At 45.6% G+C, this 142,990-nt stretch overlaps 1 protein-coding gene and 1 long non-coding RNA gene across 2 annotated transcripts in view; both read right to left on the bottom strand.

The window, feature by feature from the left end:
• The window catches only part of LOC132533321 (uncharacterized), a 156,455-nt gene extending 113,766 nt beyond the window's left edge, over window positions 1–42,689 (bottom strand). Inside the window, exon 1 of the long non-coding RNA XR_009545199.1 lies at window positions 42,566–42,689. This is a non-coding gene — a long non-coding RNA (uncharacterized LOC132533321). The remainder of the gene's footprint in view (window positions 1–42,565) is intronic.
• Window positions 42,690–81,350: 38,661 nt separating this feature from the next.
• ANXA2 (annexin A2) lies at window positions 81,351–140,088 on the bottom strand. Its single transcript, XM_007533849.3, has 13 exons — window positions 139,992–140,088; window positions 127,241–127,299; window positions 121,635–121,734; window positions 102,387–102,481; window positions 97,214–97,327; window positions 93,288–93,378; window positions 92,015–92,094; window positions 89,581–89,640; window positions 87,005–87,098; window positions 85,637–85,732; window positions 84,669–84,727; window positions 83,807–83,929; window positions 81,351–81,717 (listed from the first exon to the last, which is right to left on the bottom strand). The coding sequence occupies exons 2-13, from the start codon at window positions 127,286–127,288 to the stop codon at window positions 81,658–81,660; spliced, it is 1,020 nt and encodes a 339-aa protein (XP_007533911.1). The 5' UTR covers window positions 127,289–127,299; window positions 139,992–140,088; the 3' UTR covers window positions 81,351–81,657.
• Between the last annotated feature and the right edge of the window lie 2,902 nt (window positions 140,089–142,990).

The raw sequence follows: 142,990 nt of genomic DNA, 5'->3' as shown, positions 1-142,990 counted from the left end.
ACCGAGCCAGCAATAACCCTGGAGGAAAAAAAAAAAAAGGTTATTTTACGAAATTCAATTTGGAAATGCTCTCAACAAGTTATCTGGGGGGGGGGGTGGAGGCACCAGTGGTGAACCCCAGTTAAGCACACATAGCACAGAGCACAAGGACCAGCACAAGGAATGGGTTTGAGCCCCTGCCCTGCAGCTGGAACATTTCACAAGCCATGGAGCAGGCCTGCAGGTGTCTCTCTGTCTGTGTCTGTCTGTCTGTCTGTCTGTCTCTCTCTCTCTCTCTCTCTCTCTCTCCATCTCCCCCTCCTCTCTCAATCTCTCTGTCCTGTCCAATAAAATGGAAAAAAAATGACCTCCAGGAGCGGTGGATTCATAGTGGTGACACCGAGCCCTAGGGATAACTTTGCAGGCAAAATAATAATAATAATAATAATAGTAAATCTGTTCCTCTTACAATAGCTCCATGTTCATTTGATTAAGAAAGAGGAGTAAAGTGAGAAATCTTCTGTGTAATGACAGAGAAAACAGGACTATGCTTTAAAATCTAATATCTCAATTAAGAAAAAAAAAAAACTACAGAGAGCCAGCAAAGCAGTTCATCTGGATATTACACTACTTTGCCATGTACACAACCCAAGTTGAAGTCTAACTCCTAGTACATTGGAGGAAGCTTCAGTGCTGTGGTTTCTTACCCTCTCTCTGACTCTCTGTCTCTTAAAACAAAAACAACAACAACAAAAAAGGAAACTAATTGTCTTCCTTGGTATTTAACCAAGGGAGTTAAAAACTTCACAGCCTATTAAACTGTAAACAGACCAAGAACCTTCTCCACTTAAGTAAAGGAAACAGATGTAGAATCTATTGATATGTACTATATGATATTCCAACTGTTCAACAACTGGATAAGGTCAAACTACAGCAGTGAGGAAAATGTAGTGGTGGGTTGGGAAGGGTGGGATGAGCTGGAAGAGTACAGTGTATTTTTTTAACATTTATTCATTCCTTTTTTGATGCCCTTGTTTTATTGTTGTACTTATTGTTGTCATTATTAATGTTGTTGTTGGATAGAACAGAGAGAAATGGAGAGATTAGGGGAAGACAGAGGGGGAGAGAGAGACACCTACAGACCTGCTTTACCACCTGTGAAGCAACTCCCCTGCAAGGTGGGGAGTCGGGGCTCGAACTGGATCCTTATGACAGTACTTGGGCTTTGTGCCATGTGTACTTAACCCACTGTGCTACCGCCCAACTCCCAAAGTACAGAGTATTTTTATGGTAGAAAAATCTGATACCACAGTGATGGCTACATCAGAGTCAGTCTACTTATGGATAGTTATAGCGACATCATTCATAGCAGCCCCAGACAAGAGCAATAAGGTCTTCAACTGGCAAAAGGATAGAGAAAATGAGGTCTAAGGGTGGAGGAGATAGCCCAATGGTTATGAAAAGATTTTTTTCATGCCTCAGGATCCGAAGTCCTAAATTCAATCCCCTAGCACCATCATAAGCCAGCACTGAGCAATAATCTGGTAAAGAAAGGAGGTGAGAGGGAGGGTGAGGGGAATGGAGGGAGAATGAAGGGAAAATAGAAAGAAAGAAAGAAAGAAAGAAAGAAAGAAAGAAAGAAAGAAAGAAAGGAAGGAAGGAAGAAAAGAAGGGAGGAAGGAAGGAAGGAAGGGTCTCTGTCTATTTAAAAAATATGGGGGCAGAACAGTGGAGACCCAACAACAAACCTTCATGTGTACAAACTGAATCTAAGCTTTGCAGCGTGACTTAGTATCCTGATATATGAAGCTGAATAAATTTTAATAGATAAACCTAATTTTCCATAGAAGGAGTCAGAAAAAAAAAAAAGCTGAATAACTTTCTGCTGGGGAAGGTGTGAAATGCTCTAATGGAATGAAAGGATGATAGAATTCATTGAGTTTAAAAATCTAACATAACTAGAGTTGAGGAAAAAAATCTAACATATGGATATTATAAATTATATATGTATATAACTTTTTTTTCCAGGGGAATCTTGAAGGTCAAAGTAGGAGATGACTTTTACTAGGAAATGCAAAAGGGCACCATAGTGAAAGATTCTGTCTCTGCCCTCAAGGTAGAGGTAAGACAGTCTCTGCAGAGGCAGAAGAACAAACCCGAAGCAATTAACAGATATCAGACACCAAACAATTAAGTTATAAATTGCAGGGTTTAAATGTAATTAAGTTCCGTTAAAGACAAACTACAGACAGCTCTAAGATCTGCTAGGATTAAAATTTCACCTGGTGAGTGAAATCCCACAGCTGACTGAACTGTCCAGACCCAAAGCACATTTATTTTGAACTCAATGTTAAGAAGGTCCCCTGAAACCTCCCTGACACCAATATGTTGGTAGATAACATCTGTCGAGTGGCTTTGTAGGAACAAGAGAAATTAACGCCGTAGAAAGGAATTCATTTAAAAACAGGCAGCCTGAGATCATTCCTGGATGCCCTAATTCCATAGTGGATTATTTCTTGGATTTCTCTCATCTCTCCCCCATGTATCTGCACGCTGGGAAGGAGAGAATGTTGATAGATCAATGCAATTTAAGTACTGCTATAATGACAGTCTCACAATTGGATTTTTTTTTTTTCCTTTACATTTTTCCATCTGCGGTCTTGCCTTGTGTTACTCTGGGGTTCCCCCCCCCAAAAAAAAATAATCAAGCATAATCATAAAGACCTGGGTTATACCGTGTGAAAAATACTCCAAACACAGGAATTTGAAAAAGCGCTGTTAACAGGATGAAAGCCCGTTAACACAAGGGTTGCTGGTAGGGTTCACAAAATGGTCTACCAGAAATATCTTCACTTGAAGTTGACTGTCGCAATCAGGTGGTAGTGAAACCATTAGAGTTGTTTGTCCAAGAGTCCCGAATGGCCTCCTTTTCTCCCCAACCTCTTCCATTCCTCCTCCTTCTTCCTTTCATGATCAGTGAGCTGGATCTCCGGAAGGTTGAAGGAGAAATGGATACATGGACTGTAGGAGGCAACTGGTTCCCTTGCAAAATTGACCAGGCCTTTGGGGACTGAATCCACAAGCTCTAGTCCTTTGCCATCATGTTCTGCCAACCGGGAGCCTAGAGGCCCCATCTCCCCAAGGGCTACTCGGTGTGTCCTTCCTGACCTAGCCAAACCTGCAGTCAACATTTTCAGACAGCTTTTCCCTGCTGTTGGACAGTTCAAAACTGAATAAAAACAGACTAAGTATTCTCCTAGTTCCCAAACACTATCAGAATAACGACTTGCCACGAAAATTAATAAAAATGTATCTTTTTGGAAAAAAATTAATTATCTTTACTTATTGAATAGAGGGAGCCAGAAATCAAGAGAGAAATGCATGATAAAGAGGAACAGAAACACCTGCAACACTGCTTCACCACTTGAGAAGCTATCACCCTGTAGGTAGGGGCTGGGGCCTCAAACCTGGGTCCTTGGGCATTATAACATGTGTGCTCAACCAGGTGTGCCACCACTCGGCCCCATAAAAGGGGGCCTCCTCTGCCTTCCTCATAAACTTCAAACTCACACGCACTGTCAGGCAGTGTCAACTAAGCAAGTCCTGATTTTCAGAAAGCAACCTTTGGTAATGGAATGTTTCCCAAGATCCTTGAGGTGCTTAAAGAACTAACTATAATGAATAGACTGCTTTTCCTTCTTTCTCTTGAATAAACTGCTTTTCCTTCTTTCTCTTTTCATAATTTTTTTCTTTAATTTCTTTATTGGGGGATTAATAGTTTACATTTGACAGTAAAATACAGTAGTTTGTACATCCATAATATTTCCCAGTTTTCCATATAACAATTCACCCTTCAGTAAGTCCTCCTGTGTCATCATGTTCCAGGACCCAAACTCCCCACCCACCCACCCCAGAGTCTTTTACTTTGGTGCAATACCTCAATTATAGTCCAAGTTCTGCTTAGTGTTTTCCCTCTGATCTTGTTTTTCAACTTCTATGAGTGAGATCATCCCTTATTCATCCTTCTGTTTCTGGCTGATCTCACTTAACATGATTTCGTCAAGCTCCATCCAGGATCGGGTAAATTCTTGATCTCTTTTTAATTTTAATTATTTTTTATTGCCATGAGAGTTATCTCTGAGGCTCCATGCTGGCACTCCCAGCAACCTTTTTTTTTTTGTTCCATTTCTTTTATTTCATTAGCTAGGACAGAGAAAAACAGAGGGCAAGGGAAGATAGAGAGGGAGACAGTGAGATACCTGAAGCCGTTTTACTGCTCACGAAGCATCCCGCCCTGCAGGTGGGGAGTGGGGGGTTGAAACTAGGCCCCTGCAGCATGATACCTTGGGCATTTAACCAGGTGTGCCACTGCCCAGCCCTCAACTGTTTTATTTCTTTACAGTGATATATTAAAAGCATATATTTAATAGCATGCCTTGAATATATTTACCTTAATCCCTTCTGTAATTTGCTTCTCCCAATTTTCATTTTATGGAAGTATAGACATAGTGAGAGTTCTAGGCTTCTCTTTTTAGCTGTTTCTTCAAAAGTGTGTTATGAGATTCTTACTTCTAAGACTGGCTTTATAATCGTGCCAAATATTCTCCTCACAATGAGTTTTCTTAGTTTCATCCAGCATAATTTAAACACTGGTCACCATAGCACTTGTAAATATATCAATTCAGATAAAACTTTAAATATATTTCTTTCAGAAGCAACAATGTAAGAGAATTAGTGGATGGTGTGAATATTCTAGAACCAGAAATGAATCTTTCTTTTGGCCTTATATTAGAACCCCAAATTTAATTAATAGCCATTTAGAAATTGAAAATAATGGTGGAGGCAGCCAGTAGTGCACCCAGTTAAGTACACATAGTACTAAGAGCACATAGCGCTAATTAGGCTCAAGGATCTGGGTTCGAGCCCCTGTTTACCACTTCACAAGTGGTGAAGGAGGTCTGCAGGTATTTATCTTTCTCTCTCCCTTTCTATCTATCGCCTCCTCCCCTCTCAATTTCTGTCTTATCCAATAAAATGGAAAAAAAAAAAAAAAAGCACTGAGCCCAAACACTAACCCTGCAGGCAAAAAAAATAATAATAATAAAGAAAAAAGACACAAAGAAATGGCGCTTCTTTATCTTGATCAATAATAATGATTGTTGTCCTTCACAAGTTCCCATCCACTATTTAGTGAGGAAGAAGAAAAAAAAAATTAAGTTCAGTGCTAAGTCTGATCTGATTGTTATTCAACTCTTGTGGAAAATGTTTATTCCATCATAATAGCCTTTCTTTCCAGCTAATTGTCTTTCCAGCTAAACTGTCTTTCTTCTAAGAGAAGAAATTAGGTATCTAGAGAGGATGGGGTCCTGTCATCTGTCCTGGTAAACAAGAGTAAAGGAACCCTTGGGTGAAAGTTGGCTTATCCTTCTGGGTCTTTAAGACAATGTCTCTTAGCTGTTGTGTATCCTACTAGCCTCAACAGTAAATTCATTTAAAAAATTTTTATTTATATATTTATTATTGGATAGAGACAGAAAGAAATGGACAGAAAGGGAAGATAGGGAGAGAAACAGAGAGGCACCTACAGCACTGCTTCACTGCTTATGAAGCTTTTCCCCCTGCAGGTGGGCAGCAAGGGCTTGAACCCTGGTGCTTCCACACTATAATGTGTGTGCTTAACCAGGTGCACTACCACCTGGCCCCGTGTCTCAACAGTCAATTCTGCAACTTATAAATCTATAGTCCCTTCTCTTGGCTCTGTGTGATGATCCCAACCCTATTTGTCTGCCCTGAAGCCCAAGAAACAAAAAAAAACAAGCCCTATCCACAGCTCCCTGTCAAATCCAAGTTCACTTAATGATGATCTTGGAGTAGGGAAGTCCACAGGAGACTTTATCCCTGAGTCCCAAAGGACAATCAGAAGAGGGCTCAATGGAAGAGACCCTATGGGTCTGGTGTTGTATTTACAGAATATATGGTGCAAATTTTTTAGCTCTAGATACTCTAGGCACCTCCGCAACCAACCGGATGTCTGGAAACAACTAGACGTCCATATTTGGGCTTTAGTTATTTCCCCCCCTGGATATTCTAGCTCATTCTTACTTGGTCTTTGCACTAATTGCAAGCGCCGATTCCTAGTGTTAGCCTTTGAACACCACACCCCACTCACTGGGAAATCATAGGAATAAGGACTCAGAAATATAAAGGCAGACTGACAGGAAATAGAATCTCGTTGAGTGGTTATTAGCAAAGACTTGCCCACAGAATATTTAAAAAGAAGTTCCACTTTTCTCATTTTTCTCATAATTCCTGTAACAACTCATAGGAAGCTAATTGTACAATCCAATAAGCCTTTGGAGACCAGAAGAGGCAGAATTATTTATAAGCAGTATATTATTCTTTTATAACTGATTTCGCTACTCCCAGCTGGACCTTGGCATTCTTTTTAGTTCAGAGACAGACACAGAAAAGGAGAGGCACCAGAGTACAGATGTTTCCCCTGGCGTTGTGGGACTTTTGTGTGATGTTGGGACTTGAACCCAGACTATGCCCTAGGCTAGAAAGGAACCCTAATAGGCAAGCTATCTTCAAGGTGTTTTATATATAAATATATATAAGCAAGCAAACTATATAGCTTTCAGAGTTTTATTTTACCAAGAACAGCATGTCATTATTGATTTTCCTTCTATTATTTAATGATGTGCCTTTAAAGAGCTTCTTAATCAGCAGACACACACACACATACACACACACACAATCTCCATTCTTTTTAATATTTTGACCACGAAGGAAATGTTGGATCTTGTTGAAGGTTCTCTCTCTCTCTTTAGATATTTTTAAAAATTGTATTTATTATTGGATAGAGACAGCCAGAAATTGAGGGGGGGAAGAGACAGAGAGACACACCTGCAGCTCTGTTTCACCACTCGTAAAGCTTTCCCCCTGCAGGTGGGGACCAAAGACTTGAACCCGGGTCCTTGTGCACTGTAGTGTGTGCGCTTAACCAGGTGCATCACTGCCTAGCCCCCTGTGAAGGCTTTCTCTGCAACTATTGGATGATCAATGCAGTGTTAGCTCCATACCATACCCACCATCAAAGTTCTGTGCCCCACCCTCCAAACGATAACCACCGTGACACACGTGATACAGGGGATCAAACTCATCACTTAGAAGAGTCCAGTAACTTATTCACTCCAACACCTCCTAAGCCACATCAGTGTGTGTGTGTGTGTGTGTGTGTGTGTGTGTGTGTGTGTGTGTGTGTGTGTGTGAGAGAGAGAGAGAGAGAGAGAGAGAGGGAGAGAGAGACTTCGCTTTAGTCATCCATATTCCACATATGAGCAAAACCACCTGGTAATTGCCCTTCACCTCTGAGCTTATTTTTATGAAGCACAGCCACCTCTGGTTCCATCCAAATGGTACCATCTCCTTTTCTGATGACAGAGTAGTGGTCTATTGAGTATATATCCCCGTAAGTTCTCTAACCAGTCATCTGTCTTTGGGCATGTAGGTTTCTTTCTCTACTTTGGTGACTGTAAATAGTGAAGCTATGAGCAGAGGGAGAGGGCTTGGTATCTCCATGTGTGGGCTTGCATATATTCCTCAAATCTTTTAATCTTGTAATGGCACTATTTTATTTTATATTTTTTATTTTATTTTATTTTATTTTGCCTCCAGGGTTACTGTTAAGCCTTGGTGCCTGCACTCAAATCCACTGCTCCTGGAAGCCATTGTTCCCTTTTGTTGCCCTTGTTATCAATGTTGTATTTATTATTGTTATTGCTGTTGGATAGGACAGAGAGAAATCGAGAGAGGAAGGGAGGACAGAGAGGGGGAGAGAAAGAGACACTGGCAGATTTGTTTCACTGCTTGTGAAGCGACCCTGTGTAACCCATTATTAAATAACTAAAAACACAAGGTGGGGGGGGGGGTGGGCAGTAGCACAGTGGGTTAAGTGCACATGACACAAAGCACAAGGACCGGCAGGCACAAGGATATGGGTTTGAGCCTCCGGCTGCCCACCTCCAGGAGGGTTGCTTCACAAGCAGTGAAGCAGGTCTGCAGGTATCTATTCTTTTCTCCCCATCTGTCTCCTCTCCTCTCTCAATTTCTTGCTGTCCTATCCAACAACAACAACAGCAAGGGCAACAAAATGGAAAAAATGGCCTCCAGGAGTAGTGGATTCATAGTGCAGGCACTGAGCCCCAGTAATAATGCTGGAGGCAAAAAAAAACATAAGTGTTAAAAATAAATTGATAGTATATAAAACAGAATAAGTAGCAGAAGTGGAAGAGCTGGAAATAGCTAACACGGTAAGACGTACTGCAAAAGCCTTAGGTTCAAGTCTCAGGACCGCATGGGATCCCAGGCAGAGGGGAAGCTTGTGGCTGGTGGATCTATGTTGTAGAGTGTCTTCCTTCAGTGGGTCTCTCCATCCCTCTTTCCTCTCAAACAAATCATTTGAAAAAATTGGCACTGAGAGGCCACTCAGGGGTGGTATTATGCATGTACAAGGCTCTAGTATTCTACTGAGAAAGGAATCTTGGATTTTAAAGCCTTTTCTTCCTTAGATTTACCTATGATGTAAATCATGACACTGGATTATCTAGTACTCATATGACTGCTTTTTTTGTTTGTTTTAAATAAAACCTCTCGTGATTCATATTTTTAATGTGCTATTGGATTCTGTTTGTGGGTGTTTCATCTGGAATATTTGAGTGTTCATGCATTGAATTAGCATAGAATAGTGTTTAATATAACTTAGTTTTAAACTGCCTTTAGAGAGACTGCAGTTTTTTTTTTTTTTTACCTTTTCAAGTAATAAAAGTGTTTTAAATTAATCTGTTCTGAGCTGGGAAGACAGCATTATGATTATACAAAATACTTTTTTTTTTCTTACAAAAGACTTTCATGCCTGAGTTTCTGAAGTCCCTGAACCACCATAAACCAGAGCTGTGCAGTGTTCTGGTAGAAATAATAAATGAAATAATCTATTTTTTAATATTTACTTATTCCCTTTGTTGCCCTTGTTGTAGTTACTGATGTTGTGCGCTGTTGTTGGGTTGTTGGATAGGACAGAGAGAAATGGAGAGAGGAGGGGAAGACAGAGAGGGGGAGAGAAAGACAGACACATGCAGACCTGGCTCGAACTGGGATCCTTATGCCGGTCCTTGCACTTTGTGCCACGTGCGCTTAACTTGCTGTGCTAAGCCCAACTCCCAAATAATCTGTTTTTTAATAGTGTTGTAGAATTCCCCCGTGAAACCACCTTAGTACTGTTGGGAGTTGGTTCTTGAACAAACTCCTTTATTTTTATAACACATTTACTTAGACTTCCTGTGTCTTTTAGAGTATGTTGACCAAGAATTTGAACAGCTTATCATCCACTTCATTCAAATTTTGAAATTACATTCCATTTAATTAAGCAATCATTTCTTATCATTTCAATATTTTTCTCCATGTTTATAGTTACTGTTTCTATTTGTTTGTTTTGTTGTTGTTTTAACAGCAAGCCACATATTGCTAAGGCTCAGTGCCAGCACTGTGGTCACTTTCAGTGACCATTTTCTTTGATGGAGGGTATGAGAGAGAAGGAAGGAAGAAGGAAAGAAGGGAAGGGGGAGGGAGGGATACAGAGAAGGAAAAACACCTGCATTACTGTTCCACTGCTCACAAAACTTCCACCTTCTCCCTGCAGGTGGAGACCAGGGACTTGAACCTGAACCCTTGAGTATGGTAATATGTTCACTCTACCAAGTGTGCTACTGCCTGACTCCCTGTATTTGTACTTTCTCTCTATTTCACTGAAGAAGTAAACAGTTTATCTTTCCAACACCTTTGGATTTACTAGTTCTGCCAAACCCATTATTTCTTCAAAGGGTTTCCACCTTTGTGACTTCTTTTTGCCACAGTAAATGTTTCACTGTTCCAGGCCAACTTTGTTCAGAGAGAGAGAGAGAGAGAGCCCACAGCATGGAAACTTCCTCCAGTGTGGTGGGGGGTCAGGCTCAAACCTGGTCACGAACGTGATAAAGCAGTGCGTTATCCAGGTGAGCCATCTTGCCAGTCCCCTTTTCTTTTAAGATGGATTCTTAAATATGCATCTCCAGTGTGAGAGAGTGTGTGTGTGCGTGAGAGTGAGAGAGAGAGAGTGTGTGTGTGTGTGTGAGAGAGAGAGAGAGTGTGTGTGAGAGTGTGTGTGTGTGTGTGTGTGCGTGTGTGAGAGAGAGAAAGTGTGTGTGTGTGAGAGAGAGAGAGTGTGTGTGTGTGTGAGAGAGAGAGTGTGTGTGTTTGAAAGAGAATGTGTGTGTGAGAGTATGTGTGTGAGAGTGTGTGTGTGTGTGTGTGTGAGAGAGAGAGAGAGAGTGTGTGAAAGAGTGTGAGTGAGAGTGTGTGTGTGTGTGTGAGAGTGTGTGAAAGAGTGTGTGTGAGAGAGTGAGTGTGCGTGTGAGTGTGTGTATGTGTGTGTGTGAGAGAGAGAGAGTTTGTGTGTGTCTGAGAGAGAGTGTGTGTGTGTGTGTGTGTGTGTGAGAGTGTGTGTGTGTGTGTGTGTCTGAGAGAGAGAGAGAGAGGGAGAGAGCTGATTCTAAGGGTATGCATAAAGGCTCATATGTACAAAACTCCTCTGAAAGGTTCTTGTTATATTTTTTTATTTCCTTTTCGTTGCCCTGTTTTATTGTTGTAGTTATTGTTGTTATTGTTGTTATTGTTGGATAGGACAGAAAGAAATGGAGAGAGGAGGGGAAGACAGAGAGGGGGAGAGAAAGACAGACACCTGCAGACCTGCTTCACCACCTGTGAAGCGACTCCCCTGCAGGTGGGGAGCCGGGGGTTCGAACTGGGATCCTTACTTATGTCGGTCCTTGCACTTTGTGCCACGTGCGCTTAACCTGCTGTGCAAACGCCTGGCTCCCTTGAGTTATATTTTATATATTTAGATATCATCATTTTCTAGACGTCCCAACATTTTCACTTATACTTTGACTTGTTACTTAAGAGAACTTAATTCCAAGAGGATATATTTATATTTTCCTGTCATTCTATCCCCACCTTTGCTTCTAGTCTTAATTATACTGTTAAATAACTTCCATGTTTGCCTCCATTTTTTTCCCTCCCCTCCTGTCACCCTACTTATATTTTGACAAGCAAACATTTGCCTTCTAGCAGTTTCCTCAGGTAGGACTTCCTAAATGTGCCATGAGATCTTGTTTAAGTTACTTCCCAAGATGCTTTGCTTCCCAATCCAGCTCCATCAAGGCCTGGAGTATCAAGACATGAACTGGCGACAATTACTATTGCCTTGTCAGAAAAGTCCTAATGTATTTTTTTTCTATGTTTCTCTATGCAAAAATGTGTCATGGCTTTCCCAACAACACAATGTTCTATCCTGAACAGTCTCCCTAATAGCGTCAAGCCAAATTATACTCTGAAGGATTCCAGTGCATGAACAGTTATAAATACTATCTTCTCTCCTTCCTTCTAGACAGTTTTCTTTCTGAGCATGTTGAACGTTCCTGGCAGGGTGTAGCTCAATGGGAAATACTTCCCGTTTCGGAGGCAGATTAGACTCTGGATCTAAAGCAGATGGGACCTTCTGTGGACACCGTTATACACCTTTGAGTGTTGAGTACCTTGACATCGTGTAAAACTGGGAGAGATGGACAAATCAAGGAGTGCAAATTAACTCGCTCTAGTCACTGAAAATAAACATGCTTGATTTTAAGGTATGGCTGAAAAACATGCACTGATCAGTATGTGGAAACAAGCATCTATCTATATACCCTGTGTGACGTCTAGATTTTGAGATGTACAAATTCTCCACCCCGAGTAACATCCAGGAGGGTGGCAGCCCCTGTTCAGCCTGACACCCTGCATACTGGAATATGTGAGCATTGCGAAACACTCCCAGGTGGAAGATGCATGTGTCACTCTGTCAACTAAGTCCCCCCCTCCCTTGGAGGAGCCCCCACTTCTATTGCTGTGGGTTCTTTACCTCCATCCCATCTGTCTTGAGGGTCTAGGAGGGAACTCAGCCTCCAGCAGCGCCAACTCTCAACAGAGAGTTTATGTGAGCTGTGTTGTCCCTTTGTTTGCTGCTGACAAGCGTTAAGAGCCGCTTTCACTGTGGATAATAATGGTTAATTTATCACATCCAGCCGAGGCTGACCTCTGGGTGTCCCAGCCCCTCCATCACCTTCACACCTGCTCAAGCTAATTGTCAGAGCCAAGTGTAAATGAAAATCAACTGGGCTAATAATGGATGGAGCCCATTACTGGCAACAGCACATTGCTTTGCGAAGGTTTATCAAGAAACATTATAAGCAGGCTCCTGGTCACAGTTCCCTGTCTCCTAGATGAGCAAAAGCAAGCAACCAAGGAGGGACACCAGGAGCCTTAAAAACAGACGCCAACTCTGGGCGCAGAACACTGGGGTTTAGCTGCCAGAATGCTAGAATTGTCCTGTCTACGTTTTACCAAAACTCAATTCATGAGAACCCAAACCAAAGGACTTAAGATATTGCTCCCAATGTTGTCATCTGTTTATATAAGCAAATGAGATCATTACTGGGTATGAAGATCTTAATTAATATGCTAATCTCATTACTCTATCAAGACCATTTTTTTAAAGTGGTTATTTCTGGGGCTTCTCAAGTCACTGCCACAAATCTTAGTGCGGCCTTGTTTTTCACTCTGAATCGCAAGTTCTCCAATGTTTGAATAAATGACTTAAACTCCTCTAAAAAGAGACTGTCAAGAGAAACTCAGAAATCCCAACCTGAATATGTTTATTAAGAAACAAACTCTTCATGACCAGGGAGACTTCTAAACAGTAGGTGGTTAAGATATTCTCAGCTGGGAGCCAGGCAGTGGCGCACCTATTTAAGCGCACATATTACAGTGCACAAGGATCCAGGTTCAAGCCCCTGGTCCCCTGCGGGGGAAAAGCTTCATGAGTGGTGAAGCAGGGCTGCAGATGTCTCTTTCTCTTTCCCTCTCTTATCTCCCCATCTCAATTTCTTTCTGTCTCTATCCAGTAATAAATACAAGTTCTCAGCTGAGGGCCAGGTAGTGGAGTACCTGGTTCAAGAGGTCCAAGCCTCTGGGCCCCAAGTGCAAAAAGCAAGCTTCACAGGAGGTGAAACAATGCTACAAGTGTCTCCCTTTTCCCTTCCTCCCTATTTCTCCTTTCCCTTTCTATTTATCTGTTCCTATCCAATAAAATTAAAATAATGTTTAGGGAGTTGGGTGGTAGTGCAGCAGTTAAGCACAGGTGGCACAAAGCACAAGGACCAGCATTAAGGATCCCGGTTCAAGCCCCCAGCTCCCCACCTGCAGGGAAATCGCTTCACAGGCAGTGAAGCAGGTCTGCAGGTGACTATCTTTCTCTCCCTCTCTGTCTTCCCCTCCTCTCTCCATTTCTCTCTGTCCTATCCAACAATAACGACATCAATAACAAAAACAGTAATAACTATAACAATAAAACAACAAGGGCAACAAAAGGGAATAAATATTTTTTTAAAATTAAAAAAATATTTTAAAAATGTATCATCATATAGTTCTGAAATCTGAAATAGGTTCTTCAAGTTTTCATCTTTGGGGCTGGTAGTTTCTCAGCTCCCAGGTGTTTGAGGACCCAGTTCCAGCCCTCAGCCACCACGTGGCAGCCGGGGCAGGGAGTGTAGGTGGGGGAGGGGACCTCCACTAGCAGTGAAGCCATGCTTAGTGTCTCTTCATTCCATCTTCCCATCTCTCACACTTTATTTCAAATAAGAGAAGAAAGAAGAAACCAACAGGAGTGGTAGAGCTATATAGGCTCTGAGTCCCAGTAACAACTCTGGTAGGAAAAAAAATGTTCTGGGGAGTCTGGCGGTGGCGCTGCAGGTTAACTGCACATGGCACAAAGCACAAGGATCCGGGTTCGAGCCTCCAGTTCCCCACCTGCAGGAGAGTCGCTTCACAGGCAGTGAAGCAGGTCTGCAGGTGTCTATCTTTCTCTCCCCCTCTGTCTTCCCCTCCTCTTTCCATTCCTCTCTGTCCTATCCAATAACAACGACATCAATAACCACAACAATGTTCAACAAAGACAACAAAAGGGAAAATAAATAAAAATAAGTAAATATAAAAAAAAAACTTTAGAAAAATGTTCTGAGCTCTCAGTGGTTATGGTTCAATTTATAAAAGCATGATCACCGAACTGCCTCTTGTAATATTTTCCTAGAAATGCACATTCCTGGTCACTGTGTAAACTGACTTGCTTGTAGCTGGTTTGCTAGGAGCCGCAAAGTCTCACCAGTGTGAAGACAGATTAAGTTTTGATTAAGATCCAGGTCAGCCTTTCAGGTAAAGCATGTTTGGGTTATGTCACAACTCAGGAGATACTCCAGTTTAGTTTGCAGCTTAATAAACTTCTCCATGTCTCCATTGAGGCCCATTTCAGCTATCCCTATTTGCCATAATAGTCCTCTCCACAGTCTTCTCTACTTTTCTTTCCTTTACTGGGGGGATGAATGGTTTACAGTAAATACAATTATTGGTGTGTGTGTGTGTGTGTGTGTGTGTGTGTGTGTGTGTGTGTGTGCGTGTGTGTGTAAAAACTCGGTTTTCTGAAAAATACTCTCACCCATCGAGCCTAGCTCCTCCTCCACCATCCTGCACCAGGAACTGAAAGCCGCCCCCCTCCCTCACCCGAGTCCTTTACTTTGGTGCAAGACACCAAACCCAGTCCAAGTTCTGCTTTGCGTTTCCCCTTCTGTTATTTCTCAACTTCTGTCCATGAGTGAGATCATCCTGTATTTACCCTTCTCTTTCTGACTTATCTCACTTAACATGATTGCTTCTCAAGCTCTATCCAAGATGAGGTGAATAAAGTGAAATCACTTTTAATAGCTGAGTAGTTGGCTCTGGGTGGTGGCACAGCTGGTTGAGTGCTCATGTTACAATGTACAAGGACCCAAGTTCAAGGCCCCAGTCCCCACCTACAGGGGGAAAGCTTCACAAATGAAGCAGGGCTGCAGGTGTCTCTGTCTCTCTCCCTCTCTATCTCCTCCTTCTCGTTCACTTTCTGGCTATCTCTATCCAATAAGAAAAGATAAGAGACATTTAAAACAGAATAGCTAAGTAGTAATATTTGATTGTGTATACAGGCCACAACTTAACTCAGCCACACATCTGTTGTTGGACACCAGGGTTGCTTCCAGGTTTTAGCTATTACAAATTGTATTGCTGTAAACATAGGTGTACACAGATCTTTTTGGATGAGTGTGTTTGGATACTTAGGATCTATCTGCAGGAGAGGAATTGCAGGGTCATAAGGTAGGTAGGTCCACTTCTAGCTAACTTCCTGAGAGTTCTCCAGACTGCTCTCCACAGGGGCTGGACTAATTGGCATACCCACCAGCAGTGCAGGAAGGTCCCTTTGCTGCCTCAACCTGTCCAGCATTTGTTGTTACTGTACTTTCTGGTGTGTGGCATTCTCAGAGGGGCTAAGTGGTGTTTTTTGTTTGTTTTGTTTTGTTTTTATTGCCTCCACTACGAATCCACTATTCCCGGCAGTCATTTTGTTTCCTTTTTCTTTTTCTACTTTATTTGACAGGTCAGAGAAATTAGGAGGGGAAGAGAGAAAGAGACACCTGAAGTACTTGCTTCAAGGCTGATGAAGCTTCTCCCCCTGCAGGTGGGGAGCAGGGGCTTGAACTCGGGTCCTTGATCATGATAATGGATGCGCCACTGCCTGATGCCCTTTCCCAAGTTATTTCCACTTAGTGATTAACTATATAGTGTTTCATCGTGTATGTGTATCTGCTATGCCAGGGCCCAGTTTCAGACATAAAACAAAAAGCAGACAAAAAAATACCTTGGGGGAGTCGAGCAGCAGTTAAGTGTAGGTGACGCAAAGTGCAAGGACCAGTGTAAGGATCCTGGTTTGAGCGGTTCCCCACCTGCAGGGGAGTCTCTTCACAAGCAGTGAAGCAGGTCTGCAGGTGTCTGTCTTTCTCTCCTCCTCTCTGTCTTCCCTTTCTCTTTCAATTTCTCTGTCCCATCCAACAATGATGCCATCAATAACTACAACAACAAAACAACAAGGGCAACAAAAGGAAATAAATAAATATTTTATATATCCTTGGGGGGAAGTCTCTGATACCCAGCAAAGAGACCTCCAGGTGGAAGCCCGGCACAAGAATGCTGCCTTGAATTTATTTTTATCAACTTAGTATGCCAGACTGAACAGAGAACTGCTAGATTGGTCACTTACAACTGGACCCCTTCACCATCAGCAGCATAATGCCCTTCTTGCTACCCCTACAAAGCCTTAGAACCCCAACATGAGAGCAAGATAGCTTCTGAAGACAAGTTTGCCATCTTGTCACGTGTCTAGCCTGAAGTCAGTTCACTTCCCTCTCCACGTCTGTCACTGGAATACTGATTTCTAGGCATTGAGCACCGACCTGGACCAGTGTGACTGTTTGGTCTACAATAGACTCAAACTGCAGTCTGTTTTAATTTTCTTCAATAATGGAGTATTTTTAAAAGGCAGATAATAGTCTCTGAGGTACTGTCTGGTATATCTTGAAGACAGAGCACTGAGTATGTCCAAGAAATAATTCCCCAGTGCCAAGCTGGGGACTTGATGTACTTGAGGGATGCTTTTATAGGTTATTTCTTTTTAATATTGTAGTACATTTGTTATAAGTAGTCAAAATTCTCACTTCACATCATAAAGCAGGAACTTGCCAGGAAGCTCGGGACCCCAGCGAGTGTGGTCAGCGTCACTGTCCTGGAACAGACTTTGGATGAACTGCTCCCAAGTGGTAGGCCAGACCTCCAGACCTACAGTTTGGGAGCAGTTTGGAAACAATAATGAGTGTATGTTATATGTTGAGTGTATGTTATATGTTGAGTCAATCATACACAAAATGCAAATAACCTACTTTTGTCATTCTAGCTTTGTGGGTGGGAAAGAGAGACGACCAGGGACTCATGGCTGAGCTGGGATGCGGTTCAACAATCTAATCTCTTCTAATCACAACACAATTCTCTCCTGCATCTCTCCTGAGGCGGAAGAGTCAGGAACAAGGAAGTATGTAGGATAGGGGGCGGGGAGAAGGGAAAAGCGCGAAACAGTGAGGATTAAACCAATGTCCCGCAGGCAGGGGGGTGCTTAGTTAACAGTGGTTATGTAAATACATCGTAAGTAACACAAGCGAACCTAATGTGATGATCAAAACAGAAGGTCTTATAAGCAGGATTTAGAAGCATACCAACAACCTACCTTTTCTTTTTTTTTATATAAAGTTTTTAACTTTTTTATATTTATTTTCCCTTTTGTTGTCCTTGTTGTTTTATCATTGTTGTAGTTATTATTGTTGTTCTTATTGATTACGCTGTTGGACAGGACAGAGAGAAATGGAGAGAGGAGGGGAAGACAGAGAGGGGGAGAGAAAGACAGACACCTACAGACCTGCTTCACCGCCTGTGAAGCGACTCCCCTGCAGGTAAGGGGCCAGGGGCTCGAACCAGGATCCTTATGCCAGTTCTAGTGCTTGCTAGGTCCTTGCACATTGTTAACGTGCTCTGACTGACCTTCCTCATCCAGGTCTGGTGACAGCTCATGAAGAGAGATACATCTCCGTGACTATTATGCCTAATGACCTTACAGTCTGGGAGACAGCTCAGCAGTAGCTTATAGAACTTGCAAGTAAGATTCCCAGGTTCCAATTCTAGCAGCATTCACTGGTCCTAGGCAAGTGAGGCATAAACTGTCCTCTGGCACAGGGGTAGGTTCCTTGGTCAACTAAGACTCGGAAATGTTGGGTTTAGCAGGAATCATTTTATCAGTGAAGCATTTCTTTTTTTTACCAGAGTACTGTTCAGCTCTGGCTTATGGTGGTGTGGGGGCTTGAACCTGGGACTTTGGAGGCTCAGGCATTACCCTCCACCCTCAGTGAAGCATTTAACTCTAACATCCCACTTCCATGAATACCAACACCATCTTGAGAAACACTAGGATTCAATCAAACTTGAGCTGAGAACACAGGCTAAAGGGTCTTGTCCAAATACAGTACTGCAAAAGGAAAGAGTAGTCAACAATTTTTCTTTTTCTAATTATATTAGTGACTTAACACTGACTTACAAAAGCGTAAGACAATGGAGGTATAACTCAACACCATTCCCTCCACTCGAGTTCTGTAACTCCACTCCCTCCACTGGAAGCTACAGTAACTGCCCCAAGATTGCAGATATGGGTTGACTATTATTCTATTAACTGTCTGTATTTATTTGCCTATTTTTTCCTGATGGTCCTGCCTTCTTTTCCTTTCTAAGTCACACCTATACCTATTACTACTTCTGAATCCCCTTCCTTTTTTTTTCTTTCTTTTCTCTCTCTAGGTCTTGATGGAGTTGGCGTTCAGAGCCCTCTGGTCATCTTCCCCTATCACTTCTCCCCCTCTGCGAGTACGGACCAAAATTCTTTATGGGGTACAGAAGGTGGGAGTTCTGGCTTCCATAACTGTTTCTCTACTGGACAGTTAATTTATGTGGGAGCAGGTGGTGGCACATAAAGCAAGGCTACCCCAAAACATCTCAAGGACTCCTTAAAAAAGAAGCCGAGGCCCAGAAGAAGAAGAAGAAGAAAAAAAAAGGGAGAATCAGCACAGTATCCTCCAAAAGAAAACCTCACCTTGTACTAAGTCAATTGGGAACAGAGCTCTAAGGTGCAGGACTTTAGTCTAGAGAGGGGGCAGGCACCCAGCAGCCCATAAAGAATTTTGGTCCATACTCGCAGAGGGGGAGAAGTGATAGGGGAAGATGACCAGAGGGCTCTGAACGCCAACTCCATCAAGACCTAGAGAGAGAAAAGAAAGAAAAAAAAAGGAAGGGGATTCAAAAGTAGTAATAGGTATAGGTGTGACTTAGAAAGGAAAAGAAGGCAGGACCATCAGGAAAAAATAGGCAAATAAATACAGACAGTTAATAGAATAATAGTCAACCCATATCTGCAATCTTGGGGCAGTTTTCCATTGACATTTCCCCCATCTGGGAATATGGACCAACTTTGTTTTTGGGGAGTGGAAGGAAGGAGTTCTGGCTTCTCCGGGAGTCAGGCTGTAGCACAGAAGGCTCTGAACCCCAATTCCACTGGGAACGGGATGTTTGTTACCGTGAATCTTTGCTACCACCACTGAAAGGGATGAGAATCTGGAAAACATCCAAGGACATCAGGTGCTCTTTCTCTTATCTGAGAGGGAAGAAAAGGAACGACACCTGGAACCAGTAATACGTATGGTGTGAAAAGAAGTGAGGGGCTGAGTGGTGGTGAACCTGGTTGAGCGCACATATTACAATACACCAAGACTCAGGTTCAAGTCCCTGGTCCCCAGCTGCAGAAGGAAAGTTTTGGGTGGTGAAGCAGTGCTGCAGGTCTCTGTCTATCTCCACCTACACTCTTGATCTTTGGCTGTGTCTAACCAATAAATAAGGATAATTTAAAAAGTGGGGGAAAAAATGAAGGCAGAGCTGTAGAACTGAAAATATTAAAATGGGAGAAAAAAACAACAGATAATATAGTCAGCCCATATCCAGTCTACCTTTGGAGAACTACAGCAGTTTCCTCTGGAGGGGGTAAGGGGGCACAGAACTCTGGTGGTAGAGTGGTGTGGAATTATACCCCTGTCATCTTATAATTTTGTAAATCATTAATAAAGAAAGAAAATTTAATTGTGGTGGCATTTGCAGCAGGAATGCTAATGTGGTAGTCATTATCTCATTTAAAAACAACGACTCGGATATATGTCTTCTATGTGGTCCAAGAAATTACTACAAACTCAATGGCTTAAAGCATCACAGCTTTACCATCTCGCAGTTTCTATGCAGGAGAAGTTCAGGCCCAGCTCAGCTGGATCCCCTGCAAGACTGAAATCAAGATGCGAGGGCCCATCTGGGGGTTCTACTACTGGACTCACTCAGGATGTTGGCAGATTTCATATGCTTGCAATTATCTTCCATCATCAAAGTCAGAAAGGAAAGGAAGATTTGAAAACATTTTGGCAGACTTGCTGCTATCATGACAGAGCCTTGTAGAGTGTAATGTAATCACTAGAGTTCCATCCTGTCATTTTGCCATCTTCTACTGCTCAGAAATCAATCCAAGCTCCATTCCAGAAGTCGTGGGAACCACCTGACAATCTGGAAACCTAAAAATGTAGTCTTTTCGGGAGTCAGGTGGCAGCACAGCGGGTTAAGCGCAGGTGGCACAAAGCACAAGGACCAGCAAAAGGATCCCAATTTGAGCCCTGGCTCCCCACCTGCAGGGGAGTCGCTTCACAAGTAGTGAAGCAGGTCTGCAGGTGTCTATCTTTCTCTCCCCTTCTCTTGTCTTCCCCCTCCTCTCTCCATTTCTCTCTGTCCTATCCAACAACAACAATAATAACTAAAACAATAAAACAACAAGGGCAACAAAAAGGAATAAATAAATAAAATAAAATAAAAATGCAGTCTTTGTGCCTTACTTCATTACGACTTTGCACAGCTTCTCTCAGTGAAGTCACTCTATGCCATGTCCTTGCAATACATTCACACTTCGACAGACCTATAGTGATCAGTCAACTTTTTACATGATTTGGGTTATGAATTTATTTTGCCACCAGGGTTATGACTGGAGCTCAAATATCTGCACAAATCCACTGTTCCTAGGAGTGGGAGAGAGAGAGAGAGAGAGAAAGCAACAGAGAAACCTGGGTAGTACTTTATCTTCTGTGAAGCTTCCTCCTTGCAGGTGGGGGCCAGGAACTTGAACCTGAGTCATCACACATGATAATGGGCACACTTCATGGGGTGCATTACCACCTCACCCCACTTTGAGATCTTCTTTTAAAATTATCTCTATTGGTGGGATAAATGGTTTACAGTCAATAGTAAATATAGTTGTTGGTACATGTGTAAAGTTTCTCAGTTTTCTGAGAAACCTCTCACCTGTTGTATGCTTTACATTGGGTTCTAGTTCTCCCCCACCAAGAGAATTGGATCAGTCCTGTTAGTTTCGCGGGCCTGCTTGGCCCCGCCCCAAGGAACCCCGAGAGAGTTCCTGAGTTCCAGAGGAAGAGAGAGTGCTTGCGCCGCTGCAAAGAGACAGCAGAGTTCTGTTTGGTGATTAGTTTGGTTTAGTTTATGAATTGTTGTTCCTGAATAAAGAAATACAGCTTCCCTGCCCAGCCGTATGTCTCTGGTCGTCTCTGTTACCCGCCCGTGAAGCCAGCCCGGCCAGCTGGAGCCTCCAAATTTTAACAACACTCACCCCCAGCCTAGCTCCTCTCCCACCATCCTGCACCAGAACATGAACACAGCCCCCAGCCCCAAGCCTTTATTTTGGTGCAACACACCAAATCTAAATTTTGCTTTGTGTTTTTCCCCTATCTTTTTTTATTTCTCAACTTCTGCCCAGAGTGAGACCATCCCATCGTCATCCTTCTCTTTCTAGCTGATCTCACACTTCACCTGATTCCTTCAAGCTCCATCCAAGAGGAGGTGAAGAAGGGGACTCCATTTTTAATAGCTGAATAGTATTCCATTGTGTATCTAGATCACAACTTTCTCAGCCACTCATCTGTTGTTGGACACCTGGGTTGCTTCCAGGTTTGGGCTAGTACAAATTGTGCTGCTATGAACAGGTATACACAAATCTTTTTGAGTGAGTGTGTTTGGTTCCTTAGGATAAATCCTCAGGAGAGGAATTGCAGGGTCATAGGGTAGGTCCACTTCTAGTTCTCTGAGACTTCTTCAGACTGCTCTCCACAGGGGTTGGATTGACTGACAATCCCACCAGCAGTGCAGGAGTTTCTGTATCTCCACAACCCTGAGATCTTTTTTTAGGGTGGAAAACTTTATGCATTGGTCGGAGCTGTTCAGTCATTGAAAATGTGCTATCATTAGCACCACGATGACTAAGAAATCATTCCAGACAGAAAAGGCCCAAGGACCAATTACCAGACTGTCATGATTTATGTTTGCGCCTGATGTGATCAACGTAAGTCAAGTGGTTGTACAAGTCAATGCAGTTACTGAGTGACAAGAGCAGCAGCACGTGACTCCTGCTGTGCCTACCCTGAGCCAACACAGTTAGTCAACGTGCAAAGTAGAAACATCAATCAAATAAATGATCTGACAGCGTAAATACTTAACAAGTCGATGATGACTGGAATTTCCACTTTTCAATCAGTCATGCCAACCACCCTCTGTGAAAGAAATCACTGGCATTTAGAACTCTTTCCCTTTTCCCAGAAGCCATCGTCCCCCAAACATTTGTTAAAATGCTTCCTGCACTTGAGCTACTTGGCTTCCAGTTGGGAATATATTTAGTTCTCTTTCAATGTTACGTTACCTACACCAGTAAGCAGCTTTCTTGCTGGCCATCAGCCGTCACCATCCACTCCACCTTCCCCCACTACTCCTTTTCCAATTATTTGTTATAGAGAGAAAACAACCAAAACTTGTTTGCTAGAGCCAAACTTCAATGCCTAATTAATCTCTTTAATTCCAAAACATAATTGTTATAAGATTGCCATGTCCTAGGGAGTCGAGCGGTAGCGCAGCAAGTTAAGTGCACATGGCGAAAGTGCAAGGACCTGCGTAAGGATCCCAGTTCGAGCCCCAGCTCCCCACCTGCAGGGGAGTCGCTTCACAAGCGGTGAAGCAGGTCTGCAAGTGTCTTTCTTTCCCCCTCTGTCTTCCCCTCCTCTTTCCATTTTTCTCTGTCCTATCCAACAACGATGACATCCATAGCTACAACAATAAGACAATAAAAGCAACAAAAGGGAATAAATAAACATTTTAAAAAAAGATGGCCATGTCCTAATGGATTGAAAGCCAAGTCCATATGATAAAAAGTTATCAGTTAAGATTGCTTACCAGGAAGGTAACTGTAGGGCTGGGCTTAAGCAGATGTACTTAATCAGGTGTTACTATGCACAAGAATCCGAGTTTAAGTTCCCAGTCCCCACCTGCATCGGGAAAGCTTCACGAATGGTAAAGCAGGTCTGCAGGTGTCTCTCTGTCTCTCTCACTCTCTATCTCCCATTCCTCTCTCAATGTCTCTCTGTTCTATCAAGTAAAATAAAGTTTTTTTTAAAGTTACCAGAAAGATAACTGCTTTGTCACAGACACTGGTGGATTCCACCTCTTTCCAAATGCTTACTGTGATACTCATTATGACAGCTAAGACTAAGAATATGTTCTTGGCAGCACAATTTGTAATCGCTAAAACCTGGAAGCAACCCAGGTGTCCAACAACAGAGGAGTGGCTGAGCAAGTTGTGGTATATATACACAATGGAATACTACTCAGCTATCAAAAATGGTAACTTCAACGTTTTCAGCCGATCTTGGATGGACCTTGAAAAATTCATGTTGAGTGAAATAAGTCAGAAACAGAAGGATGAATATGGGATGATCTCACTCTCACGCAGAAGTTGAAAAACAAGATCAGAAAACACAAGTAGAACCTGAAATGGAATTGGCATATCACACCAAAGTAAAAGACTCTGGGGTGGGTGGGCGGGTGGGTGGGATTACAGGTCCAAAAAGGATTCAGAGGACCTAGTGGGGGTTGTATTGTTATATGGGAAACTGGGGAATGTTATGCATGTACAAACTATTGTACTTACTGTTGAATGTAAAACATTAATTCCCCAATAAAAAAATAGTAGCTCAAAAAAAAAATACTACAAGTTGTAAAAAATTAATTCCCCAATAAAGAAATTTTTTTAAAAAAAGAATACTTTCTGTTCTGTAGATATTTTCTTGAAGGCCAAGTACCATCTAAAACAAACACAGTAGGTTCAACAAAATGCTCCAGGCTACACATACAGGAAATGCCACAAGAGGGAGAGAGAACCTTGGACAATCTGACCCTTCCATTCTCTATAGTCCTTCTGGAAGCAATTTCACATTTTTTCTTATATTTTATGCACTGGCTCTCTGGACATCAGGATGATGAGTCACTTTCTTTAACCTGTTTATCATAAACTTGAGATAACAAACTCATGACAAACACAAGGACTCCTCTACATTCAAGACCCCCACCCAACACAAACACACACACACTTTTTTTCTCAAGGACACCTTAATTTTAATATAATCCTCCTGAAAATCTTTCCTTCTCAAGGATCCTTTTTATCCCCCAAAAAGTAATCAATAACATACAATCAAATTTGCAACCTCTTTGGAAACCAGGACCTTTCAGCATTTGAATTTGAGAAGTGTAGTACATACAATAGGCAGATTCCTGCAGGCCCCAGTTTAAAAAACAAATTTTTTTGATGAGTTGGTTATTTATCAATTTGTTAACGCTCTAGTATTTGAAACAATTGAAGTCAATACATATTTTTAATTGTTTTAGAATTTTGGACTTGAATTGAGTGTGACCACACATCTCTGGGGTTCTCCCCATCCAGAATTTGATTGTCTTTGACAATATTGGGAACAAGAAAGTGGTTGTTCAGCCCTGGCTTCAATATTCCCAGCCATGGGGCACTCACCTCTTCATAACGGACATCATATTTCATCTTGTCACATCACCTTAAGGAATGCCTTCCTTATTTCCAAGTCACTTTTTTCAGTCCTGTAACTTTAATCCACAACCCTACTTAACCTCCTTGGTTCCATTTGGAACAAACAGAACCCCTCATGAGACAGTTCACCAAAAATTTGAAACCGCAGACCATGTCCTCTTAAACATGAGTGAGAACACACCAAAGCTGTCCATGTCCTTGAATCATTCTACATGGAACACAATTCCACTCAGTCATCACCCTGATCTGTGATCGCTAAATGAATGGATTTCAACCATGACTTTGTAGTACAATTATTCTTGTCATTAATATGAAAATAAAAGGCAAATTACTATATAAAGTACAGCCAGACCTAAGGATAACTTATTTTCTACTTTTGTTATGCCACATAGAAACTAAAATAATGCCCAGGTGGATATACTGTTCTTGTGAGTATGATCAACCACATGACCCATAGAAAATTAATAACTGAAAAATATTAAATATGCCTCCAAAGAAAATCTTAATCTTTGGAAAGTGCAGTGGCTGGAATGAATGCACAAAAAAAAAAAGTGAACTAGTCTGAGCGCTGTGAATTTGTTTGTTGCATTCAATTTTTTCTCCTTGTCTCTCTGTAAACTATCCTTCACTCTTAACTAACATCTTTCTTCTTCAATGAAAACTTTACACTGGAAAGATCTATTCTGGATTCACCAAGTGCTTTCTCTGGATGCAGACCAAAGCTGGGACCCACTGCAGGTCTGCAGGTGTCTGTCTTTCTCTCCCTCTCTGTCTTCCCCTCCTCTCTCCATTTTTCTCTGTCCTATCCAACAACAACGACATCAATAATTACAACAAAGGCAACAAAAGGGAATAAATAAATAAATACTTTTTAAAAAAGCTTCTAATTGATAGGATGGGACACGGAACTCTGATGGTGGGAATTGTGCGGAACTGTACCCCTCTTATCCTATGATCTTGTCGATCATTATTAAATCAAAAGAAAAAGGAGGAGGAGGAGAAGAAAAAGAAAAAGAAAGAAGGAAGGAAAAAAGGAAAGAAAATACTCTATCTCAAGCCAAAAAGAAAAAAAAGGGGGGGGATAACATGAACAATCTAGATAGGGGTTTACTGACAGTAAGACCAGAGATTACTGGGGTACGGGGGGGGCCTGAGTAGAGAGCGAGGAAGAATACTCGTGTCATTTCAGACTTTTGTAGAGCCTAGGCATTCTGCTAAAGACCTTGAAAACTATCATCCCCCCGTCCCCCCCCCCAAAAAAAAAGAAAGAAAGAAAAAAAGAAAGGACAACCACATCGCTCTGACACATCCAGACGGAGAAAAGATGGTTAACGTCACCAAGTCAGGGTCTGCAGCAACGGCAAAGCACAAGCACTAATATTAACTATAGTTCTGAGCCTTTGGAGTCGGCAAGATGAACCCAGCTTCCTGCAGACCAAACACTTATGCTAATGAAGAGAAACTTTCTGAAGGAAAAAAAAAAAAAAAAGCCAACTCAGTCTAAGAGACCTGTCACCTCCAGGGGTCATCAGTGAAGCGCCAGCCAGGAGAGAGCTGGAATCAAAGGCTTCCTGCGCCCGCGTCCCCCTGCACACAGATTCCGCGGGAGCCACGGTGGTCACAGCTCCTCTAACAATATTTATAATGAAGGAGCCACGGTAGAGATGTCAACCTTGATTATTCATAAAGCGTCCTCCTGCTCAGCTCCGCCCCGGGACAAACAGTAAAAGTACCTGATTCCCAATTCTCAAACACAAAAGCATGCAGAGCTTGAAAGAGGAGCTGACTAATAAAGTTTGCATATCCCTAAGAAAAAGAGCATGCAAGGGAGAAGAAAAGGAATGGTAAGATTAAACAAAAAACAGTAAGCCTGGATGGGATATGATAAAAATTTTAAAAGGCAAGAACTTAAATGTATTTTCCTTTCTTTCCTTTCCTTTCCTTTTTTTTTTTTTTTAACGTCCTTGTTCATTTACATTTCAGTATAAGCCCTTTGCAGGGAACAGCTGTTTCATCTCCAGACTGGAACTCGGAGATGCTTTGAACGCACGTACTGCGAGGGCATAATGTTGCTAAATTCTGTTCTGGAAAGCAGCCCAGTGACTTTAAACTGTGCGGAGCGGCAGAGGGTGGCCGTCATCACGGGTTCTGTGAGACAAGGAGGTAACACAAGAGGCTTTGGGGACTCACCGAGGTGGTTCGAGAAGGCCCCAGGCCATAGTTTCCCCCCTCACTGATTTTTTTGAGTTTGATAAATCTCAAATGAAAGCCACCTCGTTACTACTCACCCCGTGCCTTCTTTCCCAGCTTTCTCACTTGCAACATGGGAATAATAGTGTTATCTTCCTCCCAGGAAGGCTGTAAAATGAGCGAAATAAAGCCCAGTGCCAGAATAAAGCATTCTCAAGAACACCTAATAACTGACAGGGGTTTGCTGCCATTCTCAATCCTGGCAAGACTGGTCAAATAGACATTAAACTGTCTGGGAGTCAGAGGAAAGAGCTCAGTGTGTGGAAAGTGGGACTTGCGTGTCTGAAGCTCTGATCTCAGTGCCACCACATGTACCAGACTGTTGTTCAGTCTCCGTCTCTCCACTCCTCCCCCCCAACTCTTCACTTATCCTTCACACCTAAATATCTATTCTCATATGAAATAAAAAATCCAAGGGGAAATCTTAAACTGTTTGCTCCTAGATTTGATAATTTTTTATTATTATTTATTTTCCCTTTTGTTGCCCTTGTTTTGTTGTTGTTGTTGTGGTTATTGTTGTCGTTGTCGTCACCGTTGTTGGATAAGACAGAATGAAATGGAGAGAGGAGGGGAAGACAGAGAGGAAGAGAGAAAGACACCTAACAGACCTGCTTCACCGCTTGTGAAGAGACTCCTCTGCAGGTGGGGAGCCAGGACTCGAACCAGGATCCTTACACTGGTCCTTGCACTTCGCACCACCTGCACTTAACCCGCTGTGCTACTGCCTGACCCCCTGGATTTTGTCATTTTAAGAGAGGTTTGGTTTGAGCTCATGGTCATTACCAAAGCTGACCGCTCACTATATGTCCTGACTCCAAGGATATGCTAGGCTAGGATTATTCTTGCTGACATCTGTGGCTGGGTGGGTAATATGACTGAAAAAAGTACCCTGTCTCATTTTTAGATCAGAGCATTTCATTGTCAGTGCAAAATACCTGAAGCTCCCTTTCCATTTCTCCACTGAGTTCAAACACTGTCATGCAGCTGAGATAGGCCAACAAAACCAGCTCTGCTCAACATGTCACTGGAAACAGCAGGTAGACAGATAAGAGAAACACCCAGAGGAAGGCATGAGCAACCAGCTCAGCTGTCACAAACCATCCTCCTGATTCTAACCAAGAATTCTCTCCTGGCAAGGTTACCCCTCAGACCTGCAGGGAGATGAAGCATTTCCCAGACAAGCAAATGCTAACGGAATTCAGCATTGGGAAACTGGCCTTGTTAAATAAGCACGTTAAAGGGATATCTCATGGGGGAGTTGGGCAGCTCTAAGGGGAGTCATGCAGTAGTGCAGCAGGTTAAGCGCATGTGGGGCAAAGTGCAAGAACCGGCATAAAGATACTGGTTCGAGCCCCCAGCTCCCCACCTGCAGGGGAGTTGCTTCACAGGCGGTGAAGCAGGTCTGCAAGTGTCTATCTTTCTCTCCCTCTCTGTCTTCCCCTCCTCTCTCCATTTCTCTCTGTCCTTTCTAAGAACGACAACATCAATAACAATAATAACTACAACAACAATAAAAAACAACAAAGGCAACAAAAGGGAAAATAAATATTTAAAAAAAGGGATATCTCTAAACTGAAAATAGAAATAATTTGCATCAAGAAAAGAGATATACAGTGGGGGCCAGATGGTGGCTCATCTGGTTGGGTGCACGTTACAATGTGCAAGCACCGGGGTTCGAGTCCCCAGTCCCCACCTACAGGGAGAAAGCTTTGCGAAGCTTTTGGTGAAGCAGTGCTGTAGTTGTCTCTCTTCCTCTCTGTCACCCCCTTCCCTCTTGTATTCTGGCTGTCTTTATCTAATAAAGATAATTTAAATTTTTTTTTAAATAAATAGTGTAGGGAACACTTATTACTGACTATGAGCGAAAGGAATTATGGGACATGAGCATCATCAGCATATGGCTTACATCAGGCTGATGTCAAGAGTATACAAGAGACAGACTGTAAACTCACAGGGGATTGTGGGTATGGGGGATTACTTAAGCAAGCCACTGGAGGAAGTTCACCCCTGTGCACCCTTTCTCGATTCTCACCTCTTCACTCCAGGGACCCCAAGCACCATGAATCTGAAAGCTGGTGAATGTTTAAAAAGACTCATGATTTGGCTACATGTCTAGCTAGCTAGCCTTTTACTCCAGGCTATTTTTTTTTTCCATCTTGGTCATTATATACTTAAATAAACCTGCCAAGTTTGATAAACTTCAAATGAAGGCCACAAAAGGTATTTATTTATTTATTTATTTATTTATTTATTTATTTTAATGATAATACAAGCAAGCATCTCACTGGAAAAAGATAACTATGTAGTTCAAGTACAATCCCAAATTGCTCAACCATCTAATAGATAATGAAGCTTATAGACAATGGTAGTTGTCTATAAGGTTATATATCACAGGTTATATACCACAGGCCCAACTAGGTTTGTGACTACAAACCTAGCTGTGTTTGCACAACAGCCGAATCAAATAACAGCACATTTCCACACGTGTGTCCCTGTTAAGTGACTTGTGACTGTAGTTGACCAGTCAAAAGTAGTAAAACTAACTGAAGTCATACGAATTAGTTGAAGTGTACATGTAAGAACGATGTAAAATGAGACACTGGAAATATGAAGTGGAGATAGGAAGACATGAAATGTGAAGTTTTAGAGTATGTTGAAATAAAACTGGCTGTCAATCTAAAATATGACATCAGACACAGAATTACATCTGAACCCAGTCTCAGGCATCAGAACTGAGCCTTGGGGGTTGAAAAATGAACTGTTGGGGAGAGGAATGGGATTTTCAACTAGAAGTAGTGAATGAAATAGGCAAACAAAAGAGTAAGAGAGGGAGTCAGGCGGTGGTGCAGCGGAGCGGTGAGTTAAGCACACGTGGCGCAAGGACCAGTGTAAGGATCCCGGTTTGATGCCCCGGCTCCTCAGGAAGTCGCTTCACAGGCGATGAAGCAGGTCTGCAGGTGTCTATCTTTCTCTCGCCCTCTCTGTCTTCCCCTCCTCTCTCCTCTTCTCTCTGTCCTATCTAACAATGACGACATCAATAATAACTACAACAACAATAATAAAAAAAAAAAGGGCAATAAAAGGGAAAATAAGCATTAAAAAATTTTTTAAAGAGAAAGAAAGAGTAAGAGAAACATAACAAGTTCAGAAAAACAGACATTCGGTGTGCATGTAAATTAACAAGGCAGGTAAGTCAGGCTAAGGGAGACCAGATAGTAGACTCATTCATACACAAGAGTCTAGGTCTTAGCCTGGTGCACGATGGGCTACAAACCTTGAACAAGATAGGGTCGATTGTAAAAAAAAAAAAAGATCACTGAAAGTCAAATGGAGCAAGACAGAGGGAAGATCACTGATGGAAAACAAAGTCAGGGGAGTGGAGACAAGATGGCAGTTTGAACTGGCATATGCTCTGCAAAGAGGCAGCTTTAAAAACGGGGACTTGGGGTGAGAGCAGGATTTCCTGGCCAATGGTGGAGGAAGTATACAAGAGAGGTCAAAGTGGAACCAAGGCAGAACCATATAACCCACCCTTAGGCTGGCAAACAGAGGCTGAAAAGGACAAAGGAGGCACAGAGTTCCACCAAGCTGCAGATGCTACCATGATGCTAACCTGACTTCATTGGACAGATGATCTTACTGATATTCCCTGGAATCCCACCTCCCCAGAGCCCTGCCCCACTAGGGCAAGAGAGAAACAGGCTGGGGGTATGGATCAACCTGCCAATGCCCATGTCCAGCAGAGAAGCAATTAAAGAAGCCACACCTTCCACCTTTTGTTCCCCATGATGATCCTGGGTCAATGCTCCCAGAGGGCTAAAGACTAGGAAAGCTTCCAATGGAGGGGATGGGATACAGAACTCTGGTGTTGAAGATTGTATGGAGTTGTATCCCTCTTCAAGCCCCTGGTCCCTACCTGCAGGGGGGAAGCTCTGCCAGTGGTGAAGCAGGGCTACAGGTCTCTCTCTCCCCGCCATCTATCTCTCCCTCTCCCTACCTACCTATCTCTCTCTCCCCTACCTCTCTCTCTCTCTCTCTCTCTCTCTCCCTACCTATCCCCCCCCCCTCAATTTCTGTCTCTACCCAATAGTTCTAATTTTCATGACGTACCAGTCCTCCATCTGGCAGATTCTAAGACAGATCACTCACTTTTATGCCCCATGCTCATTTCTGTTGTTCATGGGGCTCGTCTTTTACCATCTTTTTGCCATCACAGTAGAGAATCCTGACACCCCAGCTTGTTCCCTTGCTGTATAACCAGCTCCCCTAGGAAACAGCATCCACGATGGCACAGAGTTGGAAATTCCAGCTGAGTTGAACACCTTTCCAATATGGGAACATCAGCGCTAATGTTCTGTGTCTGCCCCCATCCTGGACAGCAGATTTATCCAACAAGACGAAGGCAGGTGCCGCGTATTTCACCCACTTCCACATGACACCGAGACAGCAGAGGCAAGTTGGTAGATATCAGAATGTGAATCCAGAGAGACTGCAATACTCTAAAGTCAACAGGATAAAATCAGTGAGGAAACTAACAAGGGTCAAATACATTTGCTCGAAGGAATGACCGGCAAAGTCAGCTCTCCGTGAAATCCTGCAAGAGGAGTTTGCTACCCAGGATACTTATTTCTTTTAATAGCTTGGTAAACCTAACCCAGACCACGAGGACCACTATTCCCCAGAGCTCAAGTGGCAAAATAAACCTGAAGACACCTTTTCAGTGAGTTTGGTGTTCACCTAGAAGACAGAGGCGAGGCGGGGCGAGGCGGGGCAGGGCAGGGCAGGGGGCACTGATCTCCCCTCAGAAGCCCTGTTCCATTCCACAAGAACTTAACACATTCACACACACACACACACACACACACACACACACACACACACACACACACACACACACACACACACGATTCTCTCTGGATGTGCAGTTACACTTCCCCACCAATTAATCTCTTAAAGTATTTCCAAGGGGCCAGATGATGGCGTGCCCAGTTAAGTGCACATATTATTGTGTGCAAGGACCTAGGTTCAAGCCCCTAGTCCCCACCTACAGGAGTGAAGCAGTGCTGCAGGTGTCGAACTCTCTCCCTCCCTTCCTCCCTCCCCTCCCTAAATTTCTCTCTGTCCTAGCAAATTAAAATAAATTTTTAAATGATGTTTTCTAATGCCTATTAACCTCTGCATTTATTTATTTATTTATTTATTATTCATGAGAAAGATAGGAGGAGAAAGAGAAAGAACCAGACATTACTCTGGTACATGTGCTGCCAGGGATTGAACTAGGGACCTTCTTCTTCTAGCGTTTGCCCTTCTTCCGTAGCCAGTCAACAGCATCAGGTTGAGCCTGATGTAAAGTTTCGAGACCTCCTTTGAATCTGGAGAGGTGGTAGTCGTTGACTATGTGGGTCACAGTCTGTCTGGAGCCGCAGGGGCAGTTCAGGTCGTCTCTGGCTCCCCAGCGATGGAACATAGCGGCGCACCGGCCACGGCCTGTTCGATAGCGATTGAGGAGGGCCCAGTCCTAACGTGCTAGGTCAAAGCCGGGTTGATGCTTGCAGGGGTCTGTGATGAGGTGTTTGTTCTTGACCTCAGCTGACTGCTAACTCTGTTTCCAAGAGTCTGGAACAGAGAAGTTCAGTGTAGGCGTAGGGGACCAGATTGGGTGATGAGACGTCAAGCGTTGGACAGGGTGGGCGAAGATATCCGTGCATATTGGCAGGTCCGGTCGAGCGTAGACGTGGGAAATGAACTTAGATGATGCTGCATCCCGACGAATATCTGGTGGGGTGATGTTGCTAAGAACTGGCAGCCATGGAACCGGGGTGGAACGGATGGTTCCAGAAATTATCCTCATGGAGGAATATAATTTGGAATCGACCAAGTGGACATGGGGGCTACGGAACCATACTGGGGCACAGTATTCTGCAGTGGAATAGCATAATGCCAGAGAGGATGATCGTAGTGTGGAAGCGCTCACGCCCCATGAGGAGCTGGCCAGTCTTGCAATGATGTGATTCCTCGCGCCCACCTTTGCTGCAGTTTTTATGAGATGTTCATGAAATGACAGAGTGCGATCGAGAGTAACGCCAAGATAGACTGGCTGGGCTTCATGCCGGATTCTCGTACCGCCAAGCTGCACATTAAGCTCACGCGAGGCCGAGGCATGGTGTAGATGGAAAACAGATACCGTTTTTGCAGTGCTAGGGATTAGTCGCCATTTTTTACAGTAATCAGATATCAGAGACATGTCTTTCGTGAGTATTTCCTTGAGGATGTCGAACTTTGATGCCTGAGTTGCACAGCAGATGTCATTGGCGTAGATGAACTTCCTTGAAGAAGTTTCTGGGAGGTCATTGATGTAAATATTAAATAGTGTAGGAGCTATTGGGGTGCATTGGATCGACCTTCCCGTGGTGCATCTCGTGAGTACCCATCCATTGGGGAAACTGACGATCCTTCCTAGCCGACTGAATCCACATGGATCCCAGTCACTTTCAAAGCCAGCAACTAGGACCTCATGTCTGAGAGTCCATTGGTTTATCCATTTCGCAACCTCCCAAGCCCTGCATTTTTGTAATGACTTATGGAGACTCAATATAGCCTGATCAGGTTATTCCTGCATTCATTCCATGCAGCACACAGCACTTCTCCCCCTGAACTTTCAGCACCACTGTAACCTATTGCTTCACTCACAGTGTATGTAAACTCCCTTTCTGGCTAGGTCATTACTCTTATTTCCACTGTCCTGTACACTGCTGACCCTTAGTGGGAACAGAATAACTGCTTAGGGAAATGAACAGCAAAACATGGTGGAACACCCAGAAAGTGTATATGGGGGGGAGCTGTGTTGATAACACAAACTAAAGCATTGCAAAGATCTTGAACAAAACAGATTTATTTATTTACCAATTTATTTATTGTAGAGAGAGAAGAGACACACCAAAAGGGAAAGACTCCCTACCACTGCCTCACCAACCATGGAGTGCCCTCAGATATCTAAGGGCAGATTAGGCTACAACGAAGAGGAAGAGAGAGGCTGGGGAGGTAATTCAGAGGGTGTCTATGGAGTATAGATGAAGCCAGTCACAACTTTTTTTTTTTGGCCTCCAGGATTATTGCTGGGACTCAGTGCCTGCGCCATGAATCTACTGCTCCTGGAGGCCATTTTCCCCCCCTTTTGTTGCCCTTGTTGTAGCCTTGTTGTGGTTATTATTGTTGATGTCGTTCGTTGTTGGATAGGACAGAGAAATGGAGAGAGGGGAAGGGAAGACAGAGGAGGAGAGAAAGACAGACACCTGCAGACCTGCTTCACTGCCTGTGAAGCGACTCCCCTGCAGGTGGGAAGCGGGGGCTCTCGAACTGGGATCCTTACGCTGGTCCTTGCGCTTTATGCCATGTGTGCTTAACCCGCTGTGCTACTGCCCGACCCTCAGTCATATCAACTTTTTTTGGAGCAGAGCCTACCCATTTTATGAGATTCCACGGGCAGCTGGCCATTTGGCTCTGCCGTTATACCCAAAAATTTCTGTTTCTTGACGATTCTGCATCATGCAAGAATCAGGGGCCATTTCATTGTTTTGCAGTGGCCCAATTAAGGTGTCTCCATCCACATTTGTTCTGTAAACTGCACCATAAAAAGCTGCCATTTAGGAATTTTGCACACAATCAATTCCACCTCCTGTGTAGGTACAAAATGTCAATTTCAAAATTACTGTCAGGCAGGGTTACTGAACAAGTTGTCAGCAACTTATTTCCAAGTTCATTTGAGAGAGCTCAATGGGGGAGGGATGTTACCCACGGTGGTACTGGAGAGAACTTCTCCAACTTCTTTTAAATTTTTTAATTATCTTTATTTATTGGATAGAGACAGCCAGGAATCGAAAGGATGGGGGAGGGGGGAAAGAGAGAGAGAAAGAGACACCTACAACATTGCTTCACCACTCACAAAGCTTTCCCCCTGGGAGTCAGGTGGTAGTGCAGTGGGTTAAGCGCAGGTGGTGCAAAGCTTCCCCCTGTGCAAGTGAGGACCAAGTGCTCAAACCAGGGTCCTTGTGTATTGTCACATGTGCATCACCACCCGGCCCCAACTTTCTTAATTTTCAAAAGACCATAATTTTAGCTACTTCCCAACTCTACACAACAGCTTAAATAACCAGTTTCCAGAGACTGAACTATAAACAAATTCTTGGTCCATATTAGCAGGTGTTGAGGGCACTAGTGGGGAAGCGGGGAGGAGGGATACCTGGATCTGGGGGCTTTGTATCTTGTATACAACTTAAGGAGATGATATTTTGCCGGTGAGAGGGGGGATGACACATTGTAGAGAGATGTGAAATTGTGTCTGAGGCAACGATCTTACAAAATACAATTTCCCCAATAAAAAGTGCTTTGTTTTTTGCCTTTCTTTGAAAGGCAGGCATACATATGCAGAACTGACCCCACTGTCCCCCACCTCTTCCCACCACCTCAACACCAGTGGCCCAGGAGATAAACTGCCCAGGGCATCACATTCGTTCTTCAACCTCTCTATTGATCACACAATGCTTCTTATTATTGAGGACTACAAATATATCATTATAGGATTCCCAGTTTGTAACTGTACCTGAATTAAGATAAGGTGCTTTGGACTGAAGAGGAAAATACTCACAGATTCATTTTCACATCATGATGACCAAACCACCTGCAGGATTTCCTTTGACATTCTTAATCCTAATTTTCTAGAAGCAGGATATGTAACAGAAGACAGGGAAAGGGAACAGAAAGAATCCTCCCATGCCACAACTTGGAACATCATAAGCAGTCAAATAGCTAATCGGAGGCAATCCACACTTTAACCACTTTTGGAAACAGATGGTTCTAAATGTGACTAATTTTCTTCCACATTTAACAGCAACATCAGAAATTAAACATGTTATAGAAACCATTAGGCCCAGTCTCACCCCTGCTACAATCTGTGTTGTCTATTAGGGAGATCATATCCCATTAACGTATTTACATTAATTGAAGGAGGAAGTTTGAAGAAAGGGAGAGAACACATTATCACTGCTCACTCGCGAGCAAAGACTAGACTCTGCCTTTTCCCGGTACAGATCAAACCTGCCTGGAGGTCATCCTGTCTCTTCCTACCAAGGAAGTTGGCAGATCAGCTGAGGTTTGAAAATCAGTCTTCTCATCTAGAATCCTGCGCTAGTCTCAGAAACTACAGTGATTTTTCCATCTCCAGTAAGTAACATCGCCTCCTTGTGAATGTTTGGGCTTCTTGATTATTAAGATGTCGAAGTAGCGATCCAAACTCCAGTTCCGGTTTTGTCTGAACTTACAGCAAACAATCGGGCATGCAAAATTAAGCCCACAGAGAATTCCTGCGGACAGCAGGCTCGTGGATGGTTTAGAGTCCAAGTCTAAACATGTACTGACTTCACCAATCTTTCTCAGCCAGGGAGCCTGGGTGAGAACTTTCTCCACAGTTCTTGGGAGAAAGAAAGTCATATTGTGTATGATCTAGACGCCACAAGAATGTGAAACATAGGGAGTTGGGCGCTAGCGCAGTGGGTTTAAGTGCATGTGGCGCAAAGCACAAGGACCGGCGTAAGGATCCTGGTTTGAGCCCCCGGCTCCCCACCTGCAGGGGAGTCGCTTCACAGGCGGTGAAGCAGGACTGCAGGTGTCTATCTTTCCCTCCCCTGTCTTCCCCTCCTCTCTCCATTTCTCTCTGTCCTATCCAACAGCGACATCAATTACAACAATCATAACTACAACAATAAAACAACAATGGCAACAAAAGTGAATAAATAAATAAATAAATAATAAAAAAGAATGTGAAACATTTATAAGCACCTTTTCTGAGAACCTTTGCTCCAAATATAAGAGAATTAATACTACCCCCTGTCCTTCCTTCTTGAGCATTAAAGACACTGGGTGGGGGGGGCAGTGACGCACCTGGTTGGTTAACCACACACAGTACGAAGTGCCAGGAAATGAACAAGGATCAGGGTCTGAGTTCCCCACCTACAGGGAGATGCTTGACTTGCGACATAGCAGGTCTGCAGGTGTTTCTCTGTCGTTCCCCCACTCTATCTCCCCTCCCATCAATTTATCTCTGTCCTATCCAATTAAATGGGAAAAAAATGCCGCCAGCAGTGGATTCAGAGTGTAGGCACAGAGCTCCAGCAATAACCCTGGAGGGCAAAAAAAAAAAAAAGACAGGGGCCAGGCAGTGGCGCACCTGGTTAAGAGCACACATTACAACGCACAAGGACGCAGGTTCAAGCCCCTGATCCCCACCTGCAGGGGGATAGCTTCACAAGTGGTGAAGCAGGGCTACAGGTGTCTCTCTTCCAGCCTCCCCTTCCCCTCTTAATTTCTCTCTGTCGTTACTCAATAATAATAAATAAATAAACAAACAAAAGAGGAAAAAAAGACTTTGATTAAGTAGATACAAGTGCTGTCTTCATCTCTCAAAATATACGGGGGGGGGGGGGGGGGAGGGTGGCATGATGACCCCAACCAATCCCAGGAGAGAGAGAGACAGAGCTAAGGCAAGTCCTAAAAATGGTAAGTGGAGAAGAACCACAAAGAGCCTGGTGAGCCATAAATCATAAGATTGTTCAGTCTGAGAAGGTGAAACGTGAAGGGGAGAAGGAGCAAAGGTTTTGAAAATATGAGACGCAGAGGTAGCATAAAAATGAACGTATTAGGGGTCAGGCAGTGGCACGACAGGTAAAGCACACAGAGTACAAAGCTCAAGGACCCACTCAAGGATCCCGCTTCAAGCCCCAGGACCCCCACCTGGAGGGGGGAGGGTGTCAGCTCACAAACGGTGAAGCAGGTCTGCAGGTGTCTATCTTTCTCTCACCCTGTCATCTCCGCCTCATTTCTTTCTGTCTTATCCAACAAACTACAAAAATGAAAAACGATGGCCATCAGGAGCAGTGGATTTGTGGTACAGACACCAAGCCCAGCGATAACCCTGAAGAGAGGCAAAAAAAAAAAAAAAAAAAAAGAGACCGCGTTCAAGTGTCAAAATCTAAGTAGAGACGGTGAGGGGAGGTGAGAAATGAAGCCGTTTTGACATTACAAACAGATACGTTTAGGGTAAAATTTAGCTTTCCCATGCTAAATTAATGCAACGAATGAATTTCTCCAATGTCCTACAGTCCCACGTGCCTCTGCCAGTGCAGGCTGAAGCACTTACTCCCGCCAGCATAATGGGGGTTATCCAGCAGACAGTAGCAGATAAAACCATCTCAGGAATTACTGTGGGTAGCAGGAGATGGCTCTGCTGACAGAGCACATGCCTTCTGATGCATAGGAGCCTCGTAGGTTCGAGCCCTGACTCCACATGGGGGCACCATGGAGAACAGTAGGAGAGCCCCCTGAATGATGAAGCACTGTCGTGGTGTATGTCCTCTCTCTCTCTCTCTCTCTCTCTCTCTCTCTCTCTTCCAAATAAAGGAATGAAAAATTTGACCCAGGGAGGCTGCTCAGTGTGGTGTTACGTATGTGTGAGGGCCTGTTCCCACAAGAAAACGTCACTAGAGCTTATCATAAAAATAAGGCGAGACCATGGGGGTCGGGCGGTGGCGCAGTGGGTTAAGCGCATGTGGCGCAAAGCGCAGGGACCGGCGTAAGGATCCCGGTTCGAGCCCCCGGCTCCCCACCTGCAGGGGAGTCGCTTCACAGGCGGTGAAGCAGGTCTGCAGGTGTCTATCTTCCTCTCCCCTTCTCTGTCTTCCCCTCCTCTCTCCATTTCTCTCTGTCCTATCCAACAACGAATTGTGTCAACAAGGGTAATAATAATAACCACAACTAAGCTACAACAAGGGCAACAAAAGGGGGAAAAAATGGCCTCTAGGAGCGGTGGATTCATGGTGCAGGCACCGAGCCCAGCAATAACCCTGGAGGAGGAAAAAAAATAAATAATAAGGTGAGACCTTTCAAATAACTCGGAACTGGACCAAAAGAAAAAAAAAATCAGTGAGAAGGGGGGCTGGGTGGAGGCCCACATAGTACAAAGCACAAGAACCAGCACAAGAACCTCAGTTCAAGCCCCTGGCTCCCCACCTGCAGGGGGCACACATTACAAGCTGTTGAAGCAGGGCTGCAGGTGTCCATCTGTCTCTCTCCCTCCACTCTCAATTTCTCTCTGTCCTATCCAATAAAACTGGGGGAAAAATGGCCTCCAGGAACAGTAGATTCATAGTGCTGACACCAAGCCCCAGTGATAACCCTGTAACCAGTAAATAAATATTCATTAAAAAAAAAGATGGGAGTCGGGCTGTAGCGCAGCGGGTTAAGCGCAGGTGGCGCAAAGCACAAGGACCGGCATAAGGATCCCGGTTCGAACCCCGGCTCCCCACCTGCAGGGGAGTCGCTTCACAGGCGGTGAAGCAGGTCTGCAGGTGTCTATCTTTCTCTCCTCCTCTCTGTCTTCCCCTCCTCTCTCCATTTCTCTCTGTCCTATCCAACAACAACAACAATAATAACTACAACAATAAAACAACAAGGGCAACAAAAGGGAATAAATAAAATTTAAAAAAAAGACTAGCTGCTTTAAGATTTCATTGGTCTACACTGCAAATGCATTTAGATTCTAGATGTCGGGATACAATCTTAGCCAGTGGACCACAACTCAGGTGAGCAACTGAGAAGACATTCAATCAAGCTCAGATGTCTTTGACAGTCCGCATCTCCCAACAGTCTGCCACCCCTGCACCCCACCCCCCCCCCGTCTGTATATCTTTGCAGCTTTACTTCTATTCCTCCCGCTGCATGGCCCCAGCCAAATCACAGCACTCGCTTGACTGAATACACAGCCCACATCACCCCAACTCTGCACTCATCTCCAACTGCCTTCATTCTGGCATATATCCCACTCACAGTCTCCCCTCTCTATGAAGACTTTCCTGCCTTTTACAGAAAAGATTTCTTCTTCCCTTGGCTCCTCTTTCCTAGTGCTTTGTGTTTCTCTCTTCAGACACCTGATTTGGTCTTACTGTCTTTAACATAAACAGACTACCTGGACTCGAACTCCAACCTACTACCCACCTGAAAGGAAGATACCTAGCAGGCAAGTTATTAATTTTTCTTTTTTTTTTAATGAGGTGCCAAGAATGAACACACAGCCTGTCCGACATCACGCACAGTACCGTTGAGTGGTCTCCCAGGCTCAGTTTTCCCTTCTTCCTTTTGTTCAATCTTTTTCTCTTTCATTCTGTTTTTTTGTTTGTTTGTTTTGTTTTGTTTTTTTTAGGAAGGGGTAAGTAGAGAGGAGAAACACAGCAGCATAATATACCATGCATGATGCTCTTTTTTTTAAATATTTATTTATTTATTTCCTTTTTGTTGCCCTTTTTTTTTGGTTTTTTTTTTTTTTTGTAGTAGTAGTTGATGTTGTCGTTGTTGGATAGAACAGAGAGAAATGGAGAGAGATGGGGAAGACAGAGAGGGGGAGAGAAAGACAGACACCTGCAGACCTGCTTCACTACCTGTGAAGCGACTCCCCTGCAGGTGGGAAGCCGGGGGGGCTCGAACCGGGATCCTCACGCTTTGCACCACATGCGCTTAACCCGCTGCACTACCACCCGACTCCCTCATGGTGCTCTTATATGGTGTCAGGTCTCAAATCTAGCATCGCATACACAGCAAGGCATGTGCTCTACTGGGTGAGTTATCGCCTTGTCTTAAACATCTTTGAGCCTTGGCCCTATCTAAAATTGAACATAATCGAAGGGCCCAAAGTGGTAAGATTTTTGCTAACGATTAAATAGACAAATCTCTGTGGCACTCTAGTAAAATATGAGTGACCCACCAGAGTGCTTGTTACTGTCATCTTCACTGCCATCATTCATTCTGTCTACCAAGTCCCAGAGTCGTTAAGGACTCACATTTTAACTCATCACCTATCCCAAAGCCTTGCACTGTGATGTGTGTATTCTGGCAAACATCCCATAGCTGGCTCTCCTAAGATGGGGAAGATTTTGACTTGTGGTGCTTGCTACCAACCATGGTGTAGGAATCCCCATCGGGGGTAAATATCAAGCACCCAAGACGATGTCACGGAAGGCGAGGCTGAGAACACATGCTCACAATCAGCTCCCGGGGCTTAAAGAACACAGCAGAGTATCAGTGGATGAGCTCAGTACATCACCATGGAACTGGAAACAAGGCGCGGCCTTCTAAAATTTTACCACAGCTATCAAAGGGTCAGGTATGTGGCTATCTATCACCAGTAGTAACTTGCATTGTTCCTCGTCAAGAAAATAATCAGGGGTTTTCTTAAAACCATGGATTTTTATGTATTATCTCTCCACTTAGAAAAGAAGCCTGAGTATCGTGTTTGCAGAAATCTGGTCACTGCAAGATATATGTGAACTCCATGTTCCAACGATGACAACAACAAAAAAAGTGAGTATTTACTGTGACCAATCAAATCCATAATGTGAGCTGACACACCAAGAACATAAATACATGCAATGCACAGAAAAATTCACATGAGGAGAGACTACAAGGCAGGAGAGCACATCTCAAACTCTGTTAATGCAAGTGGTCGTCTTGAAGAGACAAACTTTTAGACTACCTTTTAGATGGGCTTAGGACCCTGGGAGTCTGGTCTGTCCATGGTCCCTCTCTGGTCAAGTCCTATCCCCTTGCTTCTCTCTGACAAATCTTTTCCTACTCAGCTCTAGTGGTATTCAGAAGTGAAGCTATAACCCCCAAACAGTTCTTCAACTTTAGTTCACTTCTGCACTCACTCCATTCTCTCATTTTTCCCTCTCTTAAAATATCAGCCTCAGCTGCCACTGCTTTCTATTTGCATATAAGCCCTTTCTAGTTTTCTCGTCCCCATTTCAAACTGCTTTTTCCTTGGCACTTTTTCCTCTGTCAACCTCTACTCATTCATCCTTTCTCAGTCTGCAAGTGTGAGTGTGTATGTGTCCTTCATTAGAATGGGCTTACAACAAGACACGTCTCTCAGTGAATGTGTTGCACTCATTGGCTTCTTCCCTCTAAGAATCTGTCTGTATCTCTTAAGTAGAAAGGGTCACACTATCTGTATGTCATGGGCTTCATTCACATGGTTCTACCCACAAGCTCTGAATATCTCTACTGAAATACCTGCCCCGTTTCGTCCTGCTGACGATGACTTATGCCTCTTTTCCTTAAAGAAAACATAACTTTCCTTGGGTTGATAAACAGACAACACTATAAAAACCAAATTCACCATCTTTACCGAATGCAGTAAAAATGTTCATAGAACTGGGGTTCTGATCAGAGCTGTTCAGCAAGGATGATGCACCTTATTTCACTGGGTTGTTGTTCTAACACCATGTGACACCCATCAGTGGCTCAATCTACAAATTATTAAACCTCATCAAGAAAGCTTCTAGATGCCTGCTTCCCCTGGCAAAAATAAATCCACTGTCTAATATATTATATTGACACAAATTAATTCTCCTCCCTGTAGGTAATTCCTGCTGGAACACGCTCTCTCATAGCATACATGACACGAGTGCTTTAAAAGGAATGTCTTATTTTCAGCAGTCACTAAGAGCCTTTCTTAAATGGACAGCTGCTGAAATCTGCACCCCAGTAGAGGAAGTACCAGAACACATTCACAATGAGGGCCTGACAAAGGAGACTCTGGTCTTTATGGAGTCATGTCATTTGTTAGACCTCTTTTAAGAAAGCACAAGATAATGCACACAGAATTATGTAAAAATAAATAAGGAAAGTATCTATTTAGAAAGCCTGCATGGAGGCCAGGAGATAGCTCACCAGAGGGAAAGTACATCTTCTTGGTACATAACAGGTTCCACATCTGAGTCCCAGCACCACCTGGGAACACCATGGACAGCGCCAGTGGTCCTCCAATGGCTGGTGGAGCAGTATCATTGTGTCTTTTTCTTTGTTTCTATCTGAAATAAAAATTTTAAAAAATATATGAAAAAGTCAGCCCAGGAGAGGTTGGAATCATATACAAGTGAGGCTCTGATCTCACACACACACACACACACACACACACACACACACAGAGATTTTTTAAAAGACTAAGTGCAGCCCAGGAGGTGGTGCCGTGGCTTAAGCATGGAACAGTCAACTATTAAGTGCCAGGTCTGAGCCCCAGAATTGCATGTGCCAGAATGATGCTCTGGTTTCCTCTCATTCTCTCTGGTGGCTGTTCTCTCTAAGTCTTTAAAATTAATTAATTAATTAATTAATTAATTAATTAACATAAAAAGCATGTATGCAAGTGAAGAAATCAGAAATGTGAATCTCATTAGCTTGGGGCTGGGTGATGGTGTACCTAGCTGAGAGCACATATTACAACGCATAAGGACCCAGGTTCGAGCTATCCTATCCCCACCTGCAGGGGAAAGCTTTGGGAGTTGTGAAGCCATGCTGCAGGTGTCTTTGTCTCTCTCCTTATTATCTCCCCCCTCCTTGACTTCTGACGGTTTCTATCCAACAAATAAATAAAGACAATTAAAACCAATTTTTTTTTCAATCTCTTGAGCCTCACCGTAATTTTACTTCCTCTCACCTTGGAAGTTTTCCTTCAAGGAAAGAGCTGCACTTTCTTGCCTGCTTTCCCTATTTCGATTTATTTTCTTTTCTCGTTTTATTTAATAATGATCGACAAGACCACAGGATAAGAAAGGTACAATTCCACACAATTCCCACCACCAGTGTTCCGTACCCCATCCCCTCCACTGGAAGCTTTCCTATTCTTTATCCTTCTGGGAGCATTGACCCAGGATCATTATGGGGTGCAGAAATGGAAGGCCTGGCTCCTGTAATTGCTTCTCCACCAGACATGGGTGTTGACTATCTCTATTTCTATCTCTACCTCCGTCTCACGGACACACATGCACATAATAGAATGGGGTAAAAAGAGCAAGCCCCTACCACCAGTGTTTTCCACACATGACCCCCTTTAGATGGGGCAACCCACTCAACCGTCACACCAACCTCTGCAAAAGACACTATTTCCAGTTTCATCTTACAGCTAAGGAGACCAAGGCCAGGAAGGGTTGAGCAACTGCCCAAGGTCACAACACCATGGAGAACAGAGCCAGGGTCCAAGGTCAGTACCCTGTGGTTAGACAGCATATGTAGGGCCCCCCCTAAGGCCAAAAAATATTGATCAGTCTTACCCGCACCATTTGTCTACATTAATTTGTCTTTATCCCATCGTGAATGTTCTCAGCAAAAGCAGCACCAAGAATGTTGATCTTAAAATGAACACAAATTTGGACCTTGGACTTGCACTGCAAGTCCTCCAACACCGGGGCTTAAGTCCTCATCCCCAATTGCTCCGAGTCAATCCTCCCAAGCAAAATGAGCTCTTTCATCAGTCATGGGCAAATGGCCTTTGAGTGGATGGAAGTTGTCGCCGTGGGTTGTGGGTTCTCCAAATCACTAAGTTCAGACCATTTCGAATGTCAAATGGGCACTTAACAGGCAACAGCTGAGAATCTGGCTTGATTTTATTTTGGAGTCAAATCCTTTCCCAGCGAAAGTATTATTCGATAATTCCCCACATTACCTAGAAGTGTCATCAAATAGAAAATAAAGATATTTTTCACATCCTTAAGTCATTCAGAAACATTGGGGATGATCCTTCTAATGTGCAAGGCTCGGGGATAAAGTTGCTCACTTTCAATGGGTGTTTTCACTTCCCTAGGACCCGGGGGTCATCAGGTGCAGGGAAATGGGGAGTTTAACAAGCGGCCCCAAAGAGCCAGGAGATAATCTACCCAATAGACTCACCATCAGCTGTGATTTTAGTGCTGAGATTCAAGTCACAAAGAACCATGCAAGTACTTATTACACCAATCACGAGTGTTTGCCCATGACATAATACTTGGCACACAATACACACACACACACACACACACACACACACACACAGCATGGCTACCCTACTGTACTACTGTATGCCAACGAAGAAGACTGGTTTGCCAGTGACATCCTTATTTTCAAAGCAATTCTAAAATAGGTCTTTTTAAAAAAGATAATTAAGATATTTTTGTAAGCAAACAAAGTAACAAAACACAATCACCAGGCTGGGGGTATGGACTGACCTGCCAATGCCCATGTTCCAGCAGAGAAGCAATTACAGATTTCAGAACTCCCATCTTCTGCACCCCACAGAGAATTGTATGCACGCTTGTTGTCTCATAATTTTGTCAGTCAGTATTATATCACTAATAATTCTTCTCATTCAGAATCTGAGTGGTAAGACTATGCGCAGCTAGAATCCTGGCCCCACAAAGGAAGAAACAGAAAAGGCAAAAAGGGAGGAAGATAGAAAGTAACGAGGGAAAGGAAGAGAGGAAGGAAGGAGGAAGAGAGAAAGAAAGGAAAGCAGAGAGTCAGGGAAAGACCTGAGCAGGGCTCCTGGAATGGAGGACGCAATGGGTAGTGTGGTGGGTTAAATCTTGGGGTTCTCTAGCCTGGATAGACGAGAGAACCCCAAGGGAGTAAAAGGGGGGGAGGAAGAATACTGGCTTGTCAGGAAAGTCATGATGTATTTCTCCATGCAAACATGTGTTACGACTTTTCTGACAACCCAATAATCAAAGTCTTTAAAACTCACAAGGACTGGGGAGGGCACCTATATAGATAGGTGTCTTCACAAGATGACAGTTTCAAGGCAGAAAGTGTGACAAATCAGAAGAACTAACAGGTTGGATGCAATGAGCTAAGACAAGAAGAGGATGAAGGCCAGAATCAAGATTTAGAAACACATGTATACTGGGCACATTTTGCTCATCCCCTACCTGCATGCCACACTCTTTTCCATGATCCTGTTTAATCCTAACAATAGTCCCTCCAGGGAGAGTCTTGGGTTTTTGGTTTTTTTTTTTTTTTTTTCCCATATCTGCTCTAACATTTGGTCATTTTAAAAAAAAAGAAATAAAAAGTTTTTTTTTTTCTAGGAAGGTGAGGTCACTAGCAGAAATGATGTCTTCAGCAGCAGAATAAATTCTCACCTCTCTGGGAGGATTTCTTTCTGGCTCCTTCTAAGGGCAAAGGTGACAGGGCAAAGGAACTGCCTATCTCCAGGTAAGATGCTGGCTCCTTTGGACCCTTTCAGGACAGGAGATGCCCCAGATGCTCGAAGAAGCAGGTGAAATACCCACTAAGTCCTTGGTTGCTAACCACTTCAAGACACCATTCCTTTCACTGCTATCATGACAACAAATTCACATGGCAGAACAACCTCAGTTAATTCATTGGAAGACATGGCATGTGATCTGCAAACATCTAGAGAGTCCCCAAACCCAACCAGCAGCAGGGGAAAATGAATGCATGGGAATTCTTTAAAATAGCTGTGGGAGGGTCAGCAGGATAGCTCCCAGGAAGGGCACCTACTTTGTCACTTGGGAACCTAGGTTGAGGCCACCCCTCGCCGCACTAGGAGAAGCTGCGGTGGTGTTGTGTCTCCCTCTCTTACTCTGTGTCTTGAGGTCTGGGAAAGTGGGCATGGAGGGGAGTTAGGCGGTAGCACAGCGGGTTAAGTGCACATGGCGTGAAGCGCAAGGAGTGGGGTAAGGTTCCCGGTTCGAACCCCCGGCTCCCCAATTGCATGGGAGTTGCTTCACAAGCAGTGAAGCTGGTCTGCAGGTGTCTTGTCTCTCTCACCCCCTCTGTCTTCACCTCCTCTCTCAATTTCTCACTGTCCTATCCAATAATAAGGGCAACAAAAAAAATGGGGAAAATGGCCTCCAGGAGCAGTAGATTGGTAGCGCATACCACCGAGCCCCAGCAATAACCTCAGAGGCAAAAAAAAAAAAAAAAAAAAATGTGGGCCTGGAGAAGTGAGTTCCCAGTAACAGCAACAACTTTCAAAGAGGGATTCGGTCGGAGATTTAGGGCAATACATGTTTTCATTTTCAAGCAAAATTTCTAGAAGAATCCCTGGCTTCTGAGTAGCAGCAAAAGGTATGTGGAAATTCACAAGCAAGAACCCTCTCCAAGCAGCTCCTTTCCTCATACGGAACAGGTTACCCACTCACTCCCCACCCCACCCCCACACCCACTTCACCAACAATTTGTTTTACTTTGACAGGTCCTACTAAATAATGGTTTCATCATTAAACATCTGGCTTCTCCCTAGTAGATTAGGCCTCCAATGACGAAAGTGTGTTTATAATTCTAATTTGAAACACAGCACATTAATATGCTGATTCTCATAATGTTTGCCTTAACCTGTTTGGAGAAATTATGACTACAAATATCTTGTACACAACACCTCTAACTACCAGCTTGTACAAACAACATAAGAGGCGCGGCTCCTCCGCCAGACGATTGAAACCACTTCAGAGGCCATCATGATTAGTGCTCTGGCTGGAAGCCACATTTTCCACGGAAACGCAGCATCTGTCTCCGAGATGCCACCATCCCAGGCTCGCAGACCCACCTCCAGCACCGGAGCTAATCAGTACACTGGAGAGAGCCAGATGGTGTGCCCGCCTACCCACCCACCCAAGAGAACTCTGCCTTTTCCTGAGCTAGGCACAGTGGAGGGAGAGAGCTCAAACCGGCTCCAAGGCCTGTGTCCTCGGGCCCTGGGTTCCTGCAAGGCTGGGTGCAAACAGGCACCACTAAAAAAGAATGCAAATGAGAGAGCCATTCATTATTTAAGGCTGGCACCTTGCCATGCCTTCCTCCTCAGGGCCTGGGCATGCCCGGGGGAGCAGGGGGAGCATCTGAAGAGATGCCAGGCAACCTGGAGGCAGGCGGGCAGCATGGAGGAGCAGTTGTTTCTCCTTCTGCCCGTAATCCTGCAGGCTCAGCGATTCTGGCCTGCAGAACAGCTGAGCTGTTCACTTCCCTCTTGACAAAGCCCCCAGAGCTCTGCTTCGGCCTCCCTCCACCATTCTGTCAAGGTGTTTATTTACAACGCGGACCTGGAAAAGGCAGACTTGCTGCTCAGAGCCAAGTGCCTTTGCCTCCAGCCCCAGGTTCAAGGAAGAGAAGAGGGGAAAAAAATGACGCACTCACATGGGGAGAGATCTACTAGCAAGTTCTACACTCCTGTGGCCTGGAGATGCACTGAGAGAATGCTTCCTCCTTGGAGGCGAGTCTTGAGTCATCTAAGGCTGACCCTTCAAGGTTTCACAAAAATAAACCACGTTTCCCTGCCTGATCTAGGTGATTCAGTAGCGAGAGCATGGACCACGCTCCTTCTAAACTTCTTCAAAGCATCAGCCTAGAGTTGTGTCCAGAAACTCATCATCAAAATCTTATACGTAGTTTTTACCTCAACACAGACCTTCTGAGTCAGCAGAATAGCACACAACTTGCACCTCTGAAATGAAGCAAACCTGATTTCAGCACAAAAATCCCCAACCAATAAGTTGGGCAGTAGTACAGCGGGTTAAGCACTCGTGGCACAAAGTGCAAGGAACAGACTAAGGATCCTGGTTCAAGCCCCCAGCTCCCCACCTATAGGGGAGTCATTTCAGAATCGGTGAAGCAGGTCTACAGGTATCTATCTTTCTCTCCCCGACTTCCCCTCCTCTCACTATTGCTCTCTGTCCTATCCAACAACGACATCAATAATAACTACAACAATAAAACAACAAGGGCAACAAAAGGGAATAAATATTTTTTTTAAAATCTTATTTTAAAAAAATCCCCAACTAGACATACCTACGGGCAGTGGGTAAGACATAAAAACTGTGTGTCACTTATCAACCCATCAGATTCCTTTTCAATCCTCTAAGAGTCTCTGCCTTCTCAATGGCCAAATCCCAATTTAGATAAATAAATAAACGAAACAAAGAGTAATGAGCAAGTCTGTGTGCTCTTTCCAGATTATGGAAACCCTTTTTTGCCTGTTGGTGTAAAACATGCTGGCTACTAGTCATTGGGGTGAGTTCTCTGCTTGCAAAGTAAAAAAAAAAAAAAAAAAAAAAAAAATTCCCTGTGTAAATTATTTTACCGAAAACAGGGCAGGGACTTTATGCCTTCTGAATTTAATCTCTCAGAAGAGGGCAAGGATCACACAGGGTCCATACAATCAGGGACTCGGAAGATCTCCTCCCCCACAGTCAACCTCAATCCTCTTTCTTCCATTCCTTCTCTCTCTCTCTCTGTCTCTCTCTCCCCGTTTTTTTCTGCACTAGAGAATGAATCCAGGGTCTTGGGCACGTATATCACCACCACTGAGCAGCCTGCCTGGGTCAAATTTTTCCTCCTTTATTTTAGAGAGAGGGAGAGAGACACCTCGGCCCTGTTTCACTCCCCAAGGAGTTTCCTTTGGTGCTGTCCATGGTGCTCCTTCCTGTGGTGCTAGGGACTGAACCCAGATGGAAAGCATGTGCTCGACCTGACTTGCTACACGGTCCATGTGTGTCTGACCTCTGTATCTGCAGCCATATTTGCTCTAGTTTCTTTGGACCACTGACACCCCACATTGGGCAGAGAGTTACCAGGTCATCCAGGTTTCCATCCCTATGGCCATACAGACAAGATTGGAAAAGAAAGCTTCCTCCCCATCAGTGCTGGTTAGAAAGGGAACGGCCTCTTGGCCCCTGCTCCCATTCCTGGGCCAGTAGTGGAACCCGAGGAAGAGGAAGCCATCCCGGCCAGGTGCCCATCTCTGTGGCCTAGGAAAGAGAGCCAGGTACTGGCTGCCAGGAAAAGAATCACTTTCCAAAGATCACATGAGCTGATACAAGGAGAAGGCAGGAGAGAGACTTGGACGGGCTAAATAGATGATCCCCTAAGTTACCTGAGAGGGGAAAGGTCGCGCACAACCACAGCCTTTGTCATCAGTGATTTAACACTGATTTGCAGAATTGTAAGATTTTTTTTTGGGGGGGGGGGTATAATTTCACACCTACAGAAACGTGCACGTGACTATGCCCTCCCCTGATAGCTACCAGAAAGTCAAGAAGACAATTTCGCTACTATTTTTCTTTTCTTTTCTTTTTCTTTTTTTTTTTTTTGCAAGTTACTTTGCTTTCGTTATCTGTATTCCACATACAAGTGAAACTATCCCATAGTTGTCAGCTCTTCCCATGTCTTTTTTTTTTTTATCACTTCCGATATTTGCAGTAACAAAGTTTACTTCCGGGTCCTTGGAAAAGAAAAATAAGAATCTGAGGTCTGTTGGCCAGCGAGCTATCTCAGTGGTAAGAGTACAGGACTTACATGCCTAAGGTCTTGAATTTCATCCTGGACACTGCATACGCCAGTGGTGTTATTGTTATTATCATTTATTCTCCTCCTCCCTCTCTCTCCATCCTTTTTAATAAATTCATAAATAAATCTCCTTTTAAGGCAGGAAGATATTTCAACAGTAGAACACAGGACTTCTATGCACCATGTCCTTAGCTTGATTCCTGGCACCAAATATGCCGGCACTAAAGTTCTTTCTTCCTTTCTTTCTCTTTCTTCCTCTTTCTCTCTTGTTCTCTCACTATCTCAGAAAGAAGTAAACCTTACAGGAAAAAATAAATAAAGGCCAAAGAGGTGACTCAGCAGCAGAGTCTGATCTGCATGGTGGAGCTGCACTTCAATGTTCAATGTTCTTGTCTTCACAGAAACTCAAAAGCTAGAACCTCTCCTTTGATGACCTAACTTTGTTTTGCTAAGACATTGACACACTCCTGATTTTTCTGTCTGAGAATTCTCTCTTCTTCGTATTATGCTTGGTGGCCTTCAGTACTGGTGCAAATTAACACATAACCTCTCCTCCCAAAAGGAGAAGATGATTTCCCAGGCCTCCCTTGCAGCTAGGGCTCAGAAAGGGGTGGAGCTTTGTTACAAGTTACAACCAATCTAGACTTAGGCTCAGAAGTTAATGACCCAAAGAACTACATTGAACCAGCATCCCCTGAGCTAATTAATTAACACAGTGCCACGTTCTCCCTGATCCATTCTACAGCCTTAGGAAGAAGCTTCTGGCTGCCTAGCCAGCTTCAAGCCTATAGTTTCTGTCAAAACTAAGAGAATCTTTCTTGGGTTTCTATCTGATACCTTTCCATAGATGCCTTTTTTTTGGTTTAAAAGGAGCAAAGTTGGTTTCTGTTACTAACAGGGAATCTAGATGGATAAAGACTTTAGATGCCCAGGGGCCAGGCAGTGGCACACCTTGTTAAGTGCACACATCATAGTGTGCAAGGGCCTAAGTTCAAGCCCCTGGTCCTCACTTGCAGGGCAGAAGCTTCACAAGTGGTGAAGCAGGGCTGCAGGTGTCTCTGTCTCTTTCCCTTCTCTCACCCCCTCCACTCTCAATGTCTCTATCCAATAATAAATAAATAAATATTCAGGGAAAAAAAAGAATTTAGATGCTACTAGTTAGTGTTCTGCTTTGCCATGTGTGGAACCCTGGTTCGAGACCAACCCCTGCCACTCTGAAAGAAGCTTGGGAGCTGTGGTCTCTTTCGTTCATTCTATCTCTATCAGAAAGAAAGAAAGAAAGAAAGAAAGAAAGAAAGAAAGAAAGAAAGAAAGAAAGAAAGGGAGAGAGAAAGAAAGAAAGAAAGAAAGAAAGAAAGAAAGAAAGAAAGAGAGAGAGACCTATGACTGAAATACAAAGTAGTATATATAATTCACTTGAACAGTGCACTGCTTTGGCACATATGCAGTAGTTTTGAGCCTGACCCTCACCACACTGAAGGAAGTTTTGGTGTTGTGATTTCCTTCCCTATCCCATCTCTTCCTCTGTATATCTGGAAAAAACCTCAGCCCTGAGCAATTAAGCCCTGCAAAATGACCCCTCTCATGCTCACACACACACACACACACACACACACACACACACACACACACACACTTGGCACCACCCTCTAAAGGGTTTTGTTAAATAAGAGTAAATTTCCAAACCTTACACAAGATTTTCACTACAGAGTAACAATCTTGGAAATCTAGGCAAAAATCCTATGAGATTAATTAGCAGAACTGTCCTCAGGATTAAGGGAAGGAGTTGGTATAGACTGCCAAATTAGTAATAGTTTTTTTTTTTCCTGTCAAAAAAAATCCTGAGATTCTCTTGGTTTTGATAAATGCACCAAGGTTATATGAGAGTTCTCTGTAAATCTGAAATTTTTTTAAGATTTTTTTTTTAAGTAAACCAGTTTATTGAATAAACATTGGCTATGAGAAGGGACTCCTAAAATGCTGCTTTCTGGAGAGGTAGTTCAAGAAGCGTGGCTCAGTTCATGCTGTCTCCAAATCTACGGTCTGCCTGTGTAACAGGGCTTGGCAGGATTCTGTTTCGTTAGCCTACCGTACACTGCTGGTGTTTCACAGTCATTCCAGAAGCAGTCAAAGATCTACATGTTCCAAATTTCAGAAGATACATTCCCAAAAAGCTTTAGTTCCCAAGGTCTAGCTTCTCAGCTACTTGACACCAGCATATTCATTTGAAAAGAGTAGTTGGGACCACAAGTCCCTCCCTGGTCTAGTCATCATTTCAGCTCAGTCTTCCAAGACTCCTTCTAGGGCTCGGTGCTAAAACAAAGATAGACACACAGACTAGTGGAATAAAAGTGAAAGCCTAGGAATAAGCCCCCATACCTATGGACAAAGTCTTATTAACTGTTCTTTATTATTTTTTCCCCTTTTGTTGCCCTTGTTTTTTTTATTGCTGTTGTAGTTGTTATTGTTGTCATAGCTGTTGTCGTTGTTGGATAGGACAGAGAGAAATGGAGAGAAGAGGGGAAGACAGAGAGGGGGAGAGAAAGACAGACACCTGCAGACCTGCTTCACCACCTGTGAAACAACTCCCTTGCAAGGGGTGGGGAGGTAGAGAAGCTTGGGTGCAATCAATACTTTTAGTGAGCCATTGAAGGCTGAGATGAGGAGAGTTCTTCGGAAGACCCTCAAGAATCAGATGGGGTGGGGGCAATAGCTTAATAGTCATGCAAAAGGCTTTCATGCCTGAGGCCCCAAGTTCTAGCCCCAGCACCACCATAAGTAGTGCTCTGGTTTTTCTCTGTGTGTATTTATCTTTCTCTGTATTTCTCTCCCTTAAAATAAAATAAATTTTAAAGTAAAATAGGAATAATCTGATTTTGGGGGGTTGCAACTGGGAGCCCGTGCACTGCGTCAACGGGAATTCTACAAATGGTAGAGAGGCGCTTTAGTGTCTCTCTCTTTGTCTTGCCCCAACTGGTAGGTATATCAGATGATTATTTTACTTTTTTAAATTTATTTTACTTAAAGAGAGATACAGAGAAAAAGATACACACAGAAAAAAACCAGAGCTCTCTTCATGGTGACACCAGGGACAGAATCTGGGACCTCAGAACCTCTAGCATGAGAGTCTTTTGCATGACTATTAAGCTATGCTTCACGACCTAAGTAAAGAGATGAAAGACAACTGCCGGATGGTTTCATTCAGATAGAAGCAAAAAGGGAAAGAGATCACACCACCGATCCACTATTCCTGAAGCTTCTCCTGGTACTGTTCTTGTGTCTGTGTGTTAGCTTGTTGCCACAGTCTCCCCTCCCAGTTTTTAAATGTTATATATTCATATTCTTCCCCCCCTCCCTCCTTGTGTATGTGTGTGTGTGTGTGTGTGTGTGTGTCTCCACACACACATTTACAATGTGTATCTATCTATCGATCTACCTACCTATAATCTACCAACCTACCTCACTTCCAGTTCCATCCATTTTGTCCCAAAGGACACAACGTCATCTTTTTTTATTGCAGAGTAGTCTTCCATGGAATGAACATATATATATATAATGTCCCATAACCTTTAGCCAATCATCTAACAAACATTTATAAAGAGGTCTGGACTTGAGGAAATAGGCCCAAATTGCTGTGGCCACGTCACACCTGAGCCCTGTGTAATAAGCAGAGATGGGAGGGCATGCACTCCAAGGAGCTGCTCAAATGAGTGACAGGTGCAGAAGCAAGAGACTAACCCTCCAGGCAGGCGAACTGTTAGCACTTCTCCACCGAAAGACTACAAGATTTCAAAGCAGGAGTCAAATGGAGGGGCAGAGGTGCCTCAAAACCCATGGAGTTAAAGAAGAAACATTTTTGATAACTTTGCACCCCTTCTTTTATCTAATCAAATGGAGATGGACTCAGAATGTAGAAACTGGCTCCCCACCTGCAGGGGAGTCGCTTCATAGGTGGTGAAGCAGGTCTGCAGGTGTCTATCTTTCTCTCCCCCTCTCTGTCTTCCCCTCCTCTCTCCATTTCTCTCTGTCCTATCCAACAACAACATCAACAACTACAATAATAATTACAACAACAATAAAACAACAAGGGCAACAAAAGGGAAAATAATAAAAAATAATAATAAAGAAAGAAAATAGAAACAAACCGGTCTGAGGTTTACAGTTTAGAAATTTTCAACCACCCCTTCCCAGGAACAGCCATTCTTATATTCTTTGAGTTGTTTTTTTTTTCCCTCCAGGGTTACTGCTGGGCTTGGTGCCTGCACCATGAATCCACCACTCCTGGAGGCCATTTTTCCCCCTTTTTGTTGCCCTAGTTGTTGCAGCCTCGTTGAGGTTATTATTGCCATTGTTGACGTTGCTTTGTTGTTGGATAGGACAGAGAGAAACGGAGAGAGGAGGGGAAGACAGAGAGAGAGGGGAGAGAAAGATAGACACCTGCAGACCTGCTTCACCGCCTGTAAAGCGACTCCCCTGCAGGTGGGGAGCCAGGGGCTCGAACCGGGATCCTTATGCCGGTCCCTGCGCTTTGCGCCATGTGCACTTAACCCACTGCGCCACCACCCGACCCCCATTCTTTGAGTTTTGACTGGACCCAAGCCTTACAGATACCTCAAAGTTGACACATATCCCAGGCCCATGGACAGAATTGGTGGATGGAAGTTACACCATGGAGACCTTGGCCTTTATAATCTCTTCTGTCCTCACAGAGGTCACACAAGGCAGTGTGCTCCCTGATAACTTTTTCCCACCATGGTCTGTACATGTGATGCATGATGATGCATGTTCACTGCATGTTCCTCAAGTGCACACGCCCACCTTTCCCCTCATAAATATGCTCTCTACCAGAGAGAACCCTGAACACACAGGCCATTGCAGTATCCTAACTCCCACTTCCTGTTCTCTGAAGCTTGTTGTTACAGCCTATGCTGTCAAGGCAAGTTTCCCAACCTACAAGTCATCTGCTCTCCAAGAAAGGCTTCCTTATCCAGCTTTTCCTGCTATTTCTGTAAACATACTTGATGGTCAACCTGATGTGGAGGGGCTAAAAAGCTGGATTTTTTTTTTCCTTTGGCCTCCAGGGTTATTGCTGGATCTCTGCCTGCACTACAAATCCACTGCTCCTGAAGGCTATTTTTTCCCTTTTGTTGCCTTTGTTGTTTATCGTTGTTGTTATTGTTATTGTTGTTGCTGTTGTTGGATAGAGCAGAATTCAAGAGCGGAGGGGAAGACAGAGAGGAGAGAAAGATAGACACCTGCTGAACTGCTTCACCACTTGTAAAGCGACCTCTCTGCAGGTGGGGAGCCAGGGGCTTGAACCGCAATTCTTACTCAGGTCCTTGCACTTCACACCACGTGCGCTTAACCCGCTGCGCTACCACCCAAAGAGTTTTATTATGTTGAGCAGCTGCTCTGTGACATGGCACGCAGGGCCCCGGGGTACAGCCCCAGGCGGTCACTTCAGGCCCTGCATTAGAAAGGCCCACATGAATTCATGGTCTACTATCATTTTATTTTTTAAAAATACTTAACTTATTGGATAGGACAGAAAGAAACAGAGGGAAGGGGAAGGTAGAAAAGGGAAGAGACACCTGCAGCCCCCCCACACACACACAGGTAGGGACCAGGGACACACACTTATGAAGCCCCCCCACACACACACAGGTAGGGACCAGGGACTTGAACCTGAGTCCTTAGGCATGTTAATGTGTGCGTGTGCGCTCAACATGATGCGTCACTGCCTGGCCCTTTTTAGTGTCATTTTACTGTCACAGGGGCAGGCCACCAAGGCCCCCCTCCTCCCCCCAGCACTGGGCTAGGCCCCCAGGGCATGGCTGTAAAGCAGGCCTGCTCTGCAGAGGCTCCAAGCCTGCTGGAAACCAAGGCTACCAAACAAATAGGATACTTCCCCGCAAAGATACCAACCTGCAGGTCCCGTTCCTCAACCCAACTTCAGCACGTTGTTTTGTTTTGATGTGTGAAATGACAGTTAAAGATGCCACAGCACTGAAGTCTCTGAAGTCTCCCCTAGCAGTGGAGGAGCTAGACTTGTTGCACAAGGCAAAGCAGGCCCCATCCCAGGAGAGACCTCTTTATATTATCTTACTTTTTCTATGAGAGCACTGCTTAGGCTCTGGCTTCTGATGCTACTGGGGACTGAACCAGAACCTCCCAAACTCTACACATGAAAGACATTTGCGGGAGTCAGGTGGTAGTGCAGCGGGTTAAGCGCAGGTGGTGCAAAGCGCAAGGACCCACAGAAGGATCCCGGTTCGAGCCCCCGGCTCCCCACCTGCAGGGGAGTCGCTTCACAGGCGGTAAAGCAGGTCTGTAGGTGTCTGTCTTCCTCTGCTCTCTCCATTTCTCTGTCCTATCCAACAATGACAACAACAATAACAACTATAACAGTAAAACAACAAGGGCAACAAAAGAGAATATATTTTTTTAAAAGACATTTGCATAAAGCCACCACCATATTGTTTCCCTGGTCCCCCAAACGTTTTTATTTATATTACTACTACTACTACTACTACTATTATTATTATTATTATTATTATTATATGTGAGAAAGAACTTCATAGACACAAAGAGAAACAGGCATTCTCGAGTCACATGGTGTGGAGGATCAAAACAGGAACCTCCTGCACACAAATCTGATGTTCTACCAGTAAAGCTAGTTCTCCAGACGGGTTTCTTTTTCTTTCTTTTTTCTTTTCTTTTCTTTTTTTTCTTTTTTTCTTTTTTTTTTTGCCACCATGGTTACTGCTAGGGCTTGGTGCCTGTACCATTCGGCCATTCTTGGCGACTTTTTTTTTTTTCTTGACAGAAGGTGAGAGAGAGACTGAGAGGAAAGATATTTATAACATTGTTAAGGCCATTTGGGAAGCTACCCTCCAGCAGGTGGAGACCAGGGGCTTGAACCCAGGCCCTCATGCATGGTTCTGTGTACGCTCTACCCCAACTGGTAGAATGTTCTAAAGTGTAAAGAGGTTGCTTCTCTTCTTCTCTTCAGATAAGATCACACACACACACACACACACACACACACACACACACACACACACACACACTCTCTCTCTCTCTCTCTCTCTCTCTGTCACTCACTTACCTAGTCCGCCCTTCTGTGGTGAGAAGGCCTCTTCCTAGACTCTGAGCATCTCTGCCAAGGACAAATGAGAGCCTCAGCAGCCCCTGCTCTACCTGCGGTTCCAGCCCAGCCCGGAAGGCTGAGTAGAGATGCAAATTCTGCAGCCTCACCCCGACCCCTTAAATCAGAAACTCCCAGTGGGGGAGGAGGAGCCGCAACATTAGTTTCAGCAAGTTCCCTCAGGTGAGTCTAACAACGGAGAATTACTGGCTCCGTCCAGCAAACTTTTGAATTGGCTTGTTACTGTTTCTTTCTTTTTTTCTTTTTTTTTTCACCTTGGCGGGGGAGGAGGGCAGGATGAGTGGAGAGTGATTGGCAGGTCTGGGCCTTCCCAGCATCCTCACCCACACTCCCATCACGGGCCAATCCCGGAAGATCCGAATCCCTTTGTTAATTTCCCTGATAAAAAAGGAAGAAAAAAAAAAATTCAGTTTAGCTCACACACTTTGTTTTTGCCTGTTCATTCAAGCCACAATGTTCCCTGGTGAACAAACATCCCCTTTGCACATGTCAAGTATCTGATTCATTTAGACTTATCCCAATTGCTTAATGTTTGCAGCAGAAGCCTCTGTGATACTCTGAGTTAATACCCTGGGACAAAGGCGGCCTGGTGTTGGGGTGAGCTCCCATGGGACAAAGAGAAGCTTATTGAATGCACACATAAAAAGAGAAGAGATAGGAGGCAGAGACTCTGATCTTTATGACACCCCCCCATATTCTACCCGTTAGTTAACACATAAATCCATCCCCCCACATCAAAATACTTTTACTCCATAGTTTATCTTTTATAGCCTATAAAACATAAAAACCTTACTAAGGTTATGTTCTCATCAATTTTTTTTTTGCACTAAATGACAATAAATTCAGTGCAAGTCACTACAGTATCAACATAGGGGTCTGTTTGAAAGTTTCTTTTTCTTTTTTTTAAATGCCACTTTTTTTCTTTTTGCCTCCAAAGTTATTTCTGGGGCTCGGGTGCCAGCACCATCAATCCAGTGCTCCTGGAGGCTCCTTTTTCCCTTTAGCTGCCCTGGTTGTTTTATCATTGTTGTAGTTATTATTGTCGTTGTTACTGATGTCATTGTTGTTAGATAGGACAGAGAGAAATGGAGAGAGGAGGGGAAGACAGAGAGGGGGAGAGAAAGATAGACACCTGCAGACCTGCTTTACCGCCTGTGAAGCGACCCCCTTGCAGGTGGGGAGCCGGGGGCTCAAACCGAGATTCTTATAAGGTCCTGGCGCTTGGCACCACATGCGCTTAACCCACTGCACTATCACCCCACCCCGAAAAGTTTCTAGAAAGACTCCTGTCCCTCCCCTCTTTCCTCCTCTCTCCCCTCACTAGCTGGGAGCTGGTAGTCAGACTTCTCTATCAAAATTGCAGCCTGATCGTCATGTTATCACCCTTCTATTTATTGAAGCTGTTAAGGGTCTCAAGCCGTTTCTCTCTTTTTCTTAAAAATCTGTTCTAGGGGATAACACACTGAAAGAATGTAAAAGCTCTGAAACTTCAATGTTTGTCAGGTGTGAAAAAGAAAAGCTACACTTGGCTAAATCAAGTTCAAATCCAGTATCTTTCATTTCCGCTGTAAAAAAAGCTTCCCAAACCTTCACAACATTAGTCATGAACTTAAAATTTGAGTATGAACTCAAAATGTATTCTTCATTTATGTCAATACTTATCAAAAGTCGCACTACATAAATTGGTATTAAGCATTCCAAACAACACATGGAACCTAACAAAGGTTTAGCACTATTATTTCATATCTATATCTATCTATCTATATATATATATCTCCCAATTAAATTATATACGTGTGTGTTATATAATAATTTATTGGAGGATTAATTGTTTACAATACAGTTGACGATCCATACCATAAGTACAACTGCACACACCTGTCACTGGGAGATGAGAATTTGTTTATTTATTTACTTATTTATTGGATAGACACAGAAATCAAAAGGGAAGCGAGAGGAAAGGAGAGAGACTGCTTCACCACTTGCAAAACTTTTCTCCTGAAGGTAGGGACTGGGAGGCTTGAACCTGGTTCCTTGAGCTTTGTAATATGTGTGCTCAACCAGGTACACCCCTGCCCAACCCTGAATTTAATTTTTATGGTGGGAACTTTAAGGACTCTACTTAGGGCTGAAAGAGAAAAACACTGAAGACAATCCCTAGCATTAGGATGTTTTATGCTTTATAAATTACTCATGATTTAGATCACCTGAAACTTTTTAATTATTATTTTTGGATAAAGACAAAGAGAAATTGAAAAGAAATAGGGAAATAGAGGAACAGAGACAGAAAGAAACCTGTAGCCCACTCACAAAGGTTTCCCTGTGCAAGTGGGGTCCAGGGACTTAAATCTAGGTCCTTGAGCACTGTAATGTGTGTACTCAATCAGGTGCGATACCTGGCCCCAGACTACTTCTATCTTTGCTAACGAGTAGGACAGAAAGAAGGAAAAAAAAAAAAAAACACCTCTCATTCTTATTCACTATGGAACTGCTGTCCAGCATTGTAGACTAGAACTTGTATTACTTTCAGCTAGGGTGTCCAAAGAAACAAGAAACACTCAATGAATATTGCATGAACCTCCTCTGAAAATTTATAAATTAAAATTTATTCATATTTAATTATAAACTGAATTATAGCTAGGTTTACCTTTAATTAATGAAAATGAGTTTTTCAAATTATGTGACTAGTTCTAAATCGTATACATTACTTTAGTAAAAGTATTTGTACTCTAGATCAGGAGATAGCAAAACGGTTATGCAAATGGCATTCATGCCTGAAGTTTTGAGGTCCCAAATTCACATCTCTTTAAACCAGAGCTGAGCAGCGCTCTCATTAAAAAGAAAATGGGTGTGTGTGTGGGGGGGAGGGGGCTGGGGTTACAGCACAAAGGTTCTGCAAAAGACTTCCATGCCTGAGGCTCCAAGGTTCAAGGTTCAATCCCCAGCACCACCAAAAGCCAGAGTGAAACAGTGCTCTGGTCTTTCTGTATTTCTCTCATTAAAATAAAGCAAAAAAAAAAAAAAGCCGAACACATCCATCCAAAAAGATCTGTGTACACATATGTTCTTGGCAGCATAATTTGTAATAGCCAAAACCTGGAAGCAACCCAGGTGTCCAACAACAGAGGAGTGGCTGAGCAGTTGTGGTCTATATACACAATGGAATACTACTCAGCTGTCAAAAATGGTGACTTCACCGTTTTCAGCCGATCTTGAATGGACCTTGAAAAATTCATGTTAAGTGAAATAAGTCAGAAGCAGAAGGATGAATATGGGATGATCTCACTCTCAGGCAGAAGTTGAAAAACAAGATCAGGAAAAAAAAAAAAAAAACACAAGTAGCGCCTGAAATGGAATTGGCGTATTACACCAAAGTAAAAGACACTGGTGTGGGTGGGTGGGGAGAATACAGGTCCAAGAAGGATGACAGAGGACCTAGCGGGGGTTGTATTGTTATATGGGAATCTGGGGAATGTTATGCATGTACAAACTATTGTATTTACTGTTGAATGTAAAACATTAATTCCCCAATAAAGAAATTAAAAAAAAATAAAGCAAAATATTTTTTAAATAATACAAATAATTTTCCTATAATTTTATTTTCTTTTTTAACTGTAATATAGGTTTTCTGGCGATTGCATTTTCTTTTTATTTATTTATTCCCTTTTGTTGCCCTTGTTATTGTAGTTATTATTGTCGTCGTTGTTGGATAGGAGAGAAATGAAGAGAGGAGGGGAAGACACACAGGGGGAGAGAAAGACAGACACCTGCAGACCTGCTTCACCGCCTGTGAGGCGACTCCCCTGCAGGTGGGGAGCTGGGGCTCGAACCGGGATCTTTATGCTGGTCGTTGAGCTTTGCATGTGCGTTTAACCCGCTGCACTACCGCCCGACCCCTTGGCAATTGCATTTTCACTTGTGGCCACACAGTCTGAGAGCCCCGACACACCGGGGCCAAGCCCAGAACTCCTCCGGGGCCGGGGCCGAGCCGCATGCCTGGAAGAACCTGCAGCTGAGCCCACACAGCAACAGAACTTGGCCCTCCGCGCCTCGCTCACCCCGCCCGCTCCTGGTGAGCCACGCAGTCGAGTCCCTTCTGCTAGGACCTCTGGCAGCGGAAGTCCCCCCAAAAAGCAATGCAGTCTCCTACCTGCTCAAGACCCTTCTTCCTCCATTTGGAAGCCTACTAAGCGCACGCTAGGTGCATGCTGAGTGCCTGAACCTAGGTATAAAGATGCCGAGATTGGGGTTAAGCACACAGGCTCAAAGCACAAGGACTGGTGTAAGGATCCCGGTTCGAGCCCCCAGCCCTGCACCTGCAGGGGAGTCGTTTCACAAACCATGAAGCAGATCTGCAGGTGTCTATCTTTCTCTCCCCCTCTCTGTCTTCCCCTCCGCTCTCCATTTCTCTCTGTCCTATCTAACAATAACGACATCAATAACTACAACAACAATAAAAAAGGGGAAATAAATAAAAAGAAAAAAAATTTTTTTTAAATGCTGAGACTCCATCTCTTATCACAGAAGCCAAGTCTCAAGAGGAGAAAGCCACTGATTCAATCATTTTAATTCAGTGAAAAAGATACACACCTGCCAGTAGAATATGTTTCCTTACAAGAATTTGATCTGAGAAATAAAATTTTCAAAACTGGGGTGGGGTGGCGTGGCGTGGGGAGGGATGTTCTTCTAAAAGCAATCTCTATATTACCTTATCAGATTCGGTCACCAAGATGCATTATTTATTAAAAAGTGAAATGAAAGGACCGGGTGGTGGCACACCTAGTTGAGTGCACATGTTATAGTGCTCAAGGTCCTGGGTTCAAGCCCCAGGTCACCACCTGCAGAGGGAAAGCTTTGCAAGTGGTGAAGCAGGGCTGCAGGTGTCTCTCTTTCTCTTTCCCTATCTATGTCCCCTACCCTCTTGTTCTGGTTGTCTCTATCCAATAAATAAAGATAATAAATTTAAAAGGAAAAGTGAAATGAAGACAAGAAAAAAAAAGCTGTAATATTTTTACCATCTAAAATCATTACTGGGAGGGGCCAGGGGATGGCACACCCAGTAGGATACACATATTTTTAGTTTTCATAAGCATTAGGACATCCTTACTGACACATGTTTTCAAACGCGTTCGGTTCTTTCTCCAGATAATTTCTGAGAAAATGGACTTGCGGGACTCACGGACAAGGTTCTTTCTGAAGATTCGGACAGCTGTAACCAAGAGGCCCTCCAGAAAGGATGCACCATCAATAGTTCCTTACGTCTCCACCTTCACACGCTTCCTCTTTACAGCTCAGCACTGTATTTTTATTATGCTAGACAGGTTCTCTCATACAAATGATTTCACTGCTGCAGGTAGCTAATTCTTTCAGAGTGAGAGACAGAGGCACAAGTCAGTAGCAGAGCTGACCCCGGTCCCAGGGCACCTTACATATGGTGCCAGGGCTCAAATCGCATGACTAGCAGAGCCCACCGCCTCCCTGATGAGCCAACGCTCTAACCCCAAAGCATTTTCACATTCGTGAAGTTGAACCCCTAAAACACAGTTTTGTAAGCCAACATCACCTCAGTTATAAAAAAAAAAAAAAGGAACATAGCTAAATTATTATTTTTTATTTTGGATAGAGACAGAAATTGAGAGAAGAGAGAGCTAGAGAGGAAAGAGAGACACCTGCAGCACTGCTCCACTTTTGATGGAGCTGCCCTCTCCCACCACAACCCCCCTCTCCCCACACACACACAGGTGGGATCCCAAGGTTTGAACCCGGATTCTTATGCACTGTCATATGTGTGCTCTACTGGGTGCATTAATGCCCAACCCCAAAGCATTCTTTTTAGAAATAGTTAAGGTACCTGTGGCAATTAGCTTGCAGCTGTCCAGTCATTTTCCTTTGAATTTGGATCATCAGAGCTTTCCAGACTCTCCCATATACAGAAACCCTAACGCAGATCTTGCTGAAACATAGATTCTGACTCAGTAGCTCCGGGTGGAGGCTGAGCTGCTGCTGTGTTTCTGACAAGCTCCAGGTCCCAGCCCAAGAACCACATTTCGAGGACTTGGAAGCACAACTCTCTTACCTTAAAAGTCTCTGCCCAAAAGACAGCCACATCTCCCTAGCATCCTCCTCCTTGGAGAAGCCCAGCAGGATTGAACTTATCCTCCTACAAATTCATTCTAAGATTTTAAACACTTCACCAAACCCCAGAGGACCTCATTTGACCTACCTGAGAAATGAAATCCTGCATCCTTGTGTATGGTAATGAGTACGCTCAGCTGGTGCGCCGGCACCTGGCTCCCAAGCTCACCGGTTCAACTGAGTTTTAAAATGAGACAGTGGGTGGTTCTGTAAATAAACTCCCTACTTAAAAAAAAAAAAATTAAAAACTATTTATTCCCTTTTGTTGCCCTTGTTTTTTATTGTTGTAGTCATTATTGATGCCGTTGTTGTTGGATAGGACAGAGAGAAATGGAGAGAGGAGGGGAAGACAGAGAGGGGGAGAGAAAGACAGACACCTGCAGACCTGCTTCACCGCCTGTGAAGTGACTCCCCTGCAGGTGGGGAGCCGGGGGCTCGAACCGGGATCCTTAAGCCGGTCCTTGCGCTTTGCTGCGCCACCACCCGACTCCCCCTACTTGTTTTTTTTTTTTTAAGAGATGGGGGGTCACTGCACCAGTGTGGTGGTGTCTGGGTTCAAACCTCAGTCATGCACACGGCAAAAGAACAAACTTTCCAAGTGAGCTGTTTGACCAGCTTTCAATTCTCTCTTTTGGAAAGAGTGAGCCAAAGGAGTGGTGACAGGGCTCATGGGTAGAATGCGGGCTTCACCATGCGTAAGAACCCGGGCTCAAACGCCACGCTACCCCACGGGAACATCATACAAGGCAGGAAATGCACAAGATAGAGCAGTGCCATGGTGCCTCGCCGCTCCCCCTCTCCTTGCTCCCTGTTTCTCATCCTCTGTTTAAAAAATGTAGGGCAGGGGAGTCGGGCGGTAACGCAGCAGGTTAAGCGCAGGTGGCGCAAAGCACAAGGACCCGCATGAGGATCCCGGTTCGAAGTCCCGGCTCCCCACCTGCAGGGGAGTCGCTTCACAGGCAATGAAGCAGGTCTGCAGGTGTCTGTCTTTCTCTCCCCATCTTTGTCTTCCCCTCCTCTCTCCATTTCTCTCTGTCCTGTCCAACAATGACAACATCAATAGCAACAACAACAATAATAACTACAACAATAAAACAACAAGGGCAACAAAAGGGAATAAATAAATAAATATTTAAGAAAAAATGTGGGACAGGAGACCAGGCATCAGCGCACCCAGTTAAGCAAACTATTACCATGAGTAAGGACCCAGGTTCAAGTCCCCACTTCCCACCTGCAGGGGGTGGGGGTGGGGTGCTTTTCGAGCAGTGAGGCAGGTCTGCAGGTGACTCTTTCTCCTTCTCTATCTCCCCACCTCTTAATTTCTCTCTGTCCTGTCAAGTATAATAGAAAGAAAAAAAAAAAAAAAAAAAAAAAGGAAAAAATGGCAGCCAGGAAAGATGGTTTCACTGTACAGACCCTGAGCCCCTGTGAAAACCCTGGTGTCAATTTTTTTTAAATGAGGTAGGAAGAGAGAGAATGTCTCTTTACTGGAACTGTTGATCATGCAGTTGTGAAAACCCTGGCAGTAAGAAAGAAGGAAGGAAGAAAGGGAGGAAAGGAGGGAGGGAGGGAGGAAGGAAGGAAGGGAGAAAGAAAGAGAGAAAAAGAAAGACTGGGGCTGGAATTGTTATTGTTGACCCAAACTTACCTACTTTTATGAGAGAGACAGCAGCACTGCTCAGTTGTGCGGAGTGGGGTTGGGGAAGAGGGTCTCAGGCATTTGAGTTGTGCTCTGATTCTCAGAGTTCTCTCTCCCCAGCCTGGAATGACTTCTTCTTTTTTTTTTTTTTAAAGCTTTTATTTATTTATGAGAAAGACAGGAGGAGAGAGAAAGAGCCGGACCTCACTCTGGCACATGTGCTGCTGGGGATCGAACTCGGGACCTCACGCTTGAGAGTCCAAAGCTTTCGGACCACTGGAATGGCTTCTTTATATTTATTTCTTTATTTCCAGTACCAAGCTGCTTGGTTGGTCTCCTCAGTGAGAGGTGCCCCCCACCCCTCTTTTGCTCTTCTTCCCAGAAGCTCCCAAATCTTCCTGCCCTGCAGTGTGACAAACACAAATGAACCGGCTTGCACTTTCTGCTTTTAGTGACCATCCCCTGAATCCACATGCATTCTGCCTGTCCACTGAAGCCCTCTGCCATCTCTGACTCTCCTCCTTCCTGGCCGGGCCTGGCTAAGAACCTTTCTCACAAGGGTTGCAGCCTTGATTCGTCCCCTTCACTTCACAACTTGTCAGCCAGGCCCAAGCAATCAAAAGATCAATAAGGAGCCGAATCCCACCTTATTAGGTCCTGTTTGATTTTTAACTCCACACCATCCAAGGTATCAGCGGCCAAATAGAGGTGCTGGCTAAGAGGCACCTGAGTGTCCTTAGGAAAATGAATCAGACAAGCACCTAGAAGAAACAGAACATGGTTGGGCAACAGCTTCACTGCTGGAGAAACTTCCACAAGCTGAGCAGCGGCTAGTGGCTTCCTTTCCTTTCTTCCCCGGCCTTTAATACCCTCCACTCCACTCTCCCTGCAAGAAGACAAATATTTTTCTTATTTTTAGTGACTGTTTTTTAAGGGACAACTTTTTCAATTAGAGGTGGCCTTATTTCTTTTGCATGCTGGCATTTTCTAGGCCGAGGTAAGTCCTAGGTGCAGCCTTGCCACAATCTATCAGCTGCGAGAATATCAAGATGAATATATTGTCAGGAACCTGTGTGTAGCGTTTCATTTACCTGACTCCCTACTGAAGAGCAGTTCCGCCAAGGGACCATATTATTATTCAAGCCTCTGGACTCTCTCCAAATGCAGATTACAAGCACAGTTCAAAAGGAGACTTGTAAAAGGTGACAGGAAATAGACCTTCCACAGAACTTTTTTTTTTTTTCAAAAATTAACCTTTTCAGAGTTTAATTCCATTCTATATGCCCATAAATAGGCCAGCTTTCAGGAACGATAAACTAATCCTGTAGTAATAACACACAGCTCAATTTCTCATTCCATACGATTATTAATATTGCTTTAAACATCTCGAAAAGTCTCTTTCTCTTCTTAAGCTTCGTAATTCATTTCTGTACACCGATTCAAGAAACCTCATTAATTTCGGTGGCCTTCTTGCCGTCTCTCTGAGGCACGCAAATATTTGGAATTTCGATTTCTGATCAGAGTTTAAGACAAAATTAACTTCTCTTTTCCAGGAAGGATTTGTGCTTTTGACAGTAACATGTTTATGTTCCCTCATTTAAAAAATAAATTAGGTCACATAGAAGGTGTGGAGTAAAAATTGAAAGATGAAAGAGACAGAAAAAAAAAGGTTTTCTATCAATAGTGGGGATATAGTCTAAGGGGGAAAAAAGCCCTATTACTATATATATAAGATGGAAGGGCTCTGGACTAATAGGGGAAAAACTCCTTTGAACACCAAATTGCCACACCATTTGTGCTATTATTTTCATAGACTTAACTCACTGTGCACCAGGATACTATTCCCGTTGAGTTGGGTTTCTAATTCCTTTGAATCAGAAACACAGCACAGCATCAAAGGCTGCCCCATCAGTACCTCCCTCCTTCACCAGAACCCCGTCAGTGGACAGCCTGCACAGAAACCAGTCACTCGACCTAATTAAATGGAATCTATTCATCTCCATTAGGAATGCACAAGTGCTGTCGGACTAGAAACACATCAGCCGAGAAAGCAAGGAGTCCTCAGGGCCACCGGCTGAATCTCCTCTAACTCAGTGGAGCCATGTTCGCAAAAGCACGGATACACAAGTTTTCTGATTATTGTATCATCAGCAAAGATGGTTTAAATGTAAAGGCCATTCATTCTGGGCAATTATGCCCTTGGGTGTTAGCTGGCTGCTGAAGATATGCAGCCTGGTGCTTTGATTCTCCACAGAGAGGACTTCTTCTACATTTTCTCTCTGTGTGTGTGTCTCTCTTTTTCCTAAAAGGAGGAACACACAGTTTCCTCTGGAAGTTGGATCTAGGTGGCAGAATCGGTTTGCTCAGTTTATTTAGTTTCACTTTGTTGTGTTCTCCTTCTGTTCCTTCATCTAGATTAGAATTCTTAAGAGGCCAAGGCTGTCAGAGATTTCATTTGGGGACATTCCCAAAGTGTTTGCACTGTGTGGTGTTTGGTCATTGCTCCAGAGAGTGAATATTTTCAAGCCTTTCGCCGCCCCCTTTAAGTGGAGACTGATAGCGACATCAGTAAAGCATCCCCAGAGAATCAACAGAGTTTAACTTGTGCCCGGTTTCACGGGCCAGGCTTCCAACACTCTGGGAAAGGATCCTCTTTCAAGAAGTTTGTAGCAATATTTGTGACATTGAGCCTAATGTTTTAAGACCTGCCAGGAACTGTGGCATGTAAATGTTTGAGGAGGTGGATGTAGATTTTTTGAGCTGTGAGGCGCTTTGTTAGAGTGCCCTCTTGTGGTATAATGCTATCAATGCAACTACCATTCTACACTTCCTTTTTTTTTTTTATTAGCTAGAAGAAAGAATTAGTGATTTAATGGTTTACAAAATTACAAGATGACAGGGAAACAGTTCCACACCGTTCCCACCCCTAGAGTTCTGTGTTCCAATTCTCTCCATTGGAAACATCAGTGGTTCTCCCAAGATCACAGATATGGGTTGACTATTATTTCTTTTTTTTTAATGCATTTTAATATTTAATTATTTATTCCCTTTTGTTGCCCTTGTTTTTTTATTTTTTACTTATTTTTTAAAAATACATTAACAAAGCTGTTTGATAAGCCCTTGTTTTTTATTGTTGTTGTAGTTGTTATTGTTGTTATTGATGTCATCATTGTTGGATAGGACAGAGAGAAATGGAGAGAGGAGGGGAAGACAAAGACGGGGAGAGAAAGACAGACACCTGCATACCTACTTCACCACCTGTGAAGAAACCCACCTGCAGGTGGGGGCAGGGGGCTCGAACCAGGATCCTTACTCTGGCCCTTGCGCTTTGCACGACGTGCGTTTAACCCACTGCACTACCACCCAACTCCCTGACTATTATTTCTATAACTATCTATTTGCCCTTTTTTTCCTATGGTACTGCTTCTCTTCCTTTCTAAATCACACCCACACCTATTACTATGTCTAAATATCTTTTCTTTTTTCCTCTTCTCTCTCCAGGTCCTGATGGAATTAGAGTTCAGAGCCCTCTGGTCATCTTCCCCTAATATTTCTCCTCTTCTGGGAGCATGGACCAAAATTCTTTATGGGGTATAGAAGGTGGGAGGTCTGGCTTCTGTAATTGCTTCTCCACTGGACATGGATATTGGCAGGTAGATCCATCCCCCAGTCTGTTTCTATCTTTCTATAGTGGAGGGCTCTGGAGAGGTGGGGTTCTGGGACACATTGGTGAAGTCATCTGCCCAGGGAAGTCAGGCTAGAACCATAGTAGCACCTGATGGCTGAAAGGCAGTTAAGATATGAAGCAGGACACAATTTTTAACAAATAGGAGTCAGAAAGTAGAGAGAAGGTGAGAATAGGAGTTTTAGGGTGGTAAGAACCTAGGAAGTCTATTTTAGTTATGTACCTAAGGGTTCATGACTTTGGTGATTTTTGCTTGAGCTTGATTGCAAACACGGAGGCCACACTTTCTTTAAAAGGTCCGTCAGTCCTGTAGCCTAATTTTGACCAAGATCAGAAGAAACTCAGGACTGACTTTTCTAGTATCTTGCTGGATTTGGGAGCCTTACTAACTCTACCCACTCAAGCAATCAGGCAGGTACTGGAAGTTCTTTATATGTACATGAATTCTTCAATGTGTTTTTTATTATTTTTATATGTATTTATTTATTTATTTTCTCTTTTGTGGCCTTTGTTGGTTTTATTGTTGTTGTAGTTATTATTATTGGTGTTTCAATATGTTTTTATAGTTTTATTTAAATGAGAGAGAGAGAGAGAGAATACAGAAAGGATAGAGAGACACCAGAGCACAGCTCAGCTCTGGCTTTTGGTGGTGCAGAGGATTGAACCTGGGACTTTGGAGCCTCAGGCATGAAAGTCTCTTAGTTTAACCATTATGCTATCTCCCCTGCCTCTGTACTTGACTCTTTAAAGAGACACCCACACACAAATTAAACAGAAATTCAGAGTAATGGGCATTAGCATCTGGGGAAACAGAAAGTCTTCATCAGGTAACTGCCTCAGAATGGGTGTTTGTTTCCCAGAACACCATTCAGTTCTGCCCACTGGTAGTGCCAGAGATCAAACCCGGGGCTTCTCATATGCAAGTCCGTGAGCTACTGCTGGGTCATGTCCTCAGCCCAGAAGGATACTATTTTTCTCTGGCATTGCCACCCTGATTGGCAGCATCTGGGAACTGGCTAAAGAATATCACCCATCACTGCTAGAGTGATGGTGGTACCACCATCTGCAGTGGCAGAACAGAAAACCACCCCCTCCACAGCCCCCCAAGGAGCTCCCCAAGGGGCCCAGCAGCCTCATCCCAGAGGGGAAGGGAGTGTGGTTTTTCTCTGAAACCTCCAGTGAGGGCTTCAGGAACTCATATAAGGATACACATATGGAAGGGCTAAATTGTTTTATTTATGTTCATGTTTGTTAACTGAGTTCAGAAATGTTCCACTTAGTTGTTTCCCTAAAAATAATGACCTGTGTAAAGGGTCCTGCCTTGGGCCAGAAATTCTGGATTAATGATTCAGGGACACGGCTGAGCATGGTGCACGGGGTTAAGTGTACTTGGTGTAAAGCGCAAAGACCAGCACAAGGATCCTGGTTCCAGCCCCCCGGCTCCCCACCTGCAGGGGAGTCACTTCACAGGTGGTGAAACAGGTCTGCAGGTATCTGTCTTTCTCTCTCCCTCTGTCTTTCCCATCTCTCTTAATTTCTCTCTGTCATATCAAAAAGAAAGAAAGAAAGAAAGAAAGAAAGAAAGAAAGAAAGAAAGAAGAAAGAAGGAAAGAGAAAGAAAGAAAGAAAGAAAGAAAAAGTGGCCACAGAAGCAGTGGATTCATAGTGCAGGCATCGGGCCCCAGCAATAACCCTGGAGGAAAAAAAAAAATTGAGGGGCTGGTGGTGGCACAACTGGTAGAGTGCATACATTGCTAAGAGTGAGGATCCGGGTTCACCCCCCCCCCCCATCAGAATCTAAGGGAACTGATAACATGCCTTTCCCAGGAAGACAGTTTCAGTAGCATCAACCCTCCCCTCAACCCACCTCATCCCCCTGGCTGACTTAATAGGATACTGGGAAGTATGCTGAACCATGTGTTAAATAACAGCCCATAGAATTACTCATTGTTGCAGCCAGGGTTGGCACAGTGGATAAAGTGCTAGACTCTCAAGCATGAGGGCATGAGTTTGATCCCTGGTATTGCCTGTGGCAAAGAGATGCTCTGGTTCTGTCTCATAAATAAATAGGAGTCGGGCGGTAGTGTAGTGAGTTAAGTGCATGTGGTGCAAAGCGCAAGGACCAGCGTAAGGATCCTGGTTCTAGCCCCCGGCTCCCCACCTGCGGGGTGTTGCTTCACAGGCGATGAAGCAGGTCTGCAGGTGTCTGTCTTTCTCTCCCCCTCTCTGTCTTCCCCTCCTCTCTCCATTTCTCTCTGTCCTATCCAACAACATCAGTAACAGTGATAATAGTAAAAGCAACAACGATAAAACAATCAGGGCAACAAAAGGGGGGAAATGGCCTCCAGGAGCAGTGGATTTGTAGTGCAGGCACCGAGCCCCAGCAATAACCCTGGAGGCTAAATAAATAAATAAATAAAATAAACACTCATTACTGAATGGGGGGAGAGGAGGAGGACGGGGAGGAAGGGAAGGAGGAGAAGCATTGGAGAGAGGCTCTTGAGCAATTGCCGGCGACATCTCATATGTGAAAGCAGATGGGTCTTTTGATAGATCCAGGATTCCAACACCGACGTACATGTGGTAATACTGAAAACTCCCACCAGATGGCACTAATCTCTCTCTTTTTTTTTTTTTAAGTCTGGAAGGAAGAAGATATAAAAAGGAGTGACTTTTTTCAGAGTCCAGGGTAAATGGAACCAGGAAATAGGTAGCTAGTTTCAGCTTTGCGTTCAGTGCAGCAACATACCTGCCAATTCCGGAACTCTGGATCCTTTCCCTGAGGATGAGGTATGTCCTGACAGAGATTTTTTTTTTTTAATTTATAAAAAGGAAACATTGACAAAACCATAGGATAAGAGGGGTACAACTCCACACAATTCCCACCACCAGAACTCCGTATCCCATCCCTTCCCTTGATAGCTTTCCTATTCTTTAACCCTCTGGGAGTATGGACCCAACGTCATTGTGGGATGCAGAAGGTATTAGGGAAAGAGAGAGGCAGGCTGGGAGTATGGATCGACCTGTCAATGCCCATGTTCAGGGGGGAAGCAATTACAGAAGCCAGACCTTCCACCTTCTGACAGAGATTTCTACCTTGTTCCTCCAAGAACTGAAGACGATGCCTGGGACAGAGTTGACTAGAGAAGGCCAGGCTTCATGAGGAATGTGTGTGTGTGTGCGTGTGCGTGTGTGTGTCACATGCATGTACCAGGTCTGAGTTCTGGCATTAGATGGCAAATGCTACGTCAATGGACAAGGCTCTGGTGCCATGGTATCTCCGTTTCTCTCTTTGTGTTTCTCCCTCCCTCCCTTACTCCTTTCTTCCCTACCTCTCTAATTCTCTCCAAGGGTATAGAATTTTTTTTTAATGGGGAGAAGTGAGGTTGGCGGTGGCATACCCAGTTAGTCGCACATAGTACTATGTGCAAGGACCAGGTTTGAGCCCCTGCTCCCCAGTGGGGATGCTTCACAAATGGTGAAGCAGGTCTGCAGGTGTCTTTCTCTCTCCCTCTCAATTTCTCTCTGTCCTATTGAATTAAACAGAAAAAAAAGAGGGGACAAAATGGCCTCCAGGAGCAGTGGAGTCATAGTGCTGGCAATGATAACCCTGGAGGCAATAAATAAATATTTAAAAATGGGGCCCAGGGGGTTGCAGCAGGTTAAACACACATGGCACAAAGCGCAAAGACCAGCTTAAGAATCCCAGTTCGAGCCCCAGGCTCTCCACCTGCAGAGGGGGTCACTTCGCAAGCCATGAAGCAGGTCTGCAGGTGTCTACCTGTCTCTCCCCTTCTCTGTCTTCCCCTCCTCCCACAACTTCTCTCTGTCCTACCCAGCAACAAGGACAACAACAATAATAGCAAAAACAACGATGAACAAGGGCAACAAAGGGGGAAAAGTGGCCTCCAGGAGCAGTGGATTCGTGGTGCAGGCACCGAGCCCCAGCAATAACCCTGGAAGCGAAATAAACTAAAAATGGGGTCCACAAAGCCAGTTGGTGGGGTTGCATGACCCACTACCACACTGAGAAAAAGAAAGGAAGGGAATAACTGTATCAAAGAAAAAGAAAACTAATGGCACATGCTGTCAAAGATGTGGAGAACCAGGCACACTTGGAGTGCAGAATGGGTGGTAAAGTCAATTTGGAAGATGACTGGGCTGTTTCTTACAAAACTAATCACAGTCAAGCCGTAGGACTCAGCAATTGTGAGATGAAATGTCCAGCCCCCCCCCCAAAAAAAAACTGCACAGGTGGTTATTACAGCCTTCTTCACAACCACCTCAAACTGGAAAGGCATTCTCCATCAGTGACCAGAGAAGCAAACTGTGCTATGCTCCCAGAAGGGAATATTGCCCAGTGATGGAATGAAATACAAGCCACCATTACCCCACTAGGGAAAAACAGAAACAGGCGGGGGTTATGGCTCAAACTGCTAAGATGCATGTCCAGCGGAGAAGCAATTACAGAAGCCAGAACTCACACCTTCTGCACCCCAGAAAGAATATTGGCCCATACTCACAGAGGGGAAAAAACATTAGGGGAAGATGACCAGAGGGCTCTGAGCTCCAACTGCATCAGGACCCAGAGAGAGAACAGGAAAAGGAGGACACTCAGAAGGAGTAGTGATAGATGTAGGTGTGACTTGGAAGGGAAGAGAGTACAGGACCATAGGGGAAACAATGGGCAAATATATATACATATAGACAAATAGTTATACAAATAATAGTCAACCTGGATCAGTGACCTTGGGAGAACTGCTGTAGCTTCCAGTGGAGGGAATGGGGGACACAGAACTCTGGTGGTGGGAATAGTGCAGAGTTATACCTATCTTATCTTGTAATTTTGTCAGTCAATATTAAGTCACTGATAAAATTTTTAAAAAAATAAGAAAAGAAACAAGCTATCAAGCCACTGAAAGACACAGATGAATCTGGAACACATATTTCTAAGTGACAGAAACCACAGTGAAGGATTTATAGCCTGTGGTCCGGGAGGTGGTGCAATGGATAATGCGTTGGCTTCTCAAGCATGAGGTCCTGAGTTCAATCCCCAGCAGCACATGTACCAAAGTGATGTCTGGTTCTCTCTCTCTCTCTCTCTCTCTCTTTCTATATTCATGAATAAATAAATAAAATCTTGAAGAAGAAGAAGGAGGAGGAGGAGGAGGAAGAGGAGGAGGAGGAGGAGGAGGAGGAGGAGGAGGAGGAGAAGAAGAACTTATAGCCTTCTCTGATCGGCTAATTCATTGCTGAAGCGCCCGAGAAAGAAAGGTCTCCTTCAGAATCTCACCACCAAGTGTAGTGGGGGACTTAACCTTTCCGCCTCTTATTCCTGACAACCAGGAGATCTCCCCATTGAGACAATCCAGGTCGACATATTCTTGAACTAGACTTTGACTAATCAAACCTTAGCTCTCCTTGAGGCCAGAGAAGCCTGACTCACCAACTGTTGGGAGGTTAGGGGAATAACTTTGCACTCTTTCCCAAGCACTTACTATCCAAGAAAGCAGAGCTAATTCTTGAACAAGTCATCCTGTTGACATGTGAATAGCCATCGGCTCTAATGGGTACTTGTAGGTGGTTTCAATTTTCGTCTTTCAATTTGCCTGTATTTTCCAACTTTTTTTTTCCTTCTCTCTCTTACCATTGATCAGTTCTGGCTTATGGTGATACAGGGGATTGAACCTGCGATGTCAGTCTCAGGCAAGGAAGTCTCTTTGCATAGCCATTATGGTATCTAGCCACACCCTATTCTCCAACTTTCTTCAGTAATTATGTGATGCTCTAGTAAGTCAGAAAAAATACCCCCTCTAATACCATTTTTTGGGGGGAAAAAAATTCTGTTCCAAAAAAAATGTTGGATGGGACAGAGAAATTGAGAGGGGGAGGGGAGATAGACAGATAGATGACAGAAAGAAAGGAGGAAAGAGAGAAAGAAAAGGAAGAGACAACTGCAGACCTGCTTCACCCACTCCAATAAATAAACAAATATAATATAAAAAATCCTTTTTTTCAACCTGGCCAACAGCCAGGCTGAAACAGAACCAGGAGGGGAATTACTAGCTCCCTCCTGACCAAGGACACCTGTGTGCTCACTCATTAACCAGTTAAACTTCACCTGGGGTGTTTGGAAGAGCCACTCCAATGCCCGAGTTGGCCTCTGGGTTACTTTCCAAAGGGGCAGTGGTGAGCATGCTGTGTGCAAAACGTTTAAGAATGCCTGGGGTAGGGAGTCAGGCAGTATCGCTGCAGGTTAAGCGCAGATGGTACAAAGTGCAAGGACCTGCATGAGGATCCCTGGCTCCCCACCTGCAGGGGAGTCGCTTCACAGGTGGTGAAGCAGGTCTGCAGGTGTCTGTCTTTCTCTCCCCCCTGTCTTCCCCTCCTCTCTCCATTTCTCTCTGTCCTATCCAACAACAACAATGGAAAAGAGATGGCTGCCAGGAGCAGTGGATTCGTAGCACAGGCACTGAGCCCCAGTGATAACCCTGGGGGCAAAAAGAAAATAAATAAATAAAATAATAATAAAAAAATAATCTGGGGAGTCAGGCAATAGCCCAGCAGGTTAAGCGCAGGTGGCACAAAGTGCAAGGACCGCCAGAGCCCCCGGCTCCCCACCTCCACTACCCTTCACAGGCGGTGAAGCAGGTCTGCAGGTGTCTCTCTTTCTCTCCCCCTTTCTTCCCCTCCTCTCTCCATTTCTCTCTGTCCTATCCGACAATGACATCAATAACAACAATAATAAAAAACAAGAGCAACAAAAAGATATAAATAAATAAATATTTTTAAAAGCTGTAAAAAAAAAAAAAAAAAAAAAGAATGCCTGGGGTAAGGTGGCTGGTGCACCTGGTTGAGTGTAGATGTTACCATGCACAAGAACCCAGGTTCAAGACTCCCATCCCCACTTGTAGGGGGGAGGCTTCACAGGTGGTAAAGCAATGCTACAGGACTCTCTACCCCCTCCTTCCTTCCTAGTTTCTCCCTGTCTCTACCCAAAATAAATAAATATTTAACACACACACTTTAAGAGTGGCTGCCAGGTCAGCAGACCGCATGCAAAAATGGAGCAGTGTGCAAAACAAAAGTGTCCTGATTAGATGATCCCAACCAATCCCACCACAACTTTCAAACTAAAGTCCTGACTCACCTGGGGGCGCCAACTTTCCGTCGCCTGCCAGCACTGCCTGCCCTGTGCTTGAGCATAAGCCCTGCTTGGGAAGATGGCGGCCCCATGTTGGTTGCCAGTGCATGAGAGCCTATGCACCCAGCCGGTTCCAGCCTCCCTCTCTGTGTGTGGGGGCTTGAATGTCACCCCACACAGAGACCCTGCATGGACAGACAGGGCCTGTGGAGACGAGGCAGGGAAGCCTGGAGATGTTCTCCCCATCTGGGGTCAGTCCCAGCTAAGCTCTGAGCTCACCTGGCTTTCCCAGCTGGGCTCAGCTGGTTTCAGATTTCTGATAAGGCTACCGGGAGTCAGGTGGCTTCCTGTTCCGGTTCGGTTCCCTGTATTCCCCAGATTAGGGGTGCAGAGCTGGGAATAGCAGAAATGCAAAAGAGGATTTGCATGGGGAGAGGGGTGGAAAATGTACTTTCCTGTTTTAGGAAAAACACAGGAAGTGCTTCTTTTTTTTTTTCCTCCCCCCCCCCACACACAGAAATACTGTCTTCAGTGGACAAAATCCAGCCCCAATCAGGCTAATTGAATGTACAAATGTACTGTTTTTCCAGGGCACCTCCAATTTTATGCTTGATGAAATTGTGTCTTTCGCATATATTTACAAAAGCTTTTCTTCATCCAGAGATGTCTGTTAAAATGGCTTATAGATGCTGAGATAGCAAATCACTCTTCTAATGTAATGAGATAAGTCATCTCTATAAACTTCGCTTGCTCAAATGTACATGAAAGAAATCAGGCTACAGGCTCTTTGCAATAAATAGAATGAACAACTAGGACTTGATGGCTGTGGCATGTTCTGCCTCATTGCGAGGGATGTTTAAAATTGCTCCCTCTCGCGCTCTCACAGCCGAGTTTTCATTTTGGTAGCTGATGGGGAAAGGAGGTCAAATAAACGGATGTGGCTAAGAAGCCGAAGCCGTTTGTCAAAAAACTAGGGGGAGAGGGCTAGAGATGGGAGTCATTTAAAAGACGGGAAATTGATTTAAAAGATTTCTGTCCTCAAATCATTTTTCTTGCTAAATGGAGCCACTTGGCGAGGCTGGTTTTCCTTGGCTTTAAGCTGTTTTCTTTCGTCCTTAATAATTTATACCACAGCAACCTCGCATCCTCGGAAAGATTCAAGGGCACAAGCGTTTGCACACAGCCCAGGAAAAGGGGTTCAGAGACCGGGAGCCCGTGGAAAAAGCCTAGGTTTTGAGAAGGTCTATTCATCTGTTTCCAAAGGAGAATGAAGCTGGGAGCCCACTCTGTAGCAAAAAGGTCTGCCAGGCCACTTCACACGTGTCTGTGGTCACTCCAGAAAGCCATCATGGATGGTCATCTGGGCTGTGCACTGAGCAATCCCAAGGGTGCAGTGTTCGGTGGGACACCCCTGCCCAGCCCGCCAGCCTGGTCAGGGTTAAAGTAAATCACCTTCCTGTCCATAGTGTGCAGGGAGTTGCCTAGGTTACACCACCTTTAACACAAAAGCCACTGTGTTGCCTTCAACTCCCTCCAAGAATAAAATCAAAGTTCTTGCTGGCTGCCTGGGAAGATGGCTCAGTGGAAGAGAATAAGACTTGCATTGTCTGAGGTCCTGGGTTCGATCATCAGCCAACATCAGTTATGGCCTCTTTCTTTGATTAAAATAAATTTAAAAAATAAGAGTAAATACAATCTTTATACAAAACAAAACAAAATGAAAAACTTCCTATGCTAACAAGTAAACTTTTTTTTTCATTATCTCTATTTATTGGATAGAGACAGCCAGAAATAGAGAGGGAAGGGGTGGTAGAGAGGGAGAGAGACAGACAGACACCTGTAGCCCTGCTTCACCACTTGCACAACTTTCCCCCTGTAGGTGGGGACCGGGGACTCAAACCTGGGTCCCTGTGCATTATAACATGTGCTCAATCAGGTGCAGCACCACCCAGCCCCTACGGTTGCCAATCTTAAAGCCAGCCTTGTGCCCTAGTGTCTCTCTTTGTAGAGTGAAACTATTGGGGGGATTTGACAGACGCCCAGATGGTCCTCTTGACTTCAAGAAATGATTTGGGCCATTTCTCAGCCAAGAAGGACAGGCTGGAGTCCAGAAGCACATGAGACCAAGTTCCAAATGCCCTTTCTGTCAGTTTGGAAAAATTCCAGGTCACGGGGGACCAGGCGGTGACACATCTTGGTTGAGAGCACATATCACAACACTACAGGACCCAGGTTCAAGCTTCCGGTCCCCACCTGCAGGGCAGAAGCTTCACAAGTGTGAAGAAGGGCTGCAGGTGTCTCTCTTTTTCCTCTCTCTCCCTATCTCCCCCTTCCCTTTTGATCTCTCTGTTCAATAAATATTTTAAAATAATAAAACTCCAGGTAGCCATTGTGTCACACAGGAAAAGGACAGTGGGCCATTAGCCATGGTTCTCTTAGAGCCTCTGCTACACTTCCTGGAATTGTCCTCTGCCAGTCCCTGTTCAGGGTGTCAGTTGCCAGTCTAGCTTCGAGAGCGGGAGAGAGACGACCAGGGACTTGTGGCTGAGCTGGGACGCAGTATCTCGTTTATTAATCAGATACATCACCTTTTATGCATCTCTTCACTGGAAGTGGCAAGGGAAAGGAAAATGACTAGGAGAGGGGGCGGAGCAAAAAAAGAGCTTGAACAGAACATAGAAAGCTTCCATCTAACCAGTGGGGATTAAACCAATACCCTGCAGGCAGGGCGGGACCCAGGGAAAACAGTGATTCTGTAAATAGACCACATCGTAAGTAATACAAGCGAACCTAATGTGATGATCAAAACAGAAGGTCTTATAAGCAGAATTTAGAAGCAGACCAACAGTCCTCACATCGCTCAAGGGTCTGGATCTGCCAGTTGAGAGGCCAACACGCCCCAGATACCAGAACCAGAATCTGGAGTCTGTCTGCCACACACACCTCACCTTCTCCTCCACTCGGTCACCCTTCCCTTTGCCACCTGAGCGCACAGCATGCAGGGAGGAAGCCAGACACAGCACTTCCTGTGTGGACATGCTGCTCCTTCCAGCCAGTCAACTCTCAGGTCAGCCTCCTAATTTGGGGTAAACAGGAAAACACTGCTTCTCATGAAATTCCTGTTTTTCTGTTTGTTTGTTTTTTGCCTCCAGGATTACCACTGGGGATTGGATGCCTGCATTACAAATCCACTGCTCCTGGAGGCCATTTTTTTTCCTTTTGTTGCCCTTGTTCTTTATCATTGTTGTTTTTGTTGTTGTTGTTGTTGTTGTTGTCATTGTTGCTGGATAGGACAGAGAGAAATGGAGACAGGAGGGGGAGACAGAGAAAGGGAGAGAAAGATAGACACCTGCAGACCTGCTTCACCACTTGGGAAGCGACCCCCCTGCAGGTGGGGAGCCCAGTCTCCAACCTGGCCTGGCCCCTTCCCCTTTTTTTATATATATTTTTTAAATATTTATTTTATTTATTTATTCCCTTTTGTTGCCCTTGTTGTTTTTATTGTTGTAGTTATTATTGTTGTTGTCGTTGTTGGATAGGACAGAGAGAAATGGAGAGAGGAGGGGAAGACAGAGAGGAGGAGAGAAAGATAGACACCTGCAGACCTGCTTCACCGCCTGTGAAGCGACTCCCCTGCAGGTGGGGTTCGAACCGGGATCCTTATGCCAGTGCTTGTGCTTTGTGCCATCTGCACTTAACCCGCTGCGCTACAGCCCGACTCCCGCCCCTTCCCCTTTTATTTATTCTTAGAAGAGAGAGAATGAGAAAGGACTACAGCACTGTTCAGTCAGGCATATGAGGTGCTGGGAATTGAATCTCTGGGACTCTGGGCATGCACGTCCTGGGCTCTTAGCTATTGCCCCTGGTTCCAGAATGGGTGTTTTGCTTTGTTTTTTTTTTTTTTCCTCCAGGGTTATCGCGGGGGCTCGGTGCCTACACCATGAATCCATTGCTCCTGGAGGCCATTTTTTCCCATTCTGTTGCCCTTGTTGGATAGGATAGAGAGAAATGGAGAGAGGAGGGGAGACAGAGAGGAAAAGAGAAAGATAAACACCTGCAGACCTGGTTCCAGATGCCAGCATGATGCCTACCAGACTTCCCTGGACAGACGACCCCATCAGTGTGTCTTGGAGCCCTGCTTCCCCAGAGCCCTGCCCCACTAGGGAAAGAGAGAGGTAGACTGGGAGTATGGATCGACCTGTCAATGTCCATGTTCAGTGGGGAAGCAGTTACAGAAGCCAGACCTTCCACCTTCTGCATCCCATAATGACCCTGGGTCCATACTCCCAGAGGGTTAAAGAATAGGAAAGTTATCAGGGGAGGGGATGGCATATGGAGTTCTGGTGGTGGGAAATGTGTGGAATTGTACCCCTTTTATCCTATGGTTTTTGTCAGTGTCCCCTTTTTATAAATAAAAATTTTTTAAAGTTCTGATAAGTCATGTAAAAAAAAAAAAAAGAAGAATAGGGAGGAGGAAGCAGAGGAGGAGGAAGTGTGTCACAGGGTCAGAACAGCACGAGTCAGCTCTGGAGACGTGCTGTCTGGTCGGCATGGAGCTGTTTCAGTCGCACTGGAATACTGAAGCTGGCCAGGCATCCTACATTTTTCTATATGCCCCCTCCTGTCCAACCATCTTGTTTTATCCCAGCACTTCCACCTGTCCGTGTACAAGGCAGAGGCCTGACGCAACGTCCGAGGGGAAAGGACACTTTTAACTCTAAAGGGCTATCGCTGGGGCTCGGTGCCAGCACTATTAAGCCACTGCTCCATTTTTTCCATTTTATTGGATAGGACAGAGAGACATTGAGAGGGAGGGGGAGACAGAGAGGGAGAGAAAGATCAGACACCTGCAGATCCACTTGTGAAGTGATCTCCCCTGCAGGTGGGAGCTCAAACCAGGAGCGTTGTGTTGGTCCTTGCACTTAGTACTGTGTGCACTTAATCCAGTGTGCCAACACCCAGCCCCTCCCCTTTTTTCTAAGTACTTAGAATTTTTTAAAAAATTGGAACCAGGTGGAGGCAGGAGGTGGCATTGAGTGGTGAAGCCCATAGTTCATCCCCTGGTGTTACATAAAAAGGATTGATTCCCTGCTCCCCGCCTGCAGGAGGACACCTCACAAGTGGTGACGCACGGCTACAGGTCAGCTTCTTTCTCTCTTTTTTCCCGTCCTACTTCTCCCTTCCTGCTCAATTTTTCTGTCTTTATCCAACATACATACATATATTTTTTAGAAAGGCTGAGTCTTTTCTCTCCTTAAAGAAATGCTTAGTTGAGCCAAGCAGTGGCACACTTGGTAGAGTGCACATGTTACAATGTGCAAGGACTCAGGTTCAAGCCCCTCATTCTCCACCTGTAGGGGGAAGCTTCATGAAGGGTGAAGCAGGGCCGCAGCTGCCTCTTTCTGCCCCCTTTCTATCTCTCCCCTTCCTTCTCAAATTCTGTCTCTATCCAGTAAGTAAATATTTTTTAATGATTCATTAATTAAAAAGCAAATACCTACCCCATTCAAACAGCTCTGTTCTAGATCTTTCTCCCTCTAGCTGACAGTTGAAATACAGCCCACCTGTATGTTGAATTTTTTTTTTTTCTTTTTCTCTTAAGGACAAAACAAACCAAGGTCAACAGTCTGCTTGTTTCTAAAGTAAAAAGTCCGTTTATTCATTGTTTCATGACAAAGGGACACGAGAGGCAAAGGCTTTCACATCATGGATTTCACTTCCAACTCCTTGGAATGTTCATGTCTTTGGCTACAAGGAGATATGGGGGGGAGCGGAGGGGGGCAAAGCAGGCGGTGCTCATGCAACTAAGGGGAGGACAGGGAAACGCTGACGTCATCCGTACAGGGCTGCATGCACGGGAGGCGGTGGGGTGGCGAATGGTTAGCGCAAGCTCGTCTCTAGACCTGTTAGCTGGAAGCGAGGAGCCACTCCCAGCAGCTCAGTCGTCCCCACCGCACAGATACAGCAGGGCCTTCTGGTAGTCACCCTTGGTGTCTTGCTATAAATGGACAATGAAAAAGAGAAAAAAAATCAGCTTCAGTATCAGAGGGAAAAGAATGAAAACTCTGTAGTAACATGCAAGCGGACCCACTAGACAAGCTATTCTTTTTGGTTTTAATTTTTTTTTTCACGACCTTTATGTATTTACTGGATAGAGACAGCCAGAAATCAAGAGGGAAGCGGGAGATGGAGGGGGTGTGCGGGCAGTAGTGCAGTGGGTTAAGTGCACATGGTGCAAAAGTGGCATAAGGACTGGCATAAGGATCCCGGCTCGAGCCCCCAGCTCCCCACCTGCAGGGGGGAGTCGCTTCACAAGCGGTGAAGCAGGTCTGCAGATGTCTGTCTTTCTCTCCCCCTGTCTTCTCTTCTCTCAATTACTTTCTGTCCTATCCAACAATGATAGCAATAACAACAATAATAATAACTACAACAGCGATAAACAACAAGGGCAACAAGAGGATAAAAATAACATCCAGGAGTAATGGATTTGTAGTACAGGCAGAGACCCAGCAATAACCCTGGAGGCAAAAAAAAAAAAAAGGGCAGGGGTAGATAGCATAATGGTTATGCAAACAGACTTTCATGCCTGAGGCTCCAAAGTCCCAGGTTCAATCCCCTGCACCACCATAAACCACAGCTAAGCAGTGTTCTGGTAAAAAAAAAAAAAAAAAAAAAAAAAGGGAGACAGAGAGACATCGCAGCACTGCAGCAAAGCTTTTCCCCCCGCAGGTGGGGACCAGGGACCCGAACCCGGCTCCTTGCTCCCTGTAACAAGTAAGCTCCACCAGGCACAGTCACCCTGCCTGGGCAGGCTATTCCACAGGGAAGACTGGGGGGCCAGGATAAAGAGTAGGGGTCCCTCAGGGACTATGGAAAGGGAGACCCTTTCAGGTCCTGTTATTACTACCAGGAGGAGGGAGCTGGCAGCCATGTGGCAAGGGGCCAGAATGACAGGGCCTGGCCTATTCCAGCTGCAAGGACACCCAACATCACTTTTCTTGGGGTAGCCTTCACCCTTCTGGGGGCTCTTTCTTCCCTGCCAAGTCTGAGTGGCTTGTAGGTTGTAAGGGGCTGCGGGAAGAAACTGAGGAGGCAAGACTCTATCCCCTGTTCTTTAAACATATGCCTTGGCAAACCTGCATCTGTCAACCTCTGCTCTAAGTCCCTCCTTGGGGAGTCACAGGCCTGAGGTCAGAAACTGCAGAATGTTCTAGAAAGGTGGGCAGTGGCTGAATGGACCCTGGCCAGCAGGTACAGTGAACACGATCATGTCTAACGTAGCAAAGGCAGACGAAGCAAACTGATAGGGGAGAGAGGAGTTCAGAGTGTCAGGCCCAGCAAAAAAAGAGTTTTCAAGAAATGTACAGATGACAGAATGTGGAACTGACGGTCAGGGAGGTGGCTCTGTGGGCAGAGCACAGGACTTGCCTGCATGGGCCCTCACTCATTTCCCAGCCCCAGGCACCGCACAAGCCAGAGCAATGCTCTGATTCTTGTTTTCTTATAAAATAAATAAAACCGGGGCCAGGCAGTGACGCACCTGGCTGAGTGCACATGTTACAATGCTCAAGGATCCAGGTTCAAAACCCTGGTGCCCATCTGCAGGGGGAGAGCTTCACGAGTACAGAAGCAGGGCTGTAGGTATCTCTCTCTTCCTCTCTCCCTATCTCCCCTTCCCTCTGGATTTCTCTCTGTCTCTCTCCAGTATATAAAGTTAAAAAAAATGAAAATAAAACTTCTTTCCTTCTTCTTTTTTGAAATAAATGCAACTAGCCTAAGTCTCTTAGGGATTCACGGCATCCCCACCACTACCCCCCCCCCCAGCAGTACTGATTATAATACAGTGAAAGAGCAGACAAAAGAAAAAAGGTTGGCCTGATTCTAGAAGACTCCAGGACAAACTGGAAATTGCCTTTCTGAAATAAATCCCTGCTGTTTGATGGCCAGTGTCTTGTCCCCAGTGAATCAGAAGAGGAGCCTGGTATCCTGCACGTCATCTGGGGTGGGGTCTCTGCATGGGCGGGCAGGGCTGACACAGCACAGGTGTCAGAGCAGGGGGGAGGGAGGGGAGCCGGGGAGGGCCTTACCAGGATGCTCTGGTACAGCGACTTGCCGTAGTTCTTCTTGTATTCTGACCGGATTTTCAACATGTCCACTTCACTGCGGGACACCATGACTCTGATCAGGACCTTGTCGCGAACTCCCTTGCCCTGAGAACCAAGTTGGTGACAATGTGAACTGTGAACATGGGCCCAGTGCCGTTGGTGGCGCATCAAAGCGATACTCTGGTTCTCTCTCGTGTTCAGAAATAAACAGCAGGAGGAAGAAGAGGAGGAAAGCTGAGCTGGGAGGCCCAGTTGGCGGAACTCCACAAGCGTGAAGACCTCAGTTCATTCTCCACACCACACAAAAGCCAACAAGGCCATTAAAGAAGAACCCTGAGTGGGAATCAGACACGATTACCACCTCTCACCCACTGAACTTTCTCTGTGCAACCACAAGGCCCAGCAGAGAGGGGGAGAGAGGTCAGAGCTGACTAGCGCACCCCTGCACCTGGGCAGTGAGGTCTCTCCCTCCACCCGCCAGGCAAAGAGACTTAGCCTGAGGCACAAAAGAAGAAAATCGGGAGTCGGGCCATAGCGCAGCGGGTTAAGTGCACAGGGTACAAAGCGCAAGGACCTGCGTAAGGATCCCAGTTTGAGCCCCCGGCTCCCCACCGGCAGGGGAGTCGCTTCACAGGCGGTGAAGCAGGTCTGCAGGTGTCTGTCTTTCCCCCGTCTTCCCCTCCTCTCTCCATTTTCTCTGTCCTATCCAACAACAATGACAACAATAACAACAATAAAAAACAACAAGGGCAACAAAAGGGGATAAATGAATACAAATTTAAAAAGAAGAAGGAGGAGAAAATCCTGGAGAGGAAACACGGACCGGTCAGCTAGCTGGCCTTACCTTCATGGCATCGTGCAGGCGGTTAGCGAAGTACAGGGGCTTGTTCTTAATACACTGGACTGTGGAGAGAAAGGGTCAGAGATCTAGTTGTGTCTCTCTTATTCACCACTAGGGGGTGTCCTGACTTGGGAGCCCACGTCAGATTCCAGGAAGGGACTCAAAATGGGAAAGGTCTGGGATCAACCTAAACTGGTCTTGGGCTGGCAGAAGCTTAAGATCTCCCCTCTTCCCCTTCTTCTTTCTAGACCTTTCTTCTCCTCCTCCTCCTGGGCAACTCTTCTTCCTACCAGTTGTAAGCCTGTCCCCACTTGCTCATGTCAGATGTATATACTTTTTAAAATTATTATCTTTATTTCTGTGTTGGATAGAGACACTCAGAAATCGAGAGGAAGGGGGAGGTAGAGAGGAAGAGAGACACCTGCAGCCCTGATCCACCACTTGCAAAGCTTTCCCCCTGCAGGTGGAGACTAGAGGCTCGAACCTAGGTCCCTGTGCATTGTAACACATGCGCTCAACCAGGTGCGCCACCACCCAGCTCATATATATAAAATCAGAGATTTAACAGCCATCATGGGTTGGCCCCAGACCTTTCTCATTTTGAGTTCCTTCCTGGAATCTGACTTAGGCCCTAAGTCAAGACAAGAATGTGGATAACAGGGTTACAATTCCACACAGTTCCCACCACCAGAACTCCGTATCCCATCCCCTCCATTGGAAGCTTCCCTATTCTTTATCCCTCTGAGAGTAAGGACCAAAACTCTTCATGAGGTGCAGAAGGTAGAAGGTCTGGCTTCCGTAATTGCTTCTCCGCTGGATATGGATGTATTAAATGAATCCAGTGAAGATGACAGGACAGCCCATATCATGGAAGGCAGCCCACACCCCAAAAACAGTGTTGACAGCAAGGCCAGTCAACCTTTCCCTGGCTTCCGCATCTGACTGGCAGCAGGGAGGAGCCGGCCACTCACCCAGGTGCAGGAAGGCGTTCTCCAGGTCTCCTTTCACCTCCTTCCTGATGCTCTCCTCCATGTCGTAGGGGCTGTAGCCCTTGTACTTTTCAAATACTAAGAAAAAAAAAAAAAGACAAAAGAGTGATTAGACTAAGAGTCATTTGTCTCAGCTGCCGGGACCACCATACAATTTGAAAAGTCATGATATTAAAACAAAATAAAAGGGATGTGGGAGGGCATTCTGGAGGATGATGGGTAGCCATGGAAGATGAGTGGTGAGACAGCTGTCCCTGCCAACCGCCCTGGACGGCATGGTTCACACCTTCTAGTCTGACTTGTCTCCGACTCACTCGAAGGAATCCCACTCAAAGGGCTGGTGTTGGCTTAGTGGGTGAAGTGCACAGCTCACCCTGCATGAGGCCCAGATTTCACCCCCACCAATACACGACAGCACCACGGTTAGCAGTCAAGGGAGCCCCAGGGGTGGCGTAGTCATGTTTTCTCCTCTATCCTCTACAGGATTTTAAAAATATTGGATCTGGGAGGCTGTTGAATGGTACTGATGGTATGGTGTCCGTGCAAAGCCCTCAGTGCATTCGCTGGTGCTGCTTGGGGGAAAAAAAATTCTTCAAGCTGGCAAGAAAATTCAGCTGCATGGATAGTGGACCTACTGTGCCACCCTCGTGCCACCCACATTGGAGCCCGGCCCCCACTGGAGAAAGTCTTAGTGGGATGTGTCTTTCCGTTTCTTCCTCTGTCCTTATCTTTCTCTTTCTATCTGAGAAAAAAAGTCAGTCCAGATCAGTGAAGCCCCAGGCAACAACCAAAGAAAAGAGGGAAAAGAATTTCTTTTAAAATTTTTATTTCTTTCTTTCTTTATTTATTTATTTACTTAACCAGAGCACTGCTCACCTCTGATTTATGGTGGTGCAGGGCATTGAACCTGGGACGTCGGAGCCTTAGGCATGAGAGTCTCTTTACATAGCCATTATGCTATCTCCCCCCATCCAAAAAAGAACTTATTGAAAAGAAAAAAAATAAAAGGAAAGAAAGAAAGGAAAAAGAAAAGAAAGCCACTGTATCTGAAATCCTGAGAAATGGTTCCAGGTCACCGCACTAGTCCGTTATTAACGATCACGGAAAGATAAAGTCATCCCCAGGGAACAAGGGACAGTGAGTGAGCTAAGGCGCCAAGCACAGAAGATGTGATGGAAAGAAGGACCCACAATGGGCAGGAAGGGTGAGCAGAAGTGGTAGAGGAGAACAGCTGAGGTTATGGGACCAGCTGGCCCCGGCCACCCCAGCCCCAGAGCAGACACCCACCCAGCCGCCTAAGGAGACCACTCATTTCAGCCCTCAGCTCTGAGGCCTCAGCCCAGTCCTCACCTCTCTGGAGGTGACACACGCTTCTCTCAGTCATGATGCTGATCCACTTGGGGACGTCGGTTCCTTTCCTCTTCACTCCAGCGTCGTAGAGCTCCTATGAGGACAAGCAGCCAAGAAAGTCAGCCGTGTAGGGAGCCGCCAGGTCACAGAAAATGTCATGCAAAAAGGTAAAAATAAAACCCACACAACACTCAAACATTCACAATACCACATGGGAAAGGAAAGGAGACAAAAATCACAGCCCGGAAACTACCATGACTGCATCCTGACCTCCCTGGGAGCATGACCTCGTCTGCATGTCTCAGAACCTCACCTCTCCAGAGCCCTACCCCACCAAGGGAAGATAAGAGACAGTCTGGGGGTGTGGACTGACCTGCTATGTGCAACAGAGAAGCAATTACAGAAGCCAGAACTCCTTCCTTCTGCACCCCCCAAAAAGAATTTTTTAATATTTATTTATTTTCCCTTTTGTTGACCCTGCTTTTTATTGTTGTAGTTATTATTGTTACTGATGTCGTCGTTGTTAGATAAGACAGAGAGAACTGGAGAGAGGAGGGGAAGACAGAGAGGGGGAGAGAAAGACAGACACCTGCAGACCTGCTTCACCGCCTGTGAAGCGACTCCCCTGCAGGCGGGGAGCCGGGGGCTCGAACTGGGATCCTTACGCAGGTCCTTGCACTTGCTTTGCACCCTGTGCACTTAACCCGCTGCGCTACCGCCCGACTTCCCCCAGAAGAATTTTGATCCATACTCCCAGAGGGCTCTGAACCCCAACTCCGCTGCGTCATGGGCAGAAAGGGGCTATTTGAATCCAAAGTACCGACGGTGAGCAGTCTCCCTTCAGACACGGAAGACAAGCGCAGGGCCAGACTGTTCCTAAGGTCCAAGGATGCACCTCATTCCTTGAACACCAGAAGGGGGATCTAAGAGTTTCGATTTAGACCCAGCAGTGTGCACACAACACGCTCAACAGAACCCCCAGCCTCTTCTTCCCCCTCCACTTTCAACAGCAAATAATCTGGTCTTTGTGGCCTGAAGAGAGCTACGAATCCACCCACTCCCAAGGTCCTTAGAGACTCAGGATATGATATTGCTGTGGCCAATGAAGCCAGTCTAACCCTTTCTCAACTTCCAGAAAATTAAAGGGCTACAAGTAATGTTGCAAACTGCAGGGAAGGGAGGAGAAAAACCCAGAGTAAAACTTGAGCTGATTGGGTGTATTGCACCAAAGCAAAGGATTCTGGGGAAGGAGGGCAGAGAGATGGGTGGGGGAGAGGGGCTTTCAGGTCCTGGGCTATGATGGTGATGGGAAGGATCTAAGTTGGAGGTGAGAATGTTTTCTCAAAAGAAAATTTATCATCTTTATTTACTGGATAGATAGCCAGAAACTGGGAGGGAAGGGGGGGGGATAAAGAGGAAGAGAGACAGAGAAACACCTGCAGCACTGCTTCACCACTCATGAAGCTTTCCCGCCTGCAGGTGGGGACTGCGGACTTGAACCTGGGTCCTTGCGCATCGTAACATGTGCGCTCAACCAGGTGCGCCACCACCCAGCCCCTGAGTTGAGAATGTTTTACAGATATCTATCACGGCGATATGAGAATCGTACCCATGTGCCAACAACTGTAGCGTATACCATTAACCTTCCAATAAGAGGAGGAAGTGGAAGAGGAAGAGGAGGAATAGGAATAGGAGAGCACAAGGGCAGATGCTTATTCAATGACCTCCAACCTCTGGGAACTGCAAAAACCACTAGATTATAAAAAAAAAAAAAAAACCAACTAAAATGACTTTGAGTTCATCTTGGGAAATGCTCTGAGGAAGCTGTAGGCCATGAGGGAAAGTGTGCCCTTTCATAGCGGTGGGAATCAGTGTAGCAAAGAGTTCTCAGTGGCGATGGGACTAGAAGCGGCCAAGGTTCTGCTCAGCTGGACAAGGAGAGTCCCTGTTGCCTGCCATCTCCTCCACCATGAAGCTAGCCTCTCTGTCCACAGCTGCACCTCTGTCATCTTTTATTTCCCCAGGTTGCTTTGCTGGAGCAACTGGACACAGTGTACACATTGTGGTCTCAGACCCTGTGGAAGCTTCCATATAAGCAAACCCAGAAGGAGTGTATGAGAGTCAGGCACTGGTCCTGTCCCTCACACCAGCATGACAGAGAAGATCTCTTAGGATCACTTTTGTTGTTTTGAAAGTGAAAGCAGACCCCCCCCCCCCAAACAGTGTTGACATTCCTTGCTTTCAAAGGTGGAGGCCACTTCCTCTCCTGCTGAGTGTGGTCTAGAAGGTGATGAACAGATGATGAACAGATGTGTGGCAGAAGACATAGGGTGTAACTACTGAGATTTGCTCAAAAAAGGCATTTAGCTTCTTTCTGGTTTTGAAACCTCACAAGAGGCCTTGAACCTGAACCGCCTAACTGTGCCCTTCCTAATTCCTGACCCAGAGAAACTGAAGAATAATATCTGTTAATAGAAGCCACTAACTTTGGAGGGTATCTGTCACACAGGATGGTCACTATATAGAATATCCAGTTACCAGAAGACAGAAACTCAAATCCCAAACTCAGTACTTACCCGGGCGTCTTGGTCAATCAATTCATAATCAATAACAGAGCCATCCTCTGCCCGTCTACCCTATAGAAAAGAAGAAGATTTGGAACATCCAGTATATATTTTGTATTGTTTAAAACTGAAAATACTATTATTTCTATTCAGTTACTTAAAACTAAAAATGTCATATATGCTAACAGTAAGTTATTATTATTGATTTAAAAGTTACTAATTTACTGAAGGCATATCCTCATTTAAATTTCTTCTTCTTTTTGAAGCCTATACAAGAAAATCGGACTACCCTGAGAGAAAAGAACAAGAATGGAAGTATCATGCTCCCCAACTCCAAACTATAGTACTGTTGGTCTGCTTCTAATTCTGCTTCTAAGACCCCTTCTGTTTTGATCATCGTGTTAGGTTCGCTTGCATTGCTTAACACTGTGGTCTATTTACATAACCATTGTTTTGTTTGAGACCCGCACTGGTTTAATCCCCACTAGTTCGCGCTTTTTCCACTCCGCCCCCTCTCCTAGTCACATCCTGTTTTCCACCGTTTAATCCCCACTGGTTCTCGCGCTTTACCTTCTCCCCACCCCCCATCCTACCTATTTCCTCTTCCGACCTGACACTTCTGCCTCAGGAGATATAAAGGCCAGGATTTTCTAATGAATAGAGATTTAGATAGATTGCACTGCATTCTCACTCATCAATACAGATTGAACTGTGTTCCCAGCTCAGCCATGAGTCCCTGGTCATCTGTCTCCCAACCGTGAAGCTAGCCCAGCATACTACAAAGCTATAGTAACTGAATCAGTATGGCATTTAGAATAAAAACAGACACAAAGATCAATGGACTAGAATTTAGAACCCAGAAATTAATCCTCACACAAATGGACAGTTAATTTATGGCCTTTTGATATGACATAGATGGAGCTGGAAGGGAAATAAACTAAACAAAATAAACCAGAAAGAGAAGGTCAAAACATGGACATCTCACTCTTATGTTGCGTATCAGAAGAAAAAAAAAAAGTAAAGGAATAACCCAAAACAATCTGTGAGACTCTGAAGCAGAGCTGAGTTGACAAAAGTGAAAGGGTCAGTGGCACATCGTGGTGCTGGGTGTGGTGAGGTGACACACAATTTGGGAGGTGAATCATCCACCGAACATGGATACTGTCTCGTAAACCACTGTCTAAATCAGTGAGTCAAAACCAAATGGAAAACCAAGGACTGGCGAGACAGCTGAGGCAATGGATTAAGGGTGAATCTCACTGCCACCACCCTCCTCCCTCACTGCCCTGGGTTCAGTATCTTAGAGAATCCTCCTCCCAAAATTTCTTCTTAGGTTCTTCCCTCCAGCAGCTTACAGCACAGATAGAGGAGGAATCAGCACAGGGCAAATGGCAGGGCTGAGGAGTGATCTATGGTTCTAAGAAGAGGTGGACTGCAAGTAAGAGAGAAATCTGACAGACAGCAGTGTGGGAACAGAGCCACTGGGAGGTGAGTCAGATGAGACTGGAAGGGAGGCTGGGTTCACAGGTGGGATGAACCAGTCTGGAAGGAGTGGAGGTGTTGTCTGGCAGGCCAGCAGGCAGGCAGGAAAGAGTCCTAGGAAGCATGGCTGTGAGGAATAGCCTGGGACAAAGGAAGCGTTGAGGTAGCTGAGGGCTTGCATCTGATGCAGCAGAAGTGGGATTTGATCAAGGTGAAACCGTGGAAGAAAATTTCAAGGGCAGGGAGGGGGGAGTAAATAGCATCATGGTTGTGCATGAGATTCTCATGCCTGACACTCCAAAGTCCCAGGTTCAATCCCCCGCACCACCAAAAACCAGAGCTGAACAGTGCTCTGGTTAAAGAGAGAATTTCAATATGATGGTGACAGGTAACACACAGGGTGGGTGGAAGAAAAAAAAGCCAGGGAGGGTGTCAGTGATGGAGACGTGAGGAGGCCAGTCAGGGCTTCTGGAGAAAATTAATCCTCTTTCCTTCTCTGGCATGCAGACTTTAAACTGCTCGCCGGCCAGAACTCCATCTCAGACAGCAAATGCCTCTCCTTCCACGGTGATGTGCTGACAAGGCCACGTAAAGTCTCCAGCCAAAGGAGTCTGCAGGCAAATCCTCCCATAGAAGGAACAGGAGAAAGAAACAAGAGGGACACTTTCTCCCAGAGCCTGTGTGACCACAGATAGAGGTGCAGTGACCTTCCCGGGTCACTCGCACATATGCTTGGGCCAGTAATTCAGAGCTGCCTGCTTCTCCTATGGCTCTCCAAGTCCACTTGACCATATGCTTTCCCAGGATAAGAAATCCCATTATATTAAAAAAAAAAAGGGGGGGGGGAAGCTGAGTTACTCAGACAGCTGAAGAAGCTGGGGATTTACTGTCTCCCAAGTAGAAAGTAAGGTCTGTGACCTGCCTCGGAGAGGGTCAAGGACAAAGAGAGAAGTCAGACACCAACCTTTGCGAGGGCGACCATCAGCTTGCGGAAGTCACCCGATGTGTCAGAGATGATGTCCTTCTCCAGGTCGGTCTTGTACACTTGGAAAAGAACACAACTCCTTTGACATTTCCTGTCTGTACAGTCAGCCAGCTGCCCACCCCCCAAGAGCCCCAGCTCGCTGTCTCCAGGAAACAGAGATAACTACAGCAGCATGAATACATCACCCTGAACATAGGTGGGCGCTCCGGGGTGAGCGCTGGTAAAACTGGAGTCAGGGTTATTAGTTAATGACATGGGCACTTGGGACTGGGTCAAAATCACAGGCTTGCCTTTTACCAGTGGCCTCTACTGCAGCTAAAAAACACTGGCTTCCCACCTCCTTGATCAGAAATGTTCATTTGACCGTCACAAAATTTGGAGGGCTAGCTCCACACACATCAGTGTGCTTCCTGCTCCACTAGTTGGGAATGTGCACAGTAGCAAACACTAATAGGAAATCCAATAGTGCTTTGGAATGAATTTGTATTTTATTATTCAAAAAAGTATCTGACGGCAACATTTCTGGACTACCCATAGGCTCCTCTGCATAGTGGTACAGTCAGGACTGAAGGCTTCTGGTAGCAATTATCTACAGTTCAGAGTTGAGGATCTCTCTCTCTCTCTCTCTTTCATTTTTTGCCTCCAGGGTTATCGCTGGGGCTCTACGAATCCACTGCTCCTGGAGGCCCTTTCTCCCCCCTCCTTTATTGGATAAGACAGAGAGAAACTGAGAGGGGAAGAGGTAGATAGGGGGAGAGAGAGAGAGAGAGAGAGAGACATCTGCAGATCTGCTTCACTACTTGTGAAGCAACCCCCCTGCAGGTGGGGAGCCAGAGGCTCAAACCTGGTCCTTGCACTAAGTACTAAGTGTGCTTAACCGGGGGTGCCACCGCCCGGCACCCAGAGTTGAGAATCTCCAGCAGAGACTGGACAGTGAACTGAGCCCAGGCCTTAATGTTTTTTACTTTCCTACTTCTCCTCACTGAGTCTTTCCTTCACCACTTTTGTTTTCTCTCTGCCTTTATCCCTTTTGCAGACTTCTAACTGATACAGTCATCAAAATCCAAGCCATAAACAGGTGGAGGACAGGAACTCGGTCAAGTAACTGCTCCAGGTTCCTCACTGCGGCATATGGCAAGACGCTTCTGCTCATGTGCCATCCGGGCATCCTCTCTTGAATAGACCCAGGAAGAGGTATCGTCACGGGAGTGATGGCGGGAGGGGAACGCATTCCGGAACGAGGACTACTCACTTTCCTTATAGACTCTGTTAATTTCATATAGCTCCTGGTTGGTCCTGGAGCAGATGATCTCGATGAGGGACTCCTCGTCCGTCCCCAGCCCCTGTAAAGTACAACAGAGACAATCAGCAAGAAAATGCTTTCTGGTGACCAGCCGACACCTCTGAGCTCAGTCAGGTAAGTTGCAAACATGGGTTCAGTCTTTTGGCATATTTCTTTCTATACTCCTGCGGGGGGGGGGATTCTAGGCTCTCTTCCTCAAACACAAAGTAAGGTTGCATTCTGTCGTTTTACAATATAATTTATATACCAGGATACAATTCCGTAGCATGATAGAAAAACACGTGTGTGTGTATTTGAATGCCTATCTATTTGATTATCTTTATTTATTGGATAGAGACAGCCAGAAATCGAGAGGGATGGGAGAGTTAGAGAGGGGGAGAGACAGACACCTGAAACACTGCTTCACGACTGGCAAAGCTTTCTCCCTGCAGGTGGGAACCAAGGTATCAAACCCAGATCTTTGTGAATAGTAACATGTGTGCTTAACCAGATGCACCACCACTAGCCTCCAGAATGCATATATATAAATATACATGTATATATATTTGAATGCATATATAACTGAATGCATATTCATGGCTATATATATGTGTATATATATCAGAATTTTAAAATGTTACATATATATATGGAAGAGACAATGAATGCACCAAAGTGAAAAAGTGGTTGGAGTGATGGGTTTATTAAAATAAGTAACCTTTTTTAGGGAGTCAATCAGTAGTGCAGTGGGTTAAGCGCAGGTGGAGCAAAGTACAAGGACTGGCAGAAGGATCCCGGTTCAAACCCCAACTCCTCACTTGCAGGGGAGTCACTTCACAAGTGGTAAAGCAGGTCTGCAGGTGTCTTTCTTTCCCCCCTCCCTGTCTTCCCCATGTCTCTCCATTTCTCTCTATCCTACCCAACAACAACGATGTCAATAACAACAACAATAACTCCAACAAAGGCAACAAAAGGGAATAAATGTTAAAAAAAAGTAACCTTTTTCTTATTCCTAATTTTCTTGAATTTTCACTTTCTGTAATACTCACCTTATTTTAATAGATAAAAATAATATTCTTCATGGGTGAATTCCACTCTGCAAATGGATAATAAAGGAACCTGGAAACTTGAAGCTGTCATTTTCAGCCAGTGTCATTAGATTGGAATAAGATATTCTTCCTTGCTCCCTTTCTCTCTCTCTCTCTCTCTCTCTCTCTCTCTTTCTCTCTCTCTCTTTCTCTGCCTCTCTCTCTCCTTTCACCAAAGACAGGTATAGACAACATAAAAATTTTAGCTTTGCCTCTTTGAAATGTAAAATTGGGTTCATGTTAAAAATTTCATTCTTGTACTTCCATTTTCACTTGATTACCATGCAATCTCCGGGCATTTTAGGGGAAGCAGAAGGAAATAATTTAATGCCAGAGCAAACCAGACACCAATGCTTTATTAAGAAATAAGAAACTGATGGATCATGTCTTCACATTTAATATGTACACTCCTGAGCATACCAGATAGGTTGAAAGGCCTCAATGAAACATGTATTTCAAAGCCAGCTTCATGATCAAAGTCAAGATTTAATAATCAGGATTCTCTAATTCTTGTCTTCTGAATATGGAAATATCACTTTGAACTAACTAGAATTACAACTGTTTAAAATGTAAATCAATTATAAGGTGTTAATACAATAAGAAATCGACTTATCCACATGAAAAGTGTGTCAGCTATTAATTAAACTTATTAGAGTTTATGTCCCTCCTGGAAAGAAAAAAAGCCATTTGTACAATCTAAGCTAAGCCTCAGGTTACTGGTTAATTTTGAGTTTCATTCTTAATCTAATCTATGAACTAATATCTCTTCTTCCAGAGTTTTCTAATCATGATCTGTAGAGGTTCTGATGAAGATGAAATTTCTTCCCATCTTAGCAAAAGGTCTACACAGCATTCTATACCAATGTTATCAAATGATTGCTGAGGTCTTTTATATATATTCTAAAACGGCTAAATGTAGTCATTGGTCAATCTAGTCTAAACATTTCTATGTTGGAAAAAGTGCTTTATGTTGACAGATTTAGCAATATCAGATTTTCTTTTTCATCACTGATGATCAAGTATTGATATCTAGCAGCCAGGTGGTGGCGCACCTGGCTAAATGCACACATTACAGTGCACGAGGACCCAGGTTCAAGCCCCCTGCTCCCTACCTGCAGAGGGAAAGCTACAAAAGTGGTGAAGCCAAGCTGAGGGTGTCTGTCTCTTTCCCTCTCTATCTCCTCCTCTCAGTTTCTCTCTGTTTCTATCCAACAATAAAATTAAAAAAATTAAATACAGTATTGAGGTCTGAGGATTCTAATAGCAGAATTCTCTTTAAATTGAAAGGTGACCTTGATTATTCCCAAAACTTGGTTCGTGGTCTTCACGGACTGCCCTCAATTCCCTCACAAGGGCAACATCCACTGAAACATATGGCAGATGCTGCCCTGGTATTGCCTGAAGTCAAAACAGATTTTTTTTTTTTTAAGAGCAGAATTCAGTTAATGTCACCTGGAGCTTTATGGATTTCAGAAGGGTACTCGACTGTGAGAGCTAATGGAAGAGTTGGTGGGAGGTCAAAGAGTCAGTAGTCAAAGTCCCTTTCACTGGGCCCAATGACACAGAACATCGCAGTGACTGACGGCTCAAGTGGGTCTATTTTGAGTCACAAATAGCTAGTAATGGATACTCACCAAACCACAAGTATCGGAACTCAATGGGTTCTTGATAAAAACAGGCTAACCTGACAAAGTGATGCTGCTTCACTGGGAAACAGGAGAGGCTGGCTCATCTAATCAAAGCTTCTAAGACTTTCTCTTCAAGATTTTTTTTTTTTGAGATTAAATAACAAATCCTTCAGCTGCCCTGAGTTCTCAAGTCCCCGGCCCTGAAAGCCAGGTGTGGCAACGGTCTCATTCTTGTGGGAGACTCTGCAGAAAGGAATGACAACTGAACTGTGACATTACCTCTGCCCACAGGCTGACAGCTGGGACTTTCCATCATGCAGGCAGGCCTCACAGAAGACACAGACTTGAGAGGTTCACAGCTTCCTTCCCCTAATGCCAGAGGCTTTGCCCAGTGCCACCAGCAGAGGGCAGTCTCGGATTATTCAAAGCCCTTCCGACACTCAGCAGTAAAAGGCGCCTGTGCTCTACTGTACTATGAACTTAAGTTTCATGTATCTTCTTCACTCATCTAACATTTGGTGCTTGAGGAACACACAGAGATTCGGGGGTGTCTCAGCTGGACATTTGACTCTAATTTCTATGCTCAAAAAAAAAAAAAAACCCTTTACCAAAGAAGACATGTACCATTGGAATATGTGAATGAAAACACACGTACCACAGCCAACCTGAAATCATCACTGTGATATCCTCATGTTGCCCATATTTCATTCAAACAGTGGGACAGGCAAGGGTGCGAGAAGTCTTCAAGAGAACCTAGGCAGAACTTTTAAGCTTCGCTTCACAAAAGCTCTTGAGTTTTACTTTTGCCTTTTAAGATCACAACAAATCTCTCTTAAGAAGGAAGTGTAATCAAGGAAATAGTTTTTGCAAATGGTATCCCAATTGCCCAGGTGCCAGGCAGTAGCAGCTGGTACTGTAACTGACTTCTCAGCAGCACAAAATGTCTTTACAAGTCTTTAAAAAAAAAAAAAAAGGAATTGAAATATTTTTGGTACAAATCCTGAGACTTAGAGCTTCAGTTCATTTAAAAAAAAAAAGTTCCAAATGAGAATTCATCAAAATGAAAAATCACCTAATTATGCTCAGCAAAAAATAAATAAATAAATAAATAAATAAATAAAGCTGCAATTCGCAAGTATTGACAGCGGACTCGACAGGCTGTCGCCTCTCACACGTGTACCTTCATGGAGGCCTTGAGCTCCGAAGCGTCGTACTGAGCAGGTGTCTTCATGAGCCCCAAAATCACCGTCTCCAGGTTGCCAGACAGGGCTGACTTCAGTGCTGGTGCAAGTTCCTTCAGAAAGACAAGAAAGGACACTGAGAATATGTGTGTGTTGTGGGGCGGGACACACACACACACACACACACACACACACACGAATATTCATGTTAACTCCAGTGAGTGACACCAGAGGGGAGCTGTTTGCAAAACAGGGGTCTTGGGTCCAACTCTTCTTTCAGGTATTCCCTGGAACAGACTCCAGGGTGAGAATCAGAGACGAATAGACATTATGACGGCAAATAAGCAAGCTGATTCAATGCCCCCCCCCACCCCCTAGTCACTAACAGGAAACCAGAGCAGTAGGAAGTCCTGGTCCGGAAGTCCTCAGGAAGCTCTGCAGACCATGCACTACCCAAGGTCAAGGTCCCTGCTAAGAGGAGAGGGTTTGAGAGAGTGCCCTCTGGGGAAGCTGGGGCCTTGGGATCCACTGGCCTCTTCCCATACAGGCAACTGTGCAAACACACCAGGGATGGCTCCTGGAAGTCTCCTGACAGAATTGGAGGCTCCATCGTGGGTGGAAGTGATAGAATTCTCCTGTGCAAAACATTCTATTGGAAGCCAAGAAAAACTATTTGCCCATACCAGATTGGAGCTGTGGAGATTGATGGAGATGATGGGGGACCCTCAATTTCCTTCTTAACTCCCTCAATGCATATGTAAGAAGTAAAAGTATGCCATTTCTTTTTTTCCCAACAGGGTTATTTATCGTCGGGGCTCAGTGTCTACTCTACTCTGCTCTTGGCAGCCATTTTTTCCTTTTTTCTTTTCTATTTTATTTGATAAGAGGAAGAGAAATTGAGAGGGGAGGGGAGACAGAGAAGGCGAGAGAAAGAGACACCTGCAGACAGTCACTACTTGTGAAGTTCCCCCCACACACAAACCCCACAGGCGGAACCCAGGTCGTCTCTGTGCATGGAAACGTGTGCTCAACCCAGTGGACCACGGCCCAGCCTTTTTGTAAAATGATTTTTAACAGAGTCATGGAATGAAGTCAGGGACTCATGCATGGTCCCTCCATGACGTTATTTCCCTGGCCCAATCTTCATTCTTTATTTCTCTTCAGAGGGAGAAAGACAAGACAGAAAAAGAAGACACCTTATCGCTCAATAACCCATGAAACTCCTCTGGTAGCATCCACAGTGCTTCCATGTGGTGCAAGAACTTGAAACCAGGGCCTCACACACAGCAAGGCGTGTGCTGTATGTACCAGGTGAGTTATCTCCCAAACCCCTTCACTGAATCTATTTTTAAGGGTTCTGCTGTCAACCATGAATACAGATCTGAAGTCAGAGGTTAAAGTGAGCATCTGCAGACTGATAGCCCAGTTCAATGTGGCTTTTCCTAAAGCTTCATCTGGAATAAAATCTCCTACGAATTGTGGATACGGACAAGTGAACTTCCCCCACTGCAGTACTCTTTCCTAAAATAGTTTTACCACCTGACTTTTTAAAAATGTTAATCGAGAGGGAAGAGGGAAGAGAGAAAGAGAGACGCCTACAAGATTGCTTCACCACTTATGAACTTCTCCCCTGTAGGTGGGGACTGGGGGGCTTGAACCTGGGTCGTTGCATCGTGGTAAAGTGGACGCTCTACCAGGTATGCCGTCACCTGGTCCTCCTCTTTTCTTTCTCTCCTTCCCCTTCTCTCCCTCCTTTCCTGGAACTGCTTTCTAGAAACAGAACCGACCACGTTTAACTCCCACCACCACCACCACCCAACCATGCTCTGTGGGCACTAAAAAGGTGACATATAGCCTATGTCAGAATCTTCTCGAATCATTCGCAGCTGTCGAGAACTGTGACAGAGCTCACGTCATCTGGCCCAACTCTTCAGCCCGTTTTCTCCTTCTCAACAGCCTTCACACACAGCTGTTAGGAGGGGATTTTGAAAGCCATGCCTTCCAATTAGAGAAGTGACATTTAATTTGGAACTTTGAGGTTGGGGCTTTTAAAAAATTTTTTTTTATTTATTTATTTACTATTGGCTAGAGACAGAAAGAAATTGGGGAGGGAGGGGGAGACGGAGACAGAGAGACACCTGCTGCCCTGCTTCACCACTTGTGAAGCTTTTCCCCTGCAGGTGGGGACCAGGGGCTTGAATCTGTGTCTGTGTGGTTGGATCCTTTCAAACCAAATCTGCCCTTGACACTCCCTTCCACACATTCTCTGTCTGACCCTAGCATCCACTGCCTTCCCTCAGTTCTACAAGGAGCCCTCTCTCTTGGAGTCCAACTTCCTTATTCTCTAAATTTTAGCACAGAGTCTTAGGCTTCACAGAAGCTCTGGGAATGTTTGATAAACACAACAACTCTTTTCCTGGAGATAACTGGCAGCTGCTTGAATCCTCTCTCCCAGAACCACTGCAATTCTCCTAGCCTCGCCCATGCAGTTCAAGTTGACTATCAAGGCAGTCTGGATCCATGTCTCTAAAGTGCTCTGCAATACATGACTTCTTTAACACACACCTCAAAATAAGCATTACTGGTAGGAGCACATGTCTTGCAGTGCACAAGGCCCTGGGTTCACATGAGGGTCCCAGTACCACATGAGGGTGCCATGAACAGCAAGTCCATGGATGGTAAAGCAGTGCCTTGTTTTCTCTCTCTCTCTCCTATATGTTCTATATACTTTATTCTAGGCATATAGAATTTTTAAAACATAGGCTGGAGGGAGGTTGCTCAGTGAGCAGAGTGCAGGACTTGCAAATTGAAGGCCGTGCTGGAGAAGTGCCCTGGTTTCTCTCTTTCTCATGAAATGGATTTTTTTTTTAAAGCCTAAAGCAATTGAGCTTGCAAGGAAGTTGCTCAATGATACTGTACATTGATGAAGCCCTCAGTTTATTCCTCCGTGGTGCATTGGAAAAGAAAAGAAAAGAAAAGAAAAAAAGGTTTCCTGACTAGTTTATCTTTCTGTAAAAGATGAAGGTGAGAAGAGGCACCATGAGCCAAGAGGAGTTAGCCAGGAGCTAACTCCTGGGCTCTGCAAGTCTTGGAGGCCACTGAACCCATGATGACCATAGCAGTATCTTCTCTCCTACAAGGTACCTGAGCTGTTTCCTGTTTAGCTAATTTGAAATCAAGAACCAATCTTCTGTGTACACTGTGAGCTGTGTGTTTCCAGATGAGATCCTGGAACTCTCCCCCACCCCCAGAGACTGAGGGAACAACTACAGACACACATTCGAAGAGGGTGGGGCCTTCTGCTCCAAATGGATCTTGGTTCCGACAGATCCCAGGTCTTTCTGAAAGGAGTGGAGAAATGAACCCACCCTCCACGCTTCACTGCAGAAGATTAATAGAGGCCGCCTCAGAAGAAGAATTTTAATGCACAGGAGATGAAGGAAGCCAGTTGTCTTTCTATCTGTGTTCCCTTCCAATGATTTGGAGAAGAGAGGTTCGGGGTGGGGGTGGGGATTGGGAGGGCCTGATCAGAGTCAGGGTGGTTGTGTCAACCCTAAAAAGAACAGAAGCGGGAGTTGGGCGGTAGTGCAGCGGGTTAAGCGCACGTGGCACAAAGCACAAGGACCGGCATAAGGATCCTTGTTCGAGCCCCCGGCTCCCCATCTGCAGGGCAGTCGCTTCACAGATGGTGAAGCAGGTCTGCAGGTGTCTGTCTTTCTCTCCCCCTCTCTCTCTGTCTTCCCCTCCTCTCTCCATTTCTCTCTGTCCTATCCAACAATGACAACGGCATCTATAACAACAACAATAATAACTGTAACAACAATAAAAAGACAACAAGGGCAACAAAAGGGAAAATAAATAAAATTAAAAAGAAGAAGAACAGAAGCTCTTTGCTGAGTCCTTCCAGTTCACTTCCGTTTTAGTGAGGAATGAAAGTGAGTAAAATTTCCGGGGGGGGCGGGGGGCAGTGGTGCACCCAGTTAAGTGCACATAGTATGAAGTGCAAAAGGACCCCACACAAAGATCTGGGTTCGAGCCCAACCCCTCTCCCCTCCCTCCCCACCTGTGGGGGGTGGTTCGTTTCACAAGTAGTGAAGCAGGTTTGCAGGTGTCTATCTTTCTCTCTCACTCTCTACCTCCTCCTACTCTCTCAATTTCTCTCTGTCCTGTGCAATAAAATGGGAAAAAAATGGCCGCCAGGAGCAGTGGATTCATAGTGCTGGCATGGAGCCCCAGTGATACAATCTTAGAGGCAAAAATATATAAATAAAATAAAATAAAATAAAGTTTCCTGGGAGCATGTCAAAATAGAGACTGCACACAGATGAGGCTGGTCTGTAACCACTGGTAGACAACAAGCCAAGAAAAAAAAAAAAAAAAAACCCTAAGACCCTTTTAGACCATGGGAGCACTCTTGAGAAAGAAGAGTCTGTCTGTTTCACTGCCAGCTCTGAAGAACGCATGAGCTTAAGGGCTTAAGCGTTTAAGAGACAGCTCACTTGGCAAGGCAACTGCTTTGTCATGCCCGAGAGCCAGGTTCAAGTCCCATGGCACTGGGGGTTGAGGGGTGGGGGGGGTAGCTTTGTTGCTGTGGTCTCTCTCTGTTTCTATCAGAAAAAGTGGCCTGCCTCAGTGAAGAATTTGTATGTGTGTTTTGTTTAGTTTTTGTTAACCAAGGGAATGGCTTGGGTGATGTGCCTGTTCTATTCCATTGTTCCCAGAAGATATTGATCTTTTTGTAGAGGGAGAGAGAAAGTGAAAGGAAGAGAAAGAGGTGGGGTGAGAAGGGAAGAGAGAAAGAGAAAGAGAGGGAGAAAGGAAAGGAGGGGAAAAGGAAGCACTGCTCTACCATGTGTGAAGCTTTTCCTTTGCAGGCAGGGACTTGGGACTTGAACCCAGGTCCTTGCACATGGCAATGTGTGTACTCTCCTGGGTGCACACCCCTCAGGTGTGGTCTTCCGGTACAAGACCCAAGCACTCTGAAGTCTGTGTGTGAATGAAATAGAGAAAGAAAAGAGAGACAGACAGGCTACTATTACAAGGATGCAAGAGTTAAAACCTTGGATACCTATCATTCCAGAAGGCGTCTGCTGCTAGGAACCAGAATTCCAGTCAACAAAAAGCAATGGCTGAAGAAGCAAAACTCTACAAGGGAGGTCTTCCACCCCCTACCTTTTTGGTCCTTCGCTGGTAGGCAAAGGCAATATCCTGTCTCTGCTCATTGCTGCGGTTGGTCAAGATATTGACGATGGTGACCTCATCCACACCTATGGAAGCAAAGTTGTGAACAGTTACTCAGACATCGGCCATAGTCCTCTAGTAATGAAGATTTGAAGCAGAAGACACACTGCTTTCCAAACGGAGATAGATGGCACCAAGATCTGCTCTATGTAGTCTGGAGAAGTCTCAGAAGGCTAGAAGTAGACCTACCCCTATGACCCTGCAATTCCTCTCCTGGGGATAGGTCCTAAGGAACCCAACATACTCATCCATAAAGATGTGTGTAAACCTATGGTCATAGCAGCACAATTTATAATACCCAAAACATGGAAGCCATCCAAGTGCCCAACCACAGACAAGTGGCTGAGCAAGTTGTGGTCTATATACACCATGGAATACTACTCAGCTGTTAAAAATGGTGAATTCACCTTCTTTACCCCATCTTGCATGGAGCTTGAAGGTATTATGTTGAGTGAGATTAGTCAGAAGCAAAAGGATGAATGAGATAATCTCACTCACAGGCAGAAGTTGAAAAACAAGACCAGAAGGGAAAACTCTTAAGCAGAACTTGGACTGGAGTGGGTGTATTGCACCAAAGTAAGACTCTGGGGAGTGGGGGGGGAGGGTTCAGATCCTGGAACATGATGGCAGAAAAATACCTACTGGGGGTTGTATTGTTATGTGAAATGTTATATATCTACAAACTATTGTATTTTACTGTCGATTGTAAACCATTAATCCCCCAATAAAGAAATAGAGAGAGATCTGCTCTCCTTTCCATGAATAGCCTCAATACTCTCCCCAAATCTCCTTCTCTCCCCCCCTTTTTTCCTGACAGCCTTCAAACTCAAACCAATGTGAACCTTGTAAATACCTGTACTTAAAAAAAATAAAGAGGGAGTTGAGCAGTAGCGTAGCAGGCTATACACAGGTGGTGCAAAGCGCAAGGACCAGTAAAAGGTTCGAGCCCCAGGCTCCCCACCTGCAGGGGAGTCGCTTCACAGGCGGTGAAGCAGGTCTGCAGGTGTCTGTCTTTCTCTCCCCCTCTCTGTCTTCCCCTCCTCTCTCCATTTCTCTCTGTCCTCTCCAACAATGACGACATCAATAACAACAACAATAACTACAACAATAAAACAACAAGGGCAACAAAAGGGAATAAGTAAATAAATACTTTTAAAAAGCATTTTACTTATAAATTGGTTTCTGGATTCAACAGCAGTTTGTGGGGCTTTGGCAGTCAGTTGGAACAACAAACGATTCAGGAGGATTTTAAATGAAGGTCCTCAAATTGCCATTTAACTGCGGACTTAATAGACAGTAGCTACGGACCGAATTAATAGAGACAATTATTTATATTTATTGTAGGAGGGTGGCTCTATAAGCGGCTAGGTGTAATTTCCATAATTATAGAAAATATCATGACAAATGAGTCAAATTTAATGTGGCAGTTGGATTTTAATAGCATAATTGATTCATACAATCACATTTATTGAAAACAAAATTGTTTTGTAAGGAAAATAAACGTTTCACTGCTTTTAATCTTCAATAGGCCATTTTAATAATCAATTTCATAACTTTATTAAAAAGAGTAAGTGTTTTAATCTAAATTAAATCTAAATTGGGAGTTTGGAGGTGCCACTGCCATATTTTTTTGCACCTATTTTAATTGGAACATGTGTATTTACTAAGATAAGTAATGCCTTCTGGTATCTGAAAGTTTCCAATTTTATATCAGAAATACTCCTCTTATATACCCTTTAACTTACAGCATGGTTTTAAGAATTAAAAAAATGAAAGGGCTCTCTCTCCTCACTGATTATGGACTTTGTTTAATAAAAAGGCAGAGTCTTTGCCATCACTGAATAGATATTTCCCTGGAGAGGCAGCAGAGTGGCTAAGCCCACAAGGTCACATGCAAGCCACAAACAGCTCTACCCAGAGGAAATCGTAAGTCCCAAAGCCTTAGGAAGGTCAGAAGTGTATGACTTTGCGGCCAAAGTCATAAACACCAGGACAGAGAAGGTATCCCCAGCTCTCAAATCTGTTAGCTCACAAAGCATCTAGTTAGACTTTCTGGGTACAAAAATAACTTATCCTGAAGTGAATACATACCAATATATTGCTAGTATAAATAAACACCAATGGCAGTCAATTTTCTTATTTCTTCTTATTATTATTATTGAATTGCCCCAAAGGTAATTGCTAGGCTTGGGCTATTATTCCACCACTCTCAACAGTCACTTCTCCCTGCCCCCTTTCTCTTTGATAGGACAGGGAGAAATTGAGTGGGGTGGGGAGAGGGAGACAGAGAAGGGGAATGAGAAAAAGACAGCTGCAGATTTGCCTTACTGCTTATGAAGCTACCCCCCTGCAGGTAGGGAACAGGGGCTTGAACCCAGGTTTCACTGCTTTTAGGTTCTGGCACACGGTAATGAGTACCCTCAATTGGATGTGCCACCGCTTGGCCCCAGTCAACTTTCTTTGCTTCTTTCTCCCTCCCTCCCTCCCTCCCTTCCTTCCTTCCCTCCCTCCTTCCCTTCCTTCCTTCCTTTCTTTCCTTCCTTCTTTCTTTTTTAAAGTTTTTTTAGTGGTCCAGGAGGTGGCACAATGGTAAAGCTTTGGACTCTCAAGCATGAGGTCCCGAGTTCGATCCCCGGTAGCACATGTGCCAGAGTGATGTCAGGTTCTTTCTCTCTCCCCTCCTATCTTTCTCATAAATAAATAAAATGTAAAAAAAAAAAATTAATATTTATTCCTTTTTGTTGCCCTTGTTGTTTTATTGTTGTAGTTGTTATTGATGTCATCATTGTTGGATAGGACAGAGAGAAATCGAGAGAGGAGGGGAAGACAGAGAGGGGGAGACCAGCTGGGGGTATAGATTAACCTAACAATGACCATGTCCAGCAGAGAAGCAATCATTAAATCACTCCTTCTCTCCCCCTCTGTCTTCCCCTCCTTTCTCCATTTCTCTCTGTTCTATCCAGCAATGACAGCAATAACTACAACAGCAATAAACCACAAGGACAACAAGAAGAAAGAAATACCCTCCAGGAGCAGTGGATTTGTAGTGCAGGCACCAAGCCCCAGTAATAACCCTGGAGGCAGAATTAATTAATTAATTAATTCTGAGGGCTCCCAATAAAAGACTCTCCAGGACTCTGGAACCAGTGTACAACATTCTACAAGTTTTGTTATTTATGGCTTCCTGGTAGATGTGGATAAATGAGAATGGAGAACAGAAATCTGCTTGCAGACCCAACTTTCAAGTGACTTCCACCAGCTGCTCCTGTGAGGGGCAGAGCTGACTCTAACTTCAGGGACAGAAACTCCTGCCTATGTCCATGTCAGCCAAATAGGCAGGAGATGACATCAGAGAAGAGCCCACTCCGCCAGCCATCGTGTGCTCTCAGTCACAGAAAGAAACAGCATTCTGCCCCTTTTGTTCACAGTCGCTAAGCATCCAGGCAACAGAGTCAGGATTCAATCCAATTATTGGAAATCCCCGTGAACAGCCTGGGTGGTTAACCTGCATCTCACCTAGGAGGCAGTGAAGGGAGTTGGGAAATAGCTGAATTATTCACCAAGCAAACTGCCTGCTGGAATGCAGGCTCAAGCGTGGAGGGCCCCTTTAGCAAATGGACACTCAGATGCACTCCGGCCAGATTAACACCAGCTACTGCAAAGAAATTCCAGGGAGGGAGGCTTATTTCTGCATGAGGATGTTCCTCCCTTTCCTCCCCTTCTAAAAAACACCTCAGCCACATCAGCTATTTCTCCCATAGTGTTGTCTGCAGGTTTCAAATCAAACGGGAAAGGGGGAAAGAAATCATGGAGTCCAGGACCAATTGCCTAGTCAAAGCCATTGAAGGCATGTCCTAACCGGAAAGCAGACATGCACCAGGGTACAGGGGTGAGGCTTGGGAGCCCTGCTGCTTCCTCCTGGCCTGCTGGTTTCTCTGAGGGAGAGTCCAGCACCGGTTGAAGCTACTAGGAACATCTGGTGACTCACCATTTATGCCCGGAGGCAGCTGACACATGATGGCTGAAGGCTCAGCTCCTCATGCCCGGCACAATCATCGCCAAGACACGCAAGGAGTGTCAGTGCCAGAGAGTTTGCCACGGAGCAAGATGGGACAGGTGCAAGGGAGACCCTGCCATGCTGGACTTGCTCTTCCAGCCCCCCACCCCCAAACTGGTGTTTAGGGAAAGTGTTGGCAGGGGAGAAGGGTAAAGGGTCCACAAGAAACAATGTGGGTCTCTTAGGCATTTATCCAATGGACACACAAACATTAATTCGCAAGGACATAGGCACCCCCATGCTCATAGCTGTATTGCTCACAGTAGCCAAGAGTGGGAGCCACCTAACTGCCCATCAACAGAGGACCGGCTAGAGAAGTGATGGGATGTCTATTCCATGGAATACTACTCTGCTGTCAAAAATGGATAATATTGTGTTCTTTGGGATAAAATGGCTGGAACAGGAGGTGATTATGTCTAGTGAAGTAAGTAGAGAGGTGAAAGACAATGGCCAGATGGTTTCACTCACTCACTCACGTGGCACCTCAAGGGCTGAGACCCGTGAACTTGCAAAAGCAAAATAAAACAAAACAAGCAAACAGAAACAGAAGCAAGAAAACTCTTCCTAAGAGTCGCGAGGACTATAGTGATTATCTTTGTTAGGTGGGAGGGTGGGGATACTGAGCTCTGGTGGTGGGTATGATGTGGAACTACACACTGTGATCTTACAATCTTGTTAACCAGTATTAGTCATGAGAAGAAAAAAAAGGAGAAGAAGGAAGAGGAGGAGGAGAAGAAGGAGAGGAAAAAGAGGAGGAGGAAGAGGAGGAGGAGGAGGAGGAGGAGCTACTCTAATTGGCTAACTAGAAAAAAATGTTGGTGCCTTCTGGTGTGGAGCACCCGAAAGGCCAGTGAGTCTCTGTTGTGAAAGTCAGTGTGCCCTGACGTGGAGCTGTGCCCAGCAAGGCCAGAGTGAGCTCTAGCCCACAGCTCTGGGCGTGCCAGTGCCGCCCGCCAAGCCCCGACCTCCAAAGCAGACAGCGAGCTCCCAGTGGAAAACAATAGCTGCGTCCAGAACCACAGAATCAGCCCGTGGGAGCGCCCTTCCCCCCACCACAAACCCCCCCCCCCCGTGCCTGGAGATCCCCAGGCGTCTGGCATCCCGTGGAAAACGTGAGTCTCTCGTGTCCCTGGCAAAGAATCAAGAGGCCATGGCAGCAGGATGCTGACTCACATCTGCCCAGACACACTGGCTGCACAGAGAGAAAACGGAGCTCTTTCTGCTTTGTGAAGGCCTGGGGGCCCTGAGGGTGGGCGTGACCGATGGAAAGTGGAGGAGAGCTGGCCAGCTGTCTCCTCAGCTAGATCTCTGGGAACTCGGCCACTCGGCTTGGGCTGCTGGGGAGAAATCGTCTGCCGTTAAGAAAGGGGTTGGTGTGGACACCAGGGCTTATCTGACAGGAGAGGCTCACATCTGTTTACTGAGCACCTACTATGTGCCAGGCACTCACTGGCACAAGCGGCTTTATTTCCGTATCTGTCATGTCGCCTTCACCACCGTCTGGTGAGGTGGACACTGTGGTCACCCTCATTTGTCTGATGAAGGAAAGAAGGTTTGAAGGAAGCAGGGACACACTTCAAGTTGCAGAAGCAAGTCCCCTGCTGAGCTGGGATTCAGACCTGAACTAAAGACTCAGGCTCTGTGGTGGAGGGAGACAGCGCAGTGGTTCTGCAAAAGCCTCTCATTGCTGAAGGCTCAGAGGTCTCAGACTGAGTCCTGGCACCACTGTAAGAGGGTGGGGAGGAGGATGAAGGTGGGAGGGGAGGAGGAGGAGAAGGGAGAGGAAGAAGAGAGGGAGGGAGGGAGAAAAGGAGAGGAAAATGGACTCAGACTCACAGCAGAAAGAAAGAAAGAAAGAAAGAAAGAAAGAAAGAAAGAAAGAAAGAAAGAAAGAAAGAAAGAAAGGGAGGGAGGAAAAAAGAAAGGTAGGAATGGAGGAAGGTAGGAAGGAAGGAAAGAAGGGAGAGAGAAAAAAGAGAAGGAGGGAGAAAGGGAGGGAGAGATAAGGAAAAGTGAGAGAGAGAGAGAGAGGAGGAGGAGGGAGGAAGGGAGAAAGGGAAGGATAGAAATAAGGAAGAGAGAAAGAAGAAGGAGAGGGAGGGAAAGGGGGAGGGAGAAAGAGAAAGAAGGAAAAGGAAAGAAGGGAGGAAAAAAGGAAGGAGGGAAGGAAGGATTCAAGGTCACGAAAGAAAGAAGGAAAGAAAGGAAGGAAGGAAGGAAGGAAGGAAGGAAGGAAGGAAGGAAAGAAGGAAGGAAGGAAGGGAGGAAGGAAGGGAGGAAGGAAGGAAGGGAGGAAGGAAGGAAGGTGGAAGGAAGGAAGGAAGGAAGGAAGGTGGAAGGAAGGAAGGAAGGTGGAAGGAAGGAAGGAAGGAAGGAAGGAAGGAAGGAAGGAAGGAAGATGGAAGGAAGGAAGGAAGGTGGAAGGAAGGAAGGAAGGAAGGAAGGTGGAAGGAAGATGGAAGGAAGGAGTCGGGCGGTGGCACACCTGGCCATGCACACACTCTACAGTACATGAAGACCCAGGGTCAAGCCCTGATCCCCACCTGCAGGGGGAAAGCTTCACGAGTGGTGGTGCAGGGCTGTAGTTGTCTCTCTGTCTCTTTCTCTCTCCACCTCCTCTCTTAATTTCTCTGTCTCTATCCAATAATAAATAAACAAAAATATACTTTTTTTTTTTAAAACAAAAAAAAGAGCAAAATGATTCTGCAAAGGACTTTCATGCCTGAGGTTCCAATGTTCCCAAGTTCAGTCCCACTACCACCGTAAATCAGAGCTGGGTAGTGCTCTGGTAAAAAAAAAAAAAAAGAAAGAAAAAAAAAGAAAGAGAGAGAGAGAGAAAGAGAGTCAGTCAGACAGTCCCAGGCTCTTGGCATTGGGCCGCCCTACCTCTCACTATAGCAGTTATCCTGGACATGACCTGCTGAGGGAGCCCGTGTCCTCCCGGGGAATGCTAGCAGGCTTGTCTGAAGTGGTCTATTATCCTGCTCTCCTGGATTTGCTACACGCCACCAACCAGGGCACAACACCCCCCCACACACACACACCTGGGGTCCATGTTACTGAGTAGGTTTGTCTAGGAGAAAGGTTAATTTCTCCAAAGGATCAAGCTCACCTACCCCACTAGAGAAGAGAGAGACAGGCTGGGGGGTATGGATCTACCTGCCAACGCCCCAGCCCAGCAGAGAAGCAATTACAGAAGCCAGACCTTCCACCTTCTACACCAGATTCTGATAAAGAATCTTGATCCACACTCCCAGAAGGGTAAATGATAGGGGAAGTAAACCAAAGAGCTCAGGACCCCCATTCTACCAGGACCCAAAGCATTTGTCACCAGGAATCTTGTTTTTATATTTATTATCAGTGAAAGGAAAGCGAATCTGGAAGAAAAAAAAACAAAAAACGGGGAAGCCAGATACTATTTCTCTTCCCTGAGAGAGGAGAGGAAAAAAAGGAAAGACATTCAGAAGTAGAAATAGGTGTGGGGGAGACTTAGGAGGAAGTGACGGCAGGAATGCAGGAAAAAATGGAGAAACTACATTCTCCCAAGGCCACAGATATGGGCTGATTCTATCTATACCTAACTAGTCACTATCTATGTCTATATATATATATATATATTTTTTTTTTTTGCCCATTTTTGTCTACATTTTTACCTATGAAGACCTAGAGAAGACAAAGGGACATTATTGCCACCTGCACACACTAGTTGACAGTCTACGGACCTTCAAGATGAGGGAGGGAGTGGGCACTGCCCAGCATAGGAAGAGAGGAGAGCCAGACACAGTGGGTGGCACATTCCACACCTACAGACCAGGATTGGCCCAGAAATCCTTTCTTTTTCTATTGTGATCTCATCTCTACCTCTGGTCTCTCAAGAGGGAACTGAAGGCCCCACTAGGTGGTAATTCCACTGGTTGCTTTTATAACTGAGACTGCTGTCTGTCTGCCTGCCATGCAGAATTCTAATTTTTGACATGTGCTCCAGGGCCCGCACAAAGCAGGCCACCCCTCCAGACTCCAGTCGAATCAAGAGGCTCAATGAATACACAGATAAACAGTCAATAAATAAATAAATAAAGGCACTGAACCGATGCAAGAGAAAACTGCGGCCCCTCCCCCACCATAATAGGCACTGAGGAAGCTGCTCCTTATCTTCTGGCTGTGATCTCATCTGAGAAGAATCTGGTCCCTCATCCCTTGGCAGGAGACAAGAGAGCAGAGATTTTTTTTTTTTTCTCACCAAGAAATGACAAGAGTTTTGCCGGCAAGCAAGCTCACCTGTGCTTACACCCACCTGCTTTGCCCCTAAGAGCTCTGGGGGAACATTCGGGTGCCCTGGGCTCCCTGTGTCTCTCTCCTTCTATCTAGAGATGTAGGCTGAAGCCTTGGGTCAGTTGGTGAGACAGCGTAATGGTTATACAAATGGGCTCTAATTCCTGAGGTTCCAAAGTCCCAGGTTCAATTCCCCACACCACCATAAACCAGAGCTGAACAGTGCTCTGGTAACAAAACAAGCAAACACACAACAACAACAACAAAACTTACTAGTCCCCAGAGCACTGACAAAGAAAATGGGGGGGCCATTTGGTAGCACATTTGGTTAAGCACTCACATTACCGTGTGCAAGAACTCAGGTTCAAACCCCTGGTTCCCACCTGCAGGGGGAAAGCTTCACAAGTGAAGCAGGGCTGCAGGTATCTCTCCATCTCTATCTATCTGTCTATCTCCTCCTCCCCTCTCAATTTCTGTCTCTAAAAAAATTTTTAAAAGATTAAAAAATAATAAATTCTTTTAGGAGAGAGAGATGTCAGCCCAGAGTGAGGAAACTCTGGCAAAAACAAAGAAGAAGAAGGGGGAAAGAAAGAGATGGTGTCAGGAGATAGTGCCCCCAGTAGAGCGCACACCTTAGCACACGTGCAGTCCTGGATTTGAGCCCTGGCACCACATGGGAGCCCACTGGATATCACCTGGGAGAAGGCACCATTGGTGAGAGACATTATCTCTCCCTCTCTTGCAAAGATCATGAGAAAAATGGCTCTAGGAAGGTCACTCGCTGCCAATACTATGTATGCACAAGGCCCCTTCACCACAATGGGAGTGGCAGTGGCCTACCTGGTAGGCATAAGGACCAGGGTTCAAGGCCCTGGCTCCCACCTATAGGAGGGAATCTTCATGAGCAGTGCCATAGGTACCTCTCTTTGTCTCTCCTCTACCTCCCACTGGTTCTCAAATTTCTCCCTGCAAGAGAGAGAGAGAGACAGAGAGAGAGAGAGAGAGAGCAGGACATGGCGCACTGGGTTAAGTGCACATAGTGCCAAGGGCAAGTACCCGCACAAGGATCCAGTTCGAGCCCCCGGCTCCCCATCTGCAAGGAGGTCGCTTCACAAGCGGTGAAGCAAGTCTGCAGGTGTCTATCTTTCTCTCCCTCTCTCTGTCTTCCCCTCCTCTCTCCATTTCTCTCTGTCCAACAACAGTAACAACAATGGGGGAAAAATATGGCCACCAGGAGCAGTGGGTTTGTGGTGCAGGCACAGAGCCCCAGCAATAACTCTAGAGGAAAGAGAGGGAGTGGGAGAGTGAGTGAGGAGGGAGAGGAAGAGAGAGAGGGAGAGGGAGAGGGTGAGTGAGGAGGGAGAGGGAGAGAGAGAGGGAGAGGGAGAGTGAGTGAGGAGGGAGAGGGAGAGGGAGAGGGAGAGGGAGAGGGAGAGGGAGAGGGAGAGAGGACACTCAAGGACCAAGTGGTGGCACACCTGATTAAGCACATATATTACAGTGCACAAAGATACAGATTCAAACCCCTGGCCCCCACTTGCAGAGGAAAAGCTTCACGAGTGATGAAGCAGGGCTGCAGGTATCTGTCTCTTTCCCTCTCTATTTCCCCTTCCCTTCTCAATTTCTATCTCTATCCAATAATAAATAAATAAAAATAGAAAGAGAGAAAGAAAGAGGGGACTCTGAAAGGCAACAAAATATGACAATGACAATTACCAAGGTCCCTGTATACTACAGGCTTCTTGGCCTGGGCTTGGCGTCCACACAGTTATGGAGATAAATACTTTTTTTTATTATTATTGTTGATGATGTCATTGTTGTTAGACAGGACAGAGAGAAATGGAGAGAGGAGGGGAAAACAGGGGGAGTGAAAGACAGACACCTGCAGACCTGCTTCACCGCCTGTGAAGCGACTCCCTGACTCCCAGCAGGTGGGGAGCTGGGGACTCAAACTGAGATCCTTCCACAGGTCCTTGCGCTTCGTGCCATGTGCGCTTAACCTGCTGCGCTACCGATTGACTCCCGAGATAAGTACTTTTAAAGAAAACCTGTAATGTGCGTGGATGTCCCTCTTTGTTCCTGGTGGTGCTATAAGCTGAGAGCTCAGTTTCCAGTCAGTCTGCTGGGAAGGTTCGCTTCCCTCCTGTTCTCTCCAGGAGGGTGAGAAGGCCCCCAGGGCTTCCTGAATCACAAAGAAGTCTCACAAGCACACTCAAGAGTGACTGAGTTCAGGGCTCATGTGATGGGAGACCTCATCCAAAGAACACCCACACCCTCCCTTGCAGCAAAGAAGCTGTTCTCAGAGTCAGTCTGCCTCCAGGCATCAGTAAGAGCATCTACTCGGAGCCGCTGTCTCCACCATGAAATAGATCTCTGACAGGTCTCTCTCACGCTGCCTCACCTGAACAAAGAAGAAACTCACAAGGTAACATCCATAAGGCTCCTCCTGGCTAGGGCTCCACTGGCTTGGGACATCACCCTTTTTTTTTTTTTTTTTAATTTGGGTGAGGGGATTAATGGCTTACAGCCAACAGTAAATACAGTTGTTGGCACATGTATAAAATTTCTCCATTTTTCTGCAAAACATTCGCATCCTGAGCCTAGGTCCTCCTCCACTCCAGGAGAGGAATTGCAGGGTCATAGGGGAGATCCACTTCTAGCCTCCTGAGAGTGTTTCAGACTGCTCTCCACAGGGTTGGACATCAACCTTTTAGCCTTGTAGCAAAAAGGTGTGTGTGTGTGTGTGTGTGTGTAGAGAGAGAGAGAGAGAGAGAGAGAGAGAGAAAGGAAGGGGGAGAGAGAGACAGCCAGAGAGAGAGAGAGAGAGAGAGAGAGAGAGTAAGAAACAGATAGCAATAGAGGGGTAGAAGAGAGATTCCTGCAACACCATTCCACCACCTGTGAAGCTTCCTCCCTGCAGGTGAGGGCTCACGGGAGATAATATGTACACTCCACCAGAGGACCCACCCCACCGGGGCCCTCATGCCGCCCAATTTAAGCAGCTCCATTTAAAAAGTATCAGGAAAAAAAGAAGAAAAACTTCGTGCAGAAACTTGCTGCAGTAAAGCTTCTATACTTGTGTTTCTGAGAAGAAAGGGGGGTGGGGGAAGTCACCCACTTTTGCATCCCTTCCGGAGAACACAAATACTGCTTAAATCAAAACTGACAATAATAACAGGGCGACGCATTCCCCACCCCTTCCAGAGAGGGAGAGAGGAGCGGGAGAGGGAGAGGCCCAAGCTGTACCCGCTTATTGGCACTTACACTAACTCTGGGGTTGTGCTGCTTCTAATTACACGCTATTTTATGTAGTCTAGATTCATCTTTTTCTAATTTAGCTGACTTTCCTTTCTAGTTATGGGGACCCATATGGTAAGCCATTCACAGCTGTGTTGAACACTCCATAGTATATATTTAACCCAAGGCCAATCTAGACCAAGACACTCCTCCAGATTTCAGTGGCAGAAACCTCTTGTTAATTAAGCATTATTACTACTTTTGCACAGCTCTGCTCCGTTTCTAACTACACAGAAATCAAGGTAAGTAATTGCATGGTTTACCTCACGCCCGCTCACGCACAAGGCCATCCCCACGCTAGGTCGAGATACCGCTCCAGAGATACCGGGAAAGAAAACTGCCTGATGAGAATGGGCCCGTTCACTTTGTGAAAGCCGAGGGGAGCTCAGGAGGAGGACGCTATCTTCTCTGGAGACCGCCCAGGTGCTAGAACTAACTGTCTCTTCAGATGTCTCTTTCTGTCACGTCTTCTATTCTCTGCGCTCACCTGTGCGATCAGGTAGGGACCCGTGAAATTCCTGATGACTATTCAGGGTAAATGTCTACCTTCCAGGAATCGGGCGGTAGTGCAGGGGGTTAAGCGCACGTGGCGCAAAGCACAAAGACCTGCAGAAGGATCCCGGTTCGAGCCCCCAGCTCCCTACCTGCAAGGGAGTCGCCTCATAGACAGTGAAGCAGGTCTGCAGGTGTCTGTCTTTCTCTCCCCCTCTCTGTCTTCCCCTTCTCTCTCCATTTCTCTCTGTCCTATCCAACAACGACATCAATAATAATTACAACAATAAAAAACAACAAGGGCAACAAAAGGAAATAAACAAATATTATTTAAAAATCACTGTATAAAAAAAAGTCATTTAAAAAAAATGTCTACCTTCCCCCCACCCCCACCCCACCCCCACAGTCCCAGGAGCTGGATCAACACAAGTGAAAGAAAGCCTGACCCACCCTCCATAGCCTCCTGAAGGGAGAGACAAAGCCGCACTTAAATAAGAGCCTTAACTCAGCATGAAAGGACAATGAGGGAGAGAGAAACCAAGGCAGAGCTGACAGAGCCTTCTCTGAGGAGGAAGCTTGGAGAAGAGGCGCTGTATCACCTCAGGTGAGTAGGAAATACTGTCCGCCTGTCAGGAGTGGGCTGACACCCCCACTAGAAGCAGGGAGTCTCACACACACACTCCTGTAAGAACAAAGGCTGCCGATACCAAGGAAACTGTAGGAAGGAACTAGGAAAAAGGAATCTGCAACAGATGAGGCCCATTCAAGGAACAGAAGCCACGCGGCCAGGAAGCTGGCTCTGTGGTAGAGTGCAGGACTTGCATGCCCGAGGACCCGTGTTCTACTGCATAAGACGGGTGGTCTAGCCTCACTCTTTCTTTCTCTCATTAATAAATACATCTTTAGAGAGAGAAAGAGAGAGAGAGAGAACCGAAGCTGTTACAAGAGGAGGACCTAGTGGGCGTTGAATTGTTATGTGAAAAACTGGGAAATGTTACATATGTACAAACTATTATATTTTACTATCAGCTGTAAACCATAAATCCTCCAATAAAGAAATAAAGAAGAAGGAAGAGAAGGAGAAGGAGAAGGAGGAGGAGGAGGAGGAGAAGCTGTTACAGCACAGGTGACAGATGAGAAAGGGCTGCTTCCAGTCCTTCCGGCCAGTTAAGGCATGACCAGCTGAGAGTGTCCCTGAGCCCCCACACCAGGCCTCCTCCTGTTTACAGTCTCGTGTTGAACAGCAAGCGGTCAGCTCTCCAGTGTGTGGACTTGCTCCCAGTAAACATGGCCGCCCAGGCTAGAACAGTCATCTCCCCATGGCCCTCTGGCTCTGTTTGCATCAGCATCCTCTGCTACCCTGCCAGCTTTGATGTCAGGAAAAAAATCTGTGTTCCCCAACACGGGGGTTGAGGAGAATGTGGGGGTGAGGCGTGGTCCGCCCAGGCTCCTCAATTACACTTGAGGTAAAGGGGAGGGTGAGATCTTAATCAGCCCACCCCCTTCTTTTTAAGTGATGCTATCTACAAATATCCAGAGAAAGAAGATAGGACCTCAAGGGTATTGCTCTCCCAAATAATGACTTCCTTTTAGTGTTTAATTAAGTTTACTGCCTTCTATTATGAGGACAACGTGTGCTATCAAAGGACATCTGGGGGAAAAAAAACTGATACAATGAAATCGCAACAGAAGAATCAATTATCTATGACTGTATACATCAACTACTAATGCTGTTTGGGTTTTCTTTTTTTTTTCCTGTGCAACTGATGAAGTTAAGACGAAGGTATGTTAAAATGATTATGCCAGAGGCCAGGTGGTGGCACTGGCGAAGCAAGGCTTCAGGCGTCTCTCTGTCTCTACCTCCTCCTTCCCTCTCAATTTCTCTGTGTCTATTCAGTTATAAGTAAATACATACAAAGAAAATGGTGGGAGTCGGGCGGTAGCGCAGCGGGCTAAGCGCAGGTGGCGGCACAAAGCGCAAGGACCGGCGTAAGGATCCAGTTTCAGAGGCCCGGCTCCCCACCTGCAGGGGAGTCGCTTCACAGGAGGTGAAGCAGGTCTGCAGGTGTCTGTCTTTCTCTCCCCCTCTCTGTCTTCCCCTCCTCTCTCCATTTCTCTCTGTCCTATTCAACAACAATGACACCAAGAACAACAATAATAACAACTACAACAATAAAACAACAAGGGCAACAAAAGGGAAAAATAAATAAATATTTAAAAAAACAAGAAAAGAAAAATGGAGATGCTAAACTGTAGGACTCCATGAATACAGTAGCAGTGCTAGCATACAGGTGAATCGTATGGTGTGTGGAACACATCGGAAATGTTATGTTAACATTGGTTAATAAACTGTCTTTCGTGCCTCTGTGAGACTCTACGGGGAGTCTATGGGATAGAGAAGGAATTGCTATAATATGCTTGAGTCACTCTCAAACTAGAAGACAGATAGATGTGGGTTTCTTATAGTGGTAAGTGTGGATGTTAACATCTTGGGAATCCATATAGGCAAACAGTGCATGTTGGTATATAGTCTTTTCTCCCAACAGTTGTTTTTTAAGTTTAAATATACCAAAAATATTTTATTTTATTTTATTGATTTCTTTATTTTGCCTCCAGGGTTATCGCTGGGGCTCAATGCCTATACTATGAATCCACTGCTCCTGGTGGCCATTTTTTCCATTTTATTGGAGGGGAAGGGAAGACAGAGAGGGAGAAAGACAGACACCTGCAGACCTACCTCACCCTTTGTGAAGGTCCTCCCTGCAGGTGGAGGGCCAGAGGCTTGAACCCAGATCCTTGTGTGAGTCCTTGGGCTTAGTTCCATGTGAACTAAACAGGGTGTGTCATTGCCAGTCTCCCTCAAAAAATATTTTAAAGGACCAAGAGAATTAAGAAAGTCCAGTGTTTTTTTTTTTTAATCTCTTAAGCACCAAAAACAATGGATTGTAATTAGAACTCACTAGAATTCAGTGCAGAAGAGAGAGAACAGGTGACCTGAAGCCGGGTCACACATAGGACATGTATCGGACAGAATGGCAGCTAGAAAATGCTGTTCATGCCTAGAAATAACTCACAGCAAAGAACAGCATCTGGGGCTTAAAAAGGGTGAGAGGCAGCTGTGTTTAAATCCCCATGTGGACCAAGGCCTAGTGACCTGAAGCAGAGGAACCCTAAATTATGTTACCCAGAAACTGGGGGGGGGTTGATAAAGCATTCCATCAGACCATCCAGCAGCTGAAATAAATGTCCCCTGAAGAACCCTAGTAACTCCAAAGTCAGCCAACACCAAGACAATGCTGATGTCAGCTGCTTTTGTCCAGACTGAAAACAATGGAAATTCAAATATCGTAGCCCTCCAGACATTTCTACTTGGAAACTAATATACAAGTTTCTTGGTTTGTCTTTTTTTTTTTTTTTTTTTTTTGGTCTACCGACTCAGAAAGGGCCTGAAGGTATTTTTATTACCCTGAGAGTTTCAGCTGTTATTATAGGCAGTTGCACAAGCTTTGCATTCCAGTGGGCTGACGGCTCTCTGGCAGGGATAAAAAGCAGCCTTTGTCTGAAGCTTAGCAAAGGCACCATCCCTGTCCGATTCTGTGAGCTCTGTGTGCTTCTATACTGGCATGTCGGGAAACTGCAGGAATGGAAGCACACCCAAGGAGGGTTAGGGTTAGCGTCAGCTTTAGGAAGTAAAAGGAGGGAGAGAGGGAGGGAGACACTTTGAGCAGTCTACTTGCCAAGCAAACCATTACTAGAAGATAAGAATTCTTATTCGCCCTCAGTGAAAATAAAGAAATGGAGGCTTGAGAGCAGGGGTCAGGCTGAGGCACACTTAATTATACACACATAGTACGAAGCGCAAGGACCGATATAAGGATCTGGGTTCGAGCCTCCGGCTCCCCACCTGCAGGGGGATCACTTCACAAGCGGTGAAACAGGTGTACAGGTATCTATCCTTCTCTCTCCCTATCTCCCCCTCTCTTCTCAGTGTCTCTCATTCCTATTCAATAATAAAAAATAGAAAAAAAGGAAATGGAGGCTTCAGAAAGCTAAGTGTTTTCAGAGAGACCTGGCAAGCTAGTAGCAGAGCCAGGATTGGAACCCACGATAGCACATGCCCTCACCCGCTCCACTCCATCTTGAAGAACTGACCAGAGCAAGTGCCCAGGGTTCTGTTTTATATAGAAATTGTCTCACTGTACACAAAGTGATATGCTGGACAAAAATAAGAGATTTTTTGAAGGCTACGTCTGGGTGCCCCGTGGCCCTTCCAGACAGCATCTGGGAGGTGCCCTGTCCCCAGGCCAGTTAAAGCTGCTGGCAGACAGGTGACGTCAGCCCTTCCATTTGTTAGAACCACACAGGATAATAAAGGCTCTTCCCACGCTCCTTGCAATCTCTAGGCATAAAGTCACTAGTTTTTTGGGGTTTTTTTTTGGGGGGGTGGCACACCCAGTTGAGCACACATATCACCAAATGCAAGGACCTGGGTTCGAGCCTGCAGGGGGGACACTTTACAAGCAGTGAAGCAGAAGCAGGTCTGCAGGTATCTATCTTTCTCTCTCCCTCTCTATCTTCCCTTCCCCTCTCAATTTCTCTCTGCCTAATAAAAATAGAAAGGGGGGAAAAAGAGGAAAAAATGGACTGAGCCCTCAACAATAACCCTGGAGGCAAAGGCAAAGGCAAAAAAAAAAAAGAAAAACAAAAGTCAATAGTTTTTCTTAGGGTTCCAAGACAGCTGACCAGGCAATTTACTGCAAAAGAGGGTGGGGATGGGGGCTCTTCACAAGAGGACATGACCCGCGCTACCTACATGTGACTCACACCTGAACTGCGACAAGCTGAAGCACAGCTCACAGGAGGAACCAGTCCCGTGATCCCCAGTAGGGTATGAATCCAGAGAGGTTCAATTCCTGGGTCCTGCCTGGTCTCCTGCAAACCTCACAGTGCAGGAGGTAGTTTGTCTCCAAAAGGGGAAAGAGTTTGGGGAATCAAACTGGCAAAGCTGCAGAGATTTCTGTAGCATCCCCCCCTTCTGCATACCCGCATACATGCTACATTAACATGAGTATCCACCAGCCTGACCGTAACCATGTGGTGATCTGAACAAGTGCCTACTCAACTCAAACCAATTAAATGCTTTTATTTTGAAAAGGCAGCTTTCCTGCCCCGTGGTCCTTTCTTACTCATCATAGAACTCGAGGAAACATACTCATTCCAACATCTCCTGGGAGCTGAGCTCCAGGCGTGAAGAGTAGCAGAAAGGGAAAAATAAATAAAAAGTCTGAATGTTTCACTGATTAGATCAACCCAGAGAAAAGCAGTTAAAAAAAAAAAGAAAGAAAGAATTCCCAGAAGTTTTCTAACAAATGCCATGGAATTCAAGAAAGTTTGGAACAAGAAAGGCCCTCAGGAACATCTTAAGAATAAAGCAACTCGGGAGTCGGGTGGTAGCACAGCGGGTTAAGCGCACATGGCTCGAAGTGCAAGGACCGGCATAAGGATCCCGGTTCGAGCCCCCGGCTCCCCACCTGCAGGGGAGTCACTTCACAAGTGGTGAAGCAGGTCTGCAGGTGTCTCTCTTTCTCTCCCCCTCTCTGTCTTCCCCTCCTCTCTCCATTTCTCTCTGTCCTATCCAACAATGACAATATCAATAACAACAATAATAACTACAACAATAAAACAACAAGGGCAACAAAAGGGAATAAATAAATAAATATTTAAAAAATAAATAAACCAACCCTGGGTGTGCGGGGTGGTGGCACACCTGGTTGACAGCACATGTTACAATGTGCAAGGACCCAGGTTCAAGCCCCAGCTCCCCACCTGCAGCTTTGTGAGTGGTGAAACAGAGTTGCAGGTGTCTCTCTGTCTCTCTCCCTCACTATCTCTCCATTTCTCTTAATTTCTGGCTGTCTTTAACAAATAAAGATAATAACAATAAAAAACGCAATAAACTAACTTCCCCCCTCCAGATTATCACTGGGGCTCGGTGCCTGCACTACGAATTCACTGCTCCTGGAGGCCACTTTTTCCCATTTTTGTTGCCCTTGTTGTTGTGATTATTGCTGTTGGATAAGACAGAGAGAAATCAAGAGAGGAGGGGAAGACAGAGAGGGGAGAGAAAGATAGACACCTGCAGACCTGCTTCACTGCTTGTGAAGTGACTCCCCTGCAGGTGGGGAGCCGGGGCTTGAACCAGGATCCTTACGCCGGTCCTTGTGCTCTGCGGCTAACCCGCTGCACTACCGCCTGGGCCGCCGAATAAACTAACGTTAAGACAATGTGTTGGTGCACTCAGTAGAGTGCTCATGCTACCAGGCATCACAAGCAGTGGAGCAGTGCTGCAGGTGCCTCTACTTCTCTGTCTCTCTCTTCCAGAATCTCTCTTTCACCCTCTACCATAAAATAAAATAAAAAAGAATCAACAAATTTCTTGCTATGGTGGAGGTACCAACACCTGCTCTTCAGACCTATTTCTCTGTTACTCTACTATTTCATTCAAAGATAGGCTTTAGCTTTTCTTTCTCCCTTCCTTCCTTTTTTTATTGCCACCAGGGTTATCACTGGGGCTATGTGTCAGCCCTATGAATCTACCACTTGCTGTGACCATTTTTTCTGTTTTTTTTTTCTATTTTTTTTAATTGGATAGGATAGAGAGAATTTGAGAGGGGAGGAGGAGGATGAGAGAGAGAGAGAGAGAGATACCCCTGCTGCACTGCCTCACTGCTCAGGAAGCTTCACTGCTCAGGTAGGGAGTGGAGGCTCCAACCCGGGTCCTCACACACAGTCACGTGTGCGCACAACCAGGTGCACCACAACCTGGACCCTCCTTATGCATTAGCTTTTCTCTTCTCTGAAGAGGAAGAGAGAGTCAAGAAGAAGTGGAAGGAAGGAGAGATGAAAGACAGGTGCACTGTGAAGTAGACTTGGATCCACTCCACTGAAGCTCAGTAACTCTCTTGTGAGAGTCACACCCCATGTATGGAGACCAGAAGAAGAATAAGAGACACGCAAACATGCCTCGTCAGACCATACCCAAGGACACGCGCGAGGCCTACCTTTGGTCTTGATGGCCGTCTCAATATTCAAAGCATCCCTCTCGGCATCAAAGTTGGGGTATGCTTTCACGGACCCGTACGCGCTTGCGGGCGTGGAGTGCTGAGGTTAAAGGACAAACAACATGAAATCACTGGAAATCCTCTCGGTGAGAGATCCATTTCCTACATCCCTTTTTACTTAACTCCAACTGTAGTTACAGCTGGGGCTCGGTGTTGGCCCTACAAACCCACAGCCCCAGGCAGCTATTCTCTCTCTCTCTCTCCCTCTCTCTCTCTCTCTCTCTCTCTCTATCTATCTACCTCTCTTTCTTCCTTCCTCCCTCCCTTTCTCTCTTTCTTTCTTGGATAGGACAGAGAGAAACTGAAATCAGGGAGGAGGAAATAAAGGGAGAGAGAGCAAGAGAGCCAACCAAAGTCCTGCTTCGCTGCTCATGCAGCGTCCCCTTCAGGTGAGGAGTAGGGGCTTGAACCTGCATCCTTGAACATGGAAATAAATGAGTGTGATCACGTGGGTGCACACCACCTGGACCCACCCTATTGTTTTTTTCTTTTCTTTTTTCTTTTTAAGACCTATTAACAAGGGGGGCCAGGTGGTGGCGACATACTTGGTTAGGCGCACACATTACAGTGCACAGGGACCCAGGTTCAAGTCCCTGGTCCCCACCTGCAGGGGGAAAACTGTACAACTGATGAAGCAGGGCTGCAGGTCTCTCTGTCTCTTTCCCTCTCTATCTCCCCTCTCTCAATTTCTCTCCATCTCTATCCAATAATAAATCAATAAATGACACTTTAAAAATCTATGAATAGGGGCCAGGGTTAAGCACACATAGCCTGAAGCACAAGGACCAGTGGAAGGATCCCGGTTCAAGCCCTTGGCTCCCCACCTGCGGGGGGGGGGGTGTCACTTCACAGGCGGTGAAGCAGGTCTGCAGGTGTCTTTCTCTCCCCCTCTGTTTTCCCCTCCTCTCTCCATTTCTCTCTGTCCTATCCAACAACAACAACAGCAAAGATAAACAACAAGGACAACAAAAGGGGAAAAAAATAGCCTCCAGGAGAAGTGGATTCGTGGTGCAGGCACTGAGCACCCTGGAGGCTCTATCAATACGAGAGGCAGGGTGAGTGGAAGAGGATAAGCACTTTATCCAACCTGTTCCCTCTGATCCACACCTACTGCTTCTTTTCACAGCTCGAGGAATGCTTAGACTAGATACCTAGCCTAGTACTAACAGAGTAACGATCAGAGCCTTCACAGCTGCTCATGAGTAGCCTTCCAAGGCTCATTAGTTCAGAACTTGCTGTGGACATTTCTCCCATCCCACCCTCTTTTCAGTAGGGTGTTTGGTGGGAAGCAGGCCACACACAGCGGGGCACTCGGAAGGGCTTGCTTCCCCGGGAGGGCTCTGAAGAGTATGCGACTGGCCTGGCAACAATTGGTAACAAGCTGAGAAATGTGGAGATGCCTGCCGAACGAGGATGCTTCCTCCCGCTTTTTTGTTTTGTTTTGTTTTGATTTTTGCTACAGGTGCAGGGATTTCCTGAATCGCTGAGCTCAGAGTTCTTCCGAAAAGCCAATGCAAAGCAGCTGGCTCCCGGGCTGCCGGACTGCGGAGCAGATAAGCGCAGGCAGCGTCTTCCTCTCTGTTCTCCCACTCTGGCCACCACAGTGGTCAGGCCACATGTCCCACATCCTCCCTGCACAGACTGAGTGGCTGCCCCCCTCACTGCTCTCCGCAGTCTGTCCTCTGCTCTCTTCAGTTCTGTCCCCTCTGTCTACCGCTCTCCCTGGCAATTTTTTTTTCCTAACTGCCTTCTAAGCCATACCCTCTTCCTTTTCCCTACATTTTTTGAAATTATCTTTATTGGATAGAGACAGCCAGAAATTGAGAGAGGAGGAGGAAACGAGGGGGGAGAGAGACAGAGAGAGAGAGAGAGACCTGCAGCCCTGCTTCATCACTTGTGATGCTCTCCCCCTGCAGGTGGGAACGGGAGGGCTCGAAGCCAGGTCCTTGTCCGCTGTGACGTGTGCTCAGCCACCACCCAGCCCCTTTCCCTATGTTTTCAAAGTCCTCTAAACCCAACTCTGACTAAACAGACAAACGAATGCTTCAAAAAATTGACAGTTCTCCTTCCCAAAGTCCCCCTTCCCTCCTGCTTAGAAACCCCCCATTTTCATCCTACCTGTGACCCCGACAGAAGCCGGTGGACAATGTGTCCTGGGTTAGCTTGTGGTGGGCGGCCTCACCCAGCACTGCCTGCCTCCTTAATGCTGACTCCCCTGCCACTTCCCCAGGAATACAGACCCTTCACCCTAAGGCGATGACCTGGCCCTGGCTCCCTGTGGAGGAGGACTTGGGTATGAAGCTGCCTGACTTCTCCCTCCACTCACAGACCTCACCTGCAGGAGACACCCCACCCTTTGTTTCACCAGAGCAAAGTTGTGCAGGTAAGCGACTAACACGAGCTTTTCCCGTGTCTTCCCTGGACACGGCAGAAAGCTAAATTCAGGACAGGACACGATGTTTCTGATTGTCCTTGGGCAAGGGGTGGGGGGGGTGGGGGGATCGTGTTGGGCAGAGAGGAAATCTGGTTCATATTTACAAGTCTGAAACAAGAAGGGATCTGCAGGGTGTTTTTCAACCAATTGTAAGACCTGAGCTTTCCAGTAAGAGCGACACGACAATGGAACAGACAAGCAGGCAAAGGTCGGGGCAGAGCAAGATTCTGAAATAGCAGTCAGCTATACTCTGGTGGGTATAGGATGTGGCTAGAAGTCTAGCCAAAATAGTTTCCTACTTATGTTTTTAAAAGATGGGAGAAACTTTTTAAATATATTTACTTACTGGTCATTGGATAGAGAGAGAGAGAAATTGAGAGGGGAGGTGGAGGGAGAGAGGGAGAGACACCCACAGCCCTGTATCACCACTTATGAAGCTTTCCCCCTGCAGGTGGGGACCAGGGGCTCGAACAGAGGTCCTTGCGCACTGTAATGTGTGTGCTTAACCAGGTGCGCCACTGCTTGGCCCTCTGACTTATTTTTTTAATATAACTTTTATTTTATTTTAATTTTACTTATGTATTATTGAGTATAGACAGAGAAAATGAGAAGAGAGGAAGAGATAGAGACGGAGAGAGGCAGAGAGAAACCTGCAGCTTTACTTCACTGTTCGTGAAGCCTTCCCCCTGCTGGTGAGGACCAGGGGTTTGAACCCGGGTCCTTGTGCACTGTAGAGTATAAGTTTAACCAGGTGAGCCATGTGCCACCACCTGGCCCCAATTTTTCTACTTATTCCCATTGCCATCACTATTTACAAAAGCTGGCAGCCTGCTGGCTGAGCCTGATCACAATTGGTTTTCTTGACCAGCCGCTATCTCATCTGATTTCAGATGTCACAATGAGGCAGGAAGAGGACTGACATCATTTTATCGTTTCACTGCAAACAGAAAGAAACAAGGTCGTTGAACCCATGACCTGCCAAAGTCATCCGTCTGCAAATCAAATTATGGAGGTAAAAGTGAGCTGTTATTTTTGTCTCCAGGGTTATTGCTGGGGCTCGGTGCCTGCACTACGAATCCACTGCTCCTGACAGCCATCTTTTTTCCATTGCTGTTGTTGCCGCTGTTATTGTTGTTGCTGTTGTTGGATAGGACAGAGAGAAATGGAGAGAGGAGGGGAAGACAGAGGGGGAGAGAGAGATTAGACACCTGCAGACCTGCTTCACCATTTGTAAAGCAACTCCCCTTCAGGTGGGGCTTTAAGGCCTGGAAACGGGATCCTCATGTTAGTCCTTGCACTTTGCACTATGTGCACTAAACCTGGTTCACTACCGCCTGGCCCCCCAGAAGTGAGTTTTTTTTCCTTCCCTCAGGATGTTACAGAAAGCATGAGAGTGTCTACTATAGTTCCATCTTGCTGCACCAAAAAGATGCATCAAACCACAGCAGAGTGACTTGAAAGGGGCCATGAAGTGCCCTCCCAGGAAATGTGATACATAAAACAATCTAATGGGCAGGCCCACTGGAGAATAGTACAAGTACCAAACTAAGAGAGGATAAAGACAGAGGTTTCTCCCCCCGGCTCCCCACCTGCAGGGGAGGCGCTTCACAGGCGGTGAAGCAGGTCTGCAGGTGTCTGTCTTTCTCTCCCCCTCTCTGTCTTCCCCTCCTCTCTCCATTTCTCTCTGTCCTATCCAACAGTGAGTGACATCAACATCATCAACAACAAAAATAACCACAACAAGGCTACAACAACAAGGGTAACAAAAGGGGGAAAAAGTGGCCTCCAGGAGCAGTGGATTCACGATGCGGGCACTGAGCCCAGCAATCAACCTGGAGGCAAAAAAATACAAAGGTTTCTCATCTGGGCAACCTGTGTATACCGGACATCAATCATCTGAAAGGTTTTATGGCAAGTACCACCAACAATGCCAAAGGTTCTGTGTCACGTGACTTGAGCTGCATGCAACCCACTTTGTTTTGTTTTAATTTCTCTGAAAGCCTGCTTCAAAATATCTGAAAGATATGCTTGCAAACTCAGCCACTGCTAAGGTGTGTAAAACCCATTCCTGCCAAGTAACCCAAAAAAGATGTATATAGTGTTAGTTTACATATCCACAACCTAGATAAACTCGACTAGATCTGACCTGCTTCTACCAGTATTTGCTATGACTTGTGATTTATTCAGTAGTTTACAACATTTAAAAAAAATATTTATTTATTTTCCCTTTTGTTGCCCTTGTTGTTCTTCATTGTTGTTGTAGTTATTTTTTATGTTACTGATGTCATCGTTGTTGGATAGGACAGAGAGAAGTGGAGAGAGGAGGGGAAGACAGAGAGGGAAAAGAAAGATAGACACCTACAGACCTGCTTCACCACCTGTGAAGTGACTCCCCTGCAGATGGGGAGCTGGGGGCTCGAACCAGGATCCTTACGCCAGTCCTTGCACTTTGCGCCACCTGCGCTTAACCTGCTGCACTACCCCCCGACTCCCAGTTTACAACATTTTAACTGGAAAACGAAGAAGCAAAGGCAAGTGAATTTCTAGGTTTACGTATTTCTAGTGAAAGACAAATAAATCCCTGGCAGACAAAGCACAACAGGAAATCATGGCCTCTGATGCTTAATTAAGTCCTTCATGATGGTAGCTTTTTAGAGAAAAGTTTTCCAGGTGCTAAGTTAAAAAAAAAAAAAAAAAGTTAAATCTTTGTCTGGAGTAACTTCCTACATACTAAAAAAAATGTCCCAAACCTGCAAGATAGCGTTTATAAGACTCTAGCTTATACCACCCATTAATAAGGTTTTAAGACGTGACATCAAGTCACATATTATCCAAGATAATATGTAACAGGATAAAATGCCAGCCATTCTGGTGTTACTAGTGTCTGCTCAATTTAAAGTGATGCCCACAATCTTCCTAGTACCTGAAACACTTCTTTCAAATTAACCTACCAAGGGCAGCTAAGGTCTTGGGGGTGGGGGTGGGGAATTAACAGGAGGATGGGCTGAGTTTTGTCTCTATTTTCTTCAGATGTACAAGAAACAGGAATAGCACGGTTACCCATCGATGTCCAATTTATGAAAATTACACAAGGTAAAAACGAGATACTTACATCACCTTCCAAGCTGAGCTTGCACAAAATTTCATGAACAGTAGACATCTTGAAAGAATCTGGAAGAAGGAAAAAAAAAATCTTTATCAAGTGGCTTTCCTCTCCCTACCCCGAAGCACAGTGATTCATTACATTAATCTCTCCACTTCTTGGACCATTTCCTCTGAGGATATTAGCTTAAGTTTAGCAAATCGATGCCATTGCTATCTATGATTGGGAAAATTGTATCTTGGCAGTGCTTTGCCTTGAGTTTGGAGTGAACCACTGAAGTACAGTCTTTCTCTGGCTCTGTCTACAAAAGAGAACTTAGAGGTGAGTGATGTGTGAATCCAAAAGCAGAGCTTCTGCCAAGGTGAAGACAACTTGTTCAAATGACAGGAAAACAGAGCCCTGAACTTCTCACCAACTGTGATATGCTTGTCAAGCCAGCCACTAGTCTGCATTTCTCACCAGAAATGTAAATGTATTGAAGAGGGACTGAAAGCAGTAAGTGGGAACTGAAGTCAACTGGATTTTTTCCTATGGGCCTGAGTCGAGCCCCTTTAGCTGGTAGACACTTTGATGTTACACTGTTTCTATGGAATATGGTGGGTCGATTTGGTGACATGAACTCCTCAACTCCAGCAAGGACTGGGTTTCTTGTGCTTAAGATTCAGGGTGGCTTCATTCAGAATGAAGTCACCTCCCAGTGATACACTAACTCTGGCAGTGACAGCACACCCCAGTGAATCGACTTTCCAGCTCCATCACCCAGTTCTCAGAACTGATCCAGCCAAGAGTGCTTCGTTGGCAGGAAATTGATCCCAAATATCACACACACACACACACACACACACACACACACACACACACACACACGAAGGTTATTTGCCAGCAGCCTCTCCCAAATAAAGAAAACAGAGCAGAGCTTCAGCCTCCTAAGAGGGCGCTTGAGTGACAGCACCTCCTGTTTGGGGCTCTCTGTACTCTCTTTGCTTCAGTGCAGTGGTGCCTGTGCAAATCCAGTTTTTGCTTCTCTTCCAACAGTTCACTTCGTCTAAGGAGTTTCATAGGACTGGCTTGGGGTTATCTGATAATAGACACTTGCCAGCTGATCAGAAGGCTCTGCACCACACAGACTCCACAGACTTCAGGCTCTGTGTAAGTTCAGGGGTGGCAGGTGGGGTAAGAGGACAGAATTTGCCTTTCTGTATGGCTAAGGATCTTTTGCTGATTCTGCAAGACTTACATCCAGAGCATTTAAAGTTCCGCAACAAAATGTCACAAGATTACCAACCCCCATCACACTCCTTCCCAAGCTGAAGTCTCAAATCCCCCCATCCCACTGGAATAGAATCCTAGTCTATGACAAAATCTTCCTCTGTAGATCAACCACAGTATATCCAGAATATTAGTCAACTAAAAGAAATGTGCTTCCAAGCCATGAACAGACACAGGAGAACCAAGTGAAAGTGCGGAAGGACCTAGGTTCAAGCCCCTGGTCCCCACCTGCAGGGGGAATCCACTGCTCCTGGAGGCCATTTTTTTCCCCTTTGTTGCCACTGTTGTTACTGTTGGATAGGATTGAGAGAGATGGGGAAGACAGAGAAGGAGAGAGAAAGATAGACTCCTGCAAAGCCAGTCCTTGCACTTCATACCATGTGGGCTTAACCCACTGTGCTACCTACCGCCCGGTCCCCACTACCCAGCTCTTTTAACCCACTGAACCCTGACTCTGGCTCCCTCCCCCTGGACTTCTTCTAAAGACCTCACCCATTCCTCAAGCCACCACCACTCCTTCCTGTCTCTCCTCCAATAGGGTGAGTCCCGAGCTCTCACTTCCCTTCTAATGGCAGAACCACTTTGTGATGCTACCAGACTAGTCCATGGGGCTGAGTTTACCAAGTCTCCACCTGGCAAAGGCATCCGTGCAATTCACAGTGGGGTAATGTCTATCCCTTCTCTTCCCCCCTCAAACCAGCCCCAACACACACACACACACACACACACACACACACTTGCCCTCACTTTTCAGGTTTCAAGAGTGTCTTTGCTAATTCTAGGTCCTAATTAACTTCTGGAAACAATGGGTTTCTCTTTTACATAAATTAGCATTTACATTTGCATTGTTGAAATCATTCTGTGGAAGTAGCAAAAATGCCCACCAAGCTTGCAACAGCTCCAATCAAGGGTCTTTTTCATCCACCAAAAGAGTTTCTACTTCATGCACATTTAATAAATAAAAAAAAACACAAAAACATTTACACTGAAGAAATGAAGCAGGATTCTCCTGTCTTCATCATACCTAACCTCTAGGCAATGCAAACGCATGTTTGCTGGTGACTGATTTCTCAAGGAGAAATAGTCCGGTTTGTAGTGATTGTTAAAATATGAGCTTGATAGAGTGTATTTGCTTTGTGAGGGTGTGTATGTCTGCGTTGCTCCTCTTGAGAACAGAAAAGGGAAGTTTGGCAGGGCTCCTGGACCTTATTAATATTGGGAGCATTCACACAGTCAGTCCAAAAACACCTTCTTCCGTCCCTCCCTCCATCTGCAAGTCTTTAAGGGTGTGGGAGACACACATGGCTAAGATATGCTGGTTTTAGCCCCTACCTGGATTTCTCTTCCCTTCCTGTCCCTGGGAGACTAGCCCAGATCACCAGCTAAGGACTAGCAGAGGCAGGGGCATAGCCAGAGGCCACTGGCTCTTGGGCCATGCCCTTTCAATCTCTCGAGAAAGGCTCCTCATTCCAAGAGAGTTGGACACAGAGACAAAGTGAGGAGAAATCCCATTGAGATCAGCCAAGAGCCTAATCATGGGAGACTGACTAGGTCAAAAATGAGCAAGCACGCTGGAAAACCCCAGCCAGGAAAGCATGGGAGATAGCCTGGGGAGATGGGATGGCAGAGAGAGGTGAGGGCAGTGTCCCAAGGATGTCGGGAGAACAATGGCACAGGTTTGAAACAAGCCACATCTTGGGGCCAGGAGGTGGGGTTCATCAGGTAGAGCAGAAGCTTTGGCATGATCAAGGTCCTGGGTTTGAGCCCCAGGGGCACATGGGAGCGCCACAGACAGCGCCATGGGTGGGGGGGAACACTCCTTGCATAGATGGTGGGGGGTGCTGTGGTGTCTCTCCTCTCTTCATGTCTCTTCCTCTCTCAGAGAGAGATAGAACTGGACTGGGGAGGCCACTTGGACTCTGCTTGTGGAGGCCCTGAGTTAATTCCCACATTAGAGAGAGAGGGGAGGGGGAGGAAGGTGGTGAGCAGTTGCACACTCAGTTGAGTGCACATACTGCCAGGTGCAAGGACCCAGGTTCAAGCCCCTGGTCCCCACCTGCAGGAGGAAGCTTCACAAGTGGTAAAGCAGGGTTATAGGTGTCTATCTGCCCTTCCCCTCTCCTCTCAATTTCTCTCTGTCCTACCCTAACAAATCAATATTTTTCATTGTTTTTATTTATTTACTTCCCCTTTTTTTGTTGCCCTGGTTGTTTTTATCACTGTTGTGGTTATTATTATTGCTGTTATTGATGTTGTTGTTGCCGGACAGAACAGAGAGAAATAGAGAAAAGACAGGAAGACAGAGATAGAGAGAGAAAGATAGACACCTGCAGACCTGCTTCACCTGACCCCCTTGCAGGTGGGGAGCCAGGGGCTTGAACCAGGATCCTTAAGCTCGAACGGAATCCTCGAGTTTCGTGCCATGTATGCTTAACCCACCGCGCTACAGCCTGACCCCCAATTTTTTTTTTAATCATGTATAACATAGTATAGGAATTGCACTAAAATGTATGTTTCTGAATTATGCAAATGTAAGCTGGCTATGGAAAAACTGAAATGCCACAGTCTCTATCTCTCTCTCTCTCTCTCTCCCTCTCTCTCTCTCTCTCTCTCAAGACTAGAAATACTTGCTCACTAAATCTGTTCAAGAGACTCAATTTTCTTGCAGAAAGCCACAGTGCGGCTTCAGGGCTGTGTCTGCTGTCCTGGATGAGAATAAAGGTGATGGGGCCATGTGGTGGCACACCTGGTTAGATGCACATGTTACAAAGCACAAGGACCCAGGTTCGAGCCGAGCCCCCAGTCCTCACCTGCAAGGGGAAAGCTTTGTGAGTGGGGAAGCTGCATTGCAGGTGTCTCTCTTTCCCCCTCTCTCTCTCCCCTTCCTTCTTGATTTCTGACTGTGTGTACTCAATAAATAAATAAAGTTAATAGAATTAAAATTTTTTAAAAAGACAAAGTCTGTACATGTGGAAATGGGGAGTTCCCCTTCCCAGGAGAAAAGCCCTAAGGCAGTACTAGAACCAGAACCTTCTAGAGGGACCCAGGAGATGGCAACCAGCCTCACTCTTTGCAACACTTCAGCCTCGCCCACATCTGCAGCTGGTTTCAACTTGCAGAAAAGGACCACAACAACAACAAAAGGAAAAAAAAATCAGCAAATTCAATCTATGAATGGGTACCCATGCACACCAGTGTCTCTGATTCTCAGAGTCAGGGCTGGATGGACTGGGCAGGGCCATTAACAAGGCCCTTTATCAACAGGGCAAGGTTGGGCTCTGAGAAAATGAACTGGAGAGGCACAGAGGCTGGCTGAAAGAGCCACACCCACTTCGGGTGGGTAGGAAATAATTCACACTGGGGAGATAAAGCACCCTGACTGGGCCCCACCCTCACTAAGGGAACGGAACAGCTTCCCCTGGGTTTATGATTATTAACAAACGAGACTGTAGGGAATTGGGCGGCAGTGCAGCAGGTTAAGCGCACATGGCGCAAAGCGCAAGGGCCGGCGTAAGGATCCCCACTTGCAGGAGGTCGCTTCTCAAGTTGTGAAGCAGGTCTGCAGCTTTCTATCTTTCCCTCCCCCTCTCTGTCTTCCCCTCCTCTCTCCATTTCTCTCTGTCCTATCCAACAACAACAACAACTATGACAACAATAACAACTACAACAAGCACAACAACAAGGGCAACAAAATGGGAAAAAATTGCCTCCAGGAGCAGTGGATTCATAGTGCAGGCACCGAGCCCCAGCAATAACCCTGGAGGCAAAAAACCAAAAAAATCAAAAAATCAAATAAATGAGACTGTTAACTGTTTGACTGACTGCTTAGAGGACAGATCTCAGGAACTCTATGCAGCTACTGAGAATCAACTGCCTCCCATTAACTTGAGGCCACTTCAAAGCTCTGTTTTACATTCTTTTTCCACAAGGCCCCAAGTTGGGCAAGAACCACGGCCCGGGTTATGATACACAACGCATGCTGTCTGAAACTAAGTCAAATCCACCAGATGTCTGTTTGGGTTTCATTTAATTTCATTTTTCTTCAGATACAAAGCATAATAACAACAACAACAAAAAGAATGAGAAGAAGAGGAGAAACAGATTTGTTTCACTCTTAAAAAAAAAAAGTTGCAATAAACAAGCAAGCCTGGAAGTCAGGACTTGCAAACAATAGAAGCAAGTTCTCGAATGAATAAAAAACCAGCTCTAGGAAGCCCAAATGTTAACTGATATGAGCAAGCAAACGAAAGCGAGCTGCAAAAAAAAAAAGACAAAGACAAAAAAAAAAAAATGACTAGCCTGCACAGTTGAATCTGAGGGTAAGCCAGCAGTTCCGCGCACAACACACACCCACGACACATTTGACACGTAGTGTTGACCCGTTGCCACAAAACACAGCCCTAGCAACCATGAGGAATCAATTTAGGAACTGGATGATACAAATGAGGATTCTTAAAAGAGAGGGAGAGAGAGAGAGAGAAAAGGGTGTGTGTGTGTGTGTGTGTGTGTAGCAGAGGGTATCAAGGGCTGGGATTCCCCCACCAAAGCCTTTACTATGCAGGAATGTGGAGACCAGACTGGAATTTTAAACCGAAAGAAGAGAAACTAACACAAGTGGGTGTGGAGGTGGCAGTTCCACTGTTCTCCACGCCCCACCCTGCGAAGGCATTCTGGTGTAGTAGGACCTTGCTGAGAACACACTTTTCTCCTCGGTTTTATGGTCCTGATTCATGGCTGAGTCACAGGGCCCAGTCATTGCCCACGATTCCTGGAGTTCTGCCCAGTCGCCTAGCTCAACCCCAGCAGGGCTGGACTCCCCCCCACCCCCACCCCCATGCTTGTTCTGGCCTGTCCTGTTCTGCCTGATCTCCATCAATATTTGTTCACTCCCAGCACAGACACAGTCCAGCTTTCTGCTCTCAGATCTCTCGTGGCCTGTCTCCGGATGCAAGGTTGGAGTGGGTAGAAAGAGTCTGGCAGGAATGACCTCACATGGCAACAGGCATGTCCAGGGCTGGGAAATCCAGACCTTCCCAGCTACAACTCAAGTTCAGGATTTTATGACCCATATTGTAATGGGCCCCTGATGCTTGGCGGGGGGAGGAGTCTAAATTCAGGGGCTAGGAAAGCAAGAACCTGGTCATACATACATCCCACTGTGCCTAAGGTCCTGGGTTCAAGCCCCAGCACTACATGGGAGCTCCAGGGATGATATAATGGTACTGTGGTATCTCTTCTCTCTCTAAAAAAAAGGAAGAGAGAAAGGGAGAGAGGGGAGAAGAAAAAGGGGAGGAGGCAAAGAAGAAGGGAGGGAGGAAAAATGGGCTAGGGTAGTTCAGTAGTGCTGGTGCATATATTGAGGCCCTGGGATCATTCACCCATGCAGTTAAAAAAAAAAAAAAAACCAAGCTCAGCATTTCAGATCTTCCACAGTTGGACTTTATCTAACATCATACACACACACACACACACACACACACACACACACACACCATAAAAGCAGTCTGAACTGTTAATTCTGCGCACACACACACACTCAGCTCTGTTCAGCTACCTCCCAGCCTGGTTCTCAACATCTCCTCCAATAGGAATGCTCAGTCTTAATCAGCTAATCTCCTCATGGCATTTCAGAAAGTGCCACCAAGGAAGTAACGCAGAAGGTAGAGTGCTGGACTTGTAAGCATGAGTTCCATCTGATCTGATCCCTGGCAGTGCGCACAGCAGTGTGAGATACTCTGGTAACAAGACAAATCACTTTTTTAAAGTTCTAAGTGAGGAATGAACCATTGTAGGTAAAGAGAGAGAGAGAGAAATAAAGAAGGAAGGAAGGAAGGAAGGAAGGAAGGAAGGAAGGAAAGAAAGAAAGAAAGAAAGAAAGAAAGAAAGAAAGAAAGAAAGAAAGAAAAGGGAAAGGGAAGGAAAGAAAGAAAGAGAAAACAAGCATTAAAAAGAAGGTCATCTTTGTTCCTGTCCTTCTCTGCTCTGTCTCATCTCTTGGTGTGTCTGTGGACTATCAGAGTTGAGTGTGTTAAGGTGATCTTAACTTCCTGTCCATCCACAAAGATCCTGTCAGCTCCTCTCCTACTTCCACATGGGTCTGAACACAGTGCAGGCGTCCAGACACATTTCTAGAGAAGTTCCGCATCCCGGATCTCTCCACACTCTTCCCAATACATTCTCCTCCCTCAACTTTCTTTCTCTCCATCAGACTGACCATCTCAAGTGCAATTCCAGGTCCCAATACCTTCAGAGCAGAAAGCTGACATTTCCAGCCTCTGCAAATCTTTGTACAGTCTGGGTGGGGTGGGGTAGTGGTGCTCGTTCTCCTCCTGCTGGGTGGCCCAGCCTGTCCTCTGTCCCCCAACCTAGGGCTGTTCAGGCACTGGCTGTGCCACGTGGAAATACAAAGTGGTTCTCCATCAGTGAGGAAGGAGGAAGCCTGGGAGGTGGGTTATAAATGGTTAGGAACTGGGATATCCTGGGTGTGGCAGGGAGATTCCTTGAGTCATAACTTTCCATACTGAGTCTGGGATTACAGCTCAGACCACTTGGATGCTCTGGTTCCCCTCTGACAGGACTGGGGTCAGGGTTTGGGTGGTGGTGCTGCGGGTTAAGCGTACTGGCGTAAAGATCGAGGTTCGAGCCCTGGGCTCCCCACCTGCAGGGGGTGGCTTCACAAGAGGTGAAGCAGGTCTGCAGGTGTCTGTTTTTCTCTCTCCCTGTCTCCCCTCCTCTCTCGATTTCTCTCTGTCCTATCCAACAACAACAACAGCAATGACAACAACAGTGGTAACAAAATGGGAAAAATGGCCTCCAGGAGCAGTGGATTCATAGTGCAGGCACTGAGCCCTAGCAATAACCATGGAGGCAAAAAAAAAAAAACAAAAACAAAAACCCAGGTTCAGCTGCTCAGTTTTGAGGTGGGGGCCAGGTGGTGGCACACCTGGTTGGGCACACATGTTACAATGTGCAAGGACCCAGGTTCAAGTCCCCGGTCCCCACCTGCAAGGGGAAAGCTTTGCGAGTGGTGAAGCAGTGTTGTGGGTGTCTCTCTCCCTCTCTATCACTCCTTTCCCTCTCAGTTTATGCTGTATCCAATAAATAAAGATTTTTAAAAAAAAAAAAGGTTTGGGGTGTAGTACAAAAGGGAAATTAGAAGATAAGAGGTCACCCCAGTAGAACCACCCAGAACAAGCCTGGGCATCTCTCAATCAACCCCTTTTTTTAAAAAAAAATTATTTATTTTCCCTTTTTTTTTATTGTTGCTGTAGTTATTACTGATGTCATCATTGTTAGATAGGACAGAGAGAAATGGAGAATGGAGAGGAAGACAGAGAGGGGGAGAGAAAGACAGACACCTGTGAAGCGACTCCCCTGCAGGTGGGGAGCCGGGGGCTCGAACCGGGATCCTTATGCTGGTCCTTATGCTTTGTGTCATGTGCACTTAACTCGCGGCGCTACCGCCCAACTCCAACTCCCTCGATCTACCCCTTTTGACTTAAGTCTGGCAAAGGGAGAAGGAAAAATACACCCAGCTGTGAATGGGTGGAAATATTTTTTTCAAAGAACTGGAATTTCCTCCAACTAGAATAGAGCATGGCATCAGGTAAAATGAGACAGACACTGGATTCCCATGTGCCAAAGTCGGGGGGAGGTGTTCCTTTGTGTCTCACCATCAAGTCTGAAAGGCAGGTTAAGTCATGGCAACTTTTAACAGTATTCACCTGAATTCGACTTAATCTGATACCCAGAGAAAACTGAGCCCATGCTGAGACGTACACTGATTTGGAAAAGGTAAAATCTGACGGCTTGCCTTTTTTTTTCTTCTCTTCTCTTCCTGCTAGACTGAAAGCCAAAAGGGCAGAGATTTGGACTAGGGTCTGTTCTGCTCACACTTCTCTGTCTCTCTGTCTGTCTGTCTCTCTCCAGGGCCTGTATCTGGGAGGAGAGTGTAATATGTGCTCAGTAAACACAGTCACCTCTTTAAAAAATTTTTTTTATATTTATTTATTTTCCTTTCTGTTGCCTTTTTTTTTTAAAAGATCTTATTTATTTATTAATGAGAAACATAGGAGGAGAGAGAAAGAACCAGGCATCAGCCTGGTACATGTGCTGCTGGGGATTGAACTCAGGACCTCATGCTTGAGAGTCCGATGCTTTATCCACTGCGCCACCTCCCGAACCACCATGCCTTTGTTTTTTTATTGTTGTTGTTACTGATATGGTTGCTGTTATATAGGACAGAGAGAAAGGGAGAGAAGAGGGGAAGACAGAGGGGGAGAGAAAGAGAGACACCTACAGACCTGCGTGTTCACCACTTGTGAAGCAGTGCAGCGCCCCTGCAGGTGGAAAGCTGGGGGCTCGAACAGGGATCCTTATGCCGGTGCTTGCGCTTTGTGCCACGTGCGCTTAACCCGTTGCGCTACCGCCCGATTCCCAACACAGTCACTTCTTCAGTGACACACCCTGAGAAATTCTCCAGGAGGCCTAAAGCACCACAAAGAATAAAAGCGCTTGGCAGTGTCCATACCAGCTCCTAGTCAGGCTGCAGAAGCCTCCAGATCGATAACGGAGATAGGAAGCCCAACCACCTTGCCAGGAAAACTACTTAAGCCAGAGATCAGCCAGGGAACTAATGGCCCCAGCTGCTGGCCTAAGGTCAATCGATATAGTACTTTAATAGCTCATTGGCAGGATGTGAAATCTCGAGATGCCCATCCAAGACCACGCTCCTGATGACAGCCAGTGAGTCAGCAACATTTCCTGGCTGGTGACTGCGGGCAGACCACAGGGCACCATGGGGAATTACAAAAGCTGGACTGGTCTTCCAATCAGAGAGCCCCAGAGAAGAAAATGCACCCAGGGCCACTCCCTGCCACCGTTAAGGCTGGACACCCTTGAAATCTTCAGATATTAGCTGGACTGAGAAAGAAGGAAACTCTAAGTGGGAATATCTTCACGCCCTTGGCCAGAGAAGAAGCCGTTTCCATGACCTCAGCTAAAAGCTCCCTTCATGCTGCCTGCATGATACATGGCCCCTTGATCTCACTGCTTCGGATTCTACAAATGACTGATCTGCTTGGCTAGGTTCACCAGGTTTCCTCATTGTTTTCTTTCAAACAGGACTAGTTGATAGAGGCTGGGTGGTGATGCATCTGGTTGAGCGCACACGTTAGTGCCTAAGGACCCAGGTTCAAGCCCACCTGCAGGGGAAGACGCATCTTTAGAAGTGAAGCCATGCTGCAGATGTCTCTTTTTCTATCTCCCTCTCTCCTGACTTCTCTCTGCCTCTATCCTATATATATAGCTACAGCTGGGTATGAGCACAGTGAAACGGGGTGGGGGTGGGAAGGAGGACTGCATATACGTGGATGGCTTTGGGGGCATGTTGTGGTGTGTGTGTGTGGGGGGGTTGCTATCCAAGGAGGTGGGAGGAAGCTGCAGAAAAGTGAAGAATTGGGACAAAGGTGAAAACTTTCTACTAAGGTGCCAGGATGCCCAAGTTCAAGGCCCTGGTCTTCCCCTGTGAGAGTCGAGAAGCCTCACAATCAGTGGAGCAGGCTGCAGATCTCTCTCTTCTCCTCCTCCTCCTCCTCCTCCTCCTCTTGCCCTATTTCTGTCTCTATAATATTTCTTAAATGGGTTTCCATTAAAAAACAATTTTCCGGGCAGGGGTAGATAGCACAATCGTTATGCAAACAGACTGTCATGTCTGAGGCTCCAAAGTCCCAGGTTCAATCCCCTGTACCACCATAAGCCAGAGCTGAGCAGTGCTCTGGTAAAAAAAAAAAAAAGAAAGAAAGAAAGAAAGAAAAAAGAAAAAACAAAAACAAAATTCCAAATTAAAATCATTTCACTAGGATTAACCCTTAAGACTAAGAAAGTCCCCGAAAGACATCTCAGTTCATCTATTCCACCCACATAGCCTCTCCCTGGCCTCCTACGTGAACTATGTATGCACTATCAGTACTTAGCTAGCAGGGGTTTCCGAACTAGCCCACTTTTAGAACATTGTTTCAGTGGGAAAGTGCACCCTGCATTCCAAACCACTCAGTTTGGAGCGGCTCAGGCAGAAAGTTACACATTAGCAACAGCCTGAGCTGAGGAGCCCAGACCCAGGAACTCCCTGTTCTTGCTTAAGATCCAATGTGCAGAAACGCAGCCTCTGTGCGCTTAGCCAGGTGTGTGCGGCACCGCCCAACCCCTGGACGTCCTTCATTTCCTTTCTTTGCTTCCATGTCACTAGGGCTACAGCTGGGGCTAGGTGGCTGCACTCTGAATCCCCTTCTAGTGACCATTCTCTCTCTCTCTCCTACAGAGAGAATTCGAGAGGGGAGGGCAAGGAAGGAAGGGAGAAAGACAAAGGCCTGCAGCATTGCTTCACCACTTGTGAAGCTTCTTCCTCGCCCCCCCCCCCTGGGGACCAGGGGCTTGAACCCGGGTTCTTGCGCATGGTGATATGTGTGCTCAACTCAGTGCACCACTGCCTGGCCCCTGGACCCCCTACACAGGTACAGAAACCTGTGCTGACTCCCACCTTCGCAGCAGCTCAGCCTGAAGGGGGTGGGGGTGCAGGGCCACACCCTATTCTGGACCTTAGATCCCTGACTGGAAAGTCCCCCCCCCCCCCCCGCTGTAAGGCAGTGACACCCCACAACCCCCACCATCACTGGGGAGCTCCTTTCCTCGCCCTAAAAACCTCAGCCAACTGGGAGCCCCCTTCCCACCCACCATGTACTCTGGCAATCAGAAGCTGCTCACCCCAAAGACATTCTAGACAAAGAGAAATACACCGAGGACGTTTTGTTGGTTTGTTTTTTGCCGTTTTCTTTTGCTTTTTCGGAGGAGGGTGTGGCGCTTCAAAAAAAAAAAAAATCCCGCCCCCGTTTCTTCCTGCTGGTTCCAGCTCTACGAATGAACGAATGAGCGCGTCCAGGAGGCTTGGAAAGTTAACTTGGAACCGTTGGAAACTAGTTTCTACAGAGGGAGAAGGGTTTGTGGTTAACGTGAAAAGCAACGCCCCCAATTTTTAATTTTATTATATATATATTGTATTTAAAAAACTTGCTCAGATGGGACCTGCAGTCGTCCTGTGGCGACCCCGCCCTGTGCCAGCACCTCCGCCCGCGCCTGGCGCGCCTGGAATGTGGAGTGGGGGGGGTCCCCTGCTCTCAACCCTCCTGCACGGTTTTCTGCAAGCACTTTGAGGGGCTGAAGGGTGGAAGGGAGTCCCCCATTCCGTCCCTGTGTCCTGCACACAGACCTCCTAGATCCGGGAGCAATGCGCTCTCTGATTCTTGCTCCCACTTTGCCTCTGCGCCCCACCTTCTGCAGACCCCTTGTGGGGCGCGCCCCTTGCTCCGGGCGCCGCCCCCCCTCCCCGGATCTCCGCGGTGGGGTCTGTCTTTGCAAAGTCCGGGGCTGGGGCCGGCCTCCCCGGGTCCCGCTAGCGCAGGGCCCCGGGCCATAGCGGGAGGCGCACCCCGCTTACCTGGGCGGGCGGCGAGCGCGGTGCGTCCCGGGAGCGCGGCGAGCGGAGCAGGCAAGCGGCCTGGGTGGGGCCCTTATAGCCGCCACGTCCCGGCCTCGCCGCCCCGCCTCCGCTCCCCCCTTGCCAGGGTGACTCACCCTCCCCGCCCGGGCCGGCAGGGGCCGCCACGCCCGGGAAGGGTTAGTCCCTGAGCCCGGGCTGGGGTGTGGCCTGCCCTGCCCTCTGCTCCCCAAGACCCGTATCCTCCTGCTGGGGCGCCACGTTGGGGTGAGGGTTAGGGGATTCGAGGGGTTCATGAGCCAGATCCCAGCGCCCCCTTGGCTTTAGTCACTTGATTTTCGCCTTGGTTGCCAATGCACTGGAAGGGAAACCGGCTCCAAGAAGCCCAAATCGAGGTTGGCTGTTGGCGCACTTGATTGAGCGCACATACCACCATGTGCAAGGATCCGGGTTCAAGCCCCCAGTGCCCAACTGTAGAGGGGACGCTTCATGAGCGGTGAAGCCGGCCTGAAGGTGTCTCACCCTGTTCCTCTCTATCTCCTCCACCTCTCTGTTTCTCTCTGATCTATCCAATAAAATAGGACGGGAAAATATAGTGAGAATGAACAATCATTAAAAAAAAAAAATTCCAAGAAGCCTAAATCAAGATTCAGACGAGTCAGGGAGTGGGGGCTGGGGGCTTGGCATAAACCACCAACAACACCCTCGAGAAACACACACACAGCCTGCTTAACCCAGGATGCACCCTGTAAAGGCTGTCCTGTCAGGGCTTCGGGGCCAGTAGGGACCCTGCACAGAGCCAGATTCCAGATTCGGGGTGAGGGTGGTAAGATGAAGCTCAGATTCCACCCCTCTCTTGCTCTGGGGCACCTCCCTGCCAGCTCAGCCCCCAACTCGGCTTGGTCTTTCTCTGCATCTCCTAGAACCCTGCCCAGCAACCCCAACCTTGGTACAGCTCTCTCTGTCTGGGATTGAGTGGGAGCCAATGGTTTGGGTTTTTTTTGTTTGTTTGTTTACTTATTTTTTTATTGTTGTAGTTATTGATGTCATCGTTGTTGGACAGAGAGAGAAATGGAGAAAAGAGGGGAAGACAGAGAAGGGGAGAAAAAGATAGACACCTGTAGACCTGCTTCACCGCCTGTGAAGCGACTCCCCTGCAGGTGGGGAGCAGGGGCTCCAACTGGGATCCTGACCCTGATCCTTGCGCTTTGCGCCACCCGCTGCGCTACTGCCCAACTCCTGGGAGCCAGTGGTTTGGAACCTGGAGTTTCAATAAGGACCTCCCAGAGACAAGTGGTGGCACACTTGGTTAAGCACCCACATTACAGTGTGCAAGGACCTGGGTTCAAGTCCCTGGTCCCCATCTGCAGGGGGCAACCTGCATAAATGGTGAGGGTGAGGTAGGGCTGCAGGTGTCTCTCTGTCTCTTTCCCCGTCTATCTTCCCCTCCCTTCCGAAATTCTCTGTGTCTATTCAATAATAAGTAATAAAATAAATTCTTCTTCTAGCGTTTGCCCTTTTTCCGTAGCCAGTCTTTTAGAACTGCCCCCTCACCCACATTTTATTTCATTTCATTCTTTTCTCCTTTTTTGCAGCCAGCTCTCTCACTTGGTTTTGCTCAATTTCTTAGTCTTCTTCCCTCCTTCCACAGGTCTCGTTGACAAGCACAGATTTTTGTGCAGGAATACGAAAATGCTACTTGTAACTAGCATAAAACGCAGACTTGTAACTAGCAGGAAAGTAGCTCCGGGTCCCGGAAGGGTCCTCCTGCCCCGCCCCAGCGTTTCCCAGGCTCCCAGGCTACTGCATGCAGCGTTTCTGTCACTCCATCACACCCAATGCTGAGCCATCTTTGCAGCTTCTGGGAATCAGAAAACGACCAGGATGCCAAAAGACATTCGTTCCATGCTGTCACTTAACCAACCTGCTGCCAAGTCCAGGCTACAAAAAAGGGGGGGGAGCAAAGAAAGGGGGTCCCAGACTCAGCGTTACACTGCCAGAAATCCCTGCTTGACTGCCTCCTAGGAACGTTCTAGAACGGCAGCCTTAAGAGTGTATGGGAGGCTGTTTCCCTTCTTTTCTTCTCGGGGAAGAGTCTCGGATGTTTGCAGGAACAGACACTCTACAAAAGATGATTCCTACTTAAATAGACCTACTAGCTTCTTCCAAAATGGACACCCCAAATCTCATCAGCTATACTCTTGCCTTTAGGTTCCTGACTAGTCAACAATTTGTTCTGCTTTATATCTTAATACTTTTTCAGCCATCAAGTTGCAGATGCCACCATGACGCCAACCTGACTTCCCCGGACAAAGAACCTAACCAATGTACCCTGGATCCCCACCCCTCCAGAGTCCTGCCCCACCAGGGAAAGACAGAAACAGGCTGGGGGTATGGATCTACCTGCCAATGCCCATGTCTAGCAGAGAAGCAGTTACAGAAGCCAGACCTTCCACATTCTGCACCCCATAATGACCCTGGGTCCATAATCCCAGAGAGATAAAGAACAGGAAAACTCTGAAGGGAAGGGATGGGATGTGGAACTCTGGTGTGTGGAATTGTACTCCTCTTACCTTATAGCCTTGTCAATATTTTTTATTTTATAAATAAATTAATAACAATAGAAAAGGTAACCCCATACTCCAAATCATGTGGAGAAGAGAAAGCCAAAGTCAACATCCAGGGCTTTAGCCCTCCAGGCTGATGTTTTTTCTGAATATTTATAGAAACAGAAGCAGAGAGGGGAGGACAGTACCACACAGAAACTTCTCCCAGAGCAGTGTGGACTGGACTCTGATGTGGGGCACACTTATGGTGAAGCAGGTGCACATACAGGTAAGCTATTATGCCACCTAGATGGGTGTTTTTTTTTTCTTTTTTTCTCATATCTTGGACATCTGGCAAAGCCAGACACAGATCTGAGCAATAGCCAGGGTTTTGTTACGTGCTACAGAACTGATTAAAGTCACCATAAATAAAGCTATGAGACATTGTGACTT

This window comes from Erinaceus europaeus, chromosome 16 (assembly GCF_950295315.1).
Source record: "Erinaceus europaeus chromosome 16, mEriEur2.1, whole genome shotgun sequence".
In the NCBI taxonomy this organism is placed as follows: Eukaryota; Metazoa; Chordata; class Mammalia; order Eulipotyphla; family Erinaceidae; genus Erinaceus; species Erinaceus europaeus.
The sequence above is the reverse complement of the archived record's forward strand: the minus strand, read 5'-3'. Positions and strand labels throughout refer to the sequence as shown.

What these genes read in the sequence shown, in the direction of transcription:
- ANXA2 (XM_007533849.3), bottom strand. Translation starts at nt 127,288, where the DNA reads ATGTCTACTGTTCATGAAATTTTGTGCAAGCTCAGCTTGGAAGGTGAT. An exon ending in TAACAGAGTCTATAAGGAAA is followed by an intron (nt 92,095 to 93,287) that starts GTGAGTAGTCCT and finishes TTCTTTTCCAAG; the next exon opens with TGTACAAGACCGACCTGGAG. An exon ending in GCCTGCACGATGCCATGAAG is followed by an intron (nt 83,930 to 84,668) that starts GTAAGGCCAGCT and finishes CTTGGTTCTCAG; the next exon opens with GGCAAGGGAGTTCGCGACAA.